The 113968-nt window shown below is 42.0% G+C and overlaps 8 protein-coding genes across 11 annotated transcripts in view; 7 read left to right on the forward strand and 1 right to left on the reverse strand.

Annotated features, from left to right (window-relative positions):
* Positions 1-790, forward strand: part of anln2 (anillin, actin binding protein 2) — a 19536-nt gene extending 18746 nt beyond the window's left edge. For both annotated transcript variants that reach the window (XM_084555333.1, XM_084555332.1), the window contains one exon: positions 1-790. This exon is cut by the window's left edge and continues 764 nt beyond it. The gene's annotated coding sequence lies outside the window, so the exon portion shown is untranslated.
* Positions 791-4964: 4174 nt separating this feature from the next.
* On the forward strand, positions 4965-18417 carry exoc3l1 (exocyst complex component 3-like 1; the record flags this gene model as incomplete). Its single annotated transcript, XM_084554672.1, has 15 exons — positions 4965-5007; positions 9240-9415; positions 10376-10595; positions 11074-11286; positions 12837-13030; positions 13910-14128; positions 14251-14321; positions 14402-14519; positions 14632-14757; positions 15478-15578; positions 15675-15791; positions 16036-16306; positions 16387-16542; positions 16977-17110; positions 18045-18417. 15 exons carry the CDS (start codon positions 4965-4967, stop codon positions 18229-18231), a joined length of 2346 nt encoding a protein of 781 aa, XP_084410798.1. The 3' UTR covers positions 18232-18417.
* Positions 18418-24421: 6004 nt separating this feature from the next.
* On the forward strand, positions 24422-32800 carry prmt7 (protein arginine methyltransferase 7). The gene is made up of 16 exons (XM_084555024.1): positions 24422-24753; positions 25269-25305; positions 26267-26416; positions 26501-26609; positions 26844-26956; positions 27202-27612; positions 28682-28809; positions 29364-29502; positions 29591-29674; positions 29805-29852; positions 29944-30033; positions 30135-30296; positions 30591-30665; positions 30797-30957; positions 31455-31551; positions 32326-32800. Exons 1-16 carry the CDS (start codon positions 24659-24661, stop codon positions 32485-32487), a joined length of 2061 nt encoding a protein of 686 aa, XP_084411150.1. The 5' UTR covers positions 24422-24658; the 3' UTR covers positions 32488-32800.
* Positions 32801-33043: 243 nt separating this feature from the next.
* ciapin1 (cytokine induced apoptosis inhibitor 1) lies at positions 33044-40127 on the reverse strand. Its single transcript, XM_084555026.1, has 9 exons — positions 40022-40127; positions 38112-38274; positions 37700-37843; positions 37186-37265; positions 36496-36658; positions 34433-34509; positions 33838-33956; positions 33682-33763; positions 33044-33603 (listed from the first exon to the last, which is right to left on the reverse strand). The coding sequence occupies exons 2-9, from the start codon at positions 38266-38268 to the stop codon at positions 33493-33495; spliced, it is 933 nt and encodes a 310-aa protein (XP_084411152.1). The 5' UTR covers positions 38269-38274; positions 40022-40127; the 3' UTR covers positions 33044-33492.
* A 179-nt stretch (positions 40128-40306) lies between these two features.
* Positions 40307-44946, forward strand: coq9 (coenzyme Q9 homolog). The gene is made up of 9 exons (XM_084555025.1): positions 40307-40424; positions 41463-41700; positions 41788-41923; positions 42016-42158; positions 42806-42890; positions 42969-43073; positions 43447-43602; positions 44326-44379; positions 44562-44946. The coding sequence occupies exons 1-9, from the start codon at positions 40367-40369 to the stop codon at positions 44595-44597; spliced, it is 1011 nt and encodes a 336-aa protein (XP_084411151.1). The 5' UTR covers positions 40307-40366; the 3' UTR covers positions 44598-44946.
* Positions 44947-45510: 564 nt separating this feature from the next.
* polr2c (RNA polymerase II subunit C) lies at positions 45511-48727 on the forward strand. The gene is made up of 9 exons (XM_084554630.1): positions 45511-45691; positions 46600-46649; positions 46759-46827; positions 46927-46979; positions 47200-47328; positions 47411-47462; positions 47545-47713; positions 47809-47883; positions 48234-48727. The coding sequence occupies exons 1-9, from the start codon at positions 45606-45608 to the stop codon at positions 48376-48378; spliced, it is 828 nt and encodes a 275-aa protein (XP_084410756.1). The 5' UTR covers positions 45511-45605; the 3' UTR covers positions 48379-48727.
* Positions 48728-50373: 1646 nt separating this feature from the next.
* On the forward strand, positions 50374-57237 carry LOC311495437 (diacylglycerol O-acyltransferase 1-like; the record flags this gene model as incomplete). The annotated part of the gene is made up of 17 exons (XM_084554871.1): positions 50374-50594; positions 50674-50761; positions 50864-50904; positions 51872-51957; positions 52044-52096; positions 52179-52284; positions 53177-53272; positions 53359-53412; positions 53509-53612; positions 54621-54650; positions 54754-54795; positions 54871-54915; positions 54992-55101; positions 55171-55236; positions 55323-55410; positions 56769-56831; positions 57073-57237. The coding sequence occupies exons 1-17, from the start codon at positions 50491-50493 to the stop codon at positions 57235-57237; spliced, it is 1341 nt and encodes a 446-aa protein (XP_084410997.1). The 5' UTR covers positions 50374-50490.
* A 1691-nt stretch (positions 57238-58928) lies between these two features.
* Positions 58929-112595, forward strand: wwp2 (WW domain containing E3 ubiquitin protein ligase 2). Of its 3 annotated transcripts, XM_084554726.1 has the most exons (24): positions 58929-59009; positions 61220-61301; positions 63932-64088; positions 64330-64451; positions 66665-66802; positions 76269-76347; positions 78195-78361; positions 79252-79504; positions 79856-79945; positions 85622-85796; positions 96897-96951; positions 99996-100077; positions 100949-101077; positions 102027-102105; positions 104175-104246; positions 104347-104435; positions 106635-106794; positions 108744-108877; positions 109560-109700; positions 109789-109909; positions 110780-110884; positions 110998-111094; positions 111867-111939; positions 112054-112595. In XM_084554726.1, exons 2-24 carry the CDS (start codon positions 61232-61234, stop codon positions 112151-112153), a joined length of 2688 nt encoding a protein of 895 aa, XP_084410852.1. In that variant the 5' UTR covers positions 58929-59009; positions 61220-61231; the 3' UTR covers positions 112154-112595. The 3 variants fall into 3 exon arrangements, with proteins under 3 accessions (XP_084410852.1, XP_084410854.1, XP_084410853.1); XM_084554728.1 differs by lacking the exon at positions 100949-101077; XM_084554727.1 differs by lacking the exon at positions 79856-79945.
* The last annotated feature ends 1373 nt before the right edge of the window (positions 112596-113968 follow it).

Here is a 113968-nt window from a genome sequence, read left to right on the forward strand (position 1 = left end):
CTAAACAAACCCATGTTTTACGGACGGGAACAACGGTGAGGTGAAGGAATGGGACGGTGGTCGCGCTGCTACGATGAATGTGGTCTGTTCTGTCTGATGTTCTGTTCTTTATCCGTGTATTTCCACCTATCAGTCTGTCACTTTGTTATAAATGTTGTTGATGTGAACTCTCGTTCTATGCACCTGACGGAAGGTACCAATAAAAAGTGAAATTACTACTAAAAAAAAACAAAAACAGATTCAAATGGGACGTTAAGTCTGTGCTTCACTGCCTCTCCTCCTCTTCTTCTTGCATATATTCATTAAGGGAATTTAAAAGTGGCCGCTGGAGCCATAGATCTGCTATACATACAGAGAGAGTCTGGCAGGAAGGCAGCTCAGGTCAGGAATGTCATGCAGGAAGTGGTCTAGAATTAGACTTCCTGTCCGTCCCATAGCTCCTCTGGGTGGAGGCGCCGCTGGGTGTTACGAGCTCAAGGTGATGACAACAACAAGGGGAGGGGGGAGCGCTTGACTCTGCTTTCAGGACGCCCCGTGTACAGCTGTGATGACCGGGCCTTATACACCCAGGGTCCTGGGAATAGTGTACAGATGTATAGGAGCAGTTTCTGGTTTTTAGTTTCACTATTCGCACGGGACCAGTTTTATCTGAGGACCTCTAATGTCAGAGGTCGTCTGTGGTCTCGTTCACAGTGACTGTGACAATTACTGGACGATATTTAAAGTCATTTTACTGTATAGTTCTGAAGAAACTTAATGACAAATTCACCTAACCTTTTGAAAAGCGTTGTCTTTTCCTTCGTTTTCCTTTGTAAAATAAAAAAAAAAACAAAAAAAACGCTCTTATTTCTCCAAACACAGATTCCACTCCACTTCATGTCTTAAGTTAATATCCTATATTTTATACCTTTACACTTTTTGACATCTTTAGCCCTATTCACATAGGACTAGTTTTACCTGGGGACCTCTGATAATTTGTAATAATCTCAGAGGTCGTCTGTGATCTTAATCCCATGTGAATTGGCCATATCCATAATTTGTAAAGTAAAAATTACCTCCCCTGTTTCTCCTAACACAGAGGTCCTGTGATAAAACTAATCCGGGCGGGGGGGGGGGGGGGGGGGGGCAAGACTTCCGTTTGATTCTCATCTTTTTTTTTGCCTCTTCAGTCAAGAATCATGAGGGATGTGCTGTAAATCAAAGTCTGGACAGACGTTAGGCTGCAAAGTGGTGATGTCGCTCGTTCACTCATTTAGACGGATGAAATCTTTAAGTCCTGCATTAATGTGTTGGGGCAGGTGGGGCTGGTTTAAATGCTGTTGGTAATTTCTTAACCGGGATAAATAGTCACAAAAATATATTTTTTATTATCCATTAGAATTTGCAAAATAACTGAAGCTGTCAGAAAATGTAAAATGTCCTCTGACGCCCAGAGGAGCGAAGTGGAAAGTAGTAGAGACAGAACTATGGATAGTAAATCAGAGTAAAACACAAAGTTTGTTTATCTCGTGTAAATGCGCCACATGAAACACAGGCGTAGGGGGTCATTTCTGAATCACAGGACGTCCTCAGGTAAAACTAGTCCCGTGTGAACAGGGCTTTTAGTTAATTTGCCGACTCAGATTATAAAATAAAATACATATTTTTAAAATTAGAACATGAGACTGTAGTCAAACTACCTGTCAGTATTTAAACCAGCTCCACCTTCACTGATATGATCAACACATTAATGCATCTCTAAGTAAAATCCAACACATCAGTATATGCTGCTGAACATCTCATCCATCCTCCGTGAATTTGTTCTTCTGATGGTTCGGAGCTTTTTTCCTCCTGTCAATTTATATACTGTTAAAAAAACAGTTTAACAACTCATCAGACTAAAGTCCAGGCATCCTCTGGTCTAATCTCCACTTCCTGTGTTTCCTCGCTGCTCTTTTCTTCTTCTTCTTCTTCTTCTCTAATCTTCTTGGTTTTCCTGATGAATTCACTGATTCCACTGATGGTCTCATTTAGAAGGAAGACATTCCTCCAGGTGAATTCTGACAAAGCTCATCTTTTACCTCATGAAGCTGAGAAACAGAGAAATCTTTGAGGAATCTAACATGCAAAAAATAGTTTTGTCATTTCATAGTTCTTACGTCTTCACAATGTTTAAACTGATACTTTCTAATTAGGTTTAAACAGGTGATCAATCAATTAATAATACTTTTCACGCCCCTGTGACTTGGAGCTGGTGGAATATTTTGCTTTGAATCACGACGTCAATGAACTGAAGAGTAACAGGTATACTAACATTTTTTTGGACTAGTAATATTGCTGTTTAATATTTTTAACCTTCATCCTGCAGGATGGTCGTGAGTATGAGTTTGTTGTCAGGTCTGCAGCAGGCGGAAACAAACGCCCGGCCTGCAGCGAGCGCCGCTGTCAGTGTGACGGGACCAGAGAACAGCGGGTCAGCGTCCTTGTTGTCCCCGTCGACGTGGCTCCCGCCCCTCGGAGGAACACATTCTGCACAACATCCTGGTGTGTCAGCCTCAGCTCTGCTCCTTATATGGCCCTGGAGGAAACTGTTCCTGTGTGGCAAACATTCAAGAGGTAGTTTTGTTCTTCTACACAAATCGAGGGAGTGAATGATAATTCTTAGAAGTCAGGAAAGAGTAAGTTCAGCTTTCCCAGATTCATGTTTTTGCTTAGAGCGCCTATAATCTAATCTGGAGGCCAGACCAGCTTCCTTTGTGGAGGGAAGTTGTTCTGGAGTCTCTTTGTTAGGAGCTGATGATGCCAGGCCAATGACAACGTCTTAAAGCGTCTTAAGGATCCTTGTGTTTTCTCTGATCTTCACTGTCGTTGTTCTCCCACAGTTTCAGAAAGGCTTGGTTTTTATAACCTGACGTGACTTTATAGATTTAATTATTTCAACCAATACAGAGGGAAAGTACCTCTGTATCACCTGGACGTGTATGAGCCCCTCCCCAAATGAACTGATTGGCCCAGCAGATCTTTGCAGGAGCAGAATTAGTTCCCAGCGGGGAGACTCCAGAACGACTTTCAGCCACAACAAAACTGTGTCTGAGGGAAGCTGGTCTGACATTCAGGCTATTTTATTTTATTTATTTTATTATTGTGAAACACTGGGGGTGAATTCAGGGGGAAGAGACTTCCTCTCACTCAACAGTCTCTATCTGTCCCAAGCTTTCTTGCATAATGTCGTCTCTCTGTTTGTTATTCATTACACACAACACCCACGCCAAAAAAAAAAAAAGTTAAATCTGCCCGAGGAGATGATCTGTAGTGTTCCAGCAGCAGGGCCACTTGGCATCGCTCCTCGCCGTGGTTTGAAGAGGTCCGGGAAGCTGCCTGGACGGCGGGGTCAAGAGGACGGGACTGGTCCGCAAATAAACAGAAAACCTCCCTCAGCGCGGCGGCGGCGGCGGCGGCGGCGGCGGTAGTAGGAACCGGCGCTGGTCGAACCAGCTGCAGCGGATCAGAGAGGGTCAACGACACCGACTTCACTATTGTTTCAGTGGAACATTTCAACAGTGAAGATGTGAGAATATCAAGGACAGGATTCCTTCACCCTGAAACAAATCACCCTGGTCTCCATTCAGTCCTCGGCTGCTTTGTCTTCGTTTGTGCTGCAGTGGGTTGGAGGCTAATGACTTATGCATTATGCATTGTTTCTTCCAGTAACTGGTTTCCCTTTACGAGTCAAGGAGACTCACCCCCCCCCCCCCCCCCCCCCACCCCACCCCACCCCACCCTCTCACCTCTTGTGCCACCATCTGGATTGTTGTCCTGGTCCCCTCCTCGTCATCGCCTCATGACGCCTTCAGGTTCTCTGGGACGCTCTGGGTTATTGTTTAGACTCTTAGACGCCACAAATTAATTTTTCATTGTCATTTTTTATTTATTGAAGACGAACAAATAGAAACACTTACGTGTGTGTGTGTGTCTAAAGTGGAGAAAGATAAAAATAAAAGAGACAAGGAGAGAAAGTAGAACACTGACGAAGAGACGAGATAAATCTTTGTTTACTTTAGTAAAGCTATAAACAAACAAAGGAAATAAAAGTGAAGATAAATTAAAAACTATTTTAAAAAACACATTTTTTATAATTTGTTTAAAAAAAGGGAAATTAATAATAATAGATTATGAATTCATGTAATGATTAAATGATAGAAAATTATTAAAAACATGGGAAATCAGTAAAGCCTTAAAAAAAGATAAAGAAAATGAGAATAAAAATAAATAAAATAAATTTTAAATAATCTAATATAAAGAAATATAACATTTTTCAAAATTTCCAAATTGTTTAAATAAACAAAATAAAGAAGAATAAAGAAAAATTATATAAAAGTTGTCACTGATGGTGGGGGGGTCCTGGCCGGTATAACCGAAGTTTAAGTCTCTTGCTGCAGCATGAATCAATAAATCTAAAATTCTGATGCTTTTAAAGTCACGTTTTACCACAAACACTGTCCAGCGTCGACCATAAAACTAAATAAATAAATAATAACAAGAGTACTATTGTCTCCTATCACAGGACCAGAAACCTCTAACAGCGTTTACCATCGTCTCCACTGGGTCCTGAATGCAGCATATGCCCCTTCCTCCCCCCTTCTCTCCACCCTCCAGCATTATTCTCTTCCCTCTCCTCCTCCTCCTCCTCCTCCTCCTCCCCCCTCAGCTCCCTCCCTTTCCTGCCGGCCTCTCAGCAGAGGATGTGTCTAGGAGAGAGAGTGTGTGTGAAGGGTGGAAAAGAGGAAAGCCGTCAGTAGAATGGATATGTGCCCTCTCTCCTCCACCCTTTCTCCTTCTCCTTCTTCTTCTTCTTCCTCTCCTCCTCCTCCGTGCCATCTCTGTCTCTCCTCACCTGCCTCCTCCTCGTCACCCTCAGCGCCGGCCCTCGGGGGGGAATACAGGAGTCTCGTCGGGTCGGACGGGCGGCCGAAAACTGAACTTCAATGTCAGCTGGGGATCAGAAGAATGGTGGCGACAAACCAGAAGGTAACGACACAAACTGTTTGCTTGTTGACAGCGCTGCCGGGCGGCCGACACCCACTTACTCTGAAGAGATGAAGCAGAGCGTGGGGCTGTGGTGGTGTCGCTTCTCTGTCAGAGAGATGAATGAATCAGGTGTGGAGGGATGATCTGATTACAGATTGAGCAGCTGTCAGACACCACTGACATCCTCTCTCTGATTATTAGAAGTTTTAATTTCATTTCATTTTAATATAGTTTCCTTTCTGGAGTTTTTAAATCCTCTAACATGTTCTTCATCAGCAGGTTTCATGCTCAGTATAGAGGTTTAAATTTCCATTCTTTAACAAAAGAAACAATTTGAGGAGATGACTGTTGGATGAGTGGAAGCTCAGTGACAGCTGGAAATAACAGACAGAATGAGGAAACCTCTGTGTTATTGTTTTGGAGAGAAAACGTGACGAGTCAGTGTCACGTTTTCTCTCTGACTTCAAGTTCCCAGTGAGAAGCAGATTCATAAAACCAGCTGAATCAGAGCTGATTGTTTTAAAGTCAGATTATCGACTGAATAAAATCTCGAAGATGCAGCGACAACAGCACAAGAAATATATAAATAAATACAAAAGCAAAATGTTTTGTCGTCGGTTCATTGAGACTTTAAAGTAAAACATTGGCTCGTTTGAAAGTTTGAAAGTCTGAAGAGATTTGAACAACTACTTTATTACATATGATAGACTGAAAGATTAAATGCAGATTAAATAATAAGGAAGTTAATCTTTAGTTGCATCTGTAGACTTATGAATACATTTAAAACTATTGTGGTAATCTGGTTTTTGTAGCTTTTAAAGCAGAAAGTTAAATATTTGCTGCTTTTAACAAAAAATAAAAATAAATTATGTAAAAATAACCTTTATTTGCCTCATTAGCTTCTTAGCGAGACATGTGACAGTGACTACACATCACAATCCATTTCAAGAGTGAATAATGATTGAATAAATGTACAGTGAATACATTTAAAACTATTTTAATCATCTATAAATCGTTTCAGCCACTTTTAAATCAGACAATGTCAAATATTTGCTGCTTTTAGTTTCTCAGATGTTAGAATTTGCCTTAAATGATGAGTTTATGCAATATATTTTAAAATGTCACATTCATCTGCAGTTTGTGTGAATGTTTCCACAGATTTTTCATATTTAATTGACAATTTGGCAAAAATTTAACTGATCAATGACAAAGACAATCTTTAGTTGCATCTCTAGACCAGTACCAGTGACCACATCACATTTACTACTATTTTAATAATAATCCATCAAGTGTTTCACTTTTAAATCAGAAAACGTCAAATATTTGCTGCTTTTCTTTGTCTTAAATGACATTTTATGAAATAAAAGATCAAATTCTGCAGATAAATGAATGTTTTCCGCTGCTTTATCACATTTCATAGACACTTTGTCTATTAGAAATACATCGATTACAAAAACAATCTTTGGTTGCAGCTCTAAACATCTTCTCTAGATAACAACTGTGTGTCTCCGCTATGAGACAGAGAGAAACCCGAGAGTCTGCTGGTTTCCATGGCAGCATTGTGGTGCATTGATCGGTGAGTAGTTGTCGTGTTTCTGGACTCATCATCGCTTCCCTGCGTGCACGGCTCTTTGGTTTGTTGTTGTGCAGAGCTGCTGATGATGACGTTTCAGGTTTAGAAAGCATGCAACGCGTCCCATGACCTCCTCTGAGACAGAGACGGTCTGTGTTACTGGGACGTCCCAACATCGACACGTACACACCCATGAATGACTATGGCTTACTCCAACAGGACCTGAACTTTAAGTCTAATCCGTCGCTGTCACATGTTTTAAGCGCCTGAAGTCACAGAAAGCCTGTTCTGTGCTGGTGGCCCAACGCAGCACATCACTCTCTGCTGAGTCACTAAACCGGTGCATTATTCAGTTAAGACCAATTAAGATGTGCAATTCAGATGGAATCATGGTCATGTGACTCTGATGTCTGCGAGCTGAGGAATGATATCCTGCTTGAGCCGGCTATAAAAACCATCTCCATCAGGACGCAGGGAAAAGTTTGACTCAGACTGTGCACCGTATCTGATTCCCTAAACATCAATACTTGAACGCCGCTGCTGCTCCAGATGCTCCTCTCTCTTTTTATGGGCGAGTTCAGAGGCTCCATCTCATTATTACCAGAAAGGGTTTGAGGATATTATCCATCATGTTTGTTTGATAAGGCAAGAAGGCATTATGGGCGCTGCCTGGTTTTATTTCCTCCTCTCAGGAAGTATTGTGTTGCCATGGATTCAGGGAGTTTCACTGGGAGCTGGAGTTTGTGTTTGGGGAAAATTAAATCAGCAGAATTAGCTTCGTTTTGATGTGTGCGTGGATTCAGCTGGAGAAAAACAGAAAAATCTGATGGTTCTGAATCGTCTTTATAAATGTAATGGGGTTTATTTGTGACTGGCACAAAATTTAATAATATAGAGCAGCCACAACATTATGACCACAGACAGGAGAAGTGAATAACATTTAAACCGTCTTGTGACAGTTCAGTGTTCTGCTGGGAAACTTCTGGACCTGGCATTCATTGGTGTGGATGTTACTTAGACATGTAGCACCCACCTAGACCAGACCAGGCACCCCCACCCCACCTAGACCAGACCAGGCACCCCCACCCCATAGCAATGACACTCCTTGATGGCAGCAGCCATCCCCAGCAGGATGCAGCCTGACACAGACACACACACAAAAACACTTTAGGAACAACTAAAAAAAAAAACATAAAGAACAGCACAAGGTGTTGACCTGGCCTCCAGATTCACTAGATCCCAAACTGATCAAGTATCTGTGGGATGATCCACAGAGGCCCCTCCCCTCAAAGACCCCCCCAGTAACACCACAGGACACCCTCAGAAGGCCCATGTCCATTCTCTGATGAGTCACCACAAGGGAGACCTGCACAATATTAGGAAGGTGGTTATAATGTTGTGGCTGGTTAGTGTATGTGGATAGACTTGACTGAGACAACTAGACTTGTGAAATATTCATATTTACTGGTGTCGTTATCAGGAGGTGTGAACTGAGGTTATGTTAGGTTTCACACTGTGGTTCGTTGGTTTCCGCTACAGTCACAACAGACGTCTGACTGAACTAATATCACAGTGTTGCCTTTCAACAGACACCTAGTTTTGGATTCCCTGATATGAAGTTAAAAGAAAATCTTTAGCCCAAACTCTAGCAGCACCACTGCAGGTTTATAGCTCATTGATTTATCATGAGATCTTCATCTCTTGTTCCCCGTTCAGACCTCGCACTAACATCCGTTCATCTTAAAGTACAGGTCCAACACTGAAACAGCAGGAGGTAGAGATCCATTACTGTTCCCCAAACAATGTCAATGTTTATTTACATACAGAGGTATGAAGTTCTGGTCTGGGACGCATGTGAAGAACACAGGTACTTAAAGATGGACACCTGTGATCAGATTTCCCAGAACAGATGTTAAAGTAAGTTCTAAACTGAGCCTTAAACATATTCTAACTCTCAGTCTTCTGTGATAGGTAGCTGAGCAGAACGGTGAAACAGTGACGGCACTGAGAGCTGTAACAGAGAATACTCTTCTCAGGCCGGTAAATGAGAAACAGATTAAATAAGCCAGGACTTGCTCATTCCTGACACACGACTTCTTCCCAGCTGGGAACAAACCTTGTCTCGGCACGCTAGATTTAATTTCTCCTTTTTGGAGAAAGAGCTGCTGTGGCGACAGAAGTAATGACTGAGTGACTTGAACAGATGATTCCAGTTTCTCTGACATGGGAGAGGTTGTGCCCTTGTCTCGAGGCATTTTTCTCCAAAAGATTTTCCAAATTGGTCCAACTGTGATTGAACTGTTTCTCCTTGAGAACATCTGAATAACCCTAAACTATTACATCAACTAAATCATATTTTGTGTCTTTGATTAGAAACCCACATGAACTGAGCTCAAAGTTTTGCAATTTCATGAAAACATCTAGTTTGATGCAACAAAACTGGAGATAATGTTGTTTTTATTTTATTTTTGTTGCATTCATTACCCACTACGTTACCCAGAAAGCACCTGGATGGCTCACAGTTTAGTCAGAGACTCAGGTGTAATGCTACTGGTTAATTAATGTGACATGACTGCAGAAAGATCCCTCATAATTATTTATTTATTCTTTATTCACTCACGTCGTCGTGTTAATAAATGCTCCTCCGTGTTTTTACCAGACACGGTGCCGGAGGCTGAGGTTTGGCCAGAGGTGGAGAGGGCGGAGCGTCTGGCCCGCGGCGCTGCCCTGAAGTGGGCGTCGGGCGTTTTCTGTCGGCCCGAAAATCTGGAGCGTCTGAGCCAGTACAAGAAGAGAGAGAGTCAGAGGACGGCGTCTGTCCACACCAGACTCAAGGTGACGACTCATAACACTGTGTTCACATCCAAACATTAATGTAGAACTTTACTGATGAAGAGGAAGAAGGAGGAGGAGAAGGGGGAAGAAGAAGGACGAGGAGGAAAAAGATGAAGGAGGAGGAGGAGAAAAGCAATGGTGGAAGAAGAAGATGATGAGGGAAGAGGAAGAAGAAGAATGAGGAGGAAGAAGAAGATGAAAGAGGAGGAGGAGGAGAAGGAGAAAGAAGAAGGATGGGGAGGAAGAAGAAGAAACAGACAGAGAAGACAGGTAAGAGGCAGACAAGAAGGGGGAAGAGTAGTAGAAGAAGAAGAAGAAGGATACAAATAGAAGTAGGAGAAAAAGGGAGGAAAAAGAAGGATGAGGAGGAATAAGATGAAGGAGGAGGAAGAAGAAGGCGGAAGAGGAGGAGGAGGAAGAGCAAGAAAGATGAAGGAGGAAGAAGATGATGAAGAAAGATTAGGAGGAGGGGGAGAAGAAGAAGTAGAAGAAGAAACAGAGAAGACATGAAGAGGCAGAAAAGAAGAAGGGCAAGAGAAGTAGAAGAGAAGAAGAACACTTTTTTATCCATCTCTCTCCTCCATGTCCTCCTCCATGTCCTCCTCCATGTCCTCCTCCATGTCCTCCTCCTCCTCCATGTCCTCCTCCATGTCCTCCTCCAGTCCTGAATGTGTAGAGTCTTAGAAGACGACCAAGATGTCTCCACATCTCCATCATCTCTGTCCACATTGATTCCATCTTGGTTCATCTTGTTTTTCTACCTCCATGTTTCTGTCCCTCATCTCATATTTACTCCACGTGGAGCAGACATGCTCAGAGAGAATTGATTTATTCCAGCTCTGATGAAACATTACCTCCAGAACCTCTAGACCTGACTGATTATTGGTTGAATAACTAGAGTCCATGTAAACACAGCAGCACATTGTTTTGACTAATCCTCAACAATCACTTTCTGTCCAGTCCATGGTTCAGTCGTACCTGGAGGGGGTGGGCTGGGGTCTGGAGCAGCTCCGGGAGGCCAGGGCCGAGCTGACGGAGGTGTCACAGGCTTTGAGGAAAGCCGGACTGGAGTCGGATAAAAACACAGACGGGCTGAAGTCTCTGGAGAAGCTGAGAGAAGCGTCGATCAGCCACCGACAGCTCTTTGCTGCCGTCAGCAACCTGCCACGACTTTATGCCGGTGAGGAGCCAGACAGTCCTTCATCCTTCATCCATCTGTTTACACAAATCAGATCATGTCTGTAATTATATCATAGAGTCCAGTATGATCTATTCTGATTAATCAAATTATCTAAATATGTTAAATTTAAGGTCACAGAATATTTAAAAAATGATCTGGACAGATTGTGTTTAAGAGCTCCCAGAAATGAGTTATTTAAGGTTTAGTTTTAGATAAATTTATACAGAGATAAACATAGAATCCATATTAATATACATCTGCTCTGCTCAGCTTTATTTCTAAAAGCCCTGAAATAATAAATGAGACAATATTCAGGATTTGTTAACAGAAAAATATTGATTCAAGTCTGGTGAGTAACATTTACCCTCCAGTTCAAGCTGTTTTTATTAGAAGATGCACCACATCAAGTACATGTCTTTATCAGCCTCATGTGTTAGAACGAGGTTACTACATGAATACGTCTCCACCTCCTCTGCAGTGCGGAGCATGGTGTTGGAGACCGAGCGTCTGGTGGAGTCCCGGCGGCTCCTGGAGGCCCACGCCCGCCTCATGGATCTGGAGCTCTGGCAGGACGACATCCTGTGGCAGCTCCACGGGGCGGCGGGGGCGGCGGGGAGCGCCCTCAGCTCCGAGGACCAGGAACTGGTGGCCAAATATTTCTCTGGAGTCGGGCAGCTGGTGGACGCCCTGGGTAAGGAGATGCAGGGATTACTAAAATACTTACAGGACTGAGATTCAGGTAAAAGATAAATGAATAAACAAGCTGAGTGTCAGGATTCAGACGGTGTTTGTTTCAAGCAAAAGAATTAGGATGAGAAAAGCAGGGATCTAGAAAACAAAATGTGAAAGTAAAACGTTAGTATTTAAAGTCACAGCTGAGCGTGTCGACCAGGTGACTGGGATCTGACGATGAGATGGGAGTGGATGTCTGGTGTAAATGGTGGCGTTGATTGAATCAGTGGCAGCTGGAAAAACCTCTCCCCACATCTGACGCCGTTCCTGCAAGCACAAGGAAACAGAGAGGGGAAGGAGGCTAATGTTGTTTTATTAGAGGACGAATGCAGCAAACTCCCAAACATGGAGAGACAAAGCTTTAGAGATGTTTAATAAAACATCAGCACAAAAGACAAATCAAGTACAACAAGACGGTGGAGAAAACGTGGAGCAGATCATTTCCAAGTCTCCTGGGGTTTTGGAGAAGAGCATGGAATAAAAGGTTTGAGGTATTAGACCCTGTTCACACGGGACTAGTTTTACCTGAGGACGTCATGTGATTCAGAAACGACCCACCCTGTGTTTCATGTGGCGTATTCACACGGGATAAACATACTCTGTGTTTTAATCTAATTTACCATCCATAGATCTGTCTCTTCTACTTACCACTTCACTCCACTGGGTGTCAGAGGACATTTTACACATTTTGACAGCTTTAGTTATTTTGCAAATTTTAATAAAACATGATGTGATGAGACTGTTGATATTTAAATCAGCCCCACCTTTACAGATGAACACATTAATGCTTGATTTAATGATTTCATCCGTGATTTCACTTTGCACTCTAACATCTGTCCAGACTCTGATTCATCCTTCATGATTCTTAAGAGACAAGAGGCAGAAAAAAGCCACAAATTGAACAAAAGGCTTGAAAAATTTGGTTGATTTACACGAGATTAAGATTACAGACGACCTCTGCAATTTTTAGAAATTACTGGAGGTCCCCAGGTAAAACTAGTCCCGTGCTGATAGTACTTTAGTGTACAAAATGAAAATCAGTAGTACTTTTGTATTTATTAACTGTTTCAGTTAAATTCCCTGATTGAGATTAGTGGCTGCTTTGCTTTTTTTTTTAATCCCATAATTAGTCGTGTTGCACCAACAGAAACAAAACACTCAGTAGAAACACAATATGGAAATAAGTGTGTTTATAATCAAAGTTAATGAATAGATGCCTGAATCGTAACAGGATTATTGTTTTGTCCCAAAAATGTTTGTACATGTTCTGGTATTAAAAATGATCCAGTGCTCAACTTGATAAACACTTTATAAAACTGTGTGATATAGAAACCTCTCTGTTAAACAGGCATGGATTAAAATAAATAATAATAATGATGATGATGATGGTGATAATTAAACCAAAGCAGTTGTTTCTGCAGCATATATCAGAGTAGACGGAGCCAGAGCTGCAGTGTTTCTGGTTCTAACTCCATGTCTTCATTCTCGTCTTCCTCCGCGTCGCTGCAGGCAGGGAGCTGTGGGCGGTGGTGAGCAGCGCTCTGGCTCTGGCTCGACAGAACCCGACTCCGTTCGTGTCCGCTGTGAGAATAGTGGAGCGTGAGGAGGCCCTGGATCGGACTCTGCTGGAGGAGAGAGCGGGGACCAGCAGCAGACCTCTACCGCCCGGACGCCCTCGCTGCTGGAGAGCCCGCTTCTTCCAGGTCAGCACCAATGTCTCCTTTTAAGCCCCAGGGTTCAGAGTTTAAGCTCAACTGAAAAGATAAAATCAGGAATAGCTCCAAAACAATCAGGTCTATGTTCATGACCCTGGTCTCTATGTACCCTGGTCTCTTTGGACCCTGGATGGACATGAACATAAACTAAAACGTCTTCTAGATCAGATAGTAGAAAACACCCTGATAGCAATGATATCATTCTGAACTCATTCAGCAACCCCTTGACTAGAACTGGACCAAGAGTTTAGACAAATACCAAAAAGGTTCTTGTAAAAGTAGAACCAGGCCCACTCTCCATTTAGACTTTTGGAGAACCAAAGAACCCAAAGTGTTCCACATTGGGTTTTTACCTCTTGAAAGGGAATCTGGCTACAAAATCCTACTGATTCCACTACAGGAGGCAACGTACACACAATTCAACCTTTGGACATTTTATTTAGCCTGGACATCATCACATTCTACCACGGTGCACATTATACAATCCAGAAGAAGACTGAGATTTCCTCCATGTTGTTCACACATGTAACTCCCCAGGGAAACGACTCACTGAGCCATGTTAGGTATCATTGCAAAGCTAACCTTCAGTCCAAGATGGACTATATTGTATTTGTTATCTGTAGTAGCACCATTGAGCCACTAGATGGAGGCAAGGGACCGTATATGAAATTGAGGCACGGCTCAGATTCTGTTGGCAAGTCACCATGTGGTGCATAGTTGATATAGAATCAAAGAAGGAGGTAAAAGGATCATGAAAGGTTATAAACTATGTAAATTAATAACAAACAGACACTTTAAATTGTTATTTTTATGGGTTTGTTTGTTTTAATCTTCAGCCTGTTTCCTCTCACGCCTCCACCCTCTCAGGTCCTAGAGGAGGCGGTTTCAGCTCGGTTTCGCAGCGTGTCCTACCTGCACACCCGTGGTCCAGGTCTGGCGGGACACCTGTCTGCCCTGCAGCATGGCATCATGGCAGACCTGGCCACCGTACGCCACCTGCTGGAGCACTGCGTCCCGCCCCACTACCACCTAACAGGAGCCTACCTGAGGGCCAGTCACCGCTGTTTACATGCACACCTGGCACAGGTCAGTGCTACCTCTCTCTGCACTAGTACTTTATTTGCTCCGTACATAAATTGCGATTTCAATCAACATATTAAACTGTTGAAAACCTGTCTACGCACATGTAAGTGATGTTTGTTGCCTAGGTTAGCAGCTGGGATCTGGAGAGCGGTGAAATCTTCGCTGTGCTCAACTGGGTGCTGCACATCTACAACAGGTTAGGTTCACGGCTACACAATCACACAATCACACAATCAGCATCAAACAGCTCTGAGTGTGACGGTCTTGTGTCGGCAGCCCAGACATGATGGGTCACCCGGAGCTGGTGACGGAGGTGGAGAAGGAGGAGCTGGGACCTCTCATCTCCACCGAGGGTCTGGAGCAGCTGCAGGGCAAATATGTTCAGAGCGTTCGGGTGAGTTCGCTGCAAACGCTTTGATCGTCAAAACATGCTCCTTACCATTTAGATCTAGAACTTTATGAAACGTCCTGTGAAGTAATTGTAATTCTCGTTGTTGATGCTGTAGAAGAGCGTCTCAGAATGGATGCACAAAGCTCTGCAGGTGGAGCTGCAGGACTGGCAGAGGGATCAGGAGCCGGATACAGACCACGAGGGTTTCTACCAAACCAGTCTGCCCACGATCATCACACAGGTAAACAACAACGCTACAGATACAGATGAACTGTTGTTGTTCTGGGGTAAACATCAGGTGAGGAGTTTCCAGGAGAGACAAAAACATGGAGGAAGAAAAACAACCAGCTGTTGAAACAAGTGTTTGAAAAGATGAACCAGTGTGGAGACATCTTAGTCGTCTTCTAAGACTCTAGACATTCAGGACTGGAGGAGAAAGATGGAGGTGAAACAAGTCTCTTCCTCCACCTTTTTCTTCTTCTCTTCCTCTTCTGACCTCTTAACGTGGAGACATCTTGGTCGTCTTCAATTCAGTGTTGGAGATAATAAAAACGGAGCAAAACTTTTTTCCTCATCCCTCATTGTCCTACTTCTTCCTCGTCCTCCTCCTTTTCCTCTTTCTCCACCTTCTTCTTCATCTTGTCCTACTTCTCCTCCTCCTCTGCCTTCTTCTTCTTCTTCTGTTCTATTTCCAGTAGATTTGATTCTCCACAGCAGCAGAACCTCTTTGTCAGTAAAGGTTTGGAAACATCTTGTTCGTCTTTTTCTACTGAATCAATTAAGGGTTGGAGATAAAGTTGGGGAAAAACTACTTCTCCTTCCTCCTCCTCCGTCTTCTCTTCTATTTCCAGTAGATGTAGATGTTATGAATCCAATCTAATTCATACAGTTTAGTAACAGAGTTGGCGTAGATTATATTAGAGGGTGGTGTCTAATACTGTATTCTGCATTTTGTTTGCAGATGCTGGAGGAGAACGCCCGGGTTGCTCTAATGATCGGACAGTCCCTGCGAGATCAGACCATCCAGATGGGACTGTATGAGATGGAGAACCTCCTGAACAGGTGCGTCCAACATTTTGGACCAGCTCAAGGTTTTAAAGCATGCGGCCGAACCTTTGTGGCTCTGTGAACAGCCTTGTCCGTTGTTACGACCTCCAGGTTTCGGGAAGCTCTGGTGGAGTTCGGGAAGGAGCATCGCAGAGATATGAGCAACAACAAAAACAAGTTCTACCTCCACTACCTGCTGGCCTCCATCAGCAACTGCATCATCCTCAAGTAAGATGATGTTTCAGGGAGAATCCAGATAAACTTTCCACTACAAAAAACTAATCTTGGGTGGGAGAGGGTGGTCTGGGCAACGCTAAGACTGTTGCAACAAACCCATAACGCTGCTTATTATTTATTTATTTATTTATCTCACTATTTTCTATGAGCTATCTTATTTTTCTACAGTTCTACATTAGGTCCTTTTCATGTTTAAATATTTAAATACCTTAATTAAACATTGTGTTGAATGCAGGAAGTCCACAGAGAGCCTGCAGCAGCAGCAGTCGTCCCGTTCGGCGGGCCGGTTCTCTCGGACGCCTCCAAACCCTCTGGCCGCTCTGGACCGGGCGGTGCGGCGGGCGTGTCGCCTGGTGATGGACCAGCTCCTCCTGGACCTCCAGCCTCTCCTCCCAGGCCTGGTGACCCGACCCTGGCTGGCCCAGGGAGACCCCACCCCCAAACTGTGCAGCGTCCTGGAGCGCCACCTGGAGCTGTACGGCCGAGTTCGACCGCCCTGTCGGCAGGTAACATATGTCTTAGCAACACGTAAATATCTCTTCAGTTCTATTTCCGTTTTTTATTTTATTGTCCTGTGTTTGTGCAGCGCCTGCAGGAGGAGGCCCAGTGGCTGATGGTGGTGGAGTACGTCCGGGCTCTGATGCAGAAGAGGCTGGTGTGTCGGAGCGCCGAGGAGAGGAGGCAGCTCGCTCAGCAGATGCTCCGGGACGAACAGCTGTTCAGAGAAATCTTCCACGGCCTGGTGAGTGCACGGAGCAACACATCTGTGGAACAATGTTTAAAATAAAAATAAAATAATAAAGATTTCATAGTTATATCATAAAATAAAGAATAGCATTATGAAATCAGATAATTATTAATATTAATGTGGGGGGGGGGTCGTAGGAAAAAATCTAAGAAAATATTTGAAAACATAAATAAATAAAAATAAAATAAGACTGAAAAAATAACAAGAATAAGAATATATAAATTATGGGGGGAAAAAAATAATAAAATTCTCTGAAATAAATACAAAACTTTAAACAACAAAAATGATTTCTATATTTTCCATAATTGAATAATGTGATTATTTAATGATGAATATGTTGAACTACATATATTTTTATCCTGCTGCCCTGTAGTTTAGTGTCTCAGTGTCCAGTTCCGTCCAGAGGTTTGATATCTGTGTCTGAGCAGGAAGGTGAAGGCTCCGTACCTGAAGTCAATCCTCTGGCCTTACTGCCCGTCCTGGCTGAATTCATCCGACTCAAAGACCCCGGCATGCTGACCCTGGAGGTGTCTGGACTAGCAGCCAAATACCCCGACATCAGGTAACGGGTCGTCCCGCACACAGCCGGTAAATTACTCCCATTAAACTCCAATATAACAATAAATATATTAACGTCATGTCTCCGTCCTAAGCACTGACTGATCAGAGATCAACTGTTTCCATGGAAACGCTAAATCAGATGTTGTGATCAGATATGTGTGATACGTCAAAAGATCTTTTCTGATGAAGAGGAGCATCACATCTACTGGAAATAGAGGGGAGGAGGAAGAAGATGAAGGAGGAGGAACAGAAGAAGAAGAATGAGGAGAAAGGAAGAAGAAGGAAGGAAGAAGTGGAGAAGAAGAGAAAGGAGGAGAATAAGAACAAGGAGGTGGAAGTGGAGGAGCAGAAGGAGAAAAATGAGAGGGAGGAGAAAGATAAGATGGGGGAGTAGGAGGAGAAAAAAGTCAGAAGATGAAAGAGAAGGAGAACGTGGAGGAGGATGACATGGAAACAAATAGAAATGAGGAGGAGGAGACAATAGAAGAAGGAAGAGGAGAAAGGAGGACATGGAAAAAAGAAGATGGAGGAGGAGAAGAAAAAGGAGAAAGAGACGAGGAAGAGGAGGAAAATATGCAGGAGAACAAATAGCTCCTCCTCCATCTCCTCCTCCTCCATGTCCTCCTCCGTGTCCTCCTCCATGTCCTCCTCCAGTCCTGAATGTGTAGAGTCTTAGAAGACGACCAAGATGTCTCCACGTCTCCATCGTCTCTGTCGACCTTGATTCCATCTTGGTTCATCTTGTTTTTCTACCTCCATGTTTCTGTTCCTCCTGGAAACCCCTCACCTGATGTGGATTAGTAAAGGTTACCATGGTTACCTCCACATCCTCTACTCCTGGTTGATTGTTAGTGGAATAACCAGAGTAACCATAAACATAATGTCTTTCTTATTATATCCAGTAACTCCAGTGACATGTTTGTCTCTTCCCTCAGTGAGGAGCATGTGTCCGTCCTGCTGGACGTCCGTGGAGACGTGTCCAGGGACATCAGAGGAGCTGTGCTGGACCTGCTGGAGCAGAGCGCCCCCCCTCTACCGGCCGGATACCGACCCATCTTCACCGACATCCTGGTGCCCCCCTCCACCATGGCCTTCTGTCTGCCCACCGCCAAGTGTGCGTGACCGCTCAGGTTCTCAGGACGGATCAGGTGTCCTAAAGACAAAAAGACTTGAAGGACGGAGCAGCTGAACGTCGTCACACATCATCGTCTTCTTCTACGGTTTTTATTTCTCCTCCAGGATCTGAGTTGGTGACTTGCTGGTTCAGGTCTGACTTCAGGTCTTTAATTATCTTTCAGACGCTGCAGATTAAACTGGACATTAAATAACTACAACTGTTTATCGCTCATAATCCTGTGACGTGACATTTATAAACATGGACCGTTAGCATCACCATTAGCATCGCCATTAGCATCACCATTAGCATCACCATTAGCATCGGCTCTGGAGTCTGTGTTGATTTATTAACGATCACCAACCAACAATCAGACCAAAGTCACTGGAACAGACCAGATATTCAGCAGCTCAGTCACAGTTGGGAGCAGTTTCAGTTTTATTAAGTAACTTCATCTTCTTCTCTTGTGGTCGTGGCAGGTTTGAGCTACCGGTCGTGTTACTGCCTTCTACAAGATTGAAAGTATTAAGTCGTTGCAGCTCTCATCAGCCGAATCAGTTGCTCCCATCGGACGTCAAAGTTAAGATTAGTTCAGCTTCTCTTCGCGTCAGCAGAGGTTTTTATTCTCGACACATCATCTGCTAATCTACAGTCAGTAAACTCATTCATTCATTAGCAGCTCCAGACGTCAGTGATCTGGTTCTAGTTGTTTACCAACACCAGATCACAGGAACCAAAGAGAACCATCTTATTCTCATGTGTTGGACAGAATCATTTCTAAACATGTTCATGGATATTTATTTGCTGAATGAACACATCTACTACAGACACATCTACTACAGACACATCTACTACAGACACATCTACTACAGACCACTTCCTGTCAAATCAGATTTAAAATCCTGTTGAGAATAATGAGTTAGTCTCAGAGTGACCCTGTGTCGTTCTTCCTTTTGCACAAGAGACACAGAGAAACAAAGATGTAAAGATGAACGAAGCCTCTGAGACGTCCTCCATATGTTTACAGAGTTTTGAAGCTCAGTGTCGCGTCTCTGGCCGCCGCCATCTTGGAAAATGAGGAGGTGGTGAGTTTTATAAAAAAGAAATTAGCTACAGAGACCAAACGGTTTTAGAAGCAGGTTGTAAACACGTTTATATCGGCTGTAAAGCTTTTAACATGGAGGTCTATGAGGATGGACCAGACTGTATATAAATATGGACACCACGTCTCCACTTCCTCTCAACTGACTCTTTTTTCCCGAGGATACGGGCGGCGCCATCTTGTGAGTTTGGAGCCAGAGTCTGATCAGTACGGTCTGAGGGCGGAGCCACGTTAGAGGAACTGCAGCAGATAAATCAAACCAGTTATTACATTTTTCTGGAGACACCAAACTTTTCATCGTAGCTAGTGTAACAGAAGAGATCTTTAAATCCTCCATGACTTCCTGATAGAAGATGTTTTGCAGTAACAGACGTTTTCTTTTTGAGGTTCTCCTGTCTTGAGGAATTTTTGCTGCTAATTCATTTCTCTTTAACCATTTTTACTTTTCATTAAACTGCATTTTTATTTCTTTTTATTTTGTGTGTATTTATTATATTTATGTTATTTTTCTTTTTTCCCTTTTGAACTGTTGACACCGTTAACCCTGTTACATAAATACGTAAATAAAGTCTTTATAAAGTTTCCTGTTTATTGTGTTTACTTTTATTAGTTTTATTTTTTACAACAGTAATATAAAATGATGGTTTTAGATTAAAAATATAAAAAATTTACATTATTACTATGAAGAAATGGAAGTGTATATGATTTTATGGTTCTCCAGTTTTCAATAAAAACAAGTAGAAATAACATCAATGAATAAATTGTGTGAATAATATAAACGAGTGATCGAATCAATTATTTAAACTATTTTTTACTTTTTATTTTACATTTTTTATCATTTTATTTCACAATACACTTTCATTTCTTTTATTTAATGATGATGATTTTTATATTTAAATGTTTTATTTAATATACCTTTGACATAATTATTGGAGTTTCATAATTGAAAGACTTATTCAGTCATTTTTGTATATTTGAAAGTCAATACACTCCCATATATTTATTTTTGATAAATTAAAATATATATATTTTTTATATCAGGGACTTATTTAATTATTTTTAATCCATTTTATTGTTTTATTTCCTTTATTTCATGTCCTTTAAAATCATTTTCTTTTAAATATATTCAGTATTGAAAACTTCAATATATTTCTTTTTAATTTAATGTTTCCTTTAATTCGGGGACTTATTTATATTTTATGTATTTAATATTTTAAATATAAGAAAATCATATATTATCTTTATTTCATGTTGTGTAAAATATTTTTGAGTTTGTTATTCAGGGACTTTGTTTATTCAGTTATTATAATTTTTCTATGTTTTTTATTTAAATAAACAGTAAAAAGAACAATATTTTTAATTTAATGTCCTTTAATTCGTTTTAACACATTTAATACTGAGTATATACATATGTTTGTTTTTAATAAATGCAAAATATGTATTTTTTTTTTAATACATTTTATAGTGAACGCGTCAATATTTTTTTTTATTTATTTATTTTTTTTCAAATTGAGACCTCGATCACGTGACTCAAAAGTTCGTGACGTAGTTGACAAGATGGCGAAATACACAATTGTTAACTACTATAATCCATGTAAAGCTCTAACAAATGAGTTGCTGAGGAACATTATTAAAAGGTCTCACAGAGAAATTTGGTGTGGGGATTTTAATGCACACAATAGCTTATGGGGAAGTAAACATACAGATTTAAATGGGGAGGCTGTAGAGGAAATGATGAATGACAGAATGTTAGTATGTTTAAATAAGGGTAGTGGAACACGAATAAATATATACAAAAATGAAACCTCATGTATTGACCTGACTTTAGTTGATAGGAAAATAGCAAGTATATGTGAATGGGAGACTGATCAGAACACAAGTATTGGTAGTGACCATTTTCCTATTTTTTGTAAAATTGAAGTTGAACTGAAGATTGAAGAAAGTTACATTCATCATAAATGGCATTTTATGAAAGCAGATTGGGAGAAATATTTAACAAATTGCAATGAAAAGGTTAAGAATATTCCAAATGTAGAACAAACTATAGATCAGAGGAATGATAATTTAAGTATCCTCATTTTGAATGCAGCTAGTCAGGCCATCCCTATAAGTAAAAGCCAGAAGAAAAGAGTCAATGTTCCATGGTGGAATGATAAATGTAAAGAAGTTATTAAAGAACGAAATAAAGCTTTGAAAAAACTGCGTAAAACTTTAACTACAGATAATCTTATAGAATACCAAAGAAAGAAGGCTCTAGCAAGGAAAGTAATTAAAGAGGTTAAAAGGGAATCTTGGAGGCAGTTTTGCTCCACAATTGGAAGGGAGACTAGATTAGATAAGATGTGGATGATGGTAAAAAAGATGTCAGGTAGATATAAAACAGCAAATATTCCTGTACTAATTGATGAAACAAATCGTAAAGCTATATCAGATAAGGAAAAGGCTAATATGTTGGGGAAATGTTTTGCTGAAATACATAAAGGAGAGCACTTGGAAGATAGTTTTAAAAAAAGGAAAGAGGAAATTTTAAAGGCGAATGAAGGTATTTTAAATGCTAAATCTGAAACTGAGTCTATACTTGATGATGGCTTTAATATGTCAGAATTGAAAATGGCAGTAAATAATACAGGTTACTCCTCACCAGGATGTGATAATCTGTGCTATGCTATGTTCAGGAAACTTCCTGAGGAAGTACTGGAAAAGATTCTTGAGCTAATTAATGAAATTTGGAAAGAAGGAAAGTTACCTAAGATATGGAAAAAGGCTATAATTCTCCCATTTCCTAAACCAGGGAAAGATGCTGGGAATCCAGGTAATTATAGACCCATAGCTCTAACTTCACACCTAGGAAAGCTTATGGAAAAATTGGTTGTGGGCCGTTTGAATTATTTTTTGGAAAAGAAATCCCTGCTTAAAAGTTACCAAACAGGATTTAGAAGAAATAAATCAACAACAGATGCTCTTGTTAAACTGTGTAATGAAGTTGAAAAGTCTCTAGTCATGAAGGAGGTGATGGTAGCCGTTTTTCTGGACATAGAAAAAGCTTATGACACCATGTGGAGAGAGGGTCTATTAATTAAGTTGGAAAAGATTGGAATAAATGGGAGGATGTTTAATTTCATTTTGGATTTCTTATCTCATCGTACTTTGAGGGTCAGAGTAGGTAATGAGTTATCAGAAGAATATGTGGTGGAAAGTGGAATTCCCCAGGGGAGCGTTATCAGTCCTATTTTATTTAATATTATGATTAATGATTTATTTGAAAAGGGAGGTGAAGGTCTGTTGTATGCAGATGATGCTGTAGTATGGAAAAGAGGGAGGAATGTTCCATATATTGTTGGAAGGTTACAAAAAGAAATAGAAATAATAGAACAATGGGGACTAGACTGGGGATTTAAATTCTCTTTACCTAAGTCGAAGATAATGTTCTTCACAAGAAGGAAGGTTCCAGAGAATTTTAAAATTATGTTATATAATCAGCAACTGGAAAGAGTGAATAAGTTTAAATATCTTGGAATCTACATGGATGAAAGAATGACATGGAAACATCATATAGTTCATGTAGAAACTAAATGTAAAAAAGTACTAAATCTTATGAGGATGATTTCTGGGCAGCAATGGGGAGCAGACAAACAATCATTAATGAACATCTACAAAGCATTAATCAGATCAAATATAGATTATGGATGCATAGTATATAGTTCTGCATGTGCAACATCTCTCAGGAAACTTGATAGAGTGCAATTTAAAGGTTTAAGAATTGCGTTAGGAGCGTTTAAAACAACTCCTACTTGTGCTCTATTAGTTGAAGCTGAAGAAACTCCACTTAAATTTAGATTTGATAAGTTGTCCTTAACATATTGGGTGAGACTTAAAGGAAGTGTAAATAATCCTGCCTTAACAATCCTTAATGCATGTTGGGAATACCATTCAAAGAGTTCTGGTTTTGGATGGCACATTACAAATACAGCAGGAGAGTATGGAATTTTAGATTTCAAGTTTAGCCCTGCTCTAGTGTTGAGTCCAGTTCCTCCATGGATGCTGCCTGTGCCATCCATTGATGTAGAACTGTTGAAGGAAAAAGCAAAACAGCCTAATGAAGCAAACCTTGCAGAATACAGCCAAAGACATCTTCTGTCTAAATATTATGGTTTTATTAAAATATTTACAGATGGGTCAAAAGATCCTCAAGATGGTCATTGTGGAATTGGGATATATATTCCTACATTTAAGAAAAAATATGGTTATAGATTGAATAATTTCCTATCAATATATTCTATAGAGCTGGCAGGAATAATAACTGCATTGAGGTGGATTGAAGAAATCAAGCCACTACGATCTGTCATATGTACTGACTCCTTGGCAGTATTAACCAGTTTTGAAACAGGAAAATCAGTAAGAGAGGACTTGGTAATAGAGGCAAGACATATTTTATTGAATATAAAGAACCTTGGAATATTGGTTCAGTTTTGTTGGGTTCCAGCACATGTCGGGATAAAGGGGAATGAAGTGGCTGACAAAATAGCTAAGGATGTGCTGAAAAAAGAACATATAGGAATCAATATTTCAATGGGGAAGGGAGAAGCCAAATCTAAAATTAAATCAGAAGGTATACTGAAATGGCAAAATGAATGGGAGGTAGAGTACAATGCAAGGCATTATCACACAATTCAAAAAAATGTATGGAGGAAAAGAATAACAGTATGTATCAACAGAAGGGAAGAGGTGGTATATAGTAGACTAAGATTGGGTCACACAGGTCTTAATGGTACACTAAGATTAATTGGGAAGAGTAATGGTTTATGTTCTGAATGTCATGTTATAGAAGATGTAGACCATATTTTATTTAGGTGCAAAAAATACACAGAACACAGGCAGCAATGGAAAGAAAGAGAGGCTGAAAATGGGATTGAGAACATCCTTAAGGAAGAAGGAATGCAAAGAGACAGGATCAAATCCTTATTCATTTTTCTGAATGACACAGGTTTAATTAAAAGGATCTAGGATCCTTTTTTTTTTTTTTTTTTTTTCATTTTTATTTTATTTTATTTTATTTATTTATTTATTTTTTTTTTTTTTTTTTTTTATAAATATAACGTTTCCTCTTCAACCATAGAGTACCATGATAGTATGCCAAGTCCCTTTGCACACTCCTGTACAGTTGGTGGCGGTATGCACCAAAGAGATGTAATCTGCCAATAAACAAAGAAGAAGAAGACAAGATGGCGGCCTCCTCTGGACCAACGCTGTTTCAGTAACTCTGTTTATTTGCAGACTTTTTCCGGTGAAACCTTCTTTTATTGAACCGGACGTTTGTTGACTTGGTGGCGGAGATGAAGACGTTCTGCGGGAGAGCCAACCCGACCACCGGAGCTCTGGACTGGGTGGAGGAGAGCGAGGAGTACGACTACCACCAGGAGATAGCCAGGTAGCATCAGAGCTAGCATCAGAGCTAGCATCAGAGCGTGGAGGGACTTTAACAAGAAAAACAAGAGACGCGCTTATTAAACACATTACGGGTTTATAATTAATAAATAAAAGCTGTGACTCATTATGTTAGAGATATGAGATACGGTCAGAACTCAAAATATGAAATAAATAGTTGAAAATAGTAAAAGTAAAGTCTCAAATGTAAACTTTCTGTGTCAATATGAGTCTAAACTTTTAAACTATGAACTAAAAAGTAAAAGGTTTGACTCAACAGGTTAAAGATGTGAGATTAGCTCACTAAATAATAATATAAAAAGTATATTTATTTGAGGTTACAAGTTTAATTGTGAGTATTTTATCACTGTTGTTTTTCCTTAATGAGCTTCTGTGTTGGTCACACACATTATTTTGACTTGTTTTACATGGACGTTGTATTTTATTCTACATCCTGACTTCACAGTTATTTCAGTTATATATAAACACAAGAGTTTTCTGTTTGTGTTTCTCTTCCAGGTCCTGTTATGCCGACATGCTGCACGATCACGACAGGGTGAGAGTCAGAGAACGTGATTTACAGAGATGATTAAATGTTTTAGCTTCCTCCAGAATTTACTACGTTTCTGCATAAAAACGACTGAAAGTAGAAAAAGAGAACTCATGAAACAGAAATATTAGACCTGTGACCTCCTTGTCACTAAATGTTTCTGGTAACTGCTGATCAGTGGTCTACAGCAGCTTGGAGGAATTTTAGCCCATTCCTCAGAACAGAACCACTTCAGTTCTGAGATGTTGGTGGGTTTCCTCACATCAACTGCTTGCTTCAGGTCCTTCCACAACATTTCTATTGGATTAAGGTCAGGACTTTGACTTGGCCGTTCCTAAACATTCATCTTGTTCTTCTTGAACCGTTCTTTTGTAGAACCACTTGTGTTCTTGGTTCTCGTTGTCTTGCTGCATGACCCAGTTTCTCTTCACATTCAGCTCATGGACAGATGTCCTGACATTTTCTTTTAGAGTTCACTGGTAGAATTCAGAATTCATTGGTCCATCAATGAGGACAAGCCGTCCTGGTCCAGATGCAGCAGAACAGGCCCAAACCAGGACATTAGCACCCCCATGTTTGATGGAGGGATGAGGTTCTGATGCTGGAATGATGCAGTGTTGGTTCATCTCATTTAAACCAAACTATTCTACTTTGGTCTCATCTGTCCACTAAACATTGTCCCAGTAGTCTTCTGTCTTGTCCACATTGATGGAAACACTAATGTGTAGTAATGTGTATAATACAAGTCTAATATTTCTGTTCCATGTGTTTATTGGTTTCTCTTTGTCTACTTTCAGGACTCAGGTGAAAATCTGTTGTTGTTTTGAATCATTTTTATGAAGAAATATGAACATTTAAGTTGCACCGTGCGTCAGAATTTACACCTGTCAGTTAAAATTAAAAGCTAATACCAAAAAATAAAAGAGTAAAAGTCAACATTATGACATGAAAGCTCGTATCCCTTCAGAATGAGAAGTACTACCAGGGGATCCGTGCGGCCGTCGCCAGAGTGAAGGCTCGCGGCGAGAAGGTCGTCGTCCTCGACATCGGGACGGGGACCGGCCTCCTGTCCATGATGGCCGTCACTGCCGGAGCTGACTTCTGCTACGCTGTGGAGGTACAGACGTCCCCAGGAGCCCCGTGTAGTTTGACTTTAGATCAAATAAATCTTTAATATCACTCTGATATTTTTTTCCTGCAGGTTTTTAAGCCGATGGCTGAAGCTGCTCGCAACATCGTGAAGAAGAACGGCTTCTCAGACAAGATCAAGATTATTAACAAACACTCCACAGACGTCACGGTGGGACCAGGTCAGAGACAATGTGGACGTCTGGGTGTGAACAGAGAAGAAGAACTATATATACACACAGATCAGCCACAACATTATGACCACTTTCGGGACACACACACAAAAACACTTTAGGAACAACTAAAAAAAAACGTGAAGAACAGCACAAGGTGTTGACCTGGCCTCCAGATTCACTAGATCCCAACCTGATCACGTATCTGTGGGTCTGTGCTGTTGTTTTTGTTTCTGTGGACAGACGGGGACATGCAGGAGAAGGCCAACGTCCTGATCACAGAGCTGTTCGACACGGAGCTGATCGGTGAAGGAGCTCTACCCAGCTACGAGCACGCTCACCAGAATCTGGTCCAGGTCTGTGTCTGAACACTCACGTCCTTCTAGGGCCGGTGCTGGGACTATTCTCTGGGGGCTCCGCTACATCCTGCCATCGATCCCGGGACGTTTTATTAGTCGATACTGATCCCAGATTCTTATCGTGACTCGTTTCTGTTCAGAGTTTGTTTCTAATAAGAGAAAAAACTGTAAATCATTTCCTGGACAGTTGATAGTTGATGTTCTCTAAACCCGTGTGACTCCCCCCTCCCCCCCGACTCTAGGAGGGCTGTGAGGCCGTCCCCCACCGGGCCACCGTCTACGCCCAGCTGGTGGAGTCTGAGCTGCTGTGGAGCTGGGCCCAGCTGCAGCCCCTGGACGTGGACGGCGCCCGGCTGGTGCCGCCTCCCGCCGTGGGACGCTGCGCCGGCGCCCACTCGGTGTGCGACGTCCAGCTGAGCCAGGTGCCTCCCAGCAGCTTCACCCCCCTCGGCCCCCTCTGCACCATGTTCAGGGTGGACTTCAGTCGTCCCGTGAGCAGCGCCTTCTCCTCCCACTCGTCCCGGTTCGTGGCCCGGTGCAGCGGTCGGGCTCAGGTGGTCCTGTCCTGGTGGGACCTCGACATGGACCCCAGTGGGACCATCGTGTGCTCCATGGCCCCGAGCTGGACCTACCCTCAGCCACAGGGGGCGCCGGTGAGTCACTGACCCACGCTATTATAACGTCCAATGAATGAAGAGACTGAAACAGGAAGTGATGACGTTCACCTGAACAGAAGAAGAAGAGTAGAAAGAAGAGAGGAGAGAAGGAGGAGGAGAGAAAGAAGAAGAGGGAGGAGGAGGAGGAGAAGAAAATGAAAGGGGTGAAAAGGAGGAGAAGGAAGTAGAGGAGGAAGAGAAAAAAGAAAAGGAAAAGGGAGGAGTAAAGGGGAAGAGGAGTAGAAAGAGAAGAAGAAACTGAGGAGGAGGAGAGAAAGGAGAAAGAAGAAATGGGGAAAGAAGAAGAAAGGAAAGAAGTGAGAGAATAGAAGGAGGAAGAGGAAGAAAAGGAGGAGGAGGGGGTGGAGAAGAAAAGGAGGAAGAGAAAGAGTAGTAGGAAGTGAAGAATTAGGGTTAAAAGAATGAGGAGGAGGATGAGGAGTAAAAACAAGATGAAGGAGACGGAGTAGGAGAAGAAGATAGGAAGGATAGAATAAGGAAGGAGAAAGGGAAAGGAGGTAAAAGGAGGAGGAGGAGAAGAAAATAGAAGGGGTGAAAAGGAGGAGAAGGAAGTAGAGAAGGAAGAGAAAAAAGGAAAAGGGAGGAGTAAAGGGGAAGAGGAGTAGAAACTGAGGAGGAGGAGAGAAAGGAGAAAGAAGAAGAAAGGAAAGAAGAGCAAGAATAGAAGGAGGAAGAGAGGGGAGAAGAGGGGAAATGGAGTAGAGGAAAAGCAGGAGGAGGAAGGGGTGGAGAAGAAAAGGAGGAAGAGAAAGAGGAGGAGGAGGTGAAGAATTAGGGTTAAAAGAATGAGGAGGAGGATGAGGAGTAAAAACAAGATGAAGGAGACGGAGTAGGAGAAGAAGATAGGAAGGAGAAAGAGAAAGGAGGTAAAAGGAGGAGGAGGAGGGGTGGAGATAAAGAAGAGGAAGATGGAGGACTAGAAGAAGAAATAGACAAGAAGAGAATAAAAAGTTAGTGTCCACGTCCTCCTCCTCCAGTCCTGATGATCATTAATTAATCATTAATTATTAATCATTAATTATTACTGACTGACTGGCTGTTTCAGTGGAGGGATCACTGGATGCAGAGCGTTTACTTCCTTCCTGTTGAGGCTGAAGTGACTGAAGGAGACGACCTCTGTCTGACAGGTTGTCATGACGACTACAGTCTGTGGTTCAACCTCCAGACTCAAAGGTACGTCCTCCACCTCCACCCCCCCCCCCCCCCCCACCCCCCGTTAGTCTACGTCCTCCCCACCTCTCGTTAGTCTACGTCCTCCCCACCTCCCCCCCCCCCCCCCCCCCCCCGTTAGTCTACGTCCTCCACCTCCCCCCCCCCCCCGTTAGTCTACGTCCTCCCCACCTCTCGTTAGTCTACGTCCTCCCCACCTCCCCCCCCCCCGTTAGTCTACGTCCTCCACCTCCCCCCCCCCCCCGTTAGTCTACGTCCTCCCCACCTCTCGTTAGTCTCATATGAACTTAGATCAGATTCTATTCTGAGGAGGAGGAGAAAGGGAAGATGAAGAAGACAGGGTAGGACAAGAAAAGAAAGAAGGGACAGAAGGAGGAGTGGAAGACGAGTAGAAAGAGGAGTGGAAAAAGAGGAGGGGGAGTATGATGGAAAAAAGGGAAGAGGAGAAAAGATGAAAAGTAAAAAAAAAAGCAAGGGATAAAGGAGGAAGGGGGAGGAGGAGGAGGAGGATGTTGGTCCTGGTTGGTAACGTCTCTCTGTCTCTGGTCTGTCTTCAGTCTCCAGGACTCTCAGGACTTGTCCTTGTCCTCTCGTCCGTCCTGCTCTTGTCTCGCTCACCTCGTTTGGACTCGTCCTCGTTTCGGTGAACTCAACGATGGACGGAGGACACGGAGCTTTGTCTCTGCTCTCCGCAGCGTGAGTTAATCATCACAGCGTTGGTGCGTTTGAGTGTTGTTCGTATTTATGAACGCTCTCTCTGTCTCTGTGTCTCTGTCTCTCTCAGATTCTCAGAGAGGACAGCGTCTGTCTCAGCGTCAGTGATGGAAGTCTCCTTCCTGTGTTCGCTCACATGCTCGGAGCCAAGAAGGTCGTCTGCTTCCATCGTCTTCGCCAACTAGATGCTAACTAGATGCTAACCAGACGCTAACTAGATGCTAACTAGATGCTAACTAGATGCTAACCAGACGCTAGCTGACTTGTCTCTGTCCTCTGCTCAGGTGTTCGCTCTGGAAAACTCCAGGATGTCAAAGCAGGTCATTGAGCAGGTAACGTTTAATCATTCATTCTGTTTCACTGTCAGTGTGTAAACGTGCGTTCATGTCCAGAGGAAGTGAAGCAGCTGGTTTGTGTCTCCAGGTGCTGGAGGCCAACTCCATGAGAGGAGGAGCTGAGCTGCTGGAGATCAGACCGGAGCAGCTGACCCTCAGTGACCTGGGAGGAGAACAGGTCCTGACTGCTGTGTTGGGTTTAGTTGTTGTGACGTTAACTCTGTCTCCACTAACCCATCAGACTGTTTTATCGTCTCTCTCTCTCTCTCTCTCTCTCAGATCTCGGTCCTGATGGGGGAGCCGTACTTCAGCACCAGCCTCCTCCCCTGGCACTCCCTGTTCTTCTGGTACTGTCGCACCGCCCTGGCGGGACTGCTCCGGCCCAACGCCTCCATCCTGCCCCGCTCTGCCTCCCTCCACATGGTGGCTGTGGAGTTCCAGGTGAAGACGGTTTCATCTTCCAGCTGGAACACGATTCATTTCTGCTTCAAGTGTCTTGAGTTTCATCCTGTGTCGTTTAAAGTCTCAGATTTAATTTGGTAAACTTGTAGAAAGTCGACATGCTCCATAGTTTAAAAAAAAAAAACAACAAACTAGATTTTATTGCTGTGCCTTTATCGCTCCTCTGCTATATTTTCTCACAAGGAAGGAGAGCTCTGTCTCTGACAAGATTCACATTTTATTTGAAACCAGACGTTTTTAAAAACCTAAACGTGTCTTCATCGTGTCTGTCAGGATTTGTGGAGGATAAGGGCGCCGTGTGGAACGTGTGAAGGCTTCGATGTCTCTCCAATGGATGAAATGGTCCAGGTACAAATACAAATGGGTTTTATTTCTTAGCAGGAGGCTTTTTTAATAATCCAGAGAAATCTCATTTACCAGAACCAGTGATATTTAAATAAGACTTGGTTTAAACTAACTCTCCGTCTCTGTACCTTCAGCGCTCTCTAGATTTCCGGGAGTCCCGTGAGGCCGAGCCCCATCCTCTGTGGGAGTACCCGTGTCGAGCTCTCACCGAGTCCTCCGCCGTCATGACCTTCGACTTCACGCGGTGCGTCCCTCAGGAGCCAATCAGCAGTCAGGGATCTCTGCCTTTCACCAGGTACGGCCTCCGAGACAACATAACAGTACCCACAATCCTCTCTGCTCCACTCTGCCGTGCTGGGTGTCATCTGAAACTAGAGAAGCTGCTCTTTCCATTGATTCCAAGCATCACGTAGCTGGAGCTAACCAGCTAGCCTCAGCTAACAGAGAACACGCAGATAAACTGTCAGCGTGTCAGAATTTCTTCTTATGTCTCAAAGTTTCATCAAATCCAAAAACAGTTGACATCAAATGTAACTGACATTGTTTTTATTCCATGTTTTTGTCCTTTTGCCTCCATCTAGTGGCCTAATGGTGACACTACAGATTACAAATAGTATTTTCTAGACACTTGACATCCTCCCAACAACACGTAGCGCCTTGATGACTGGTTTCCTTGTGGAGTTACATGCTCGTTGAACTTTGTCTAATTTGTCTCCTGTGGTGGAATCAGTTTTTATTCCCTTTCCAGAGTTTAAAGCCACTGTGACTAATAATTGAAATGTCTTGTTTCAGGGTTGGACGTTGCCATGGCGTTGCGTTGTGGATGGAATACCAGCTGACCGAGGACGTCACTGTCAGCGCAGGTCTGACAGGACCAATCAGTGAGCAGGTATTCAGCCTTTTCATGTTTGTTGTTGTACGTCACAGCGTCCCAGATAATCAGATGTAAAGTTTTAGTTGATCGACTCAAAGAAACAACACATTTTTGAATTTGAGGTTTCAAAATAAAAGTACCTAAAGTAAAAGTCACAGAGTAACCTTCAGAGAGGTCAGATTTGGACCAATTACATTAAAATGTTGGGGGTGTGGCCTATCTTGTGTCCACCTCTTGAGGATTAAACCTTCTTAAATTAAAACAGCCTGATGAAACCAAGGATTGCTCCAAACAGAGCTGATGTTTTATTCCCATTTAATCAAAGCTCTGCATTGCTGTCACCTGTGGCTGTAGTTTAATTCACCTTATCACTGCAGCTCTGCCTCATTTGTTCATTTAACCAGGAAGACTGTACCTGTAGTTGAGATTTTTATGTAAACCAAATACATTTTTTAATAATTCTTAATAGTTTTTAGAATCAAACTTGCTGGATTTTCGTTTGGCTTCAGATCATATTTGTTGGAGTAAAAAAATTTTTTTTAAAAATACCTCCAGCACCACATTATAAAAGTCCTGTTGTGAAATCTTGGTATAAGTAAAACTGAGGCATCAAGAAATACATTAAGTTAGATGATCAATTCATTTCTAAATCTGTTTATTTATTTATTTATGGTGAAGTTCTCTGAGTACGGACCTGAAACTATTATTAAAATAGTAATAATCATTAGGTTTAACTCTGGAGCGATGCATTTTATAAACGTATTCGTTATCTCTGTCTTTCTCCTGCAGGGCGACTGTGAGTGGAGTCGACACAGGAAGCAGGGCGTCTACTTCCTCCGCTCGCCGTGGGACAGCTCAGGTGACGGCAGAGCTGCAGTGTCCTACAGCTTCACCTTTGAACCCAGTTTAGGAGACATTAAGATGAACTTCAGCGTCACGTCACAGTCATAGTCCACCCTCTAACACGTTAGTCTGACTGGACTCATCACCTGAGGATATTTAATCTGACTGTTGGAGCACTGACCACAACACCTTAGATTTATATAAGACCAGAGCAGCACACCTGGCTCAGTGTGAAACATTTGAACTCAAAAGCTGTTTTTGTAAAGAGGTCAATGTTCTTATTGAAGTGTTTGTGTGTCTGTAAATCAGCAGCGCCATCATGTGGTCAGTAGAATATTGTAGCAGCTGCTGTCTCTAATGGATCTCTACCTACCGCTGGATCAGAACCATCAACAGCTGATTGTTGACTTGGAGACATGATCCAGATGTTGGAACCAGATGGAAAGACTCTCACATGTTAAGATCTGATTTATTTTAGAGACAAGTGGGTTCAGGTCTAATCTGAGCTTTGTCTCTAAAATAACGTGAGAGTCTTTCCATCTTCTTCTAAAATCTGGATCATGTCTCCAAGTCAATTTACAGACACACAAACTGAGATCAGATCTCAAGCGCTGGCTGGGGACGTCCATGGAAACGTTAGAGTCTGTGAAATAAACCAGATTTCTTTTTAAGCGTTTGTCTTCAGTTTATTGTAATAAAAGAAAAACAGGGCAGCAACAACATTTTTTTTCCTCTGTACACATAAATAAACTTCAGTTAAACAGTTTAAATGTTTTGATCTCTGTGTCCTTAACTTGTTCTGGTGACAACTGTTCAGACTTTATGCTGTAACTATGTCGGTAATAGTATTTTAAACGCATTCTGGTCAACAAATATTTAGGTTTGAAATAAATATTTGGACGAGGGACACATTGTGTTGTCCTGGAAAAGTCACATGACCGTGCTCAGATTCTTACAACATAATTTTACGATCAGTTCTCCATCAAACTCTCAAACTAAGAGGCGTGAGTGTGACTTGCCTCGCTGGTGAATTACTGAGGAAACAAAGCGACCTCCAACCATCAGCGTCCGGTCGGCGTCCAATCAGAGGGAAGAAGGATGGAATGATAGGATTCAAGCGTCCGTCAGGGTCTTCTTGTCCAGAACGATCTTCTCTCCCGGTTTAAACGCCGGCATCCCCAGGTACGGGCAGCTGGCGCATCGGAAGGCGTCGCCGAGGTAACACTGTCCTCAAACAGAGTGAAAGTCAGCATCTCCTCGCTGACACAAGATAAAAGGTGATAAAAACCAAAGTGTACTCACGCTTCCACAGGCAGATTTCGGGAGGTTCGTCTTCTGTTTGCCTTTACTCTCCTCCTCCAGCTCCTCAGCCAGACCACATGTGCTGCACAGAGTTTAAGATCAGTCTCTCATGAAGCTACAACATGGATTTTAGTCGACGTTTAACAGAAACCTCACCAGTTCTTGCAGGCTTTCTTCTTGCCGGCTCCCTCTCCACAGCTGGGAGCTTTGAGAGACGTTGGATCTGGTTTCTTCAGATCGTCGTCGTCCAGCAGAGCGTCTGAGTCCAGGAGATCCTGCAGAGAAACGGCATCTAAGTCCACAGATACATATACACTCAGGCTCCAGGAGTCCTCCTCCATGAAGGTCATAATGTTTAGGTTGAAAACAGAAGTGTTGAATAGATAAAAGTCAGCCCTGGTGTTAGAACAGAGAGGAGCTGGATGAAAGAAAAGTCACAGGCAAGAAACTAAAATCTGTGAAACCACCACCACATTAGTTTTATGAAAATCTCTTTCATAACTAAATAGTTTCCACTTTATAACCTCATCTTCATCAGGACCTCGTGCATCGGAAACAATTCAGTAAATCAGCAGTGGTACCCAGAGCTAGAATGTTTTGCCTGATCAGGGAACAAGTGACACCAGTGGAGCTCTGTGTCCTTTAAACTTGTTTCTCTCTCATCAACATTTTAAATCCCAGTCCTAAATCTCGCTGTAGTTTTAAACCTAATAAACCAGCAGCTGGAGTCTACATCACATCTGGAGCTCACCACGTCGTCGTCGTTCATGTCCATGGTCGACAGCGTCCACATTTTCACCGTGCTGGGATCCAGAGCAGGTTTCTCTTCTGGAGACACAGACGTCAACAAATAATGAGCTTCAAACGCACAAAGACTCAGTAAGAGACACAGTGAATGACTTTCAATAAATACTAATATTCTTCTGGTTCTTCTTCTTAGTCTTCTAGTTCATTGTCTTGTGTCGTTCTTCTTATTTTAGTTCCTCATCTTCTTCTTCTTCTTCTTGTATTTTTGGACACTCTATATTCATTATACAACTGGAACTTGAATATGTTTGGTCAAGAAATTATTTCTCAACACTTTAAACTATAATTGTTTCTCTTCCTAAGCTAATGGTCTTACTAAAAGAATTTGGCAAACTATCCGGCTACAGGGTCAATGTTCAAAAAGGTGAGCTGATGCCTGTTGGCACTAGTAACGATGAGACATCCTTAAATTCACTCCCCTTTAAAAGTCAAATACCTCGGCATATGGATTACAGATAAACATAAAGATCTTTATGCTGCTAACTATCAGCCCCTGTTATCAAACTTAAATCAGGATATCGAACGATGGGTGGAAGAATTAATACAGTAAAAATGAATATACTGCCCAAGTTTTTAAATATATTTCAGTGCCTTCCCATCTTTTTAACTAAGTCTTTTTTTTACGAAATTAAATAATCAGATATCAAGTTTCATTTGGAACAAAAAACCGCCGCGGATAAAAAGAAGTGTACTTCAGAGACCTCGCTCAATGGGAGGAATGGCACTCCCTAATGTCTTGTATTACTACTGGCCGGTTAACATTCGAGTACTGTTATATTGGATGGATAACGATAATGATAACACTGACACTGAATGTCTAAATCTGGAGGGGGCATCTGTAAATTCCACTTCTTTAAAAGCCTTACTGTGTTCTAAGCTGCCTTTTACACAGCCCATTGCTAACTTTACCTCTAACCCTGTGGTTTTGCACTCAGTCAAGATCTGGAACCAATTTAGAAGATCCTTTGCACTTACAGATCTTTCTCAGGCTGCCCCAACTGCACTGAATCATATGTTTGTCCCATCATTAATAGATGGGGTCTTCGATATGTGGTCCAGAAGAGGTATGGTGTCACTGTCTGATCTGTATATCGACAGCAGCTTTGCCTCCTTTGAACAGTTGGTACAAAAATATCACATTCCCAAATCACATTTTTATCGATACCTGCAACTTCGGAATTTTGTATTCTCAAACTTTATATGCTCTCCCTTACGTCCTCCAACTGGCCTGTTGGATTCGATTTTTGATTGGAAACTAGTCAGAAAACCAACTATTAGCACAATATACGAAATACTATACTCTCATAACTTGATGCCTTTGGACCTCCTCAAAAATAAATGGGAGACAGATTTAAATGAGCAAATCACAGACGACACTTGGCACAAAATAATACAGGGAATTTTTTCATCTTCCATCTGTCTTAGACATGCTGTCATTCAGTTTAAAAGTGTACATCGTCTGCACTGGTCTAAAGTTAAACTCTCTGTGATAGATGCGGGCGAGATCCAGCCACCCTCCTACACATGTTCTGGACATGTCCAAAGCTTTGCACTTTCTGGCAGCCCATCTTTGAGACCTCTGGTGTAACTCAGATAGACTCCCATCTAGAGATGTGGGAAAGAACAATGGTGGCTTTCTGCTCTCTCCTAGCTAGGAGACTGATATTATTGAAATGGAAAGACCCAGCACCTCCAACATACAGTCATTGGGTTCGGGAAGTCATGTACCATATCAAGTTGGAGAAGATCAGATACACAGAAAATGTTATAACATATGGCAGCCTTTTTTTTGTTTTTCTCTCCCTGTGTGTTCTGTTGGACTTATGTTAAACTGTAAACTATAACTTGTAAAACTAAATAAAAATACCTTGATCAAAAATAACTATAATTGTTTCCTAACATGACCAGCAGGGTTAGAGGCAGCACATGAGACAGACGAAGGAACAAACCTTCACCACAGATGAACGACAACCTTCTTGTAGATAAAAGACACAACATGAAACTCGCCTGTCTTCTTCTTCCCAAACGACAGCTTGAGCTGACTGGATGATCCCAGCTCATAGTTGGGTTTGGAGGCGGAGACGCGGACTCGAGACAGAGTGTTTCCTTGGTAACCGGTAGCCGCCCTGAGGGAGGTCAAAGCCTCGTCGCCGAGTTCTGTTTTACTGACCTGAAAGAAGACGAAACAAGACGAAGGACTTTTAACCAGACGATAAAAGAGAAGGACAAGATAAACACTAACACATACAGAATCAAACGTGGTGCTGATGCACATTTACACAAACTTTAGATGAGGGATTAATTATTCTTATTAAATACTGTAGATCAAACCTATCAGTAACAAATGTTCCTTTGTTCAGTTCTTTCTTTCATGTCAACAAAAGAAAGATTCAGCAAACACCAGAACCTCATCCCTCCATCAAACATGGGGGTGCTAATGTCCTGGTTTGGGCCTGTTCTGCTGCATCTGGACCAGGACGGCTTGTCCTCATTGATGGACCAATGAATTCTGAATTCTACCAGTGAACTCTAAAAGAAAATGTCAGGACATCTGTCCATGAGCTGAATGTGAAGAGAAACTGCAGCAAGACAACGAGCCCAAGCTGATTCCAAACGTTTTTCTTTTCTTTAATCTAAATGTTTTGCTCTGCTGCTGCTGAAACATTTAAATCTGACTTCAGCCTCATCTTATCTCACCTCTGCTACCGACATGAAGCCCGACAACTTCAGAGTCGACATCAGCTTCTCGGCCGTCCTCACGCTCTGTGCTTCGGTCCCTGTAACACAAACACAAACACAAAGACACAACTCAAACACAAGCTGAACCACAAACTGATCGGTTCAACAAACTTTAGTTTTCTGAAGGGGATTATATCTTTGCTGAACACGCGATGTTGGAAGACTTCAAGAGGTTCAAAGTCATCCTCTCATGGTCATAATTGTCATTTCAAGAAATTATAAAAGCATAACTGTCTCTGATTGAACTGGTCTAAGTCTGAAGTCATGAAACGACGCCGTGCTCCCTCTGAACACTGAGTTTTTATATCTTTTATAGTCAAATGCAGCACGGCAGACTGACGCAGCAGCTGCAGTAACATAAGCACTGAACTAATCCACTGTGATGATACGATCTGATCAATGTCCATAGACTGTAGTCAGACTCAGAGACAGGTGAGGATCTAAAAGCCTTTAACAGTTCACTGTCTCTTACCTGTGACTGGTTCGTCCAGGACCAGCTTCCCACCAGGTCTGAGGATTCTGGCCATCTCTGCCAGACTCTCTGGAGTGTGGATGGAGGAGCTGTCAGTCAGGAGGCAGGACAGCACCCAGTCGAAGGTGGACGCCGGGTGAGACGCTGAGGAGACGACAGGAGAGGACGATATTAGTCTGACTTTCTATTGATGCCTTCAGCCAAAAACAATCAACACCTGTTAAAATTAACACTTTTATAAATGATCACCTGAATAAGTTATTATAAGTGAGTGAGCCGAGGTCATAAAAGAATAAATAACATATTTAAAGGCAGCGCTGAAGCCCTTCACTCACCTCCACAACAGTTTGAATCTTCTGTTAAATGTTAAGCGATTTAAAAACAACGTCTTCCTCAGCGTAACGTTACTCACACATCGACAGCCTCTCCATGTTCTCCACCGCCACTTTGCCGTCTGCGCCGACAGCAGCTCCCAGCTCCTCTGCGTACTGTCTGAGAGCTGCTGGAGCTGAAGGCTGACTCCAGACTAACAGAACCTTAGCTCCCGCTCTGACGCCGAGGTCTGCCATGACGTCCTGAGGAGAAAGAAATGATTCACTCGAGATGTTAACACTTCCAAAACATATAAATACATATACACTATGCTCAGAAGATTTAAAAACAGCCTTTTAATTGGATCTATGTGACAGGGATGCAGTGGATTCAAGTTGCTGGACGTGTTGCTGCAAGTCTCCTGGCAACTGCAGCAACTGCTCATAATGACAAACTAAATAAACATAAAGGTAACTAGTATTTATAAAATAACAGCCCCATACACACGGGATCAGTTTCAGCTGGGGACAACATGTGATTTAGAAATCACCTACGTCAGAGTTTTCTGTGGCACATTCACAAACTCTGTGTTTTACTCTGATTTACTGACATTATCTCTGGCTCTGACGTCTCTGCTGCTTCCTGCTTCCCTCCACTACATGCCAGAGCTAATATTAATATCTTTAATACCTCTAAACTAAATATATTCTTAAAAATAAAACCTTATACAATCAGGCTATATTGATCCCAGGGGAGAATACAGGACCTACCTGTCAGTATTTAAATCAGCTCCACCTTTACACACTGATGCATCACTAGATAAAATACAACACATCTAAACATGCATGCTACGCAGCGACATCTTGACTTTACAGCCAAGCAGCTGTCCAAACATTTATTTACAACACAGATTTTTACATCAAGGCTTTGAATCTTTGCAAATTAAGATCACAGACGACCTCCGCAATGATTACAAATTACTAGAGGTCCCCGGGTAAAACTAGTCCCGTGCTAACAGGGCTGTGAGGTACAGTACAAGGAAAGTAAATATCATATCTGCGTGGATGAAGGTCACACTGTAGCTGCAGCGGTCAGGTTCATTCGGAGCATTTTAAATGGAGCTGGGTGACATAAGCAGCTGAATGAGACTTCTACTGTGTCGTTTATTTTCTATTAAAATATATTAAATAAACTGTGTGAAACAGCTGTGAAATAATCTGTAACCCGATGACTCTCCCAGGAATTAATAAAAACTTGACTTATTACAAACTTTGCATTGGAAACTTTCATTTAATTTATATTTGACCTGATATTTAGTGCGAATTGAGGAACTGTGGAGCTGTAGACACGTCTCAAGACAATTAGAGCAAAAAGGAAGCACCAGATCAGATCAGATCAGATCAGATCAGAGCCACAGCAGTCTGAATATTACTGATATGAGGGTTTATTATCAAGTTTCACATTAATTATCTAATGTAATACAGAATGAGGTAATAATAAACCAGCAGGGACCAACAAACAAACAAAAAGACCTTGTTCAACATTGTGTTCTTGAACACAGCTCAGCTAACAGCTAACTCGTGACAGCCGTGTTATGAAATATAACTCCACACCATAATTTTAATAATTAAAAAAAAAAACTGTAGAGTTTTCTCGAAGGCTCTCTGGCTTATGTGTGTATTTTACCCCAGTTTGTTGTTGTTTAAGTCAGCACACGTGCTCATGAAAGTGTTAAAGAGTTAACGTAGCTAGCGGCTAGTTAGCCAGTTAGCCAGTTAGCCAGTTTTCGTTGAAAACGGTTGAAAAGCCACAGTTACAAGATAGCAAACAGTGTGACGCAGGTGCCGGTTGCGTCGTTTTATTAGGTTCGTTAACAGGGACAGCAACCCGGAACATGACCACCGGCGAACAAATACACTCATGTTAGAGGGTTTATTGTTCTAAAACGTTAAAAGTGGCTAAATATCTAAAGTTAAATCAATTTAAAGTGACTGTATTTCTGTGACTTACCCGCTGTCTTGATTGCAGTTAGAAATGTCAAGTTCCACGAAGTCGAAAGTGTGTTTCCTGTTTTTAATTTTCAAAATAAAGTTTTCAAGAATTTCCTTACGGTTTCCGATCGTCGGAATTAAGTGAAAATAAGAAAACGCAGCAAGTTGTATATTTTAGTTTAGTTTTAATACTATATTTTCATCCTCCCACTCCAATACAAAATATCTTTACGAGATTTATTTAAACACTAAACTCTTATTTTGTAGACTTTATTCTAGCTGTCTTCATTTCCGTTTTCCACCCGTGTCGCACTAAAGTGACGCATTTCAGGTGCGCGTTATCTCCGTGCAGCTGGAGCTGGATATGGCGGCGCTGCTGAGAGGTCTGCGGGCTGGAAGGGCACTTCGGGGGCTGAGCAGCGGTGAGACGGCTCCACGTTGTTGTTGTTGTTGTTATTTCGTGTTAATAATCGACAAACTGGTTTAAATCTTCCTGCGCCGTCCATTTTCTCTTCTTCTTTAATTGCATAGTTTGGAAACGAGCCAAGCGGTTGACGTTAGCTGTCAAAGTCACTGCACGGAAGGTGATCATGAAGGACAGAATTAGACTTTAAACTGTCTGCAGCTTCAGAATCTGAATTATTATGAGGATAGTTATGAGTTAGTGACGCGGTTCGTTGGCGCAGAGCTCAGTCTGAACGGATTCACTGCGGGTTAAACATGTAAACAAGTTCCTGCGTCAGGGGGGCGTCTGCTCTGCAGTTATACAAGCTGTCAAAGTGTTTCTAAAAATCGTCTATAAATAGTTTATTTTCCTTCTGTCATCAGATGTAAACATATAGGACACCAGCACATATGTGTCATAAGATACAGGACTGTATTCATGTTAAAGTTTCACTGTTTAACTCCCAGAAATCGACCAATCAACGTACTCCACTAATTAAAGCTGCAACGATTAATCGATTGGTCGATCAATCAATTAAAATTAATCTGCAGCTTTATTTATTTATTTATTAAGGAAATACTAGTAAATATAAATTTTAAATCTTTACATTTTTCAATAACTTGTTTTACATACATTACATATTGTTCCATTTTTATGTTTTGTACTTTAATGTTTTTATTTTATCTCCTGTTCTAATGTCCTTAAACTGTCTGCTGATGCAACGCTGCAAATTTCCCCACTGTGGGATAAATAAAGGATTATGATAAAAGTAATTTTAATGCAGAAATGTCCAGGTACCTCCTCACCTGCAGTAGTCTGGTAGATATTGTGTTAATGACATGTTAGATATTTTATGGAGCTGGATGACACATTCATAGACAATACTCACACATCACAACACAATATTAATGCAAACAAATGTGCAAAGGATTGTTATTTTATGTCCGTTATATTCAGAATGATTTTGTTAAAAAGTGAAAACAGAGCGACCTCATCCAGGTGTTTCCTCCTCCAGTGGTGACTGCACCTGCAGCAACAAACCCTCAGTGCAGCAGTCTGAGACGAAGCTTCCACTGTGCAGCGCTGAGGTTTCAGGACGAGTCCAAATCCTCCTCCTCCTCCTCTTCCTCTTCATCCACAACCTACCATGAGCACCGCCAGCCTCACTCTGGTGAGCAGGACGCAGCTGAAGCGTCCCGGGACGACTCTGCCCATGATGCGGCAGCAGGGGAGGCTGCGAGGCCGAACACCAGGTCAGTCCGCCGGCTGCATCTCTGCTGCTCAGAAGCTCCTCTCCACCTCATGTGCTTTATTTGACATCACCGTGTGTCTGTGTAAAGTTACCAGGACCAGAGCGGAGAGCAGAGCGAGGAGTACGAGACCGAGGAGCAGCTTCAGGCTCGAATCCTGACGTCTGCTCTGGAGTTCGTTCCGCTGCACGGCTGGTCCATGGAGGCCATCGCAGCCGGCGCCGAGGTGAGCTACAGAGCTAACCGCTAACAGTCAGAGACACTTTAAACATGTAGTATCACCCCAGGCCGTGTAAACACACTTTTATCCGTCTCCAGACTCTGGGTCTGTCCTCTGCTTCCACTGGGATGTTCCAGAACGGAGCTGGAGACCTGGTCCTGCATTTCATCGCCCAGTGCAACTCACAGCTGACCGAGATCCTGGCTGAGGAACACAATCAGGTTCAGCTGGGCCAGGCCGAGTACGTATGCACACATCACAGTTTAATTTATCTGTTTGCAGCTCGACCTGAGGCGTGCATGAAAGGAAAAGGTTTCATATTATGCAGGTAGTTGGGGGTTGAATATTCCATGTGGGTCCTCATCTTTCTGGACAAGAAAAAAGCAAATATCCACAAATAAAATCACCCATAAACAGTCAGTAACAGAAAACCACATGAAGAGAAAATCAAACAAGTTCCCTTTGTTACACGTTTCAGATGAGGATCGTCACATGTGTCTGCAACGCTGTGAGAAGAACTCTTGGTGTTAACTTGTTTCTGTTTGGCTGGAACATCTTGAACCAAGCTGATAAAATGAAGGAGGAGGAAGAAACACAAAGTCGTGTAACTTGTTGCAGGATTTCTTGACTCCTCAGAGTTTAAATTGAACGTCTGAAAGGTCGATTTACAAAAAGATATTAGAATGAAGCACGCAGGCCAGATCCAATCCTTTAATACTTGTGCAGAGAGGACGAAGAACACGTCTCTGCTGGAGACTACAAACTACTAAGATCAGTCTGATATGTCTGGCTCTGCCCCGACACCGATCACAACATCCCTTAAAGTTCACATTCTCCTGTTTCTAATCCATAAAGACGGATATGAAATAACAGGTGACTGTGTTTCAGGCCAAAGAAGACTGCTGACTTTCTGAGAGACGCCGTGGAGACCAGACTGCGTATGCACATCCCCTACATCGAGACGTGGCCGCAGGTAAAGTGTCAAACACGTGGATGAGTCTCGGCTGAGACACTCCTGAAACACAAACCTGATTTGCCGGTTGACTTTCAGGCGATGAGCATCCTGCTCCTTCCTCACAACATCCCCGACAGCCTGAAGCACCTGTCCACGCTGGTGGACGACATCTGGTACTACGCCGGAGACCGATCCACAGACGTGAGTGGATCCTATCACCCTCGATCCCCTTCCTCTTCTTCTTCCTCTTCTGCCCATACCTTCCTGTCCCCCTTTCATCACCACCCCCAAAATATCCGGCCCGCCACCTCCAAGGTTACTCCTCCCCGTCAACACCTGCTTGCCACAGACCACATTAATCCAGTCATGTTCTAGTTGGTTCTTTAAACTATAAACGACTGATCATCATATAGAAGGATGTGATCAGTCCTGGTGTTTACATGTGGTCCTGAAATCCTGCATTTGAGATTTGGAACGGGACGTGGCCACTGGTGAAAGCTTGTGTGCTACAAAATCTTTTTTTCTGTTATAAGAAATCTTATTCCCATGTTTTCTTTTTTCTTTTTCCTTGCAGATGAACTGGTACACCAAACGGGCCGCGCTGACCGGCATCTACAACACCACAGAGCTGGTGATGGTTCAGGACTCCTCTCCAGACTTCCAGGACACCTGGAACTTCCTGGATAACCGCATCCAGGACGTGGTCAACATGGCCTCCACGGCCAAACAGGTAGGAAGCCTCCGTCTGTAGAGACGGAGAGATGAGCGATATAACATGTAAAATATAAAAGAAAATTAAATTAAAATAATGACATAAATAAAATAAAATAAATATAATAAAATAAAATAATAAAAAAATCAAAGAAAATTAAGATAAAGTTAAATGAAATTAAAATAAGGACATAAATAAAATAAAATAAATAATAAAAAATCAAAGAAAATTAAGATAAGATTTAATTAAATTAAATTAAAATAATGACAAATAAAATAAAATAATAATAGGAAATTAAGATAAAGTTAAATTAAAATAAGGACATAAATAAATAATATAAAAGAAAAGAAAATTAGGAGAAAATTTAATTAAATTAAAATAATGACATAAATAATAAAATAATAATAATAGACAATTAAGAGAAAATAAAATTAAAATAAAATATTATAAACAAAAAAATATACAAGATGTACAAAGTAAATCTAGACTATAGACACAGGAAGGATAAATGATGGTTTTCTAAATGTCTTCTTCAGTCTTTTTAACTAGTAACACAAGTGTAGGATCATCCACGTCTCTTCTTCTCTTTATTATCGGTGAATGTGTCATAGACTGAATCCTCCTTCTACCGTGTTGTCCTAATTTTGGACCGAAGGACAAATTCAAAAACTAAAAGATTGTTGAACCACGTTGTCAGAACGAATCAGACCTTTGACCCAGTTCTTTCACTCTGTTGTTCAGGTGCAATCGACAGGTGAAGCGGTCGTTCAGGGGCTCATGGGAGCTGCTGTGACGGTGAGGTTTCTGTTTTTAGCCTCTCATCTTGACCGACACAGCCCACAAATTCATACGCAGGGGCTATTTTTACACCCTGTCATTCATTAGTGTTGTTTTAAATAAAGTTCCTGTTAACATGTGATCCTGAAACCATGAGATTTATACTGAAGTCACTAATCTTGCGTTTGTTTGTTTTTCAGCTGAAGAACCTGACAGGAGTGAACCAGAGACGATGATGGAAACCTCTTCCTCTCACGCTGACCCTGACCATCAGGCTGTTGTCACGAGCTGAAGATCCACTTCTTGATCTTATTTCTGCCTCACTGCAAAAGAAATGACTCTGCAATCATTGCATTGTGGTTTATATTAAGCAAGAGAAACTTATGATTTGTCAAACGACCACAGGTCTGTTTGTTTTCACCTGTACGACCCGTGGCTTTGACTCGCTGACTTGCACTGTCCAAGATTTCTCTCTCACCTGCTCAGATCATTTTTTTTTCCTTTGTATAGAAGAAGGACACAAAGATCTGTCATTTACTTGTCAAATCAAATAAAAGTATAATAAAGTGGTTGTTGTATATTTAACATTTGTGTTATTTTGTCTTGAATTATTGGATTTAAATGAAATAAGACTTTATTCAGTTCATACAGCGGCAGGGTAAGACAATACACAAGAGAAAAAATATATAAAGAGTAGAAAAAATATTTAAAAATAAGATATCTACTTTAAATAAAGGACGGATGTTTTCCTTTTCTTTTTTAGATAATAATAATAATAAAATTATTATATCTGCAAAAGAGCAGAAGTCCCTGAAATACAGTCACAAACATCACAATTTTCTGAGGAATAACAAAAAGTTTATTTTATTATAATGTAAGATTGACAAAATGAATTAAATTAAAACTTTTGAGATATTTTTATTGGAAAAAAAATACTATAACAAGTAATATACTGTGAATAGTTTCATTTTCCATCCAGTAATCGGAGCAGCTCTTTTCTAAATCAACGTTTCCAACTGTAACGGGCTTTTATTTTGAAGAACAAGTTACAGTCACCTATAACCCGGAAGCTTAAAATAAAGACCCGCCCCCATGCTTCGATGAGAACCAATCACTAACCGGAATGGCTTCCTCTGGCCAATCAGCGTTCAGTGAGTATTTCCGTGGAGGCCTTCAAGCCGAAGCGGTAGTGGCGGAGTGTGTGGACGGTTTCTCATCGACTCTTGTCGTCGTTTAACGCTAATATGCCGTATGCTAACCAGCCCACGGTGAAAATAACAGAACTGACGGACGAAAATGTCAAGTTTGTCATTGAAAACACTGATTTGGCGTGAGTATTCACTTTATTTGTTCACTCAAAGCGGAATGTCTGTGAGGAAGAGAGCAGCCATTACTGTTCTCTGAACCAAAACACTGAGATGTTAGGAGACAAAACGGGCTCAAAGACCCGCGATAAGATACGATTATATGATAAAATAAGAATATTATTTATATCTCAGCATGTACTGAAGATAAATCACGTTAGCTGACATAATATATTGTATATCAGTAAATTAGATTTAGCAGATGTTTACTGCCTGCTGAGTTTTCTACATGTATGCATAAAAATGACAAAAATACATTTTAGACCTCTCAATCTGTCTGACTGTGGATTATTTGTGGGTTCCAAACTCTTTAGAGATGGTTCTGGAACCTTTTCCAGCCTGATGAGCAACAACAACTCTTTCTCTGAGCTCCTCAGAAAGCTCCTTTGTCCACAAACATGTGTTGTGAAGATCAGACTGAGACAAATCCCTGATTTATTTCAACTAAACCAGGAACTGAACCACACCTGAGTCTCATTACATTGATGGAAACACTTCTGAACACATGGACTCTGATTTAATCGTAGAGGAGCACCTCTCTGATATGTAATATTGGCTCACTTTCCTGAATAAATGCAAAAAAGGTTCAAAAAAGGCGACTGGACTTGTCCTTTGAAATGTAGAAAATTGTAGAAAGTATGCAAAACCTTTTAAGATGCACTTTATGTGTGAGACTGTGCACCAGACATAACATACAGTTGTGATTAGTAAGATAATTAATAACACTCATGAGATAAATATTGTGCTGCAACTACCTTCAAGAAGTCACGTCTTGATTTAATCGTGGTGGCAACAAATCATCAGGCTTAATAACATCTCGTCCAGTTTCTATCGTGTTGTTCAGTCAGTATTAAAAATTCTTTCTCCTTTTCAGAGTCGCAAACTCCCTGCGTCGCGTCTTTATGTCAGAAGTTCCCACAATAGGTAAAGTTCTGTCCAGTGTTTCATTTTAGTGTCAATTACACGACGCTCAAAACAAACTCGTTCTCAAAACCTAAACGACTGACCTGAACTTTCATCTCTTCACTTGCAGCGATCGACTGGATCCAGATCGACGCCAACTCATCGGTGCTTCATGACGAGTTCATCGCACACAGAGTCGGTAAGTTTCACCGCGTTCATAATAACGTGGGGGCGGCGTGAAGGCGTGGGGGCGGCGTGAAGGCGTCTGTGACGAGCTCTGTTTGTCCTGCTCTGACAGGACTCATCCCCCTCACCAGTGACGACATCGTGGACAAGCTGCAGTACTCCAGGGTAAGGAGGAGTCAAGTAACGCTGGATTAGTACAAGTTAATGTACCTATAAAGATTATTCTCCCCTGGTTGGATGTTTCCACTTTTTATTGCTTTTATGAATTAAATCGTGGTTAAAACGTTTATAAATCCAAAAGGAGACCATTTATCTATTTCACAGTAACCTCTTTCTTCTTGTAGAACTAAATGAAAGACTCAGTGACTGGTGTTCTCTCCTGCAGGACTGTACCTGTGATGATTTCTGTACAGAGTGCGCCGTGGAGCTGACCCTGGACGTCCGATGTACCGAGGACCAGACTCGTCACGTCACGTCCCGGGACCTGTTGTCCAACCACGCCAGAGTCATCCCGGTGAGTCTTCACTGAAGTCATGATGAAGGTAAGAAGCAGAGAGAGCGAAGGAGCTGACGCTGTAGTCATGTGACATTTCCAGGTGACGTCCAGGAGCAGAGACAACGACCCCAACGACTACGTGGAGCAGGACGGTGAGTTCAGCTCCATCCTCGCCATAAGTTCCATCATTTCCTCCCACGCTTTAACCTCCTCATTTCCCCTTCGCCCCGATAGACATTCTGCTGGTGAAGCTTCGTAAAGGCCAGGAGCTTCGGCTCAGAGCTTACGCTAAGAAAGGCTTCGGTAAGGAGCACGCCAAGTGGAACCCGACGGCGGGGGTGTCCTTCGAGTACGACCCGGACAACGCGCTGAGACACACGGTCTACCCGCGGCCTGAGGAGTGGTGCGTTTTATTTATTCAACTGTTCTCATCATAAACAACAGGATGTTAAATTAATTTATCACTAAAGAATGATTGAACGCTTCATTGATCCTCAGGCCCAAGAGCGAATACTCAGAGATTGAGGAGGATGAGGTTCAGGCTCCGTACGACCCCAACGGAAAACCCGAAAGGTGAGCGAAGACTCTTCCTCACACCTGAGTTCATGAGGTTCATGATTGTGTTGCCTGATGGGAAATGTATTGGTTTGTTTTCCATCAGGATCATTAGTGGTGATAAAATGCCCACTAATAGTCTTCCAGCTAGTAGCAGCTCTTCCTGTTTCCCTTTTTGAATGATGAGTACAGAGTACTGCCACCAGCTGATAGTTGGCTGTAGTCTCTGTAGAGCGTTCAAGTTCAACCTTTTGCTCCAGATGCAGGAGATGTGAGAAAAGGTTTCATTCAGCCGTTGCTGCTGGTGGTTCTTTTATGTCGGTTTGGCGTTTCTTGGCCGTCAGATTGTTGATTAAACTCTGTGACAGGTTCTATTACAACGTGGAGTCGTGCGGCTCTCTGCGACCGGAGACCATCGTCATGTCGGCGCTGGCGGTCCTCAAGAAGAAGCTGAGCGACCTCCAGACACAACTGAGCCACGAGATCCAGAGCGACGTGCTCACCATCAACTGAAGAGAGAGAGCAGGACCGGCGATCACGGCGCTCTGTTCAGACCAGGGCACAGACCTCAGGCCTGAACACTGTAGGATGTGTGTTATTATGACATGAAAATCATTAATAGTAATTAAATATTATTATTATTATAAGTCTGGTTAACATGCATTATCAGCTTCTCTGTCCATGTTTGTTTGCCCTTTTTGGGTCTATTGTTGATTTAACACTTAAAACTGTTTATTAACTATTGTGCTTTTTTAAAAAATAAATTTGTTTTTGAGGAACGTTTTGTTGTTTTATTTTAGTCCAAGATTCAGATTTGCAAAAATGGTTACACAGATAGAAAGCAATGAACGTCCAAGCTGGCTTAAAATGCGTAGAGTAGTTTATTAAAAAGCTCCAAACGTGTGCACATATATGATAAATTTAATTACATATATAGAGAATGTGGATTTGTGCTTGGAGTACAAATATTTGTCTTTAGAAAATATTTCATATACATATTTATACACAGTTTAAGATTAATTAAGACCATGGTAAATTATATTCTGTTTTGGGTTTGGATTAATCAAGGGGATTTACATTTTTTTTAAATATTAGTTTTTATTTTAAAGAAATAAATATTTAAACGAATTGATTCTAAACATTTTGAATTTATTATCTTGAATTTGTTTGTAACTCCTGCATCAAAACAGACTCGGCTTTTATTTTGGAGAATATCCGTACAGATTTTCTTGTAAAGTTTCCGGCGGTGAGGCTTTTATTTTGAATGTTTCGGGACAGACGCTCATTGTACAGGCTTCAGGTGAGACAGTGAACGTATCAGGTGAGACAGTGAACGCATCAGGCGCATCTGCAGGTGGAGGCAGGGGTCAAAGCTGCTCTCTTAGAGCAGACAGTGACCGACGGGAGGAGACGGACTGAGTCTGATCACAGACGATCATCTGAGAGGATGCTGGCGCGACGCGAATGACGAGGTAAGGCGTTTTCTTTCACTGGAAGAAGGTCACGCCGAAATGCACTCGAATTAGTTTAAATTTAAAGTTTGACGTCTGAGCAGCAATTACAGCGTGAATTATACAAACATTTTATAATTTGTTCTGAAATATCTCGTGAAGCTGTTTAATTCGGCATACATGTGATCTTCAGGGCGACAGTAAAACTCCTTTCATTTATAAATAACAACGTACCACCATCCACGTTTGAGAGGTATACGCTAAGATACAGCGTGATTTTATATTGAAATATAATCTTATTATTACAATTAATCAATGCCGAATTCAGCCGAATACAACTTGAGACTCAGATATAGAGTTTATTTATTTATTTCTTATTCATGTGTCTTTGTGTAATAAGGGAGAACTCGTTAAAATTGGTAATTTACTACATAGGTTTGGTTCAACAGGAGGTTTGCCCTCACTATCCACGTTTCTGGAGCTTGATCCACTGTCCTGCTCTGAGTCCTATTTCACGCATGATGTATATCATATTACAATGTAGGAAAATATTATAATTAATTAAAATATATAGGCCCAGCTTTCTGCTAAATATACACAGAAGGTACATTTCCGAGTTAAATCAATACATATTCAATGTAAGTTTGTCGTATAAGCAATATGATTTGATTTTACAAAGGTCTTTTTTTTTGTATTAGTTAATATATATATTGTTTTACCTTAATTGTATTTATTAACACATTAATAATGATGCCTTTAAATTTAGAGGATATTCAGTGGGTTAAATTAATTCATGTATTTTTTTACACTGCTTGAAAGTTTTATTCATCCCATAAATGCTGTTAAATTTTGTTTTGTATTAATTTAAGTTTGATTTAATGTAGTTATTTTCTTATTAATTATTTAAATTAGTATTATACAATTAATGCTCTTGAATTTGGACTTTATAAAAGTTGAAAAAGGCTGTTTATTTATTACTTTTCAAACTATTTCTTACGTTAAATATTTAGAATCTTAGATGCTAAGATCTTTATTTTCACTTTAATAAAGTGTGTGATAATTTGCAGTCATAATTATTTGACATTGTAAAGTGATGTAACTTTTCTGGCTGTTAAAGAGGTTGAACCGTCTCTGTCCTTCACCTCTGTGGACGAGCCGTCAGATTGTAAGAAAGATGGCCGCCGTGAGGAAGAGGTTCTCCTCCTCCTCCTCCGCTGAAGAAGACGCTACAAGCCTCTGTGACGGTGAACAAGATCATCCCTACGCCTCTCTGCTCTGGTAAGTCCTCTCTGCTGCCTGCATCACTTCCCTGAGTTTAAATTCCGCTCCGTTAATTACAGTTTTAGTTTGTGTTCAGCTGCCACAGCGTCCAGGACTCTCTGCTGAGCTCCAACAGCAGCTTCACCGGATACAGAGGCATCCTCAACTGGATCATCATCATGCTGGTAGCATGCTCACCTCTTCATGTCTCTAAAGAGTTACCTCAAATGTGTTTTCATATACACCCTTCTTCTTGTCGTTCTTCTTCTTCTTCTTGTGATTTTCAGGTCCTGACTCATGCTCACCTGTTCCTGGAGAACTTCATACAGTGAGTGTGAATGATCGAATGGCTGAAAACCAGAGCACGAGACGAGAATTTAGAAAAGAAAACTTAACAATGAGAGACTTCCTCATTTTTCATTTTCATTTTCTGAAAGTACAAATCCACAAATATTTCGACAGCAACATGATCAATAAATTGTAGAACAACTGATCAGTATGAATCTGGAGAGGCCAGCTCTGTACGACAGTTCATAGCTGTTAGTAGCTTCCTAGCCTCCCAGCTAGTAGTAGCTCCGCCTCCGCCTCCCCCTAGCTTCCTAGCCTCCTAGCTAATAGTAGCTCTTCCCAGCTTCCCAGCTAATAGTAGCTCCTCCTAGCTTCCTAGCCTCCTAGCTAATAGTAGCTCCTCCTAGCTTCCTAGCCTTCCAGCTAATAGTTCTTGTTATTTTTAATAGTACTAACTCCAAATAACATTTTTTGGAGTGCAAATACAATTTTCCTTGTATTTTATTTATACCATGATCGATCACATCTTAGTGACCTAGATCTTCCTAGCTTCTTAGCCTTCCAGCTAACAGTTGCAATGAAGCTGGTATTGTCATTTATTATTTAAAGAGAAGGGGTGGGAGTTTATAAGTTATTCTTCTTCTCACTCCTTTTCGAATATGTATTTCTATGTTTAAATGTTTGCCTTACTTTTATTTTTTATTTTGGTTTGCATATTCGAAATAAACACTTCAATCCAATCCAATCCACAGTAGCTATTCCTAAGTTGTACAGAACTAATGGGTGTCCTCACAGGTTAGTAGCTGTCTTTAGCCCCATCGGCCTGACCTGCTAAGATATCTCATATGGCTGATGTTGCAGAGCGTTCATGAGTCTTTACATACAGCCAACATAGAGATCATTTAATATTTATTCAGTTCTGGATTAACTACATCTGAGGAAAGAGACCAAACACTTCTATTTAACCACTATTAAAACAATTCCCAGTGTTTTGCTCTTCTTCTCAGACATGGGTTTTTGATCGATGTCAGAAAGGTCTTGGGTCATCTGATTGAGGATAACTGCAACTGGCCATCGGTCATCCTCCTCCTGGGTGAGAAACCCTTTCAGACGCAGCAAAGATCATATTCATTATAGATGAATAGTTTCTAATATCTTTTTCTTGTTTTCTTCTTCCAGGTGCCAACATGTTTGCTCTGATAGCTTTGCTCCTGGAAAGGTCTCAGGATAAGGTGACACTGTCTCTTCTTTTTGCTGAATCTGCACCAGTTGTGTTGTTTTTTTTTTGTAAAATAAAAATGTTTCTGGGAACAGGGAATGCTGTCCATCGCCAGTGGTCAACGTTTACATCTCACAAACTTGGGGTTTCTGGTTCTGTTTCCTGCTGCTGTCATCGTACACGAGCCTACGATATCAACAGGTAACATCTTTATAGTTCCTCCACGATTCCTCTCTGAATAGATGGTGTGTTGGTTCAGTTTAGCTGTAACAGTTTAAGGAAATGCTCTGCTAAAGAGATGTGAATCTTTAAACGTCAACAGGCCGAAGCTTTAGCTGTGGATGTGATGTATGGTTAAATCTGTGGGCTTGTACGTAATTGTTTTATGATGAAAAAGTGTCTTTGTGGTGAAAAGTGTCTTTCAATGTTTACGGCTGAAATAAGAGGCAAAAACTTCAGTTCCTCAAATGTCCACTAGAGGCTGGCTCCAACAGTGAGTCGATCCCCTTTGACTTCCATGTTAAAATGAAAAATACTATGTGTTATGATCAATTCTATTAAAGGTACAGGTGTTTTGTTAAAAACTTTACAACAGAATTAATATGTTTGCAGCCTGGAAGAAGACAGAGCCAATTTCTTGGGGAGATTTTTATAAAACTCACCTATTTAAATGATATCAAAGTGTAAAGTTATGAATAATTAATGGGCGTGGCTGCTTTGAGTGACAGGTGATCAATTATCTGGGAGTTAGGCGGAGCCAGGCACTGCCAAGATGGCGGAGGCCAGAGAGCACCATACTGAGCTTCAAAACTTCAGGAAGACCTGCCTCTAGTGGCCATTTGAGGAACTGCATCTAGTTTTTGTCACATCTCAGGTCGCTGGTTGATTCGAACCACGTAGCTGTAAATGTATTTGTGTTTGAATTTTTGGAACGTGATCAAACATCAGGAGTGTTTACCAGGAAGCGATTAATTAATCATGAGGTCGACCTCTTTTTACTCTGGAGCCTGACAGAGAAACTAATCTGAGCTTCAAAACTTTACAATATTAGGGTTTCTAATATCTAAAAACTCATCCTGTCATTGTCCACCAGGTGGAGCGTTCTTCTCTCTGTGGTTCTACACCGTTCTGGGGATGAAGCTTTATTCGTACCAGGAGACTAATCGCTGGTACCGTCTGGCTCATTCAGGTATTTCAAGTTTTCCTGACTCCACTTTCAAACCAATAATAATAATAATGTTAATAATAACATATAGTATTTTTATTTGTTCTTAGAGAAAGAGGAGAATGAATCCGTCACACAAAAACCTCACGATGATACGATCCGAGGTGACGCTGCTCATCGTTAACGACGTGGCGTTTGATTTCTTTCCAGTAAACCCGTCATGAAACCTTTGGTTTTTTTTTGTCTTTGTATTTTCTCAGATGTGTATTATTTCATTCTGGCCCCCACGCTGTGCTACCAGAGAGGCTTCCCCCGAACACCCAGAGTCAGAATCAGTGAACTGCTCCACAGGCTCCTGGAGATGGTGAGAGAATTCAACCTGATCAATGACTGTGATCAGATGATGACCTGTTTCCATGGAGACCAGATAAAATGATGCATCTATACCGGTGGAGAGGAGCATCACATCTACTGGAAATAGAACAGAAGAAGAAGAAGGAGGAGGAGGAGAAGAAGAATGAGGAGGACAGGGAGGAGAAAAGGAAGGAGGTGAAAGATGAGGAAGAGAAGATGAAGGAGGAGGAGGAGGAGTAGATAAGAAGAAGACAGAGAAGATACGAAGAGGAGAAGAAGAACAAAGATGATGATGAGGAGGAGATGAAGGAGGAGGTAGAAGGAGAAAAAGAAGTTTAGGCGGTATCACAATGTGATGGGTAGGAGGAGGAGAAGAAGAAGGAGGAGGAGGATGACAAGAAGAAGAAGAAGAAGAAGGAGGAGAAGAAAACAAAGGACTAAGAATAAAAAATTGAAGGAGGAGGAGGTGGAGTAGATTCGAAGAAGATAGAGAAGATGGGAGGGAGAGGAGGACAAGAAAAAGAAGGGTTAGGAGGAGGATGAGGATGACATGAAGAAGAAGAAGGAGGAGGAGGAGGAGGACAAGAAAACAAAGGAATAATAATAAAATGAAGAAGGAGGAGGAGGAAGAAGAAGAGAAGGAGGAGGAAGAGTAGAATATGATGACGAAAACGGAAAAGAAGGACAAAGGAGAAGGATGAAGAGGAGAAATAAGTGTGTGAGAAGAAGATGATGAAGGAGGAGGTAAAAGGAAAAGGAAGAAAAAGAGGAGATGAGGATGATGATGACAAAGGAGAAAGGTGAGGAGGAGGAGGAGGAGTAGAGGATCAAGAAGAAGGAAGAGAACAGACGAGAAGAAGCAGAAAAAAAAGGATAAAATGTTGATCAGGATGTGTTTGTGTCTGTGACAGATTTAAAACATGTTTTTATGAATTTAAACTCAGTAATAAGTTCAGAGTGTGATGTGACTGAGGCGTCTCCTCCACCTCCTCCTCCTCCTTGTCTCCTCCTCCTCCAGGTGGTGCTCATCCAGATCATGGTGGCCATAGTGCAGCAGTTACAGCAGCTCCTCCAGCTCCTCTGAGTTACAGCGTCGTCCACACGTTCATGTCTAACGTCTCTGGTCTTCTCTCTCTTCTCCTCGGCTCCAGTGGATCGAACCCATCTTCCAGAGGTCAGAGAACTCCTTCTCTGTGAGTAAAGGTCAAAGGTCATCTCCCAGCTCTGAGCTTCATCTGCTGCTTCACATGTTGTCTCCTCTCACACAGAGCATGGACGTGACCGTGAGGCTGGAGCACCTGGTGGGACTCCTGGTGAGAGACTGAACGATGACGTTTGTTCAGTAACTGCTCTGTTAACATCACTAACACGTATTTTCTTTGTGGTCAGGCGCCGAGCCACTTCCTCTGGCTCCTCCTCTTCTTTCTGAGTCACTCCTTCTTGAACTTGTGTGCAGAGCTGCTGCGTTTCGGTGACCGGCACTTTTATGGAGACTGGTGGTGAGTCTAAAACGCAGCGCTGTGTTTGTTTCCGTCCAGCGATCGGTGACGTCTCTGTGTCCTTCACAGGAACGCTACGACTCTGACCACCTACTGGAAGAGCTGGAACGTCCCGTTACAGAAGTGGTGTCACAGGTATTTGTAGTAGTTGAGGCTCAGATGATGTGAATAATGAATCATTTCATCCTGATCATATATTTTTATGTTTTCTCTTCATAAAGACACGTGTACGCTCAGCTGGTGGAGAGGAACGTCCCCCCGTCCCGAGCTGAGCTGCTGCTCTTCCTGATGACCGCTGCTCTGTGTGAGGTACAGTCTGATCAACACGAACCCCTCATTTAACAGATGTGTTTTAACTCAAGTTTAACTCAATTAATTGAGATTTTAATTTTAATTAATTTTAATTTGTTGTATTTTTGTGTGTTCTATTGTTTTATGTTTTATGTGTCTGATTTTAAAATTATAAATTTTTTGTCTTTGTTAAAGACCTTTGTAATGATTTGAAAAGTGCTGTAGAAATAAAGATTTTATTATTATTCTATTCTAAGATTTTATTATTATTCTATTCTATTTTTATTGTATCATTTAAGGACCTTTACACACCTCCCCCCAAAATAAAATAATAATCAATATATAAGTATAAATAAATTCCCCATACGTATATATATATATATATATATATATATATAATGTACTTTATTTATTTAGAACTTTACCCCAGAAAACAAGTACATGAGTAAAAGTAAGATAAAAACAATAAATGAGAAGATAAAAAAGAATAAAATAAAAGTGTCACCACAGTACACTAAGGGTAAGGGTATTAAAACCCATTATAAATAAATAAGTTTTAAGATTACATTACTCACACACACATACATGCATGCATATATCATACTCAATTCATCAGGCATTTATGGCAATTTATTAATCACAATTATATTTATTTCAAACAAACATAAAATACTCTTCATTATATTTTGAAGATTTCATGCACTTCTGTTTTTATTTTTTCCTTTTTGCATTTACGACAATAATTATTACCAAGTAAAACCTCTGTAACATTAGACGTGAACAGAAATAATCACATAAATTTCTAAAAATTCCACTAATATGGAATAAATTAATACATATTTAAGATGACATTTTAATCATTTAAAGAATCAGTTTAGACAGCTGGGATAGGCTCCAGCCCCCCCGCGACCCTTTACAGGACAAGTGGTTACAGAATATGAAAGAATGAATGAATCAGTTTAATTAAAAATAAAATAGTTGTCATTGTTGCAGGTAATGCAGATATGATCATAAAGTTCATTACAGTAACAACTGATGTAAACCACAAAGAGCTGCTGGATCCCCGACTTTCAACATGATTTTATTATAATAAAACATAATGTATAAAGTATGAAGTAATTATATGTTGCTTTACTAAAGTAAACATTCATACAGAAATATCAGAAATGATAAGAATAAATTAAGTCCAAGAAGGCGGCCATTGTGGAAACGGCTGCCAAAAGCTTTACAAAGTTTTAACAGGATTTTACAAAACAAAATCAGTCTATCTATCTATCTATCTAACAGGTCACTGGTTTTGTGAATCTTCTTGTAGATTTGAGCCCAAACAGATAAACCAGTAATAATGTGCTGAGATGGTTTTTGTTCTCTCACAGTACTTGGTCGCTCTGCCGCTGCATAGCTGTCGTCTGTGGATCCTCCTCATGATGCTGTTTGAGGTGAGAACTGTCTCACTGTTCATCCCGTCCTCCGTCCTCCGTCCTCCTCTGTCCCTGCAACTCCCTGAAACTAACTGCCTCTCTTTAATCTGCTCTCATCTTATTTTTACTGGACTCAGAGCCACCGTACGTCATTTAGTTGGATTTTTAAAATGACAAAGTGTGTTTTCCTTGCCCCTAGTTTGGGATTAATCAGATACTAACATCCCCCCCTCTCCCCACTGCTCCTCCTCTCTTCCAGCTCCTGATTGCTGTATTTCTGGGAAACTATTTCCAGGGGAACTATGGGAACAGTCTGGTGTGGCTGTGCCTGCTGCTGGGTCCCCCTCTGGCCGTGACCACCTACTTCCACGACCACTACGTCGGCTCCCGTCGCCTCCATCAGCATCGTCATCCTCACCGCTGACCGCAGGGTTCTCCTGCAGCTGCTCTGACTTGAGTCGGGAAGACATTCCTGTCCTACGACTCATTTCTGTGTCTGGAAATAATGGGTTTAAATCCACGACCTCTTTATCAATATGCAGTGTATATACACAGAACTTGTGTAGAATCATTAACAGACAGACTGACGTTTTATGCAATAAACTTGGTATTTATTTATTTATTTATCAATTAATTCCACCTATGAACTGCAGCGTGACGAGCGTCGGTCTGTGTTCGTCAGTAAAAGTCTCCGTTGCTCTGATCTTTCCTCTTGTAATGTTGTGAGTCAGCCAAACAGAAGATAAGGTTTCTGCGTTTTACCGTAAGTTTCAACAGGGAGTCCTTCCAGCCAAGTAAACTCTGAATGAACCTTAATAGCTGTGAGGAAATGCCTGTTCTCAGTTTCATATTTGTGTTTTATTTTTAGAGCTGGTAATGAGACTTTTGCTTCCCTGAACCACACAAAAAGCAAAAAGTATAAGATTTCAGCTAATAATTCCACTTAACATCATTTTATATGTGTCCTAGTCAAAATACTTGATAATTGGCGCCTGATAACATGTATATCTTAGCTTTGATGCTCCCGTTCCATCTCTGCACAGAGCTACAGGTCCACCTTCAGAGATCAGAGAGGTGCTCCTCTACGATTAAATCAGAGTCCATGTGTTCAGAAGTGTTTCCATCAATGTAATGAGACTCAGGTGTGGTTCAGTTCCTGGTTTAGTTTCAATAAATCAGGGATTTGTCTCAGTCTGATCTTCACAACACATGTTTGTGGACAAAGGAGCTTTCTGAGGAGCTCAGAGAAAGAGTTGTTGTTGCTCATCAGGCTGGAAAAGGTTCCAGAACCATCTCTAAAGAGTTTGGAACCCACAAATAATCCACAGTCAGACAGATTGAAGACGACTGTTCCCCTCCACAGGAGTGGTCCACCAACAAAGATCACTCCATAATAGTCTGAGAGGTCCCAGAGGAACCCAGGGGAACTTCTAAGCAGCTAATGTCAGGACATCTGTCCATGAGCTGAATGTGAAGAGAAACTGGGTCATGCAGCAAGACAACGAGCCCAAGAACACAAGTGGTTCTACAAAAGAACGGTTAAAGAAGAACAAGATGAATGTTTAGGAACGGCCAAGTCAAAGTCCTGACCTTAATCCAATAGAAATGTTGTGGAAGGACCTGAAGCAAACATCTGTCAATTAAACTATTCTTCAAACCTCTATAAATTTCACCCAGTTCATTTTTTTCTGCTTTAGTGAGCTGGGTCTTAACAGGATGCGAAATGAAGATATGTCTGCTAATAATGTTTAACATAATTAATATAAAATCTTATTATATTTATATGTTTGTATGATTATTTTATTTTATTAAATTCAGTTTTATACTTTTTCATTTGTTTTAGTCTTTGCTTTATTGATTTTTTAAATTTATTTTATTTATTTATTTTGTATTTTATTTTCACCTATAAATATTTTATTTAGTCATGTTAAATTTTCCATACTTTAAAGTACAATTGTTTACGTTGGCTTTAAATATCTTAAATTAATTTTATACGTTTTTGTTTTTTTTTCTTAATAATAATGATATATCTATATATTTGTATTTGTACCTACAGACTCTATGGTGATTCTACCTGATGTTTACCATTGTTTACGACCCACAATCCTTTGTGCCATAAGACCCAGGTCACGTGGTTTTGTCACTGAGGCGGAAATGAAAGTTCAGTAGCGACGGCGGCGGAGCACAGCTAAAAAGGTACGGGAAAGATGGCATTTAAGCCTAGTTTGTTATCGTGTCAATACGTGTATCGTGTTCAGGCGTCAACCACCTTTGTATCAGTGTAGCTGTGATCACTGTCAGGTGGTTAGGACGCGGTTTAACGGCTTGTCCTTTTACAAAACCTCCATACGAAGCTGGCAGGCTAGCCGTTAGCTTCTTTAACGTCAAGCTCACGAGACGTAGCTAGATCGGAGCGGATTTGTCGAGACTTTCCCTTTCAAAATAAATGCAAAAAGACCGTTATTACAATAATAACTTATTTTTTCTTTTTGATTTTTATGTGAAGAATTAGACGGTGCCGTTTTTCCAATAAGCATTTCCATAGTAATTTAAACTTTGAGTAGTGAACGATAAAAATCTTCTGCTGAATCAAACTAGTCACCAGAAGGCGTCATTTTCCAATGTAGTGAACTTTAAATGACATTTTCAAAAAAATGTCTTATTTACTAAATTAGTTATCGAGTATTGCTTCGTTAATTATGTGTAGTGTCATTGATCAAAGCACACTGGGGTTTAAATGGTAAAATAAAAGCAAATTTTTTTCCTATTGAGTTTTATTTTGAAAATTCACCACAGGAAGTGCCCGTGTTGTCCTCTCCTGACTTGACGGTGATGCGTAGAAAAAAAAAAAAAGAAACCTAGCTCATCTTCCGTGTTTGTGTTTTGTGCGCAGCAGCCAAGGGTATTTAATAAAGAGGACGAATTAAAATCAAATAAAAACCCAAGAGGAACATTAAAGTCTTCGTTAGTTCATGTGAACTTTAACCAGCTCTAGCTAACGCCGCGTTAGCCGGTCAGCTAATTCCATAAGGTTGACGGATGATGCGCCTTTTTGTTGTGGGACCATTAATGGGTTTATCTGCAGCTCTGTGACACATCTCACATGGAGATTTAGTTTATAGTAAAACCTTTAATTAGTTAATTTGCTTATGAGCTGCTCCCATTTGTGTAAGAACCAAAGGGTCTGGTCTCAGTCACCTTGGTGCTGCAGCAAACAGCTGATAAACATGATCCTCTCCACGGACCTGATTCAGGTGATGCATGAAAGAAAGAATCAGACCAGAGTTCAGTTTTGCTGCAGTTTTCTTTGCTTTAAATTCAGCAGGCTGCGTCTCTGCCTTTGCTCAAGGTGACGTTGATGGTGTCAGATGAAAGTCTTGGCTCCGTTCAGGTCTGACAGGGGAACAGACATCTTGTTATTGGTCCGTGCTGCTAAATAAATAGATCTATAATATAATAGGTTATGTTCTATGCTCACACACATATGAGGAGTTTACCCTTGGTGCAGTGGACACAGGAACAAAAAAAGGAAATTGCCAATTCATTAGGTACGCTAGTGAAGTCATTCTAATCTAAATAATGCTGAGTTGATGTAGAAGCAGCGTCAGAAAGGAGGTGATTCACCTGGAGGATCATTGTGGTGCTGTTAAACTGGACTGAACTAAAAGTCTTTCTGATATTTAGCCTAGCCCACTGACTACTATGTCAAATTAATAGGAACACGTGTCAGGACAAGACAGTAAAATTCAATACTAGTACTACAAACCACTAGTCTTTATTTACTTTTACTAACAGAGATTTTTTTTGACTCTCGGCCAGAGAGAGAGAGTTTACAGCTTGCTCTAAGATACTGTTATATCAGAATTCATTCACTGGTGTACCTAATAAACTGGCAATGTTTAGGTACCTAATAAACCCATGTCAGTTGTCTTATTTCAGGCTAGTCAAAGCTAATGTGTGTAATTTTAATTGTATTTACTTTTACTAACAGAGAGAGACTTTTACAGCTTGTTCTTAAATGTGCATCGTCTCCCCGAGTCATGGTGACGGTCTCCAGAACATGAAAACACTGATGAATCAACATCTCTCTCAGTTATTTTGAACTAATGCTGAGAACCAGAACCTTCATGGAGACTAGATTTAGAGCAGGACTGTTATATGAGATTGCTTTCACTAGTGTACCTAATAAACTGGCCAGTGAGTGGATTAAAAAGTCTGGTTTTAATTAGAAAAAGCACTCTCCTCTCCTCTCCTCTCCTCCGCAGATACGGGTGAGGATCTGTTGCAAAGTTGTGTTTCCTGTAATTAATACTCACTCGCCAGTTCATTAGGTACCCCAGTGAATGCATTCACCTGGCAGTGTGCACAGTGTTGTCATGTTGTGTGTGTCTGTGGTTGTGTTGCAGAGCTGTGATGACATGGCAGCCGCCAGTGTGAGCAGAGCTGGCTGTGCCCAGACCACTGAGAAGTCTCAGCTGATCCTGAAAGGTAAAAGTCTTCGTTTTGTTTTTATTCCTTTGACCTGATGTCTGTAGTAGAGGCAGCGTGTTGTCAGTCATATTCAGCCTGATCAGTCATGTTGATGGTGGAGGGGGAAGGAAGGTTGGTGGCTCAGCCTGAACTATATTTATGGGACCAAAGTCTTTCTTTCTCTTTCTGTTCTACGCTACAAGTCATAATTCAGTCTGTCAGTGATTTACTTTGATAGTCTGATCTCTGACTCATCCTCTCTCTACCCTTTTCCTAAACCTCCGCCCTCCTCGTACTCTGTCCAGACCCGACTCTCATTCCTCTCTTTCTGGAACTCCTCCACCTCCACGCATCACATCCCTTTCCTCTCTGGAGGACGGCAGATGAGTCACGTTTCGGTTTTGCCAAACGTTCCGGGGGCTAGAGAAGCCGTCTCGTATCTGCTCATGACTGGAAGGAGTTCAGACAGAAGGAGGAGTGATCCTAAAGTGATTCACAGCGAAAACTAATCTGCTCTGGTTCCACTGATAACATACGTGGTAGCAAGACTGTCAGCAGGTTTACAAGAAGTCAGATCACCTAAGGCCCAGATTCAGTCCTTCACATTAAGATTAAGAGATCTGGTCTCTAGAGTCCAGGTGTGAACACTGATCTGGTCTCTAGAGTCCAGGTTAAACAGGTCCATGTGTGAACACTGATCTGGTCTCTAGTGACCAGGTTAAACAGGTCCAGGTGTGAACACTGATCTGGTCTCTAGTGTCCAGGTGTGAACACTGATCTGGTCTCTAGAGTCCAGGTTAAACAGGTCCAGGTGTGAACACTGATCTGGTCTCTAGAGTCCAGGTTAAACAGGTCCAGGTGTGAACACTGATCTGGTCTCTAGTGACCAGGTTAAACAGGTCCAGGTGTGAACACTGATCTGGTCTCTAGTGACCAGGTTAAACAGGTCCAGGTGTGAACACTGATCTGGTCTCTAGTGTCCAGGTGTGAACACTGATCTGGTCTCTAGAGTCCAGGTTAAACAGGTCCAGGTGTGAACACTGATCTGGTCTCTAGAGTCCAGGTTAAACAGGTCCAGGTGTGAACACTGATCTGGTCTCTAGTGTCCAGGTTAAACAGGTCCAGGTGTGAACACTGATCTGGTCTCTAGTGTCCAGGTGTGAACACTGACCTGGTCTCTAGAGTCCAGGTTAAACTGGTCCAGGTGTGAACACTGACCTGGTCTCTAGAGTCCAGGTTAAACTGGTCCAGGTATGAACACTGATCTGGTCTCTAGAGTCCAGGTTAAACAGGTCCAGGTGTGAACACTGATCTGGTCTCTAGAGTCCAGGTCAAACAGGTCCAGGTGTGAACACTGATCTGGTCTCTAGTGTCCAGGTCAAACAGGTCCAGGTGTGAACACTGATGATCACATGAATCAGTGATGTCTGTTCATTAGTAATGAGAGCCTTTTAAAAGATTCTGGTCTTGGAGCTGAGAACCAAACTAAACTAGAAACTAATCTGAACTAGAATCAACTCAGGAGATGATTCAATATGAAGAGGATGAGTGGCTGCTTCATTCCTTCCTTCCTTCCTTCCTTCATTCCTTCCTTCCCTCCCTACTCCCCTCCATCCTTCTCTCTGTCTTTCCTTCTCTCCTTTCTTCCTTTCATTTTCTCCTTTCTCCTTCTCTCCTTTGGTCCTTCCTTCCTTCTTTCCTTACCTGCTTCCATCCTTCCTTCCTTCCATCCTTCCTTCCTTCCTTCCTTCCTTCCTTCCTTCCTCCCTCCCTGGACACTAGTGATCAGAGTCAGCGAATCTTCGTGAAACTTTTCTCAGTTTCCTGGAAAACGTCTGAAACGGATTCAAACAGAGCAACGGTCGACTAGTTTCATGTGTTTTAATCCCAGAATAAATGAAGAGTTGTGTTTGCTGAGCGGTGGAAGAACTCTGCTGGAGACCTGGAGAGTCTGTAGGCCGGTTTCTTGGCAGGTTTTCTTTTTTTAAACACTGAGACCTCAGTGTGATTAAAATATTTTCTTATTTAAAATACGTGTTCTTCTGCTTTCTTCCACTTGAGGGCGATGTTTACATCTGCCTGGTCCCAAACCATTGAACTGTCATGTTTTGAGCAGGATGTGATGCAGTATATGTCAAAAAAACAGACAGTCATATGTATTAAAATCTGCTGATAGACAGTTTTCAGAAGCAGATAGTTGTCTCCTTGTTCAGTTTAAACTGCTGTAAAAGAATATTTACAGCAAGAAACCAGGAATACAAGTCTGAAAAAATATATATATTTTTAATATTGTGTAATTAATTTGTGAAAATGACACCCCATGTATGTAGTATTGACACAGTCCTACACCTAAATACACTGCGGTTGCTAATGGTTAGCTTCTGTTGCTGTTAATTTAAAAAAATACTATTATTATCTGGATCAAATTAATTGTTCTGTTCGTCTGTTTCACCAACTTGTGCAGGATGCATGTTTGACATTATCCTGGAAGATACTTTGGTTTAATTAGTTTGGGAATTAGTCATTTTTGTCCAAAGCTGTTCTGGTTCCAGCTTCTCTAATGTGAGGATGTGACTTTGATTCTTTCATATTTATTTCCTCTGCAGCAGTTTGTCTTATTTAGTTTTTCTCTGTGTGTTTTCGTGCAGTGGTGTCGGCGAAGCCCCAGTCCCCCAAGCTGCCGAACCGTCACTCTCGACTCAGCTCCTTTGTCGAGGTGACGGCCGACGGCCTGACCAGCGAAACCAAAAAAACAGGCAAACGCAGCGGCCACGTCGAGCTGCAGTGGAATGAAGACCTCACCCTGTGAGAGCAGCACACACACACAGATAAACTCCTGCATAACATTTATATAGCTCATAAAAGAGAAGCTCCACCTTGGCTAATATTTAAATGAAGTTCAGTTGGTTCTTTTGGCTAGGAAGCTAGGAGGAGCTACTGTTAGCTGGGAGGCTAGGAAGAGCTGCAAACTGTCTTACAGAGCTCTTCTACACTTTATTCATCCTGGATCATCATGACGTTGTGGATCTGTTTGTGTGTTTGTCAGTAATGTGACGCCTCAGAGTCGTCTGGACCTGAAGCTGTGGAGCTGCCACACCTTGAGGAAGGAGCTACTGGGCAGCGCCACCATCGACCTGCTGGACACACTGCGCACGCATGACGGCAAGAGTAAGGACACAAACACACACTTTCCCCACAATGTTTAATCAAACCATAACCTAAAGCCAGGAGCAGCTACTGTTAGCTGGGAGGCTAGGAAGCTAGGAAGAGCTACGACTGGCTGGGAGAATAAGAAGCTAGGAACAGCCCCAATTACCTGGAAGGCTAGGAAACTAGGAAGAGCTACGATTAGCTGGGAAGCTAGGACTAGCCACTATTAGCTTTAAGGTTTGGGAAGCCTGACACTAAAAACTAAACTCAGAAGTTCAAACATTCCTGTGTTTATTACCAAGACGTTCCTCTAAACACTGAGAAACAGCCAAGTTTACGGCACAGGTTGTGAAGTTAAGTCACACTAATGCCAACAGTCAGTATATCCACTTTACAGACACTTTGCAGCGTCTTGTACACACCTGGGTTGCACCATGAACCTCTCTGTAGATGTTCAATGATATTCTTCAACACATTTAATTGGTTTTCTCTGTAACTTCCTTCCAAGTGGTGACTAACTTCCGATATCTAAATAGATCATGTAACTGGCATCGGTGGCGCGCTGGAAGACGTCTTATCCTCTGTTTAGCAACATGATGTAATGTCCTCATGAGTCAACTGTTTAAACCGACCGTCAGGCTGAATTTCCCTCCATGTGCTGCCTACAATAAGAGCATTGTCTCCAAGTTGTTGTATTCTTAAAACTCAGTATGCAAACGACAACCTGATGCTCTGCTGGTTTGTTTTTCTCTCGTCTACTTTTGTTTTACATGGACGATGTTTTCTTCTTGAACCTGATTCAGAGATTCCAACTTAACTGTTTACGTGGATGTTAAATAAAAAAAGGCTGCGAACCGGCCAGAAATATGACAGAAGAAGAAGAAGTTATTTATTAACTTGTTCTCCAACCCTGTAAGACGTCTCCTCGTCTTCAATGTAGCTGTCCACGTGGACTCTTTCATCTTTTAAGGAGGAGGAGGAAGACAAGAAGAAGAAGATGATGAAAGAGGAGGAGGAAGAGAAGAATGAAGGAGAAGGAGAATGAAGAAGATTGGTGAAGAGGAAGAGGAAGAGGAGGAAGAGAAGAATGAAGAAAGACAAAGAGGAGGAGGAGAAGAAGAAGAAAGATTGATGACAAAGAAGTAGAAATGAGAAGAAACAGGAGAAAGAAGAAGAGGAGGAAGAGAAGAAGCATGAAGAAGAGAGGAGGAGGAGGAGGAAGAGAAGAAGGATGAAGAAGAAGAAAGGAAGGGAGGATGAAGGAGGTGGAGAAGGAGAAAGGAGAAGAAGAAGAAGAGAGGAAAGTAGGATGAAGGAGGAAGGAGGAAGAAGAATGAAGAAGGAAAGGAAGGAGGAGGAATAGAAGGAGGACGAAGAAGAAGGAAGAGGAGAAGAAGAAGAAGAAAGGAAGGGAGGACGAAGGAGGCGGAGGAGGAAGAAGGAGGAAGAAGGAGGAAGAAGGAGGAAGAAGAAAAAGAGATGGAGGGAGGAGGACTAGAATGAAAATGAATATTGGAAGAGGAGGAAGAGGAGGAGAAGAAGAAGGATGAGGAGAGGAATGAAGAAGAATATCAGACAACATACCATAATTATTTTACTGCTCGTAAGACCGAGTATCTCTACTGATTTCATGATTCAGTTTAATTTTGATTTACAAGGTCACTATTCAATCATCAGTTAATTTCCAGATTTAAACTAAAGCTAATCTTCTCATTGGTTCCAGAGGTTTGTGGCGTCTCCTCCATCTTCTCCCTCTAGTTTCTCGTCTTCCATGTGTCTTTGCTTTTGTCCAGCTCTTCTCTCTCCTCATAACTTTTTTAAATCCATTCAGCTTTCAGTCCTGACGCTGCTCTCAGAGTTGGAGCTCTGGTGCTGTTTTGTTTTGGCGGTGTTATTGGTAGTAAATCTGATGAATGGGTGTTTGTAGGGTAGAAGAGAGGGAGGCTCATTCATCAGACTCATCTGAGTGGATGTAGAAACTAATATATAGAGAGAGAAAAGAGCCTCTTTAAGTGTTTTCTGTATCAGTCCAGTCTGGAAACCCGATCTCTGAGATCCGGTCTCTGAGAACATACACTGTGGGTTCACACGGTTTTCTTTATTTTAGACCAATAACAGAGGATGTCCGATTTCCTCCCGTCCTTCCAACACAGCCTTCCTCCTCCTTCTATACCTTCCACTCATCCTCTCTCTCTCTCTCTCTCTCTCTCTGTCGTTCTTCCTCCCTCTAGTGGAGAACGTCCAGCTGAGTCTGGTGCTGCAGACGGAGAACAAAGGCTCGGTTGTAGCAGGAGGCGAGCTCAACGTCTGTCTGGACGGCATGGTTGTTGATCTGGGCTCGCTGCCCAATGGCAGCACGGCAGCAGACAGTGAGTCCCACCTTTACCACACACACACATTCAGACAGACACATTTACTGAGGTGAAAGGAGGGAAAACAGAAATGGACAAAGAATCGCCTCGAGAAGCGCTCACGCCTCCGACGTGTGCTCTTATATATCGCTGCCGGTGAGTTTCATGTTCTCTGGAGACCAGAGAGGGTTCTCTGAGGCCGAGAGATGAGATACGATAAAATAAAGATATTCAATACGGTCACACAGGATAAGATAACATAAGATATGATGCGATCAGAAACAATACGATAAGACTGGATACGATAAAATAAGATACGATAAGTTTCAATGCGATGTGATATGTTGCGATACGATGCGACCCATTGCGATACGATAAGATTCAATATGGCGTGATATGAAAATACGAGCTCAGATACGATTCAATATGATCAATACGTTGCGATATAATTTAGTACGATGCGATTTAAGATACAATAAGATCCAATACGATGAGCTACAATTGGTCGTGACACGACACGATAAGATACAACATAAGATAACACAAGATGTGATGCGATTTGATAGGATACATTGTGATTTAGTAAAGTAAGACGCAATGCGATACGTCATGTTGCGATACGATAAAATTCAATATGACGTGACACGATACGATAATATAACATCAGATACGATGCAATGCGATATGACATGTTGCGATACGATAAGATACACTGCGATATAATTTAATATGATGCGATTTAATACAGTAAAATACAATAAGATTCAATACTTTAGCGATACGATGAGATACAATAGGCTGAGACACGATATGATAAAATACGATAAGATATAATATGATAACACAAGATACGATAAAATGCGATGCGATTTGATAGGATACATTGTGATTCAATAAAGTAAGATACAATGCGATACAACACGTTGTGATACGATAAGACAGGGATTCCCAAAGTGTGGTGCGTGCACCCCTGGGGGTGCGTGAACTAACTCTAGGGGGTGTGTGAGATGAAAAATGCAATGGCGGAGAAGAAGTTATCTTCTTCTACGCACTGTATATGCGCAATTAACTGAGCCAGCTGCGCTGCACTTGAAAATCGTCAGATGGATCCTCATTTTTTTTTTATCCATTCCTGAGCCTATGCTTATTTATGTTGTGGGTCGTGTGTAACTTTATTACAATTTAATTAAAATTACTGGCGTTCTAATTTTATTTCCATAACCGCTGTGTTATGATGACGCGGTTGTGTTAGCTCCACGGTTATTTAAAGTTGCTGCAATTTTTGTTTAATGCGGCTGAAAATATTAGCCGTATTTCCCCCGACTTATCTGCTTTCTGCCTCTGCCTCTGAGTCTGAGCCTGTCATCATCCCCTTTGCTCTTAAAAGTGGAAGCTTGTGCGTAACTTTGTTTCATCATATGGAAAATGTTCCAGTGTTTCAGTTTAATTCAAATGCGAGAGCGCGTTGTTGTGATCGTGATTATTTTGTTATATGTGTGTTCTGGTAACTTGAGCACGATTAAACACGCTGCCTCTAATATGGCTATAAAAAAAGCTTGTTGCGTTTTTTAATTTTTTAATTTATTTATTTTTTTTAAAGGTGTCTGGGAATTGGGGTTGTGTCAGCGTGGTTGGGATATAGAAGGGGGTGCGCGGCCAAAAAAGTTTGGGAACCGCTGCGATAAGATACAATATATCGTGACACGATAAGATCAGATACGATACAGTCGATACAATTAGATGCGACACTACGGCAATACGGTAAGATACATTGTGTTATAATTTAATACTATACGATTTAATACAGTAAGATACAATAAGATTCAATACGATACATTGCGATGTGATAGGTTGTGACACAGTATGAAAGAATACAATAGATAACACAAGATACGATACGTTGTGATTCAATAAAGTTAGATACAATACGATATGACACGTTGCAATATGATAAGATTCAATATGACGTGACACGATAGGATGAAATAAGATCCGTGCAGTACGTTGTGATACAATGAGATACAATAGGTTGTGACATGATAAAATAAGATACGATGCAGTGAGATATGATACAGTAATATATGATAAGATTCAGTACGATGCAACGCAATACAATCAAATATGATAAAATACGATCAAGGCAATAAGATAGGAAGATAAAATAAGAATCAGTACTACAGTTCAGTTCAATTCAATTTTATTTATATAGCGTCAATAACAATACAAATCGTCTCAAGACGCTTTACAAAACCCGTCCTGAAACCCCCAGAGCAGCCTGAAGGCGACGGTGAAAAACTCCACCGTGCTACATGATACAATAAACTAAGATAAGTTACAATAAGATAACATGCAATGACATAAGATACGATAAGACACAGAAAGACACGATAAGATACGATAAGATGTACCTTCTATTAAATGCCCGTTGGACATTCAGCGTGACACAGCAGCCTTAGAATAATATACCAAAGAAAATGGAAAACGGTAATCTGCATATGTACATGTGCTTCAATAAATATTAAATAAGTATCTCCGGTAAGTTGTGCAATGACTGCGGACGGCAGCCGAAGAAAAACAGGAGTGTCTGTGTAAGAACGACCATGTGCAATCTGTCAAATGTGGTCAAATGTAGGGACGGAGAAAAAAAGTAAAGTATCGTCATGGAGAAAGAAACAGCGTAGCGTACAGTTGGTGTTTTGGAAATACATGTTTTTATGAAGATGTATTAAAGTGAACACACACACAGACGACCAGACGGCTTATTACTACAGAATATTAAACCATTTTTCCTCCTCACACACTTTCCCTTCCTGTCTCGCTTTAATATTTGGTCATATTGCCAGAAACCACTCACATGTGTTTGTACTGTGGGATGTTTGGGAGTCTCTCCGCCTCCTAACGAGTGTTTTTTTTTTTTTCCTCCACTTGGGTAAAGACATCAGTTCTGCATTGTTTAAATCACTTCTTCATGGCTTTGTATTAATGCTGTCCATGAAAACAAACTCTGTGGTCTGTCCTTGTGGTGAAGAGAGGGTTTTGAGTGGGTGTGCTTTTTTTTAAAATTTTTTTTATTTTTTTATGAAATGACAACATTGAGCGGCTGCACAGCAGAAAATTATTATTATTTGCTGAATGGATGGCGCTCGTGGCTTATTTAAAATCCAGCAATAAATCCAGAAACGTTCACGTCTGATCAGTGCTGACAGAAGAAGACGCTGCACAGGGTTTTATACACTCACTTGCCGGTTCATTAGGTACACTAGTAATAACAAATGCATTATAATAATAAATAACAGTCCTGCACTAAATCCATGTTCCTCTGAATTGTTGTTGTCAAGGAGCGGCTGAGTGGAAAATAACTGCATCAGGGAGAAAACGAAAACTCAGCTTCAAGTTAGACGCTGTAACCTTTTCTAAACTTTCTTTAGGTAATCAGTAAAAGTTGCAAATATATATATATATAAGCTTATATAGGGTTTTATAAGTGAATATGAGAGAAATATAGGCAATATAAATATGTGTGGCAGTACAGGGATATATAAAACAGTAAAGGGAAAACTTTTACAATAATATACAGCTTTAATAATAAGGACATTATGTTTATTAGTGGTTAATATACAAAAATAAACTGTTGCAAGATGTTAGTATTTATAATTTAATAATAAATTAATGAATTTCCTTCAGATTTTTACTTTTTTTAAGATTAATTATTACTTAATGTTTATTTGAGCTTCCATAGCAAGCATCTATTTAGGAATTACTATACTGGTAAAATATTAATATTATATTAATAATTATACATGATGATATTTATATTGAAATGTTTATATTTTTGCTGCATACTCACACATCTCTTGTTATTTATCTACAGTATAAATCCTTCATGTAGTCGTGTAGACAGAACCACTTCACCTCTATGTGATCCAGAAACAGTCAGCGATCACCAGGAGACACAGATTTCCTTTTACTCGCTCCATGCTGGCGACGGTAATGACGGTTCCGATCTTTCACAGAGCAAACTTAAAATTAAAGTCTTATTGTTTTTTTAACCCACAGACGGTATAACACGTTTCCTGGAAGTGTCAGATCAACAGAACACTTCTTTTTAGTTTTTTAAAATCACTCCAGGGCTTCTGTTTGGGAGTGCAGTGTTTTACTATATTATGTAAAATAATGTTTTTTCTGTTTTAAAGGTAAAATAAGAAGGCGTAAAAAGATTTAAGAATTAAGAACACCCTGTCTGCTTGTTGTTTTTAGGTCCGTAGCTTCAGTTTCTCTGCTGCATTGTGTCACAGCTGACAACGGCGGGATTTTGCGCATAAGTTTATTTATTCTTTTCAACAAAGCAGAGTTTAGCTGAGAGTTATGTTGAAGTTTAAATCGTGTAGCAGCCGTTTTTTCCGCCCTGCCAAGATTAACATGTCAAGAATATTGTTTAAACTTAACGTAACTTAATACCAACAGAATATACAGACCGTGTACGACCGCAGTATTTCACTTAACCACACACTGGATTTAGAGAACACTTAATCTCCATGTTCATGTGTTGTTGTTATTATTCCCAAAGCAATAAAAAAATCATTTCATAGCTCACAGGAGGAGGATTTCAAACCTACCCACATGTTTACCGACTCTCGGTTTGTGTTTTCTGTTTTGGAAGCTAAAGACTGGCTGTCTTTTTGACAAATACTTCAGCTGCTCTCACACCCGTCGCCAGGTTCATGCATCCATCGCTCTCTGTACAACACTCATACACAAGTCTTTTCATAGAGCGCCACACAGAAGCCACAGTGTGTCCTGGTGAATGAACACAGGGCCAGCAGTGAGGGCCGAGGCCTGCCGCAGCATGGCCTGAATAAATGTGTCCCTTTGTAGCTGTTTAGATGCGAGGAGAGGCTAAGAGGAGGTGTATGTTTGTGTGTGTGCATACTGCCGTACCACGTGACGTCTCGAGGACATCAACATAAAAAAAAATAAAAAATATTCCAGTAAAAGTGGAGAAGTTTTTGGGAAATCCTTGCAAACAGGAAAAGGCTGTTTGTTGTAAAAGTACAGACACGCCAAAGCAACATCGAAAATCTGTTAGCAGCGAAGGCCAATGGTGACGTTCTGTGTCACGACCGAGAATTTACACTTAAACGCATCACAAAGACTACAACCAACGACCAGCTGGTTCATACGCTCTGCACCTGCTTGAAATGAAGTAAGTCTCCTCTCCAGCAGGTGGCAGTAGTCTGTGGTCATCATTCAGAAGAGGAAACGGGAAGAGCTACTTTGAGGCTAGGACGCTGGGAAGAGCAACCATTACCTGGGAGGCTAGAAATCTAGGAAGAGCTACTATAAGCTTGGAGGCTGCAAGGCTAGGAAGAGCTAGTGTTAGCTGGGAATACTGTTAGCTGTGCTACTATTTGCTGCAAGGCTAGGAAGCTAGGAAGAGCTACTGTTAGCTGGGAGGCTAGGAAGAGCTACTATTAGCTAGGAGGTGAGGAAGAGCTACTGTTAGCTAGGAGGTGAGGAAGAGCTACTGTTAGCTGCAAGGCTAGGAAGCTAGGAACAGCCACTGTTAGCTGGGAGGCTAGGAAACTTGGAAGAGCTACTTTAAAAACCTGAACAGATAACTGGTTTTGTTTTATCACCACAGTCACTCATGTTCACTCTTTGTCTACTTTCAGGACCTTTGTGAAAATCCGCTGATGTTTTGAGTCACTTTTACGCAGAAATATAGAATTTTTTTTAAGCAGCACAAGCATTTTTCCTTCTTTTTTTTATTCTAAGCTAACCGTGCTAGCTACATGCCTTCTTATGACACAGCTGGCATTTCTTAAAAAGTGATCCGGTCCCTTTAAAAGTAAATTCAGATTTAAGGGAACGAGGGAAATAAATATAAAGTATGAGTTGAACTGGCTACAGCGTGTGTAGAGGTCAAAGGTTAACACACAAACTGACAGATCTCCAGTTCGTCTGCATGTGGCCTGTTGTTTGGAGACTCTGCTCGCCAGTAATCACAGACATCGGGAGTGCTTTTGTCTAATTGGTTTCGGAGAACTGCGTAATTGAGTCTCATTGCTTGCAGCTCTGCAGCACAATCGCCTCCTGTGATCCCGAAGCGGTGTGCACGGTAACGAGGACCTGTGGGGGTGGGTGGGGGTTTCCTCCCCTGACTTGCAGGGGCAGGGATGACAGAAGTCGTATGTGTGTGTAGCGTGTGTGTGTGTTTGTTTTTGGGGGGTAGGAGAGGTTGGTGAACAGAGGGCTGAAGTGTGCGCACTCCAAAACCAAGGTTTCAAGTTGAAGCACTTGTCTTTGTGTGTTTTATGGCCTCGTGAGTGTCGATGCAGACGTGTACATATGTTTTGCGTTCTTGCTAAGGCGTGTGTGAGCTGCCTGAATATATAAGGAGTGTATAAAGGTGGGAGTGTGCTGGCGTTAAGGCGCTCTGTGTTCTCGCTCTGAACGCATCTCTTGTTAGTTTGGAGGTTTCACTCATTTCCCCCTGGCAGCTTTTCAGACACACGCTGGCTTCATAAACAAACCCTCACACTCAAAGACAGAACCAGAACCATTTCAGCGCTGGGAATATTGGCACACTTTGTACAGGCTGTTGGAGGCTCACATACACACTCCACACATTCACAACTTCCTGTCCTATGGAAGCGGCAAGAAACGCTCACACCAAGCGCTTTGCTCGTCAGCGTCTGTGGCCATATTTTTTGCGCCAGTTGGACGTCTGTTGGCTCGGTAACCATTTTGTTTATTTCCCACCATGGTGACTCTGGTGGTAGCTGATCAGTCAGACAGAGATCACCAACATCTCAGAACTGAAGTGGTTCTGTTCAGAGTAATGGGCTAAAATTCATCCAAGCCACTGTAGACGACTGATCAGCAGTTACTTGAAACGTTCTCTTTATTAGCCTCCAAGCTAATAGTAGCTCATCCTAATCTCTCAGCCAATAGTAGCTCTTTCTAGCCCTCAAGTTAATAGTTGCTCTTCCTAGCCTCCAAGCTAATAGTAGGTCTTCCTAGGTCTCCAGGCTAATAGTAGCTCTTCCTAGCCCTCAAGCTAATAGTAGCTCGTCCTAACGTCTCAGCTAATGGTAGCTCTTCCTAGCCCTCAAGCTAATGGTAACTCGTCCTAGCCTCCGAGCTAATAGTAGCTCTTCCTAGTCCTCACAGCTAATATTAGCTTTTCCTAGCTTCCTAGCCTCCCGGATAATTGTAGCTCTTCCTAGCTTCACAGTTAATAGTAGCTTCTCTTAGCGTTTTGTAGCCTCCCAGCTAATAGTAGTTGTTCTTGTTCTTTTTAATACTACTCTTTAGTGCTGCAACTATTTTCTAGGTACTTTATTTCTATCACAATTAATCAAAACGTCTGATAATAAATACATTTTTTAAAGTAAACAGACCTATTTTCTTTTTTATTTTGCGTTTTATTGACCTGATTATTCAAATTATCATAGTGACAAAATAATAACAGAGAAAAAATAATTGACATTACAAATGCAAAGTGTTTTCTTCAGGGTGCAGCAACTTAAATGTGTGATTTAACCTGAAGTGTGCGGTCCATTTTTCCTTTTCTTTACTGTAGTTGAGTTGTTGAGATGTTTCTGCAGGTAGACGCTCACCAGACCAGCAATTAGACCCGTGCCGTTAGGAGGGAGGTGGGCGATGACACAATGGTTTCTCCTCAAGGCCGCTGTTTATTTTTCTGTACGTCCGCCGGGTTCTGTGCACAAGAAGCTCTTTCATAGCCACAAAACAAGCCTGTGTGTGAGTAACCTGTTTGTGTTACTGTAGATAGCAGCAGATATATATATATATATATGTGTGTGTAAACATGTGAGCGTCGTCCTCATAGGACGGCAGCGTGAGGAGAGAGTGAGTGTTAATGAAAAGCATGTTACAGGCCTGTGGTTTTCAGTCGCAGTCACACATTCCCTCACACCGCCGAGACCACATGCCGCTACGCTCACAGACTACACAGCACATACGAGGATGAATGGCCTCCATTAAACCGCCGACTGGGCTTCCACTGCCACATGTGTCAAGTCCCGAATATGGGATTCATTATTCAGGAGGTTTGTGGAGGACCGTGATAACTTTATCATTTTCTGCACAGCTCTGCAGACGACCAGCGACAATAAATCCTCTCTGTAGAGACTGGGATGCTGGGGTTAGGTAGCAGAGTACGAGTCTGGGGAAACACATTTTATTTTATTAGGAAGATAAAAACAACTCTGAAAACTCTGTTACAACAGACTTGATAACAGACTGTAAACATCTGGCTGCTCTGACGGCAGACATTTAGTTGTAAACGAGTTAACGAAGCCCCGCCCCCTAGCGATCTGATTGGCGGTAAGATTTTTTTTTTTACCAGAGCAGAATCAGTTACTAACAGAGAGACTCCAGAACAAATATTCTCCACTAAATATTTGTGGGCTGGGGATTTGGTGTGGCTTCTTCTTCTTCTAACTCTTCTAACTCTTCAAATTCTTCTTCTTCTAACTCTTCTTCTTCTTCTTCTAACTCTTCTAACTCTTCTAACTCTTCTTCTAACTCTTCTAACTCTTCTTCTAACTCTTCTAACTCCTCTTACTCTTCTTCTTCTAACTCTTCTAACTCTTCTTCTTCTAACTCTTCTAACTCTTCTTCTAACTCTTCTTCTTCTAACTCTTCTTCTAACTCCTCTAACTCTTCTTCTTCTAACTCTCCTAACTCTTCTTCTTCTAACTCTTCTTCTAACTCTTCTAACTCTTCTAACTCTTCTTCTAACTCTTCTTCCCGTTCTTCTTCCTCTCGTCCCTGTTATCCATTTTCCTCCCTTTCTTCCCTCTTCCACCTCCTCCTTCCCCTCCTTCCTCTCCTTCCTCTCCTTCCCCCCTTCTCCCTTGTTCCCCTCCTTCCTCTTCCTTTTACACTTTCTCCTCGTCCTCCATCTTTTTCCTCTTCCTCTTCCTCCTCCCCTTCCTCTCTCTTCTTCCCCCTCCTCCCTCTTTTTCCTCTTACTCTTCCTCCTCCCTTCCTCCCTATTCTTCTTCTTCCTCTTCCCCCTCCTTCCTCTTGTTCCTCGTCCTCCCCCTCCGCCACCTTCTTGCTCCTCTTCTTCCTTTCTTCCTCCTCCTCCTCCTCCTCCTTCTCCTCCTCCTCCTTTAATCTATATCAGAGGTCTTCAACAGGGGGTCCGTGACCCCTCGGGGGTCCGCAGAGGTACTGCAGGGAGGTCGCAAAATGTTTTTTTCCATAAATTTAAATATCTTTAATTACACATATACATAAGTAGGGGGTCCCCGCTCTATCTCTCCATCAGTTTGGGGGCCCTTGGCCTGGAAAACGTTGAAGACCCCTGATCTATATATAATATCCACCCTGGTTGCTATGAACCAATGAACACACATTGTCTGATTTCCATTCTGTTCATCCTGTAACCAGCTGCAGGTGTCTTAGTTTAGTTTCTATCTGTAAAGGATGTGTTGTGTCTTCGTTGCAGAGATACTTCAGTCAGAGAGACCCAACCTGAGGAGGACACAGAGTGAGGAGACCCCCAATACAGCAGGACCCCACAGCAGGTCAGAAGACAGACTCAGAGAACCTGGTTCAGATCTACATACGGTCCCTTTGGTTCTACAGCGTCAACATGGACTCTAGTGTTCTACTAATAATCACTCAGTCTTCTTCCTTACTCCTTACTCCTTCTACATTTTCTTCTTCTTTCTCCTCCTCCTTCACCTCTTCTGATGTCATCCTTTTCCTCTTCTTCTTCTTCTTACTACTTTTTGTCGTCCTTTTCTTCTGTCTTCTTCTTCTTCTTCCTCCTCATTTGTCTCCTCCTCCTTCTTCGTCTTCTTCTTCTTCTTCCTCCTCCTTTCTCTTCTTCTTCTTCTTCCTCCTCCTTTCTCTTCTTCTTCTTCTACTTCCTTCTTTCTCTTATTCCTCTTCATCTTCATCCTTTCTCTTCTTCTTCCTCCTTTCTCATTTTCTTGTCCTTCCTCCTCCTACCTCTTCGTCTTCTCCTTCTTCTTGTTCTTCCTCAATTTCCCTCTTCTTATTATTGTTCTGGTCCTTCCTTCCTTTCTTTCTCCCATTCCTTCATCTTCTCCTTCTTCCCCTCCTTCTCCTCATGTTGTCAGTCTTTTCTTCTTCTACTTCTTCTTCTTGTCCTCCTCTTCCTCCGTTTGCTCTTCCTTGTTTTCGTCCCTTTCTTACTCCTTTCTCTTCTTCTTCTTCTTCTTCCTCCTCCTTCGTCGTCTTCTTTTACTTCCTCCTTTCTCTTCTTCCTCTTCCTCCTTTCTCTTCTTCTTCTTTGCCTTCCTCCTTTCTCTTCTTCTTCTTCTACTTCCTTCTTTCTCTTCTTCCTCTTCGTCTTCATTCTTTCTCTTCTTCTTCCTCCATTTCCCTCTTCTTCTTATTGTTCTGGTCCTTCCTTCCTTTCTTTCCCCCATTCCTTCATCTTCTCCTTCTTCCCCTCCTTCTCCTCATGTTGTCAGTCTTTTCTTCTTCTACTTCTTCTTCTTGTCCTCCTCTTCCTCCATTTGCTCTTCCTTGTTTTCGTCCCTTTCTTACTCCTTTCTCTTCTTCTTCTTCTTCTTCTTCTTCTTCTTCTTCTTGTCCTTCCTTCCTCCTCCTCCTTCTTCTACATGTGGTCTGTTTTTAAGCCTGTATCATAATATAGATGTAGATATATATGTAGGTAGGTGGAGGCTTGTAGACCTCAGTCTGCTGCTTTTAAACCCTTCATACTTTGTGGTGTAATAATAAGAATAATAGCTCAATAATAAACTTACATAACCTTTTTCTAAAATACAGTTTGGAGAGCGCTTATATGAAAATCCCCCCCCCACTCAGACGTAGCTGTAATCAAAATAAATGGAGGAAAGAAAAGAAAAGGATTGAGTGTAGCCCTCATGCAGAGCTCCAGCATGTTATTCCTCCAGAGTGTGGTTTCAGACGCTGCTCTCTCTGGGTACAGTGGTACCGGGATAATAAATAGTGTCGGCGTTTGTTTCAAAGCGTTGCTGGGGGGGGCGGGGGGCAATGGGGTCGGATGGTATTTCCCTCTAAACATTGCAGGGGGGGCATTAAGAGCAGTTCAGCCAAGAGCTCAGACCGCCGCTGTCATGGAGAAGTAGTCAAACGTCTCGATGAAAGACAAACGCTCTGCTGCTTCTTCTGCTTCTTCTTCTTCTTCTCTTCTTATTATTGCGTTGAGTGAACAGCTGAGATTTCTCCACCCTGAGGAGGCAGTGCAGACCTTTCCTGTTTTTCTTTGTCTGGAAGTTCTTGTCGGAAACAGCAAAGTTATATTTAGTGTTAGTGAAACATGAGGGTGTTCAGAGTCAGAGGAAGGAGAGGCCGACACCTCTCTCTCCATTCTCTCTCCTCATGTGCTCCTCATCACCTTCTGTTTTCTCTGCAGGAACAACAGACGCTCGGTGGGGGGGTCTCAGGGCGACTCCCCGGGGGGCTCCAGAGGGACGTCCCTGACTAACGGAGAGCTGACTGAGGAGCAGCAGACCCCCGAGCCGGGCTCTTCTGGACGCCATCGGTCCTCCAAGGGTCATGGTAGCCCTGGAAACCATACAGGTACAATCAAGTCAGCTGACCGGGCTGAGACAGGATTTATATTCCTCCTCCTCCTCCTCCTCCTCCTCCTCCTTCTTCTTCTTTCCTTCTTCTTCTTCTTCTTGTCCTTCTTGTTCTTGTCCCTCCTCCTTCTCTGCTTTTATTGTCATCCTTCTCCTCTGTTGTATTCTTCTCCTCCTTCTCCTCCTTCTTCTCCTCCTTCCTCCTCCTTCCTCCTCCTTCTCCCCCACTCCCCCAACCTCCTCTCCTCCTCCTTCTACTTCTTCTTCTTTCTCCTCCTCCTTCACCTCTTCTGATGTCATCCTTTTCATCCTCCTTCTTCTTCTTCTTACTACTACTTTGTATTCCTCTACTTTCTCCTCCTCCTCTTGTTGTCGTCCTTTTCTTCTGTCTTCTTCCTCTTCCTCCTTTCTCTTCTTCTTCTTTGCCTTCTTCCTTTCTCATTTTTTTGTTCTTCCTCCTCCTTCTTCTTCTTCTTCCTTCTTCCTCCTCTTCCTCCATCCTCCTCCTTCGTCTTCTTCCTCCTGCCTTCTTCTTCTTCTTCCTCCTCCTCTTCTTCCATCTCCTCCTGTTCTTCTTCCTGCTTCCTTCTTCTTCCTGCTTCCTTCTTCTTTTTCTTCTTCTTCTTCCTTCCTCCTCCCCCTCCCTCCGTCTTCTTTTTCCTCTTCTTCCTCTTCTTCTTCCTCCTCCGCCTCCTTCTTCTTTTTCCTCTTCCTCCCCTTTCCTCCCTCCATCTTCCTCCTCCTCCCCTCCTCTTCCTCCCTCGTCACCCAGAACACATTAATATAAACCTGAACAGTTCTTCTGCCTGTGACTCATCAGTAAGTTTCTTAGTTTGCCGTTTGTCCTCTGGTTATGACGTCATCTTTCCGTCTCCTCCTTCCTCTCAGATAAAGTTGAGTTGACGTCTAACGGTCTGGAGAACAGTCGCGGGGGCGCGACCCTTTGCACGCCCCCTCCATCGTCTCCGTCGGGCCGATCTCCGGCCGCTAGCAGCAGCAACGGCAGCAGCCCCTCCCCGGGTCAGGACGCCCAGGGTCCGGCTGCCCCCGTCGAGCCCAGTCCCAACGCCACCTCCACCTCCAGCACAGAGCCGGGAAGCAACAGCAGCACAGAGCCCACCACAGACTCACTCCCGGCTGGGTAAGACTCACCGCATCACAACATCTGGCTTACTGAACTTGCTGCAACTCTGGAACATTGACAAGTAGGGACGTCCCAATCAGGTTTATTTGCCCCATATCTGGTTATTTCTGGTTAGAGTCGCGATCCAGGAAAATAACATGGTTTTATTATTGTCATTATTAATAATTTGTTTCCATAGTATTCAGCCTTAGTTGGGCCTCTCACTGGCTGCTGAGCAAAACACACAAGAACAACGGGTTGAGGAGACAGATGTGATGCATTTGTTGCTTGCTGCTCCCCGTCCTGCCGATAATAATCTTCAGTGTGAGAGTAAAACGTATTTATGTGTGTGTGTTTGTCTCTGTGCAGCTGGGAGCAGAGGGTGTTGCCTCACGGTCGAGTGTACTACGTCGACCACAACACCAAAACCACAACCTGGGAGAGACCGCTGCCTCCAGGGTACGCCCCGTTACACTCTCCTCTGTGTCCTGGCACTCTGTTAGGGTTAGACGAGGTTTGGCTTTAAAACAAATCTGCAACAGACGGATTTTACGAAACGACTAGGTCCCTTTTTGTTTAAAAGTCGTCCCAACTCCAGCAAAACATAGATACGTTTATTTATTTACAGAAGAAAATCACAATGAGATGAAGCTTAAAACCGGCAGATCATTTTCAGATCTAAAACTGCACACAGTCAGCCATCTTGTTTGAATAACCTTTATTGAATGGACGAAGTTTCCTGGGAGCTCAGTGCTTTAAAGGCTAACGCTGCTAGCATGCTGCAGCTAATAGACAACAACTGGAGCTTTGTGATCAGGTGATGAACTGTTTCCATGGAGACTAAATAAAACCATGCGATCAGAGGTAAGAGTTCACGTCAATACATCGATCTCTACTGATGAAGAGGAGCATCACGTCTGCTGGAAATAGAACAGATGAAGAAGAGAAGGAGGAGAAAGAGGAGCAGAGGAAGAATACGGTGGAAAGAACAAGAAGACAGAGGAAAACGTCAACAACAGAAGAGGAGGATAAGAAGAAGAAGAAGAATGACGAGGAGGAGGAGGAGGAGAAGAAGATGATGGAGGAGATAGGATGAGGAAGAGATGAAGACGGAGAAGAGAGGAGGAGAAAGAGGAAGAAGGAAGAAGTTGGGGAGAAGAAGAAGACAGGAAAAACGTCAACGACAGAAGATGAGGCTGAGAAGAAGAAGAAGAAGAAGAATGAGGAGGAGAAAAGAGGTAGAGATAGGATGAGGAAGAGATGAAGACGGAGAAGAGAGGAGGAGGAAGAAGAAGAGCTGGAGGTGGAAGAAGACGACAAAGCAAAAGGACGATGATAAGAGGAGGAAAGGATTAGGAGAAGTATTGTCTCCAGTCCTGAATTGATAAAGAACAAAGGGGGAGAGAGATATGAGGAGAAGAAAGAGGGGGAGAAAGGAGGAGGAGAAGAAGGAGAGGATGAGGTGGACGGCAAGGAGAAAGCGTAGAGAAAGGAAGTTGAAAAGGAGGAGAGAAAGAGGGCGAAGAGAGAACGAAGAGAAGAAGAGGATGAAAAAGAAAATAATGGAGGAGGAGAAAGAAGGAGAACAAGAACAGAAAGAATAGGACGGAGAAGAAAGTTCTCCTCCACTCCTGAATGTGTAGAGTCTTAGGAGACGACCAAGATGTCTCCACGTCTCCATCGTCTCCGTCCACATTGATTCCATCTTGTTTCTCTACCTCCATGTTTCTCTTCCTCCTGGAAACTTCTCACCTGATGTAGATTTATTAGGAGATGATTAGTAAAGGTTACCATGGTTACCTCCACCACAACCTCTACTCCTGATTATTAGAGGAAACTACATCAGTCGACAGGATTTCTGTCTTGGCCCTCAGGTGTTCACATTTTGTTGGAAATGTGCAGATAAAGTAGAGAACCGGTGTCCAGAGGAACCTCAGACCAAGACTACTGGTTTATTTATTTGGTTTTAAGAGAGAGTTTTATGTTCTCTGGCGTGACTACACACACGTCATCGTAGCCGTTCGTTAATCCCACGGTTTGATTGTAGTGTTTGTTCATAATGAGGACACAGTTTTCCCTCCTTCCTTCTGCCAGAGTTCAGCCTGTTTGTGACGTTTCTACTCGCCCCCGATTATTTATTGATTTGCAGAGAAGTGACGGTGAGAAAAAAGAGAGAGAGAGAGAGGCTGTTTTTAGGTAAAGGTCACCCCCACCCCCTTTCCTTTCAGACCGTCACCCCCCCACCCTACCCCATCTCAGTTTTTCCACTCAAGCAAACGAGAGCGCGGGGGCCCCGAGAACAAAAGTCCTTTCTTAGCTCCACATGTACTTCCATCCACCACCGTGTGTTGGCGGCTGGCCGGCGTGGCCCTTCAGAGGGTCAATTAGCGAGCTAATGCCGGGCTAACGCTCCAGCAGCACACACCAGGAACTGTTTAGGGGTTGAGGTAGGGGGGTGGGGGTGCTGCTGCTGGCGGATGGGGGTAGTTGGGCAATAATCGAGGTTTGGAAGCTGAAATAATGAAAGCCATCCGGAGCCACAGCGCTCGCTATCGAATATTCTGCAGGGTTTGTAGCTGGTGACGCAACAAAAACTGAAGTCACTCTGGTTTTTAAAGTTGTGCAACGTCCTAGCGCACCTTCTTCCCATCTTTTGTAAAGCTGTTTACGTTCTGCTGTACTTGACATGATATTTAACAACGTTGTTTATGACACTTTAATTATAGAGAAAACTAGAAAGGCAAAAAAAAAAGGTTTGTTTTAGTTAGAAATAGCACCGAACTGGAACGGCCAAAACCAAAGTGTAGCAGCGACTTGTGCTTAATCAAAGCGGTGATCAGTAATCAGGACAGCGGTTTTAATGTGTTATTTATTTTGTGAGAAAAAAGTTGTTTTTCTGTCTTCAGACCGGCGACAACTCTGTCTGGAGGGATGTGATGCTTTCAAGTTGTTGGATTTATTATTATTATTATTTTTTTGTGTTTAAAGTTTACTTTTAAAACCAGAAACAAAAACTGGAAAAAGATTTGTTGTTAGTTGATTTAGATTTTTTAATCCATGAGCAGACAAAATAAATATAAATAAATCATTCTTTTAACGTGTAGTTTAAAACCTAAAAGAGAAAGTTAATCTCAGTCTTAATGTTGTTTCTCCTGAGGTGATTTCTTGTCCTTGACTGAAGCAGGAAGTGGTCTCCATGGTGACCACCTTGGAGACTACCTTGTGTCTTCTTCTTCTTCTTTTTCTTTTTCTTCTTCCTCCCTCTTCATTCTTCTTCTTCTTCCACCTTCTTCTTCCTCCTCCTCCTTTCTTCTTTCTTCTTCCTCTTCCTCCTTTCTTCTCCTTCTTCTTCCTCCTGCTTTGTTCTTTTTCCTCCTCCTTTTTCGCCTTCCTCCTCCTCCTCCTGCTCCTTCATCTTCTTCCTCCTTCCTTCTTCGTCGTCTTCTTCCTCCTTTCCGCTTCTTCTTCCTGCTTCTTTCCCCTTACATTCTTCTTTCTTCTCCACCTGCCTTCTTCCTCCTGCCTTATTTCTTCTTGTTTTTCTTCTTCTTTTTCTAATTGTAATTTTAATTTTTCTTTACCTATAAAAACATCTGCTTTTATGTGAATCAAATAACCACCGTTTTCTCCTTCAGTTCTCTTTCTGGTTTCTTTTTTCATATATTAAAGGACCAAAGTTACATGGTCCATGTACTTTTTGTTCTGCGTTTGGTTCTGGACCCTAAAATACATACGAGTTTATTACATTGTCAATTTTTTAAAAGCAGAAACAAAAAAAAATAAATCCAAACAGTTAATATTTAAGTCAACTTCAAACCTTCAAAAGTAAACGTGTGGTGGGATATCAGTGATTCCAGCTCATGGTTAGAGACGCGGTGATGAATAAATAGCATGCTGTCCCAAAGAAGATCAATGATGTCCTTAATGTGGACTGTTCTTGGAGACGGGACACGTCTACTTCAAAGAAAGACTTGGACAGTTAATGACATGGTAACAGACAGATGAACTAAGTAGAGACTCTCAGACAGGCCGCCGGGGCTTCTGGACATTTTCCTTTTCTGTGGCTCCAGTAAATAAGCAGCTAATATCGGAGGAGGAATAGTTATTACTGCTTCTTAAATGAAGCTGAGAGAGAGAGAGACTGTCTCTTAACCTTAATAGATCCCTGAGTTTGGAAGCATCCACTCTGCTCAAGTGTCCATGAGAGAGAGATTAAAACCGACCGGCTCCTTGGTGCTGACCAAGAGCTGAGCTTTGTTCCTTCTGACGGCAAACGTTTTGTTATTCATCAACCGACGGCCGTTTGTGAACTTGATCACGTGGACGATGTGGTGGTTTGGACCCCAAAGAGAAAAATAACAGGACTCACGTGTAGTTACCAAGATATATCATAGACAAAATTTAAATATTTGTCAACTTTTCATGTCTTTCTCGATTAATCTTTAATCAATTCTAAGGTAAATACCGGATTGAATTATATACGTAGATGGCATGCAGTGAAGAAGAAGAGAGAAGGAGGAAGAAGAAGGAATAAGGAGATGATTGAGGATGAATAAGGAGAACAACAGAGAAGAAGAGAGAAAGAGGAAGAAGAACAGAGGAGGAAGAAGAAGAAGAGGGAAGGAGGAAGAGGAATAAGAAGAGAGAAGGAGGAAGAAGAAGAACGAGGAAGAAGAAGAGATGAGGAATAGGAAGAACAAGAGGGAAGGAGGAGGAAGACGAAGAAAAGGGAAGGAGCAGAAAGGGGAATAAGAAGAAGAGAGGAGAAATTGAAGTAGAGAAGGAAGAAGAGGAAGAGAGAAGGAGGATGAAGAAGATTGAGAGTGAATGAGAAGAACAGAGAAGAAGAAGAGATAAGGAGGGATAAGAACAAGAGAAAGAGAGAAGGAGGAGGAGAAGGAGAAGGAAGTCTTCCTCCATCTTTGTCTCCTGTCCTGAATTGATAGAGTAGAAGAAGACGACTGAGAGCAGCCTCATCTGCGTCTCTCGTCTTTTCGTCCTTCAGAGCTGCGTTGACTCTATTCGGAGGCCGAGGACCGAGGACCACTGGGACGGACGAGCTAACTAAAAACCTCTCTTCTAAATTCTGCGGCGCTGAAGTCAGAGGTCTGAGAATAGCAGCAGAGCTTTGTGTTTGTGTTTCTGTGTCAGTATCTCAGCTCGTGTCCAGACCCCCCCAGTCTCAGGGGACAGAAGGGGGACGTCATGAACACTGGAACACAGACTCACCACAGCACATGGTTAACGTCAGTCACAAACCCGGCGTCTTCCATTGTTCCCCGTCATCGTCGGGAAGCGAGCGCCGGCGTTGAATAAACCGTTGGACGGTTTGTGAAGCGTTGCCAAATGAGCGATAAGACAGAAAAAACGACGACCAGCTTTAATCTGTCTCCAGGATGATTATTTAGTTTTTGTCTTATTTTTGAGACCAACACTGGGTATCGCTACTGATTTCTCTGATTTGATGTAAGTCAATATCAATTCATTTGGAGATATATCAGTTTCTAAACTATTTTTACTTCATTATTAAAGGGAGCAAAACTAATGTTGTCATTGGTTCCCTTGATGGTATTTCCACAAATCTTCCAAGTTTTCTAGCTTCCCGGCTAATAGTTGCTCTTCTTAGCCTCCTGGCTAATAGCAGCACTTCCTGTTTCGTCTTTTGAATCCTTAATACAGACTAGTTGCTGACAAGGGCTGGGTATTGCTCCTGATTTCCTGAGTCGATTCAGTTTGACTCAGTATGGCGTGAATAAAAAAAAAAAAAAGAATGGTCTGAGGATTTTATAAATCGACATCGTATCTCTCAAACCAAGACTGATTTTTTTTTTTTTTTTAACCGAGCCATATTTGAGACTGAACCTTATGCCGATCTGAGCCTCCTCTTGTTTTTCCTTCTCTTTACATTTACATTTCTTTTTTATCCCCTCTTCTTTTCTTGGCTCCCTCCTTCTCTCCATCCTCCTCCTCCGTCTGTTTTCCTTCCTTTTCTTGTCTGTTTCTTTTTCCGTGGCTCTATAAATCAAGCGCCGTTACTATCAGAAGCTTTCTGAAACAAACGCCCACTCTTCATGTGCTTAATAAAAGTGTTGTTAAAAAGCCCCTCTCTTCTTCTTCCTCTTCCTCCTAATAAAGCTGGGAGAAGCGAGTGGACCAGCGGGGCCGGTTCTACTACGTGGACCACAACACCAGAACCACCACATGGCAGAGGCCCACGGCCGAGTCGGTGCGCAACTACCAGCAGTGGCAGAGCCAGCGCAGCCAGCTGCAGGGCGCCATGCACCAGTTCAGCCAGCGCTTCCTCTACCAGGTACTTCAGGGTTTCACCTGTTTATGACGCACACAGAACAGCAGGTTTTTATATTTAGTTTTATTTCACAAGCACCAGGTGACACTGAAATGCAAAATAATTCGACAAGAGTTTGTAGTAACTCTGGTTGGGTCTTCCAAACACTCCCAGCAATCTAGCAAAAAAATAAAATGCCATACGAGCCCAATAATTTACAAATGTACGTGATGATTTGATTGGTCCGGCAGATCTAGTAATGCCGGGGCTCAATCGATTCCCAACGGAGAGAGACTCCAGACCAACTTTCTGCCACACAAATCTTTTGGGGTGAGGGAAATTGGTCTTGCTTCCAGCTAAGTATTGAGTGTTCAATGTCATTCAGAAAAGATGTCATGTCCTATAGACATAGTGTTGATTTAACTACTATTATAAGTACTATTGATCTGCTAAAGGTTGCTAACACCCACTTAAAGCGTAACATTACTGGAAAGCTACTTGGTTTTAGTTGTAGAGGTCTGTATGTGCAGAAGGAAACTGCTGGAAAGCATCACTGCCATGCCCGCCATTAGCGTCTCTTTTAGCATCACCATTAGCATCTGATCTGGAGAGTCCCTAAGCGACTCCTTGGTTCTGACCACCGATCAACCAACAATCAAACTAAACTCACTGGAATATCCAAAATACTGACACCTCTGTCTGGTTAGATTGAGTTCAGAAAGCCAATGAATGTTTGTTTTTTTTACTTCATTTGTGCTTCATTTAGCTAAAAAAGGCATCTATTCACAAGAACTAAACACTGGTTAGTACCTACATGCATCCTTTAAGTCGCAGACCATTCTCAGACTTAAAATCCAAGCTGGTGTGAAATTTAGCTGAGCACACCAAACAGAGGAAAACGATTAAGTTTGTGTTTGAGGAGCAGTCAGAGGATTACAGACGAGTTTTGAGACCAGTTTATAGTGTTTTCAGCCGAGTCGCCGACAGTCATCGTCTCCTCTGTGAAGGTCAGACTGCAGCCAGACAGTAAAGACTTATGGGGACTGAAACAACAGAGTTTTCTCAATGGAGCGTTAGTAAAAAACCTGCCTTAAAACTCATATAGGCTTCTAATAAAAAAACTCCCCACTCTGCAGTCTGTGTGCTCGGGTTTCAAACTTTTATGAAATGTGTGTGTTTGTCAGAGTCTTTGTGTTTTTCCCCGTCTCCTTTTGTTTTTGGTTGTGCTTGAGCAACCTTTACTTTACTTCTTATAAGTTTTATTATCCATCCCTCAAACCCTCTCGTCATCTTTCAGTCCTTCTAGCGAACGTGTTTTTCACAACCATCGCTGTTCTGTATCTCTGTCCGCCTGCAGCAGTTTTAAAGGAAAACATTTCACTTTGTTCTCACTGGGGAACACACCGAGGAACAAGTTCACATAAAAAGTGAGCAGGTGGTTGGTAACGTCCACCGATTTGTTTCCCACTGGCTTTCACGGGTACAGTTAGTTATTTGGACTCGGTGTCAGCCAGTAAGAATAAAATTTAATTTCTTCTTTGGATTTCTTCTCCTACAACTTTAACTTCTTAAATCAGCAAAGCTCTGCAAGGTGGTTTGTAGCTCCTCCTAGCTTCCTCTCAGCTAATAGCAGCTCTTCCTAGTTTCCTAGCCTCCCAGCTAACAGTAGCACTTCCTAGTCTCCCAGCTAATAGCAGCTCTTCTTAGCCTCTCTGCTAATAGTAGCTTTTCTTAACTTCATAGCCTCCCAGCTAATAGCAGCTCGTCCTAGTTTCCTAGCCTCCCAGCTAATAGCAGCTCGTCCTAGTTTCCTAGCCTCCCAGCTAACAGTAGCTCTTCCTAGCCTCCCAGCTAACAGTAGCTCTTCCTAGCTTCCCAGCTAATAGCAGCTCGTCCTAGTTTCCTAGCCTCCCAGCTAACAGTAGCTCTTCCTAGTCTCCCAGCTAACAGTAGCTCTTCCTAGCTTCCCAGCTAATAGCAGCTCGTCCTAGTTTCCTAGCCTCCCAGCTAACAGTAGCTCTTCCTAGTCTCCCAGCTAACAGTAGCTCTTCCTAGCTTCCCAGCTAATAGCAGCTCGTCCTAGTTTCCTAGCCTCCCAGCTAACAGTAGCTCTTCCTAGTCTCCCAGCTAATAGCAGCTCTTCTTGTTTCCCCTTTTGAATGATGACAGAAACCTTCAGTTTGAGCCGGATTCCTCCCCCTTTCCTCCCCCTTTCCTCCCCCTTTCCTCCCTCCCCCAGTGTGTGTGAGAAAAGCCAAGAGGCAGGTCGGCCCTCCATGTTGATCGTACACTGCTCGGTCTTGGAATGCCCACACTGCTGATAGCGGCGGCTATTTATGGCCTCGGTGTGTGTGAACAACGAATCGCACACAGAAAGAGTTCGTAGTTTTACTGTGAACACAAACATATGTCTCAGCTTTCTGACCCTTTTTAATCACGGTTCTTTACCTGAATCAGTCGTCACTGTCTGTATACAGATCATGACGCTCCTGTAGGCTTAATAATATTGGGCTTTATCACAGTGTGGACGCACTTTAATGTCCTGATGAAGTTTGTTTTGAGCATCTCAGCGATCTGATCCTAAATGTCCTAGAGTTGGTCTCCTGTAGCTTCCTAAAGTCTGTCCTTGTCTTCCTTGTCTTCTCCTAGAGTTGGTCTCCTGTGTCTTCCTAAAGTCTGTCCTTGTCTTCCTTGTCTTCTCCTAGAGTTGGTCTCCTGTAGCTTCCTAAAGTCTGTCCTTGTCTTCCTTGTCTTCTCCTAGAGTTGGTCTCCTGTAGCTTCCTAAAGTCTGTCCTTGTCTTCCTTGTCTTCTCCTAGAGTGGACTGGATTCAGTCCAATAAATCTTTCTGTCAAAGTTAATGTAGTGTGGAGAGGGTAGCTGGTACCTTGTGTTCTCTACTCCAGAAATGTTCTGGTCATCCAACGCTGCCATAAACTCCCTAACCCTCTCTGGAAGATGTTTCTCCTTGACGCTGTCTCCAGGAAACTTTTCTCTTCTTTTAAACGTTCAGTGTTTGTTGTTGTTGTTTGGGTGCAGCCTTTCTTCTTCGTCGTCTTCTTTGTCTTCTTCTTTGTCTTTTTCTTTTTCGCCCTCTTCTAGTTCGTCTTTTTCTTCTTCGTCGTCTTCTTTGTCTTCGTCTTTTTCTTCTTCGTCGTCTTTTTCTTCTTCTTCTTTTTCTTCTTCTTCTTCTTCTTCTTCCTCTTCTTCTTCTGCGGCGTCTTCTAGCCGGATACTGATCAAATTGTTTTAAAAAATGCCTGGATCTACACTGATACTGATCAGGACATCCTTTATTGCCGACTATGGTTTCTAGATTCTGACGCCTGTGCAGGTTCCTACTGTAGAGGTCACATCTTTCTGAGGGTTAAAACCTGTTAACACCTGTTTTTCTGGGGTAAAAGCTACAACTTAGTTTATGGTTAGGGATGAAGGGTTAGGGGTGATGAAATGCATAATGTGAATGGAGAGTCCTTCCAAAGATAGAAACATGAGTTTGTGTGTGTGTGCACGGGCCCCGTTTAAACGCCACGGACCATTTAAGAGGGCGACCGGCCTCCTGACCCTCTGTGGTTGTCATGTGCTACAGAAAGAAATGTGGCACCTGACCTCGACATTACAGGCATGTGACATAATGCATTCCCCTGCGCCCCTTACCCCAACCATCTCAACCAAGTCCCTAAAACCCTTTTACCCTAAAACCAAGTCTGAGCAGCTGTTAACCCTGGACCCTTCCCCTTATTCCGTGCTCTCATTGTTTCTTGTTTATTAAATGCAATGGTTGAATTGTAAATTAATTCATTCCACATTATCAGCCGCTGTTCTTAACCCAACCATGACTTAATACCAAGTCTTAAAAAGTTCTAACCCTCAAAAAGATGCAGTGTCCTAAAAAATGGGCCCCACAGCGTTGGTGTTCTGCAAGAGCTTGGACCCCACGTCGCAATAAAACCAAGAACACACACTGTTACGTACTTGGCTCGCTGTGCAGAGTTGAGTCAAACTGATAAAGCACCAGAGCATGCTCAGAGACTTATGCAGCAGTTCGTCACACGTTTTTACAGATACAAACTTTTTGGCTCGTCCACACTGGTGCTTTATGTGTGAGGAACCGGTCTGAGACGTTTTAGCTGCTTTTCACTCTTGGAGATGCAGAATGAGGTGCTGTTTGATCTTCAGGTGCATTATGCTCTGAATGCGGAGCTGTGATGGTTTTTCTGTCAATCAAGTAACTTTTAAAATCATCTCAAACTGTTATTTTCACAAAAGTTGTTAAAAAAAAATCTGGATTCAGTTCTTTTTGCGCATGCTGGTTCAAGTTATATTTGATTCCCAGAGGCTCCAATGGTTTCTTTTATTTCTGCGGAAAAAGACGACAGAGTTTCTTTGTCTTTTCGGTCATAACCTCATAAAACAGAGATTCTTTATGAGGAACAGTTTTAAAACCCAAAGTGAGGACATTTTAGCTGCGTTTCCCTTTTGGACGAACCTGAAAAGTGTCATTTAAGATGCAGAATTAGGTTCTGGTGTTGCCTTCAGGTGCAGCATAGACATGGGATGATGTTTTCTATTTTTAGAATCTAAAAACTCACTTGAAATTGTAATTTTCATGCATCAAATATAGAAAATGAATTAAAAAAAACCATATACAATCATTTATTTTATTTCTGCAGAAAAAGTCGAAACGGTTTTGTTCTTTTCAGTCATGACCTCATAAATAAAAGATTCTTAAACTGAAATAAAAGGAGGTTTGTCTGTCGCTCGGCTGTAAAATACTAGTTCCTGCTGCTTCCACCTCTTGAATGTGATCATTTTCTGGCAGTAAACAAACTATTTTGCGGTTATTAAACAAAACCAAAAGTCTTTTTGCCATTTCTTTTCGAACTTATGAAATAAAAACAAGTCAGATGATTCAGTAATAAAAGTATTTAGAGTCACAGCCGCCATCTTCGCACAGATACAAGAACAAACACGTGTTTTCAGAGTAATTGCGGCTCATTAGGGAACCCTCACCATCATTAACTCCTGTTTCCTTTTTATTTACTTCTACCCCTCCCTGTCTTTACCCCCCCTTCCTCCCGACCTCCCATTTCCCACCAAAATCCCCTCTTTTTCCGCATCACTCCATTTTTAATGTTCAGATAACGTCTCCCTCTTTCTCAGTCACTCCCTCCTCCTCCTCCCCCTCCTCCCTCTTCCTCCCCTCCTCCTCCTCCTCTAACTCTCTGTCCGTTCTCGTCGGAGGAACAAGGAACTCCTTAACAGCAGCACCTGAATCAGCCCTGTGTCAAATCACAGAAAACTCAACGCGCTCGTGTTTGCACACAAGTCGCCAGCGCTCGGGTTTCCACAGAGGACATTTATGCCGTGAAAGAGCGACGAACAGAAGCATGTTTAGACTCTTTCTCACTGAATAAAATGCGTCTACAGACGGGTTTAGCTTCAAATCCTCCTCATGCACATTCAGCATCTCACGCTCAATATTTCCGAGAGCTTTTCTGAGATTTTTTTGCGTCTTCAAATCAATCAGTCATCTATTTTGTCTAATCAAACAGATGAGGGAAAGCAGAAAAGCATCAATCAGAAGTCGACTGTTCCAGGGGTCAAACAGAAGATAAAGAAATACAGTTCTCATTATGAGACGGACTTTTTACCGTGAAGGAACAATTAACAGAACATTCTGCTCTTTGTCGCAGAATAAAAACAAATTTATTGTCAGATTTGAGGTGAGCGTTCAGATTTCACGCTCAGTTTCTGTCTCTGAGAGCTCGGTCCAGAATGTTTGAGCTGCAGCTACAGATCATTTTAGTTTAATTTCTTGATTAAAACTGATCTGGTGCGTGTTTTTGCTTTTAATAAATGGCGTCAAGATGGCGTCTTCAAAATCAATCATCAGTCATTTGTTTTTGTCTAATCAGCAGCCAGGATATATCCACGCCACAATCACAAAAGATGAGGAAACGCAGAAAAGCACTTTTTTATTTTTTTGAAAGAACAATAAACAGAACGTGTTAAAACTGCATCGATTTTTTTTTTTTTACAAAATCAAATAAATTCATGGACCGATTTAGCATCAAATCCTCCTCCTGCACATTCAGATCTCATGCTCAGTGTTTCTGAGAGCCTGGGCCAAAATGTTTGAGAGAGGTTTAGGGTAATAGGCGGTTAATACTTCTGCACTAAGTTGACGCAGAGGCTACGGCTACAGCGTAGACCCTAGCATCGTCAGCGTAGACCCTGGCATCGTAGCATGACGTGCACCTCCCCAGAAATGTAACTACACCTACCACAAGAGCTGTGATTGGTCAACTTGGTAGCAGCGTGTTTCCTGCTTTAGCATTTCCGGCTGCTTCTCCATCTCCGCAATTTTAGAATTGATTGTTTTGCATCAGTAAAGTTGGAACACATGGAGGAAAGTTTAACTGAGGAGGTTTAGAGATACAAACATTTGTACGACTCGTCTTCGGCGAAATTACGGTGAAAGTTTCAGTCGCCATTGTTGAAAGTGAAGCAGGAAGTAGACGCAAAATTAACCCGACTGGAAAAAAAGACACAGCGCCAACTAGTGTTTGGGTGGAGGTGTTACAGAACGAGCCGGACTGAGGAGTGCATAAGTGTAAATGATTCACACCAACGTAGGCCACGTACGTAGGTTATGACGTCTATGCCCCGCAGAGGTATAAAGTCCGCTTAAGGGTTTAGGGTTTTAGGGTTAGGTTTAGGGCATCAACATCATCATAATCTGGTTTGGTCGACTGTTTCCAGGATCAAACATTGTTGTTGTTGCTGATAAAGACATAAACGAGACTGTCTTTTCCACTGAGATGATCTACTAATTTATATGCCTCATTCTGGACCAACGTGTTTAAAAAAAAAAAAACGTATTTAGACAAAACAAGACACTGATTGATTTGAAGACGCCATCTTAACATTCATTCATTCATTCATTTAGTCTATCAGCAAGCCCCACCTTGCAGGTAAACAGTAAAAGCAGATTATTTCAAGCTGCAGCTCTACTCTCAAACATTTAGGACCAAGCTCTCAGAAACACTGAGCATGAGATCTGTCTGGATGACCGTTGTGGAGGATGGAGTCTGTGGTGCTGTTAAACTGGATGTCAGAATAATAGGAACACGTGTCAGTTCAGTGGTTCTGCAAAATGAAAACCCAGTAGAATCAACATCTCTCTGAGTTATTAGAAACTAAAGCTAAACACCAGAGCCTCATTGCTGTTCTAAAATGCTGTTATATGAGAATTCATTCACTGGTGTACCTAATGAACTGGCAGTGGAGTGTACTTTAACCTTGCAGTGACGTTCGGTGTAACAGAAACCGTTGTTTTATTTCAGGCTAATCAAACTTAATCTGTAAACTTTAATTGTATTTTATTTACTTTTACTAACAGAGAGAGAGACTTTACAGCTTGTTCTAAAATACGTATCATCTCCACAAGTCATGGTGACGGTCTCCAAAAACAGAGATGTACAAACGTTCCCTAGTGTACCTAATGAAGTGGCCACTGAGTTTGTAGCCATCAAATGTTGCAGATGTAAATGCAGACTTGTGTTTCATGAGGTTTTGAACTCGTTGACCTCCTCCACCGTCTCTCTGCAGACGAGAGGAAAACAAACAAACCACAATTTTTAATTTTTAAACTTTCAACTTTTATTATTAATATTAAAACATGTGAAATTGGTATTTTTTTTTCTTCTTTCTCACCTGAGAAGCGTCTTTATGGTCAAGTCCAGATCCATAACACCCAACCTTTATTTCACACATTAGTGCCAGCGTGCCCCCCCCCCCCCCCCCCACCTCCCCTCCCTCCCCTCCCTCCCTCGCTTCCTCTCCCTTGTTTTCCCAAGTCTCTCTCTCTCTCTCTTTCTCTCTCTCTCTCTTTCTTTCTTTCTTTCTTTGCTCCGTCTGGAAGCTGAATGGTCAGAGCCAGGATGAAGTCATCATGTCTTTATATCATTATATTCTCCTTTTACCTTTTTTAGTCACAGAGAAACCCATAAGGGTGGGGCGGCGGGGCACAGATTGGCTGTGGACGGGATCGACGCACACACAGGAACACACCCTTTAACCCCGTTGTGTTGTGTTGTGTTGTGTGCCCGCTCTGTGTGCTCCTGCAGCAGGCCGGCCTTTCCATCCACACTCCCTCACAGTTTCCATGACAGAGCTGCTCTAGAAATGGGGGAGGAAATGCTGCTTTGAAAAGTGACATTAAATGGAGAAAACTCCTCGTGCAGAGTCGATCAGCTGTTAATAAGCTCCTATTCTGGGTTAAAACGCTGCTTAAAAGTGACATTTAACGTAGAATACTCTCAGAAAACGTCTCAGTGAATAAAAAAATAACCTTTGAAGGTAAAAATGAATTTAATTTGGAGAATTTCTGAGTTGTTTTGTCCAAATCTTTACATTTTGGTCACTAATTATGGAAAGAAATGCTGCTTTTAAAAGTGACATTCAATGGAGAATACTCTCTGTGAATAAAAACAAAGCTTTAAAGGATTTTTTTGGTCAGTTTTTTTGGAGAAATGCTGCTTTAAAGTTGACATTCAATGGAGAAAACTCTCACAAAACATCTCAGTGAATAAAAACGATTTTTTTTTTTTTGTCAGTTTTGTCTAAATCAAGGCTTCTAGCATAAAAACCCAGCGCCTGCTAATTCCTAGCAAGCGTCTTTTGATTTTTCAGCTACTTTTCCACTACTTTTTTGGGAGGAAATGCTGTTTTTTTTAAAATGAAATTCAATGAAGAATACTGTCAGGGAATAACAAATAACCTGCGAAGGTCAACCAGGTTTCATTTGTCCCAATTTTTTATTTTTTGGTCAGTTTTTTTGAGAAATGTTGCTTTAAAGTTGACATTTAAGAATAAAAACAGAACTTTTTTGTCAATTTCTTTGCATCATTTTTGTCCAAATCGAGGTTTCTAACATAAAACCCCATCGCCTTCTACTTCCTTACAAGGGCTTTTCCACTACTTTTTAGGAAGAAATGCTGTTTTTAAACTTAAATGCGATAAAGAATACGGTCAGTGAATAAAAAAAATAACCTTTGCCGGTCAAACAAATTTCATTTAGAGAGCATAAAATGAATTTTCCCTCTTTTTTTTGTCAATTTTCTGAGTTGATGTGTTCCCTTCTAACATAAAACCCCATCGCCTTCTACTTCCTTACAAGGGCTTTTCCACTACTTTTTAGGAAGAAATGCTGTTTTTAAACTTAAATGCGATAAAGAATACGGTCAGTGAATAAAAAAAATAACCTTTGCCGGTCAAACAAATTTCATTTAGAGAGCATAAAATGAATTTTCCCTCTTTTTTTTGTCAATTTTCTGAGTTGATGTGTTCCCTTCTAGCATAAAAATCCACCGTCTTTTGATTTATCAGCTGCTTTTCTACTATTTCTTTGGGAAGAAATGCAGCTTAAGGTCGACCATTTGACAGTTTTCTCGTTTTCTCTAAATTGAAGCTGCTGTTCCACTAATATATTGTCAGAAAATGTCTAAGTGAATTAAAAAAACAACGACTTTGAAAGCCAACAATTACATTTTCTTGTCTATTTTCAGAGTAGTTGTTTCTGAGTTGAGGCCGCTCTCTGCTCCTAGCATAAAAACCTATGTCCCGCTAATTCCCAGCAAACGTCTTTTGATTTTTTTTTTCCAACTGCTTTTCTACGACTTTTATTGGGAATAAATGCTTTAAAGTGACATTAGATGCTGAAATCTCTCAGATAATGTCTCAGTAAATAAAAAATACCTTTGACGGTCCAACAAACTTCATTATGAGAGCAAAAAATAAATGATCTGAGTTGTTTTGTCCTAATCGAGGCTTATCGCATAAAAACCCACCGCCCGCTAAGTCCTAGCAAGCGTCTTTTTATTTTTGAGCTTCTTTTCTGCTGCTTTTCTGTTTTTTAAAGAGAAATGCAATGAAGATGTCCAATGCAACGTCCAAATCTTTATTTCTTTGGTCACTTTTTTTTAGAGAAATGCTGCTTTAAAGTCGATGCTACTCTCACAAAATGTTTCGGTGTCAATTTTCTGCGTCGTTTTCTCCAAATCGAAGCTGCTCTCTGCTCCTACCATAAAACCCCACTATCTGCTAATTCCTTGCTCCTTTTAGCTGCTTTTCTACTATTTCTGTGCAGAAATGCTGCTTTAAAGTGACGTTGGATGAGAATACTCTCTGAAAATGTCTCAGTGAATAAAAAATCAAAACAGTTTTCTCTTATTTTCTGCCTCGTTTTGTCCGAAGCGAGGCTAAAAACCCACCACCCACTAATCCCTTTTTATTTTTCAGCAGCTTTTCCACTAATATATTCATGTGTGTATTCTCACATTAAGAGCTTAAACACACTGACTGACTGTTTGACAAACTTTCCACACACACACGCCTCTGAGTAAACCCCACAGTGGTTTCCAGGCCCTGTGTGGAATAAAGGTGCCTTTTGTGAGTGGGTTTTTTTGGGGGGGGGTGGGGCCCGGGGAGGGGGCGCTGTCCAGTCTGGAACAAGCATGAATGTTCCCTCAGTTCCTTCAGACATCGCACTTTCCTGCCTAGTTTCACAGCAGCGCTAGAAGAGAGGAGGAGGAGGAGGAGGAGGAGGAGGATCTCAGGGTGGGGTGTGTTTGAGGAGGTGAGCGGGAAAGAAACGAGAGGTTGGGTGGGGGTGAGGCGGTGGGGAGGTGGAGGTGGGGCTTGCTATCCAGCCAGTGAGCTCATTGGAACAGCGTTGTTGTTTTATCCTCCTACCGAGCGTGGAGCTTTTGGGGAAGGCATACGAGCTGCCGGCCGGCCAGCTCCCTCAGTCGGCCCTCACCGCTGCAGCAGAGCGGAGCCACCACCACCACCTCCTCCTCCTCCTCCTCCTCCTCCACCTACACCCCCCCCACCACCACCACCACTACCACCGCCACCGCCGCCCCCTTTAACACACAAACCAGCCTCGCAGGTATCACCAGCGCCAGGTCACGCTTTGGACCAACTTTTACTTCTGGACGGGCGAGAAAGACGCAGCGGGACGCCGAGCTAGAGACAGAAAGGTGTCCTAACCGGATTTGTTTTGTCTCTTTCTCTTTCTTTCTTGTCCCCCCCCACCCCACCCCTCCCCACCCCTCAGCCGCCTGGTGCTCCGGTGGAAAATGACCCTCTTGGCCCTCTGCCTCCTGGATGGGGTAAGTTTTTATAAATATAACACACACACACACTCGTTTAAACCTCAGTTTGTCTTCACGTCGACCTTTCAACTCAAAACTTCTTCTCAACTAATAACTACATTATTACTTATATATTGGACACTTCTCTGCGCTCTAGACCACATTTATATCAAATTATGTGATGTGGAAACAGTCGAAGACGGGTTGAGTTTAACCCTGGAGGACAACGGGGACGTTAAAACGGATTTAAAGTAGCCTCCAGGTGTAGCTGCTGTCAGCGAGGACCTGACGGAGGCAGAATCTGGATCAGTCACGAGTGCAGAGTGTTCAAATTTGAGCAGCAGCACCTTTTGATTTCATTTCTCTTAAGCGTGCTTGTGCGTTTCTGCAGACTCCCGTTAAACAGGAGGTGCTGCAAAATGTTAGTTTCAGATTCTCCTGCAGCTCTTCCTCACGGAGAGTCGATCAGCTGTTAATAAGCTGCTGTTTTGGGTTGAAACGCTGCTTAAAAGACATTTAATGGAGGATACTCTCAGATAATGTCTCGGTGAATAGAACAAAATAACTTTAAAGGTCGACTGTTTGATTTTTTTTGTCCAAATCGAGGCTGCCCTCTACTTAACGATGCATAAAAACCCAACCACTTGATTTTCCTCTAATATAATATAATTAATTCATGTGTGTGTTCTCACGTTAAGCAGCAACATGTTTGATTTGATTTCTCTAAATGTGCTCGTCTGTTTCTGCAGACTCCTGCCTTGTAAAACGTTTGCAGCGAGCAGACTTTTAGTCAGACCCGCAGCTCGTTCTCCTCCATCACTGTCGCAGGCTTTAGTGAGTTTAAGCCTTTTAAAGGTCTGGATGAAACATCTTCTGGTTTCCTTTTCGCGTCGCTCTGCTCATTTATCACTGCGTTCGCTCCCTAATTACAGAGGCAGCGTTATTGATGGAGGACGGACTCGTCTCCGACGTTTTCCCCTCAGAGCGAGCGACGTAATCGGATCCACTCGTTCATTCATAAGCGAGCGCCGCTGACTTTCATCGCTCGCTCTCTCCGGTCTGTGATGCCTTTTCAGCATGTTTGCGGTGCCCTCCAAAAAGAAGAAGAAAAAAAACTGAAAACCTCAATTACATCTGTGGCCTCGACTTCGCTCGTCTGGCTCGTTTTCATCTGCGGTTTTTGTTTTATTTTATTTTTTATTTTTTTCAGTTTTTAAAAGAAAAAAACTAAAAGAGGGGGTTCAGACTTGAGACTGGATGGTATAAAGTTGGGGGTGGAGAGCTCGCTGCAATGTGAGCACTAGTGTTTCTGGGCTCCTCCGCTCCACACACTCCTGTTAATGAGAAAAAGATGTGGGAGCGACGCCGGGAGGAGGAGGAGGAGGAGGAGGAGGAGGAGGAGGAGGAGGAGGAGGAGGAGGAGGAGGAGGAGGAGGAGGATGGGCTGCTACCAGCTACTCTCTCCTGAGACCAGTCGACGACCACACGTTGTACACACTCCCGTTAATTTAGTCAGTGTTTAAACTCTGGAGGTTTCTCAGTCATTCAGATAAAAAAAAACACTAAAGAGATCCAGTCACGTCTCTTTAGTGTTCACTCTCTATTTTCACCTCTTAGCTTCACACACACTCTTAGGTTTAAGATAAAATAAAGTTCAAAATATGAACTTTTATCTGTTTTCTAATTAAATCCTTTGTCATTCAGGTGGTTCGTTTAGAAGCTCATAAGGATTTGTTCTTTAGAAAAACAGATTATTAGTAAAATAACATTTCTAGGATAAATTCTGGGTTGATTTCCAGTTAGTTTATGAAGAATCAAACGTATCTTTAGCGTTTTTCTGGATTTATTGTGCAAGCAACTTTAAATTCAGTCAAATTTCTCACATTTTTTAAAAGAAAATAAAAGTATTTGCTCTCAGTTAGCTGCACACACACTCTCAGGTTTAACCCTGGTGAGGTATTTAGAGTCTGGAAGTTAAAAATATGAACTTTTGGTTTCTAATTCATTTTTTTGTCATTGAGATGGTTCGTGGAGAAGCTCACAAAGATTTATGCTTTAGAAAAACAGATTATTAGTAAAAAATGTGAGTAAATTTTGATAAAATAACATTTCTAGCTTTAATTCTGGGTTGGTTTCCAGTTAGTTTATGAAGAATCAAACATATCTTTAGTGTTTTTCTGGATTTATTGTGCAAGTAACTTTAAATTCAGTCAAATTTCTCACATTTTTTAAAAGAAAATAAAAGTATTTGTTCTCAGTTTTGACCGGTTCGCTGCACACACACACACACACACACACACACACACTCTCTCTCTAACCCTGGTGAGGTATTCAGAGTCTGGAAGATAAAAATATGAACTTTATCTGTTTCTAATTCAGTCAGTTGTCTCATTTTCCGTCCGCATGGACTTAAAAGTCTTAAAAGTTCAACGTGGAGCAATTTATGATTTAGAAAAACAGATTTTTAGTCAAGAACATGAGTAAATTATGATAGGATAAGTTGGTTTCCAGTTAGTTTATGAAGAATCAAACATATCTTTAGTGTTTTTTCTGGATTTATTGTGCAAGTGACTTTAAGTTCAGTCAAATCAGGTATTTTCTCTCTGAGGTTTAACCCTGGTGAGATGTTCAGACTCTAGTTGTGTGATTTTCCGGCTGCGTGGACTTAAAAGTCTAAAGGTTCAACGTGGCGCAATTGGATTTTTAGTTAAACGTAATAAATTAACATTTCTAGATTTAATTCTGAGTTGACTTCCAGTTTGATAATTAAACATATCTTTAGTGTTTTAATGGATATTTTAAATAAAAATATTTGTTCTCAGTTTTGACCCCTTAGCTGCACTCGCTCTCTCTCTGGTTTAACCCTGGTGAGGTATTCAGATCACGCCGCGGTGAAATACCACACACACTCGCTGGTTTTCTCTCGTAGCGGTGAGATTTTTTTTTTCTTCTTCTTCTGCGGGACCCTCAGGTGATCCCTCCTGGTGCCTTTCCAGCGTCTTAAATCTTAAATCTTAAATCTCATCTCCTCTGTTTGTGTTTTTATTTGTGTGTGTCCACAGAGAAGCGGCAGGACAATGGCAGGGTGTACTTCGTCAACCACAACACCCGGACGACCCAGTGGGACGATCCTCGGACCCAAGGGTGAGACTCTGACACGGACGGGACGTTTGTGTGTTTGTTGGTGTGTGCGTGTGTGTGTGTGCGTGTGTGTGTGTGTGTGTGCATGTCTGGCTGCTTATTAGATGGTGCGTCGCTTTGGGTGTTTGGCTCGTACTGAAGAAGATGATACTACAGTTTAGTCTGATATCAGAATATAAAGGTGAGGGAGGTCTGGTTTTAATAAGCTGCAAAAAAAGCTAAAACCTTTTTTTTTTTTTTGTGGATAAGACACGGTTCATTTTTATTTTTTAATTCTCATTTTTCCGGCATCACCTCCTCTTTCTTTGCCCAGAGCTTTTAACAGTTTATTTTCCTCTCACCTCACATCTCGCTCATTGAAAAACAAATCTCAGGTTTTTTAAAAGTCTCCGCTTCTGTTCATCTTCCTCTGGGAGATGTGCTCGCTCGTGCTTCACTTAGATCCGAGGAGAAGAATTAAAAGCTCAGAGCGGCAGGTTATCTCTCGTCTTCAAAACCATCTGGATGGAAGAAAAAATATAAATTCACAATCAAACAGTAGTTTCTGAAAGTTGAAATCTGAACTTTTACCTGTTTTTAATTTTAAAAGTTGTCATTTATAGTTTAACGTGGAGCTGTTGGATGATTATTTAGTCCATTCAGATGGTTCAGAGTTTTAGTAAATTATAATAAAACAACATTTCTAGGTTTGGTTTCCAGCTATAGAGGAGCTAAACTCCTAATCCGTGGCTAGTTGAGGCGTTTTGTTCTTAAGCGTCCAGGGCTTTAGCTCCGCAGGTTTGCAGGGGAGGGGGTTTTTAAAGTTTTTCAAGCCCCCGAGACGGGGCCCCCCTCCAGGCTGGGACCGTGCTCACTGCCCCTCTCCCTGTTGCAGGATGATCAAGGAGCACCCCTTGCCCCCGGGCTGGGAGATGAAGTACACCGCCGAGGGAGTCCGATATTTTGTGGACCACAACTCGCGCACCACCACCTTTAAAGACCCCAGACCCGGGTTTGAGTCAGGGTAAATATTCTCTCCAAAAACAAACAAGAACAAAACCTGCTTCACTCAGGAGAAGATCTAGTCATTCTTGTGATTTTTATTTTTTCTGATTTAAAACCAATCAGCTCTGTTAATCTAAACGACATCATCTTTCTTTTTTTAATCTGTGTCTCTACTGAGCTCATGTTGAATCCATTTGCCCTTTTCATTTTTCTTTCCCCTACTTTTTAATATTTCTTTTGCGTCTGGACCTCAGACACTAAAGCTCAGCCTGCTCTTCCCCTGCTCGGGGGCTTGTGGATGTGTTTTGTCTCGCCTCGAGGCGAAGTCCTCAAATCTCGCCGCACACGCCGTCGGGAGAATGTGCAGATGTGTGGCGGCGGCAGCGGCGGCTGATCCTCTGCAGAGCGGCATGTGTTGGTGTTTCTTGTGCCTTTTCTGTGGGTTTACGTCCGGCGTGCATGGTCGCTTCTGTAGATGGTGTGTTTGTGAAAGCTGCTGATATTTGTATTTTTAGGCCGGTGGTCACAGAGAAAGAGGCTTTGCTGTTTCTAAACTGGACCCCGCAGGAGTTCTGACCATTCCTGACCAAAACCGACATGCGCCTGGCAGCATTAGAGGCCTCCTTCTCCCACCATTTCACTCTCTCTCATCAGCTGTCTAGCTCTCTCTCTCTCTCTCTCTCTTTCTTTCTTTCTGCGTTCAGCCCTCTCTGCTGCTGACAAAGCACATATCCAGTGTGTGAGTGCACTGAGTTATACTAACACAGCTGCAGGTCCAGACTCACGTCTTGTGTCTGAGACCCAGACGCACCCAGATTCACCATTTAGAGCGAGACGGCTGAATTTAATATCCCTGAAAGGAGACCAGTGATGTTTCTGTCCATCAGCTGACCAGAAAATGTTAAAAAAAAAACATGATCCTCTTCTTTCTTGTCTCCTTGTGTTTTGTTTTGTTTTAATTCGTGCAGGTCACGACAGGGCGGCTCACCCGGCGCCTACGACCGCAGCTTCAGGTGGAAATACCACCAGTTCCGTTTCCTGTGCCATGTAAGTTTTTTTATTTAAAAATAATAAGCATTGAGTCTGCAGCCACAATAAAAAAAACAACTCTCAGCTCAGGTTATTAGTGCAGATATCCAGTTTAAATGGAGGATTCACTTTGTTCTTGAATTAAAACCGGAGCTAAATATTCACAAAAACGTTTGCAAACAGACATTTCATTAAATTTCTAATAGGCTAGTGCTGGAGTTGTGGTTTAAATATGATCATCTGTGGGTGTTACCCATCAGAAACTTACGTGTCTAGAGTCTGTTTACACCCAGACACTCACCTGTCACATGATTCCTGAAGTTTTGAAGCTCAGTGTGGCGTCTCCGAATGACGACACAGAATTCCCAGCTAATTCACAAATAGTCAAAGAGGTGGAGCGTAGGTGGAGCTAGCAACCTGTGAGGACAAAGCAGCCACGCCCCTTAATTATGCAATTTAAGTATAAACTGGTGATGTTGTATAAAAATTCAGCCTCTAAACATGTTTATTTAAGTTTTAAAAATGGAGGTCTATGGGGAATGACTCGATTTTAGGAGCCAGCCTCTAGTGGACATTAGAGGAACTGCATTTATTTTTTTACATTTTCTTACTCGGATGTCAACGCTAGCAAGTTGTTGCTAAAATTTCTATTAAAAACTTATTAAAAAAAAAAATGCAAATCATGTTTGTAAAGTCATGCAGGATGATGTAGATGGTTTATTAGAAAGAAATTGGTTCTTTAACTTTAACAGGGCATGTCTGTATTTCGGGATGTGCACAGTAACTAAATTCTTTTAAAAATATATGATGTTTGGTTGCAAATTTATCATTTTTATGCCTCTACCAGGCTGTAAACATGTTTATTTGTTCTGTAAAGTTTATAACTAGAGATGCACCGATTACAATTTTCCCGGCCGATTCCGATTTCCGATTTTTCATTGAGGTTGACCTGCCGATACCGATTTTAGCCGATTCCGATTTCATTTTTTCTAACCACTTTACAACACACACAAAGATTTATTTTCTCTTCTTTAATAGAATATTAATATTATCTTTTCTTTAATAGAACATTTTTTGAACAGATAATCGCTATCACTATAAAAATAGAACTATATAAATTACTCCTGGTGTGGGGAAAAAAAGATTAAAATAGGCCTATTTGTGGAAAAAAATATGTAATATTTTTGTTACATAAAAAGCTTTTTATTTGTTTTCTTCCTAATTGTCTTTGAAATAGTGGTCAAGAACCCCCCCACCCCCAACACAAAAATGGTTTGGCCACTGATCAAAATTTGATGATGCTGTTTGATTTGAAGTTCAGTACGCTCAAAATGTCCGGTCAGCATAAGTCCGGTGCTCAGAAAAGGAAAGAAAAGAGAAAAAGAGAAGAAAATAGAGGCCTTAAAGATTTTCTTAACAAATATTTAAAAAAAGGTGGTGACGGTGAAGCTGGGACGAGTAAAGTGAACGTAGGTTAGAAACAGCGCAGCCAACGTTTAGCAGCCTTGTAACGTAACCTAACAGGCTAGCTCTAATGTTAACGTCCATTAGCTTGTATAAAAGCCCGACACAACACGTTATCTTTGACAGAAACAGTTGAGTTTGGTAGCTCCGTCAGAGAGGAGAGAGATCCGGCTGCAGTCAGGTGACGGAGAGTGATGCGGGAGGGGCCCGCTGTCTCGGAGCGGAGGGACAGAGTCAGGCTACCGTTGAGAGAAGAGAGAGAAGGGCCCAGGCAAGACTGTCAGCTGGCCTGCGTGTAATGCTGATATTGCGCGATGTAAATCATGCGGCGCCCGAGTGCACTTGACCGGCAAAAAATCGGCATATGTCAGACTGACTCCGGTCATGGCCGATCACGTGAAAATCGGCCGATTCCGGTCACCAGCCGATAAATCGGTGCATCTCTATTTATAACATGGAGGTCTATGGGGATTGACTCAATTTTAGGAGCCAGCCTCTAGTGGACATTAGAGGAACTGCAGCTTTTACAAAATGTTTGCCGTGTGTTGTGTTCAAATCATCACCTTTTCTCATGACTCTGTATTTCTTCCTCTAACTTCTCCATGTTCTGTGTCTCTGTTCAGTCCAACGCTTTGCCGAGTCACGTGAAGATCTCCGTCTCCAGACAGACGCTGTTCGAGGACTCGTTTCAACAGGTCAGAGACAAGAACTCCCCGCGTCCTACGCTCGACACACTTTCCTTACTTCAGTAAAAATAAGTCTCTAATCAATGTTAACGCCTCGTTTCGTGATCAGATCATGAACGTGAAGCCATACGATCTTCGTCGCAGACTCTACATCATTATGAGAGGAGAGGAGGGCCTGGACTATGGTGGCATCGCCAGGTGAGAGCAGCAACAAAACAAACGCACCTTTTCTTCAGCCTCTGTCATTTGTGTTGGTGTTTTATTTTTTTTTGTTTCTGGGACTTGTTATTTAACCCAATCATTTGTTTTTGGTGACGGTGTGACCTTGTCCTGTTCCTGTCGCTTCTTAATCTGTGCACCAACTCCTTCCTCCTCTGGATTTAACAGCAGGTTTCAGGCAGGATGCAAATTATTTGTAAAATGTTTACGAGACAAACAAACAGGGAATATACTATTCCTCAATCTTTTTGTCTTCAGTAGCGTTCAGGTGTTAAAAATGATAAAAAGGATTTCCTCTTCTTGATGTTTTAATGTAAAAGTTGTTGTAATTTCTGGTTTGACCAGATGGGGGCAGTGTTTCTCCACTGTTAGCTTCTTTAACCCAAACACAACAGTACAGAAGTTTGTCTGTTTGTGTTATTGTCACAGTAACACAATGACGCCGCAGCTGGGCATCAAGTTTAGTGCAGAACAGCATTTATTGTTTTCTTTTTCTGATATCTGAGAGTTATAGAAGAGGAAATAACGTTTTTTGAAACTTTAAAAGGAAATTTAGTCGAAATAAGTCAGAGTTAGCGTCATCCTTCAAGTGCCTCAACTCGTTTTCCAGGTCGTATCGGCAGCTCGTGAAGTCAGAATATTTCAAACTCTCACGACTTATTTAACACAATCATTCGTATCATGAATGAAAACCTTTAAAATTACAAACCAGAACAGTCATCAGTCATCTAGATGCCTTGACTCGTTTTCCAAGACAGATTAGCGACAGAAGGTTTCACAAACTCTTCTGGAAAATGTCAAAAGAGGAGCCACAGCTTTCTAAAATCAGGTGGACGTCCTCAGTTTGTCGACCAGAGGACGGTGGAGCTGCAGCTTTATTTCCATACGACACTCTATGATAATATTTAAATGTTCTCCTCCTTCCTGTCCTCCATCCACCATCACATGTATCACCCTGCGTCCTCTGTCCTCCAGGTCCTTCCTGTCTCTACATGTTGTTGTTATTTTTCTGTTTTTCATATTTTTATTTTTTCCTCCCATCTTTGGTTTTGCATTGTGTCTCTGTCTCCGGTGTCACGTCAGTGGTTTTACCCTATGGTAGGTGACATCATGCTGTTCTACCACAGGGTAGAACCACGGACGGGATGTTGGGAGGTGTCTGCGTCCGTCAGTCCGTCCTTCAGTCCTTCAGTCCATACAACTCCCCCCATATACCCGTACTGGGGGAGGGCAGGGGCCTTTGGGAGCGCTTGGTTCTGGTGCTGCAGCTGGTGGTTCCCTCATTCTCGCTAACATGCATTTGTGTCTCGTTGTATTTATGATTGTTGTTCTGTATTCATTGCGTTGTATGTGTTTTGTATTTATAGTAGGATGTGTGTAAATGTGTTATTTTGCTTGTTTATTCTCATTTAAACCACTTCACTTCATAATAGGAAGTCTGCAAACACAAACAGGATCTATAACAATTTCCAGACAATAAGTAGAAGTCATGGTTGTAAGCTACACTTCGTCCAATCACACGTGTAATAGCGTCTGAAATAAAAGACCTAGTCATGTCCCAGATGTTGCCCTGGTCAGTTAGAGAACCAGAAGTAAAACAGGAAGTGATGAAAGTCAACAAAATAATGGCATCTTCATCTTCATCCCAACATTCAGATCCACAAATATTTCCACAACATGATGATCTCGAAGTAAATAAACTCAAATGAATCAGTACAGGCTAGCTTAACTAGCCTCCCAGCTAATAGTAGCTCTTCCTAGCCTCCCAGCTAATAGTAGCTCTTCCTAGCCTCCCAGCTAATAGTAGCTCTTAATAGCCTCCCAGCTAATAGTAGCTCTTCCTAGCCTCTCAGCTAATAGTAGCTCTTCGTAGCTTCCCAGTGCAACGTTTTAGTCCAGACACAGGAAGCATGAAGCGACGTCACAGTCAGGCGTTAGTTGTCGGTTCCCAGTAGTTTCAAGCACCAAATAAATGAATGAATACTTTTAATAAAACGTCACTAAAACTGGACCACTGTATTGTTTTGTTTCTGCTCTCAGTGATGACAATAACTCGTCCACATTGTCTACAGATCGAGTCCTCAATAAATAATTGAAATGTGAAACGGCTGTCGGACATCTTTGTGTCTCCCTCTGCTGCATTAATGTCCTCTGTCCTCTGTCCTCTGTCCTCTCCAGGGAGTGGTTCTTCCTGCTGTCCCATGAAGTCCTGAACCCCATGTACTGTCTGTTCGAGTATGCCGGCAAGAACAACTACTGTCTGCAGATCAACCCGGCGTCCTCCATCAACCCCGACCACCTCACGTACTTCCGCTTCATCGGGCGCTTCATCGCTATGGTGAGTCTGAAACTGAGAATAGGTTACAGTTGATTCCTGTAGTCAGGATGGATGGATGGATGGATGGATGATAGAAGGATGGATGGATGGATGGATGGATTATAGATAGAAGGATGGATGGATGGATGGATAGATGGATGATAGAAGGATGGATGGATGGATGGATGGATGGATGGATAGAAGGATGGATGGATGGATGGATGGATGATAGAAGGATGGATGGATGGATGGATTATAGATAGGAGGATGGATGGATGGATGGATGATAGAAGGATGATGGATGGATGGAAGGATGGATGGATGGATGGATGGATGGATGGATAGATGGATGATAGAAGGATGGATGGATGGATGATAGAAGGATGGATGGATGGATGGATGATAGAAGGATGGATGGATGGATGGATTATAGATAGGAGGATGGATGGATGGATGGATGATAGAAGGATGGATGGATGGATGGATGGATGGATGATAGAAGGATGGATGGATAGATGGATGATAGAAGGATGGATGGATGGATGTAAGGAAGGTTGGATGGATGGATGGATGGATGTAAGGAAGGTTGGATGGATGGATGGATGGATGCATGTAAGGAAGGTTGGATGGATGGATGGATGGATGTAAGGAAGGTTGGATGGATGGATGGATGGATGTAAGGAAGGTTGGATGGATGGATGGATGTAAGGAAGGTTGGATGGATGTAAGGAAGGTTGGATGGATGTAAGGAAGGTTGGATGGATGGATGGATGGATGGATGGATGTAAGGAAGGTTGGATGGATGGATGGATGGATGGATGGATGTAAGGAAGGTTGGATGGATGGATGGATGTAAGGAAGGTTGGATGGATGGATGGATGGATGGATGGATGGATGGATGATGGTTGGATTATCGATTGAAGGATAGATGGATGGATGTAACTAGCGCTGAATATTCAGTCAATAAAACAAAGGACCGACCACAAACCGTCATAAAATGTGAATAAAACTGTAGACGAAGACATTAAGTACGTCAGCTAATGGTCCACGTCCTGGGTGGAACCTGTCCTTTGTCGTTTCTTCTCATCATCTTCTGGTCGGCGGTGAGTTGACGTGTTCATGACGTCATCTCCTCCATCAGTTTCTGGTTCCTTCTTGGTTTTAGTTTGACAGTGACAGTGGAATCAGAGCGTACAGGGAACGGTCCACGATGTCTCCGTCTCTGGCACCGACGTCCTGCCACCCCACCCCTCTACCCACGCCATGACCTCACCGCCGCACCCAGCCCACACCCGCCTATATTTAGTCCAAGAACACACTCTTCGCTGACTCGTCCTGTAAAGATGCGTCTCTCTACCAAGCGCCCCGCACTTTCTCTCTCTTCTTTTAATTTTCTCTCTTCACCTTTCTCACTTTCCACGACCTCCCTCTGCTCTGACTGTAAATGTTCTGGTGCTGTGACCAGACTCATGAACTGGGTCCGTGGGCGCCGGCGTTGTTCTTGGCTCTGAAACCTCAGTAAGGTTTTTAACACGTCTGTTCTCTGGACACCAGAGAAAAAACATGAGTCTGTCAGTGCTCAGAGTGTCCACGACTTTATTGATGAAGAAGCTCTGAGGATGTGGAGCATCATAGCTACTGGAAATAGAGCAGAAGAAGAAGAAGAAGGAAGAGGAGGCAAGAGAATGAGTAGAACAATGGGAGAGGAGGAGGACGAGAAGGGGTGAAAGGAGGAACAGGAGGAGATGATAGCTGTAGAGGAGGAAGAAGTTTTTCCTCCGTCTTTCTGTCCAGCCCTGAATTGATTGAGTAGAACCGATGAAAGGTGGAGGAGGAACATATTTGTCATCTCTAGGGAGCTATGAGTTACTCTCAGCCTGCATCTGATGTTATAAAATGTTTAGTCTGAGCTGTAAACACCAGGAAGTGTTGATCACTGTTGTTTCTAACGTCCCTGATCCTCCACGCAGGCTTTATATCACGGAAAGTTCATCGACACCGGCTTCACGCTGCCGTTCTACAAGAGGATGCTGGACAAGAAACCAACGCTCAAAGACCTGGAGTCCATAGACCCAGAGTTTTATAACTCCATCATGTGGGTCAAGTAAGTACCAGAACGTCTCAGTGTGTTCATGTCGTCTTACTGGGAAGAAATGGAGCAGTGTGTATGAAATGGTTGTTGTCTTCAGATTTAAATTTAAATGTGAAAGTTCATGTCACCAGTAGATTTAGACTTCACTACATTATAATTCCAGTGCATCAGTAGTTTGCACACACACATGCGGAGCTGCAAGCCGAAGAACGCCGTTCCTACCACGAAGCATGGGGGTGTTGGCATCATGTTGTGGTGTTGCTTCGCTGCCGGTGGGACTGGTACATCTCAGAAAATAGAAAAGGGAAAAGAAATATGTCAAGACATTCGCCAGGAAGTTAAAGCTTGGTTGTAAATCGATCTTCAACAAGGACGGTCTTGCTGCAGCCAGATTCTATATGAATTCAGGTTAAAGATAATCAGAAGAACTATGGAGATTGTTTTAAGTCCAGTAAAGTCTCATCTTGGGGTTTGGGACTTTACTTTCCAAAGTTAAAGTCGACGTTGAGTCCAGTCTAGTTCTGTCAGGAGGAACGGGCTAAACGTCCTCGTGGAAGGCTACAAGAGACGTTAGAAGTTAAATCCTGTTGGTTCCTACATTAAGTCGACGTCATAACCTTTAAGTAAAACGTCCTTAAAAAGTCATTAAATTCAGTTCTGGGTTTAGTTCAGTGGATTCTGAAATGTTTTTCAGAGAGAACAACCTGGAGGAGTGTGGCGTGGAGCTCTACTTTGCTCAGGACATGGAGATCCTCGGGAAGGTTTCCACCCACCAGCTGAAGGACGACGGAGAGAACGAGCTGGTGACCGAGGAGAACAAGGAGGAGTACATCAGGTGAGTAACAGTCTAGTAAAGAGGAACGATGCGTCAGCAGGTGGAGGAGACCAAAAGCATGAACCCTGACTCCTCTTTGTTCCTGCAGCCTGCTGACGGACTGGAGATTCACCCGTGGAGTGGAGGAGCAGACCAAAGCCTTCCTGGACGGCTTCAACGAGGTGGTTCCTCTGGAGTGGCTGCGCTACTTTGATGAGAAGGAGCTGGAGGTGAGAAAGAAAACGAGTATAGACAAGACTCCTTTTAGTCAGTTTAAAGCTTTAAATGTTTTTAATAAAGGTTTCTACTGATATTTGTTCACTAGTTTATTTTAGTTGATTTGAATCAGAAGAACCAGGGAGATGGTTTTACCTCCAATAAATCAAATCCCTTCTCGTGTGGTTGGGACACTTTCAACTTACAGAAACTTTGTGTGGTTGCAGATCTGAACGTGTTTGGAGTTGGAATTATTAGGGATGTCAATGGATTCAAACATTTAATCGTGGCTAATCGTGTGTTAATGCAAATTAATCGCACTTTAAAAAGTAATTTGCAGGGATGTTTTTCTTTTTCCTTTTTTTTTGATTTATCTTATTTGTAAGAGTTGTGTAATCTAACATCTCCTTGTAACTGGTGGAGGTAGAGCAGAGCGTAGTACTAATTAAATTAAGACGTGAGTGAGTCTGGAGGAAGTGTGGGCGGGGCTTCGATATCACGGCTCCACGTGGCTCCGCCCTCAGACCGTACTGATCAGACTCTGGCTCCGTATCTGTAATAGATGTTGTCCATATTTATATACAGTCTATGGTTCTGACAGTTTATTACTGCCCTCTGCAGGGTAAACGTAATTACTGCGACCACACTTTAGAGTCTGCTTGCTTTCCACGGTTCACTGCTGCTCTGATCACATCCTGGTTCCAAAATCTAAGGTCGTAAAAATGAACGTTGTTAAAATGTATTAGGGTTAAAGTCTTTTTAACGTGTTCATTTTTGACGACCCTACGCATTTTACTCGGACACAAACAGATTTAGCTGCAGAAGAAGAAGCAGCTCTACTTTGAGGAAACTTTGAGCAAAGTTTTGTGTTGTGTCTGTTGCAGCTGATGCTCTGTGGGATGCAGGAGATCGATCTGGCCGACTGGCAGAAGAACACCATCTACAGACACTACACCAAGAACAGCAAACAGATCCACTGGTTCTGGCAGGTACGACTAAACCCCTCCCCCCCGACACACACACACACCTCACCACACGGGGCATGATGGGTAGAGACAGATGTCCCGTGATGAAGCGATGTTCATGCTGTGACTTCCTGCAGGTGGTGAAAGAGATGGACAACGAGAAGAGGATCCGTCTGCTGCAGTTTGTGACGGGAACCTGTCGGCTGCCGGTCGGAGGCTACGCTGAGCTCATAGGTACGGAGAGAGTTTAGATTTACCAGGTTTAGATTTTAATACGCCACATCCATCCGGTCCAACTTTTACACAAACACACATCAGAATAAGTTGGTTTATAAAAAGAATGACGGCTTCATTCCATCATGGTTCACTGGGGTTAACACTTAATGGAACTGAGCCGTCGCATCTACTGGAAATAGAACAGGAGGAGAAGAAGAAGATGATGGAGGAAGAGAATGAGGCGGAGGAGGAAGGAGAATAAGGAGCAGCAGAAGAAGAAAGAGGAGAAGGTGGAAGAAGAAGATGAAGGTGGAGGAGGATGAAGAAGTAGAAGGAGGAGAAGAAGAAGATGGAGGAGAAAGAGGAGGAGGAAGGAGGACAAGAAGATGATGATTGTCTCTTGTCCTGAATTGATGGAGTAGAAGAAGATGGAGGGTGACAAAGAGAGGGAGGAGGAGGTAAGACAGAGGTAAAGGAGGAGGAAGAAGAGGAGTATGTCGTCCTCCGTGTCCTCCTCCTCCATGTCCTCCTCCAGTCCTGAATGTGTAAAGTCTTAGAAGACGACCAAGATGTCTCCACGTCTCCAACGTCTCTGTCCACATTGATTCCATCTTAGTTCATCTTGTTTTTCTACCTCCATGTTTCTGTCCCTCCTGGAAACTCCTCACCTGATGTTGATTTATTAGATTATTAGTAAAGGTTACCATGGTTACCACCACCACAACCTCTCCTCCTGATCCATCAGTCCATTAATAATCTGACGTCAGTGTTTTGTCTTTGTCTCCTGCAGGAAGTAACGGTCCCCAGAAGTTCTGCATAGACAAAGTGGGGAAGGAGACTTGGCTTCCGAGAAGTCACACATGGTGAGTTGCTAGCACAGTTAGCATGGTTAGCATTGAGTTCAGTGTAGAATGATTCATATGAAATAAACAACCCAGAGTCTATTTAACCTGAGTCCGTTTGCCCCCCCCCCCCAGCTTCAACCGTCTGGACCTGCCTCCGTACCGAAGCCTGGAGCAGCTCAGAGAGAAGCTGCTGTTCGCCATCGAGGAGACGGAGGGCTTCGGACAGGAGTGACCGCTTCATCCAGACGGATCATTTTAGTTTTTGTTAATCACCTGAGAGCTGAGAGAAAGAGAGAGAGAGAGAAAGAGAGAGAGAGAGAGAGAGAGAGAGAGAGAGTGGCTGCTCATGTTAACGCCATATTGTGTATATTCATATAAAAGGTGTGTTGATGTGTGTGTGCACAGCTCCCCCCCCTACCCCCCCGTCCCGCTTAGAAACCAGACGATATGACGGCACAGCTTCCACAGACGCAGCAGCAAAACATATCCACAGAGAGACACACACCTTTTTAAACGTTTTAAAGAGACGACAGCGAGCGACTGAGAGAGAGAGAGAAAGAGAGAGAGAAAGAGAGGAGTGATTTTATTTTTTATTCTCCTGTTAATTGTGAAAATTCTGCTTCTTCTTTTTTTTCCTCCTGTACAGAACTAAAATAAATCAGATTTGAGTCTTCTGCTGCGTTCAGGTTTCATTTCTTTCTTTCTTCACAGAGGAAGGTTCAGATGAAACGACAAGACTTTAAGTCTCGGTTATTTACTGCAAAATGAAATCGGTTTTCTCATATTTTTAGATTCAGTGTCTGAAAAAAACGTTAAATAAATTGGGGCAAAGAAATTAACTATTAATTAAAAAGCTGTTATTGTTATTGTGTCATCCTGTCTAAAATTATTAGGACTGATTAGAAAAGAATGTGCAGATAATAAATAAAATCTTTTTCAGTTTGTCATCTGCACGACTCATCATTTATTTTCAACTCATTTCCTCCAAACAAACTCACTGTTACTGAACATCATCGTTTGCATCAATATATAAAAGTCAATTACTAACTTGACTTCCGTCTCTGTTGCAGCAGCTCGTTGAGGTTGAGTCTTTCTGCAGCACTTTTTAAACCTGAACAGCGTCAAACACGACCTCTGTCTCCACGCTGACGCTGCCTTTGTGCAGATGGAGCAGCGCTGGGACCAGCAGCGTTTTCCACGCAGCGGGACACAGTCTGTGGTTTGGCTGCCAACAGTCACAATCATCTGAAATCCATGTTTGGATGAAGGCAGACAAACTGTTCATGCATCATCTCCGTCGGCTGCTCTGTGTGCAGCTGCAGGATCAGCAGTGGTGTCATAGATTAGAGTCTCTGGAGGCCGAGGGGGCCCCTGAGACGGAGCCTCTTATAAATTAATTTAAAAAGCTCTGAGATGACTAGAAAGAATTAAAAACGGCAGAAAAGAGTCACCACAAAGAGACACAGAACAACAGATCAGGGGTCTGGAGCAGCGCTAATTATTCACATCAAATAACCAACATATATGATGTTTAGGAGCTGATCACACAGAGGTCCCATGTTCTCTCATACGAGTATAATTTAAAACAGTTTGTTCTGTCTGTGCTGTTCTGGTGTCTGGAGAACAGGAGGCTGAACCATGTGTGTTCATGACATGTTAGTGCTATCACTAAAACTAATACAGCAGCTATAATTACTGTTCTTGCTCCCTGTACTACGAGTATTAATAAAAGAAAAGGAAATAACACCACTACTGTTATTGCTCTGTGTACTTAAATTTAATTAAATTATACAACTATTGCATCCTGTATTAAGATTATTAATAAACTAAATAAATAAATAACACATACAATTACTGTTATGGCTCCTTGTACTTAGTATTTGCAGTATTGTAAAAATTAAATTAAATTAAATGATATAACTACTGTTGTTTCTACTTAAACAAAGGGATTCCTGTAATATTTGTAGTATTGTGTATTAAAATTGTGTAATAAAATAATATAGAATAAAAATAACACATGGTAACTGCTTGTTGTACTGAGTATTTT

Source organism: Chelon labrosus, assembly GCF_963514085.1.
Source record: "Chelon labrosus genome assembly, chromosome: 11".
Classification (NCBI taxonomy): Eukaryota; Metazoa; Chordata; class Actinopteri; order Mugiliformes; family Mugilidae; genus Chelon; species Chelon labrosus.

What these genes read in the sequence shown, in the direction of transcription:
- prmt7 (XM_084555024.1), top strand. Translation starts at nt 24,659, where the DNA reads ATGAAGACGTTCTGCGGGAGAGCCAACCCGACCACCGGAGCTCTGGAC. An exon ending in AGACGTCACGGTGGGACCAG is followed by an intron (nt 26,610 to 26,843) that starts GTCAGAGACAAT and finishes TTCTGTGGACAG; the next exon opens with ACGGGGACATGCAGGAGAAG. An exon ending in ACATGCTCGGAGCCAAGAAG is followed by an intron (nt 29,675 to 29,804) that starts GTCGTCTGCTTC and finishes TCCTCTGCTCAG; the next exon opens with GTGTTCGCTCTGGAAAACTC.
- ciapin1 (XM_084555026.1), bottom strand. Translation starts at nt 38,268, where the DNA reads ATGGCAGACCTCGGCGTCAGAGCGGGAGCTAAGGTTCTGTTAGTCTGG. An exon ending in GTTTGGGAAGAAGAAGACAG is followed by an intron (nt 34,510 to 36,495) that starts GCGAGTTTCATG and finishes CTGTGTCTCCAG; the next exon opens with AAGAGAAACCTGCTCTGGAT. An exon ending in AAGAAAGCCTGCAAGAACTG is followed by an intron (nt 33,764 to 33,837) that starts GTGAGGTTTCTG and finishes AACTCTGTGCAG; the next exon opens with CACATGTGGTCTGGCTGAGG.
- coq9 (XM_084555025.1), top strand. Translation starts at nt 40,367, where the DNA reads ATGGCGGCGCTGCTGAGAGGTCTGCGGGCTGGAAGGGCACTTCGGGGG. An exon ending in GCTGCGAGGCCGAACACCAG is followed by an intron (nt 41,701 to 41,787) that starts GTCAGTCCGCCG and finishes GTCTGTGTAAAG; the next exon opens with TTACCAGGACCAGAGCGGAG. An exon ending in TCATGGGAGCTGCTGTGACG is followed by an intron (nt 44,380 to 44,561) that starts GTGAGGTTTCTG and finishes TTTGTTTTTCAG; the next exon opens with CTGAAGAACCTGACAGGAGT.
- polr2c (XM_084554630.1), top strand. Translation starts at nt 45,606, where the DNA reads ATGCCGTATGCTAACCAGCCCACGGTGAAAATAACAGAACTGACGGAC. An exon ending in ATTGAAAACACTGATTTGGC is followed by an intron (nt 45,692 to 46,599) that starts GTGAGTATTCAC and finishes TCTCCTTTTCAG; the next exon opens with AGTCGCAAACTCCCTGCGTC. An exon ending in CGACTACGTGGAGCAGGACG is followed by an intron (nt 47,463 to 47,544) that starts GTGAGTTCAGCT and finishes TCGCCCCGATAG; the next exon opens with ACATTCTGCTGGTGAAGCTT.
- wwp2 (XM_084554726.1), top strand. Translation starts at nt 61,232, where the DNA reads ATGGCAGCCGCCAGTGTGAGCAGAGCTGGCTGTGCCCAGACCACTGAG. An exon ending in TGGAATGAAGACCTCACCCT is followed by an intron (nt 64,089 to 64,329) that starts GTGAGAGCAGCA and finishes TGTGTTTGTCAG; the next exon opens with TAATGTGACGCCTCAGAGTC. An exon ending in AGACCCGGGTTTGAGTCAGG is followed by an intron (nt 101,078 to 102,026) that starts GTAAATATTCTC and finishes TAATTCGTGCAG; the next exon opens with GTCACGACAGGGCGGCTCAC.